This window comes from Gobius niger (genome assembly GCF_951799975.1).
Source record: "Gobius niger genome assembly, chromosome: 7".
Lineage (NCBI taxonomy): Eukaryota > Metazoa > Chordata > Actinopteri > Gobiiformes > Gobiidae > Gobius > Gobius niger.
In genome coordinates, this window is record NC_136858.1 from 39,051,569 (window position 1) to 39,195,747 (window position 144,179).

General features: G+C 40.2%; 4 protein-coding genes across 4 annotated transcripts; 2 read left to right on the forward strand and 2 right to left on the reverse strand.

Moving 5' to 3' along the window:
* Window positions 1–4,772: 4,772 nt before the first annotated feature.
* On the forward strand, window positions 4,773–64,598 carry LOC306965955 (plasma membrane calcium-transporting ATPase 1-like). The gene is made up of 21 exons (XM_079560568.1): window positions 4,773–4,860; window positions 8,821–9,103; window positions 19,537–19,734; window positions 25,007–25,264; window positions 31,468–31,593; window positions 34,516–34,698; window positions 36,466–36,492; window positions 39,436–39,576; window positions 41,657–41,871; window positions 43,849–44,091; window positions 45,487–45,728; window positions 47,973–48,210; window positions 50,101–50,280; window positions 50,365–50,452; window positions 55,541–55,647; window positions 55,739–55,930; window positions 58,664–58,877; window positions 58,947–59,158; window positions 60,205–60,312; window positions 62,328–62,516; window positions 64,246–64,598. The coding sequence occupies exons 2-21, from the start codon at window positions 8,893–8,895 to the stop codon at window positions 64,591–64,593; spliced, it is 3,720 nt and encodes a 1,239-aa protein (XP_079416694.1). The 5' UTR covers window positions 4,773–4,860; window positions 8,821–8,892; the 3' UTR covers window positions 64,594–64,598.
* Window positions 64,599–102,773: 38,175 nt separating this feature from the next.
* Window positions 102,774–113,943, forward strand: LOC306965721 (cocaine- and amphetamine-regulated transcript protein-like). Its single transcript, XM_079560250.1, has 3 exons — window positions 102,774–103,014; window positions 104,557–104,640; window positions 113,723–113,943. Exons 1-3 carry the CDS (start codon window positions 102,898–102,900, stop codon window positions 113,828–113,830), a joined length of 309 nt encoding a protein of 102 aa, XP_079416376.1. The 5' UTR covers window positions 102,774–102,897; the 3' UTR covers window positions 113,831–113,943.
* A 4,781-nt stretch (window positions 113,944–118,724) lies between these two features.
* Window positions 118,725–131,648, reverse strand: LOC306965996 (small ribosomal subunit protein eS17). The gene is made up of 5 exons (XM_079560623.1): window positions 131,568–131,648; window positions 129,786–129,937; window positions 128,783–128,888; window positions 122,243–122,308; window positions 118,725–118,836 (listed from the first exon to the last, which is right to left on the reverse strand). Exons 1-5 carry the CDS (start codon window positions 131,568–131,570, stop codon window positions 118,759–118,761), a joined length of 405 nt encoding a protein of 134 aa, XP_079416749.1. The 5' UTR covers window positions 131,571–131,648; the 3' UTR covers window positions 118,725–118,758.
* A 2,968-nt stretch (window positions 131,649–134,616) lies between these two features.
* On the reverse strand, window positions 134,617–135,648 carry LOC306965100 (chemerin-like receptor 1; the record flags this gene model as incomplete). The annotated part of the gene is made up of 1 exon (XM_079559344.1): window positions 134,617–135,648. The coding sequence occupies one exon, from the start codon at window positions 135,646–135,648 to the stop codon at window positions 134,617–134,619; it is 1,032 nt and encodes a 343-aa protein (XP_079415470.1).
* Between the last annotated feature and the right edge of the window lie 8,531 nt (window positions 135,649–144,179).

Consider the following 144,179-nt stretch of genomic DNA (forward strand, 5'->3'; position numbering starts at 1 on the left):
CTATCTGAAAAAGCAACAAAAAAGCCAAAGTGCCATTTTTTAGTCACATTTTGTCACATTTTTGACATTTTTTTGTCACATTTTTTTGTCACATTTTTGTCATTTTTTTGTCACATTTTTGACATTTTTTTGTCACATTTTTGTCATTTTTTGTCACATTTTTGTCATTTTTTGGACATTTTTTTGTCACATTTTTGACATTTTTTTGTCACATTTTTGCCATTTTTTTGTCACATTTTTGACATTTTTTGTCATTTTTTTGTCACATTTTTGACATTTTTTTGTCACATTTTTGACATTTTTTGCCATTTTTTTGTCACATTTTTGACATTTTTTGCCATTTTTTTGTCACATTTTTGACATTTTTTGACATTTTTTTGTCACATTTTTGACATTTTTTTGTCACATTTTTGTCATTTTTTAGTCACATTTTTGTCATTTTTTAGTCACATTTTAGACATTTTTTTTGTCACATTTTTGTCATTTTTTGTCATTTTTTTGTCACATTTTTGACATTTTTTGTCATTTTTTTGTCACATTTTTGACATTTTTTTGTTTTGACTAGTATAGTTAGGGCTGGTTTATGCTGGTTTAGAGCAGGTTTGGGCCTGTCCCGACCAAGTTTGGACCAGTTTAGAGCAGTTTTAGACTGGTTTGGACCCGTTTAGACCAGGTTTGGACCCGTTTAGACCATGTTTGGACCGGTTTATGCTGGTTTTGATAGGTATAGAGCAGTTTAGACCAGGTGTGGATCGGTTTAGAGAAGTTTTGGACTGGTATGGACCGGTGTAGAGCAGTTTTAGGCTGGTATAGACATAGCTTGGACCAGTATAGACCATGTTTGGACTGGTTTATGCTGGTTTTGACAGGTTTATGCTGGTTTTGACCGGTTTAGAGCAGTTCAGACCAGGTTTGGACCGGTATAGAGCAGTTTTGGACTGGTTTGGACCGGTGTAGAGGAGTTTTAGGCTGGTATAGACCTGGTTTGGACCAGTTTAGACCATGTTTGGACTGGTTTAGATCAGGTTTGGACTGGTTTAGATCAGGTTTGGACTGGTTTAGACCAGGTTTGGACTGGTTTAGATCAGGTTTGGACTGGTTTAGATCAGGTTTGGACTGGTTTAGATCAGGTTTGGACTGGTTTAGATCAGGTTTGGACTGGTTTAGATCAGTTTTAGGCTGGTATAGACCTGGTTAGGACTGGTTTAGATCAGGTTTGGACTGGTGTAAGGCAGGTAACTCATTGATGTTTGTCCTCCAAACGCTTAGAAAATACAAACGGGTGTAGGGAGTAACATTAGAGGGTTAAGATAATTATTATTATATGATTAAGATGATTAGTTTCACATGTAAACAGGGGCTGCGCTGCGTCCCACACGTTTCACTAGAACCAAGTCAAAGGCGTCTCTAAAGCTAAGCTGCTTTTTCATCCGTTTTTTGTTGCTCTTTTGTCGCTTTTTTCCAAGAAGCTTTTGGATTTGGGTAATTCCGAACTGGAGAAAATGTGCTTTCAGTCGTCATTTCAGTCTTACAATATTTAAAGGTGAATTATGGGACTTTTTATGCAACAAAAACAAAGGCAAATGTATTTACACCGTGCCTTTCGTACACAAGGCAACTCAATCTGCCTTGTGTGATATTTGTGTGTAATCGAGTGGATCGTCACCCTGGCGCTTTTCATTTCCATCACGGTGGCTCCACAACCACGGGGTCACTGAAAGGTCAAATACTCCCCAATAAAGAACAATGTTATTCATATAAAAGTTCCATGAAGCACCTTTTAAATCAATTTATACGCAGCTCTAATCCCGCGTCAAACAGGTCGGTTTCCATCATTACATCTATTTTTATCCCCGACATAAATTAATTGGCTCCTCTGTGACTGTGAAGCTGAGGTGTGAGGTGTGAGGAGCGATTGGCTTTACATTATAAACGCCCCAGTGCAGATTGTGCATTGAATAGGTAAACCCGGTGGTGTTTGTGATGTGAACCAACACTCGATGAAAAACCAATCCTTTAGCTGGAAGTGGAAGCAGTTTTTTCATCCTAGTTCAGCAAAGTATTTGGAATTAAATTAAAACAAGATAATCAGTTTGATTAGAATAATAATTAAATATATATATAGTTTTAAAGCCCGAAAAAGCAGAAAAAGTGACAAAAATCCAGCAAAAAAGACAAAAATCCAGCAAAAATATTACAAAAATCCAGCAAAAAAAGTGACAAAAATCCAGCAAAAAAATGACAAAAATCCATCAAAAAAATGACAAAAATCCAACAAAAAAATGTCAAAAATCCAGCAAAAAAATGACAAAAATCCAGCAAAAAAATGACAAAAATCCAGCAAAAAAGACAAAAATCCAACAAAAAAAGACAAAAATCCAACAAAAAAATGACAAAAATCCAGCAAAAAAAGACAAAAATCCAACAAAAAAAGACAAAAATCCAGCAGAAAAAAGACAAAAATCCAGCAAAAATGACAAAAATCCAGCAAAAAAAAGACAAAAATCCAGCAAAAAAAAGACAAAAATCCAGCAAAAAAGTGACAAAAATCCAAAAATTAAAAATTAGAAAAAAAAAAAAATTGAAAAAAATTGAAAAAAAAATTTGAAAAAAAATTTGAAAAAAATCAATAAATTAAAATGATAATCGATTTTTTGCGATTATGCTAATTTTGTAAACATTTACTGTTGTAATCGAAATCGGAATCGAATTTCGATTAATTGCACATCCCTACTTTGTGCTGCAATACCAAGTATCGTTACTTTATCATCGCAGTACTTTCAATACTTTTATCACAAACTCCTTTGTTTTCCAGTAACTGTTACACAGCACTTTGTTACGTTTTGTGTTCATGCACTTTTCGATCTCAACACGTCAGTAAACGTCTTCTGAACTTTGGACCTGAGACTAGGGCTGCAACTGATTATTTTGGTAATCGATTAATCGACCGATTATTTTTACGATTAATCGCTTGGCTGTGAACGGTGCCTGGAAATTGTATTTTTTATCACATAAGCTAAAGTGGCGCCGCTTGAGGACGTGTGGATGGAGTAAACTTAAAGTAAACGTTTGTGGGAGGCTCTTTGTGCTAATTTTGCTTTGATTGGATGTAGGGCTGCTCGATTATTGAAAAAATAATAATCACGATTATTTTTGTCATAATTGAAATCACGATTATTCAAACGATTATTTGTTGCCTTTAAAAAAATCCATCAAAAAAGTGACAAAAATCCATCAAAAAAGTGACAAAAATCCATCAAAAAAGTGACAAAAATCCATCAAAAAAGTGACAAAAATCCAGCAGAAAAAAGACGAAAATCCATAAAAAAAAACATTAAAAAAACAAATTGAAATTTATTCATTTATTTTTTAAATCAAACATTTGAAAAAAAAAATTATAATCGATTTTTTGCGATTATGCTAATTTTGTAATCGTTTACTGTTGTAATCGAAATCGTAATCGAATTTGGATTAATTGCACAGCCCTAATTGGACGAGACAAAGACAGATATTTATGAAATTTACAATGTACAAAACACTGCAGACGCTAACTTTAAAAACAAAGTAGGTTTTCATCCAAAATACATAATTGTCAAGTCTTTTTTGCTCAATTTTAGTCTGTGTTTACTAGAAAGCGATTAATCCATTACTGGAATAGTTGACAACTATTTTAGTAATCGATTAGTTGTCGATTAATCGATCAGTTGTTTCAGCCCTACCTGTTACTTTTTTTTACAAATTTTAAGGAGGAAGAAGAAGATGTTTATTTATAAAAAAATACAAAAATCCATTAAAAAAATACAAAAATCCATTAAAAAAAGACAAAAATCAAGCAAAAAAGTGACAAAAATCAAGCAAAAAAATGACAAAAATCCATCAAAAAAAAGACAAAAATCCATAAAAAAAAGACAAAAATCCATAAAAAAAAAGTCAAAAATCCATAAAAAAAATGACAAAAATCCATAAAAAAAGTGACAAAAATCCATCAAAAAAATTACAAAAATCCAGCAAAAAAAAGACAAAAATCCATTAAAAAAAAGACAAAAATCCAGCAAAAAAAAGACAAAAATCCATTAAAAAAAGACAAAAATCCAGCAAAAAAATGACAAAAATCCATTAAAAAAAGTGACAAAAATCCAGCAAAAAAAGACAAAAATCCATAAAAAAAAGGCAAAAATCCATAAAAAAAAAGACAAAAATCCATTAAAAAAAGACAAAAATCCAGCAAATTATAAAGTGCCTTTCACAGAGAAGAAAACTTTGCTCGGGAAAACATCATTACTTTTCAGGGAAAAAATAAGAACTCATTTCTTAAAGTAAGACATTTTTTACTTGCTTAGAACCCACTTTTTGCAGTGCGGCTTCTTGTTCTGTTTACGCAACTAACAGATGTGACTCAGCCTGACGTAAAAAAAGTAATCTCCAACCTAATAACCTAATAACCGCGTGTGTTGTTCCCGGCAGGTCTCGCGAGCTTTGACGGGGGGGGCGGGGGGGGCGCACACACCGGAGCAGCGGGAGGAGCCGTCCCTCCCCGGGCTGCGCGCTCCACCACAGATTGTCTAATTAGATTAAGGCAGGCTTTCCTCAGATAATCATCGAGGCGGCTCCTGTTGGTTCCTCCGATGGCCGACTCCTCGCTCCCTGAAGGTCACGCTGAGTGAGACGGCCGCCGCTGCTGCTCCTCCTGGGGGGTCGGAAGTTGGATCGGATCCGGGTGGGTTTTCGGGGGAAGCAGCGCACGGACTCGCCGCTCCCGGTTGTTATGGGCTTGTTTGTGCGGAGCTCAGCCCGACGCCGCTCGCTGTATTCGGACGGTCGCTAATACCTGCTGCTAACGGAGCCATGGGGGACGTTTGTGTGAGTGCCCCCTCCTCTTAAAGCACTTCTCTGTAACGGTCTTTCGTGTGCGCGGCTTTCTTCTGTTTCTCCTGGTGTGTTTTTTATATGTTAACACGGCTCTGAAGTCACAGGACGTACGTGATGAGCAACAAGTCGTTCAAAGCGGCGACGTGTGGCTCATGTGTGTGTGTTATGTTCATTATTATCTGCAATGATGAAAACATAATGCTGAATATCCTGGAGCTGTTGATCCTGGAGCTGCTGATCCTGGAGCTGCTGATCCTGGAGCTTTTACAGAGCGACGCTGTGCCCGTGACTCCTCTCCGGCTCGTCCCGTTCCTCGCACCGGCTGCTGCTCTCTTCAGATTAGGCCTGTGACTGATTGACATAGATTATGGCTGAAGGCGCACAGGTCACAGCCTTTCAGGGCAAAACGACCCGGGGGCGTCCGGGCTGCTTTTATTACGACTCTGCTGCTGACGTTCTGTGACTGCGCTTTGGAGAGAAACCCGGGGCTATTCCCGTCCTCTCCGGAGCATTATCACCACTACCTTAATTAGAAGTTAATAGCTTTACACGGGTCTGTGGTGGACGGCGATACGCGGCACTGACCGGACTGTTGTTGTTTTGAAATTAGGGCGGAAAAATCGAAATTCGATTACGATTTCGATTACAACAGTAAACGATTACAAAATTAGCATAATCGCAAAAAATTGATTATAATTTTTTTTTTAAATTTTTTTTCTTCGAATTTTTAATTTTGGGATTTTTGTCTTTTTTTCTGCTGGATTTTTGTCTTTTTTTTGCTGGATTTTTGTCTTTTTTGATGGATTTTTGTCTTTTTTTGATGGATTTTTGTCTTTTTTGATGGATTTTTGTCTTTTTTTTAATGGATTTTTGTCTTTTTTTGATTGATTTTTGTCTTTTTTTTGTTGGATTTTTGTCTTTTTTTTGCTGGATTTTTGTCTTTTTTTGATGGATTTTTGTCTTTTTTTCTGCTGGATTTTTGTCTTTTTTTGATGGATTTTTGTCTTTTTTTTAATGGATTTTTGTCACTTTTTTTTATGGATTTTTGTCACTTTTTTGATGGATTTTTGTCACTTTTTTGATGGATTTTTGTCACTTTTTTGATGGATTTTTGTCACTTTTTTGATGGATTTTTTTAAAGGCAACAAATAATCGTTTGAATAATCGTGATTTCAATTATGACAAAAATAATCGTGATTATTATTTTTTCAATAATCGAGCAGCCCTAACTGAAATAGTTGTCAACTATTCCAGTAATGGATTAATCGTTTTCTAGCAAACACAGACTAAAATAGAGCAAAAAAGACATGACAATTCTGTATTTTGGATGAAAACCTACTTTGTTTTTAAAGTTTGGGTCTGCAGTGTTTTGTACTTTGTAAATTTCCTAAATATCTGTCTTTGTCTCGTCCAATCAGAGGCAGAATTAGCACAAAGAGCCTCCTACAAACGTTTACTTTAAGTTTACTCCATCAACATGTCCTCAAGCGGCGCCACTTTAGCTTCATGTGATAACAAAATGGAAAAAATACCATTTCCAGGCACCTTTCACAGCCAAGCGATTAATCGATTACCAAAATAATCGTTAGTTGCGGCCCTATTTGAAACGTTAGAGAAAATGAATAATACATGTTTTATGTGTGTTACTACGAATGTATTATTATTAATATCTAAAAATTACTCTGAAACTAAAGCATGTTCTTATTAGGGCTGAGCGTTATGGACCAAAAGTCACATCCCGATATATTTAGGTTCAGTATCGATATATATCCCGATATTTTTTTCTGCAAAGTGAGAGCTGTGAAAGGAAATGTAAAGTCAAAGCCAAATCCGAGTAGTTTTATTTAAAGCAGCACTAAGTAACGTGTTTACCTTAATAAATCCTCCCCGTCGTCCCTGTGGGGGTGATACAAGTGTTTATGGGATGGTTGGAGGGTCTTTCATCGCCCCCTGGTGTCTCTGGACAGAAAACCATGTTTGCAACTTGACTGCCACCGCTGCGGAGTCACCAACACACACTAATGGAATCACGAAGAAGAAGCTAACATGCTAACGGGCAAAGCTAACTGCGGCTAACGTCACTTTAAACAGCCAAGTTTGAGTGAAAAAAAATATTTCCATTGTATAATTGGATGCACAGTAACCCTCTCTCCCTTCACCTTTCCTGTCAGCGTAGGATTTACTCTCCAAGACAATTAATAAATTAAAAAACGTAACTTGCTACGACACCTGCAGTTGCGCTCATGGCCTCTAGGGGGAAGAGTTACTCAGTGCTGCTTTAAAAACTCACAATAAAATATAAACATAAACGCTGTATAACAAATCTCCATGAGGCGCACATTTAAAGCCACACCGTGTAGAATTGAACCCAATGAATAACATTTAAATACAAGCATTTATTTTATGACAGATATTTTAATCATTGAAAAAAGTCTCATAAATTTACAAACAAACATTAATGAGGCTCAGCCCGGCTCAGATATGACTGTAAACTTTACTGGGAGGGGGTGCGTCTCCGGCTCGTCTCCAGCTCGTCGATTATTGAAACAGTCAACAACTCTTTTAGTAATCGATGAATCGTTTTCTGGTTCACACAGACTCAAATGGAGCAAAAATGACATAAAAAATGTAGTATTTTTGATGAAAACCTACTTTGATTTTATATTCAGGGTCTCTAGTGTTTGGTACATAAATTTCATTAATAGAGCCTCAAAAACCTTTCCCTTTAGTTTCCTCCATCAGCACATCCTCAAGCAGCGCCACTTAAGCTATAATGTGATAAAGAAATTGAAAAAATAAAATGTTCCTAAACCATTCACAGCCGAGCGATTAATCGATTAATCGTAAACATAATCGATAGATTAATCGATTACAAAATAATCGTTAGTTGCAGCTCTAATGGAGATGTGACGAAAGGCAGTATTTGAGATTTAAACAGGTTAGTTTCTCATCCAAATCTTTTTTATTACACACGGCATTAACAGCATTTTCTGTGTCGAGCTGCTCATTAGAAGCACGTTTGGTTTTGTCGGCAACAGTTTAGTTCAAAATGTTAGGCAGTGTGCCTTTAAATTAAAAAAAATCTCAATCTTTTTCTGACGGCAGCATTTATAAAGGGCTCAGTTTAAGATAAACTTTTTTAAACCTCAGCTTGAGATTATTTGTTTCTTTATGTTTATTTAAAAGCTTCTCTGAACTGTCTCAACAGTTACACAGAGAAAGACTCACCTCAGTAAACACGTTGTTCTTTTACTTTGATAACAGTTGTGCCGTTGTGAGGTGGACTTTAGAAGACAGACAAGTGTTGCCTTGGCACATTCACGTATTTCTGAGTCATCTGTACAAACTCTGATGGCGGCCATTTTAGGGATAGGTTTGCCTGAGTCCTCCTAGGAACGCCCCCACCTCCTGGAGACGCCTCCGAGCTTTGGTCACCAGCCGAGTAACCAACCACTGCTCCTCAGCAGAACCCCCTCCCCACTGATGCCACAGACAGCGTGTGGAGGGGGCGTGTCTAAAGGCTCAGAGGTTCTTAAAGAGACAGAGGCCTATTTCAAGACATTCACTACAGCCATTTTGAGAGAGACATTTTATACAAGGCAGTTATTCTAATTTACTGCATTTACAGACCAGCAGAAGGTTTGTCATCATTGTAGTGGGATATAGACTGGTGCTATGGGACTGACAAAAGCAGAACACCCCCTCTTTAAAGCAGAACACCCCCTCTTTAAAGCAGAACACCCCCTCTTTAAAGCAGAACACCCCCTCTTTAAAGCAGAACACCCCCTCTTTAAAGCAGAACACCTCCTCTTTAAAGCAGAACACCCCCTCTTTAAAACCCCCTCTTTAATATCGATATATTGCCCAGCCCTGGTTCTAAAGTGTTTGTTGAAAGAATGTGCAGAGTGTGTTGGTTTTGTGCTCACCTCTCATCCCTCTTCTCTGTTTCAGTCACAGATTCTCTGCAGAGCAGCTTCATCGAGCAGCCACTGAGTCGACGACTGGAAAAGGCCAGAGGTAAAAATGGCGAACTCGTTCCGCGGGACCAAAGGCAGCAGGCGAGGAAAAGGCTCCTATGAGGCCCCGCAGGCCCCGGCGGAGCCCGGCTCCTGCAGCGCCACCGAGCTGAGCTCCCTCATGGAGCTCCGGGGCCTCGACGGCAAAGAGAAGATCCAGGAGCTGTACGGGGACGTGAACGGGCTGTGCTGCCGGCTGAGGACGTCGCCCACAGAAGGTGACCTCACGAGAACACACTAAAACACACTAAACCGCACTAAACCACACGAGACCACACGAGACCACACAAAAAACACACAAAAACCTCACTAAACCACACGAGACCACACGAGAACACACAAAAAACACACTAAAGCACACAAAAACACACAGAAACCGCACGAGACCACACGAGAACACACAAAAACACACAAAAACACACTAAACCGCACAAAAACACACAAAAACACACAAAAACACACAAAAAATAGACAAAAACACACAAAAAATAGACAAAAACACACAAAAACAGACAAAAAACGCACAAAAACACACAAAAACAGACAAAAAATAGACAAAAACACACAAAAAACACACAAAAAATAGACAAAAACACACAAAAACACACAAAAAATAGACAAAAACACACAAAAAACACACAAAAACAGACAAAAAACGCACAAAAACACACAAAAACACACAAAAAATAGACAAAAACACAAAAACACACAAAAAATAGACAAAAACACACAAAAACACACAAAAAATAGACAAAAACACACAAAAACACACAAAACCACACAAAACCACACAAAAACACACAAAACCACACAAAAACACACAAAAACACACAAAAACACACAAAAACACACAAAAAATAGACAAAAACACACAAAAACAGACAAAAAATAGACAAAAACACACAAAAACAGACAAAAACACACAAAAACACACAAAAAATAGACAAAAACACACAAAAACAGACAAAAAACACACAAAACCACACACAAACACACAAAAACACACAAAAAATAGACAAAACCACACAAAAACACACAAAAAACACACAAAAACACACAAAAAACACACAAAAAACACACAAAAACACACAAAAAACACACAAAAAATAGACAAAAACACACAAAAAATAGACAAAAACACACAAAAACACACAAAAAATAGACAAAAACACACAAAAACAGACAAAAAATAGACAAAAACACACAAAAACAGACAAAAACAGACAAAAACACACAAAACCACACACAAACACACAAAAACACACAAAAAATAGACAAAAACACACAAAAAATAGACAAAAACACACAAAAACACACAAAAAATAGACAAAAACACACAAAAACAGACAAAAAATAGACAAAAACACACAAAAACAGACAAAAAATAGACAAAAACACACAAAAACAGACAAAAACAGACAAAAACACACAAAACCACACACAAACAGACAAAACCACACAAAAAACACACAAAAACACACAAAAAACACACAAAAAATAGACAAAAACACACAAAAAACACACAAAAAATAGACAAAAACACACAAAAAACACACAAAAAATAGACAAAAACACACATAAACACACAAAAACAAAACACACAAAAACAAAAAATATAGACAAAAACGCACAAAAACACACAAAAACAGACAAAAAACGCACAAAAACACACAAAAACACACAAAAAATAGACAAAAACACAAAAACACACAAAAAATAGACAAAAACACACAAAAACACACAAAAACACACAAAAAATAGACAAAAACACACAAAAACAGACAAAAAATAGACAAAAACACACAAAAACAGACAAAAACACACAAAAAATAGACAAAAACACACAAAAACAGACAAAAAACACACAAAACCACACACAAACACACAAAAACACACAAAAAATAGACAAAACCACACAAAAACACACAAAAAACACACAAAAACACACAAAAAACACACAAAAAATAGACAAAAACACACAAAAAATAGACAAAAACACACAAAAACACACAAAAAATAGACAAAAACACACAAAAAATAGACAAAAACACACAAAAACAGACAAAAAACAGACAAAAACAGACAAAAAATAGACAAAAACACACAAAAACAGACAAAAACACACAAAACCACACACAAACACACAAAAACACACAAAAAACACACAAAAAATAGACAAAAACACACAAAAAATAGACAAAAACACACAAAAACACACAAAAAATAGACAAAAACACACAAAAACAGACAAAAACACACAAAAACACACAAAAAATAGACAAAAACACACAAAAACAGACAAAAAACACACAAAACCACACACAAACACACAAAAACACACAAAAAATAGACAAAACTACACAAAAACACACAAAAAACACACAAAAACACACAAAAAACACACAAAAAACAGACAAAAACAGACAAAAAATAGACAAAACCACACAAAAACACACAAAAAACACACAAAAACACACAAAAAACACACAAAAACACACAAAAAACACACAAAAAATAGACAAAAACACACAAAAAATAGACAAAAACACACAAAAACACACAAAAAATAGACAAAAACACACAAAAACAGACAAAAAACAGACAAAAACAGACAAAAAATAGACAAAAACACACAAAAACAGACAAAAACACACAAAACCACACACAAACACACAAAAACACACAAAAAATAGACAAAACCACACAAAACCACACAAAAAACACACAAAAACACACAAAAAACACAAAAAATAGACAAAAACACACAAAAAACACACAAAAAATAGACAAAAACACACAAAAAACACACAAAAAATAGACAAAAACACACATAAACACACAAAAACAAAACACACAAAAACAAAAAATATAGACAAAAACGCACAAAAACACACAAAAACAGACAAAAAACGCACAAAAACACACAAAAACACACAAAAAATAGACAAAAACACAAAAACACACAAAAAATAGACAAAAACACACAAAAAATAGACAAAAACACACAAAAACACACAAAACCACACAAAAACACACAAAAACACACAAAAACACACAAAAAATAGACAAAAACACACAAAAACAGACAAAAACACACAAAAACACACAAAAAATAGACAAAAACACACAAAAACAGACAAAAAACACACAAAACCACACACAAACACACAAAAACACACAAAAAATAGACAAAACTACACAAAAACACACAAAAAACACACAAAAACACACAAAAAACACACAAAAAATAGACAAAAACACACAAAAAATAGACAAAAACACACAAAAACACACAAAAAATAGACAAAAACACACAAAAACAGACAAAAAATAGACAAAAACACACAAAAACAGACAAAAAATAGACAAAAACACACAAAAACACACAAAAAACACACAAAAAATAGACAAAAACACACAAAAAATAGACAAAAACACACAAAAACACACAAAAAATAGACAAAAACACACAAAAACAGACAAAAAATAGACAAAAACACACAAAAACAGACAAAAAATAGACAAAAACACACAAAAACAGACAAAAACACACAAAACCACACACAAACACACAAAAACACACAAAAAATAGACAAAACCACACAAAACCACACAAAAAACACACAAAAACACACAAAAAACACACAAAAAATAGACAAAAACACACAAAAACACACAAAAAACACACAAAAAACACACAAAAAATAGACAAAAACACACATAAACACACAAAAACAAAACACACAAAAACAAAAAATATAGACAAAAACACACAAAAACACACAAAAAAAACACACAAAAACACACAAAAAAACACATAAAACCACACTAAACCACACAAAAAACAGACACAAACAGACAAAACCACGCAAAAACTTTTTATTTTATTTTTTTAAACTCCCTGCCTGCACTGCCGCCCCCGGGGGGAGTTAAACAAATGAGCCGCTCCTCCAGCCCCCCACGTGCTGACGGGAGCGCCTGCATCGTTTCTTCTAACGTGCCACTTGACGAGGGTAACGTTTCCTTGTGGAGAGGACACAGCTCTATATATAGTCGGGTTCTTTGAGTCAGACGCTGCTGGTGATGGGTCGTCTGTGTGAGGGTGTGGTGTGATCTCTCCAGGCCTCGGTCTGAACCAAAGTCACCTGTGACCAGAGGCTTCCGTGAGTCACTGACCGCGGTGACCTGCTGGAAACACACTACGTTTGTTGTTTCGTACAATCCTCGGTTCTGTTTGTTCGCCCTTGAATGTCATTATGATTCAGGGATTCCAGATTGTGGCCGTCCTGAAGGCACTGGGGCAACTCTGGCTCTTTAGTGGAAGTTTGGGGGTTTGATTCTAGCTACAAATGGATGAGAACATTGTCAAGCTTTTCATAGACTAGTGTTTCCACAGAAGAGAGATTGTCTGCAGTCTGTATTTCATCACCACAAGTGAACCTGGGGAAGATTACAGATTAAACCGACCGAAACAAAGGCACAGCCATTCAATCATACCATCTTAGATTCAGATTCAGACAGCTTTATTTATCCCACATGGGGCAATTCCTTCAGAGCGGAAAATACATAGAATATAAAAACAGCCACACAAACAAGCAAGTGGAGCTCGCTCATAGATCACAATCTGTAGGCAAGACGACCTCTTTAAAGAGAGTTCAGGAGTCGTAAAGCCTCAGAGATAAAACATTTCATATAGAAGTTCCTCTTACCGCATGATAAGGCATAACCACGTCCATTGCGTACATTGGTGTATGAGTGAGAGAGTGAATGGGTGACTGGTTCCTTACTGTAAAGCGCTTTGGGCCTGATAAATGTAGAAAAGCACTAAATAAGTGTCCATTTACCATTAAAGGGACTATACAGAGTTTAAAAATGTTAAAATAAAGTATTTTCCTCCCCCTACATGTTCCTCCATGTCCTCATGTGTAGAATGAGCTCAGACCTGTTCACCACAACTGCCTCTAAAATCCTGCACTGTCACTCAGAAAGGTGTTAATTTGGTAAACTTTCTGGTTTCTTTTTAAAAGACACTAGGTTGAAACAAACAAAAGCTGTTCAATTACCTTACGCGTTTCGACGGACAAGGGAACTACTTCCGTCTTCGTCAGAGGCGTCTCCCGACGTGCCTGATGCGTCTCTTATTGGGATGTTGTTATTCCCAGCTTTTGTTTGTTTCAACCTAGTGTCTTTTAAAAAGAAACCAAAAAGTTTATCACTCAAGAAGACACAATGAATGTAATAAAAAAAAAAAAAGGTGTTACTTTGGGTCTGAAGTGCAGTCATGCACGAGCTTAATATAGAAGCTGCAGTTACACGTATGACCTGAGGTGGCAGTAGTGAGTATAAAATGACCAACTTGTCTCTAGCCCCTTTAAGTCAGAGAACGAGCCGACTTGAATCGTTCAGTGAGACGCATTTGCTGCTGATTGGATAAAGACCACCGCAAATCCATTCAATGTTTACTGTTTTAAAAAAGGTTATGTGTGTTTGCAGCAGCACCTCCTGTTTTTAATCATTCTTAATTAGTATCTTTTTTGGTTTGGTTCCGATCGGTGAAGGGGGGAGTGATTCAAGATGGATTCTCGTGTGTTTGTAAACTCACAAATGCAGCAAGAGGAACTGAATGTAGCCGACTTGTGGATAATTCTAGTTTATTGATATCATGAATCATTCCATATTCAGTGTTTATCTGCTAAGCACAAAGTCAGATTTATGAAACACCTGTGCACAGTGAGCTTCGAGCGATGGCGTTATAAAGTTCACCTGTTTCCTCGTCTTATTCCACTCAACACATCACATGTTCGTGTTTTTGCTCGGAAATGAAGATGTAAAAGTAACCGTAGGGCTGCTTGATTATTGAAAAAATAATAATCACTATTATTTTTGTCATAATTGAAATCACGATTATTCAAACGATTATTTGTTGCCTTTAAAAAATCCATCAAAAAAGTGACAAAAATCCATCAAAACAAAGACAAAAATCCATAAAAAAAAAAAGACAAAAATCCATCAAAAAAGTGACAAAAATCCAGCAAAAAAAAGACAAAAATCCATCAAAAAAAGACAAAAATCCATCAAAAAAAATGACAAAAATCCAGCAAAAAAAAGACAAAAATCCAGCAAAAAAGTGACAAAAATCCATCAAAAAAAAGACAAAAATCCAGCAAAAAAGTGACAAAAATCCAGCAAAAAAAAGACAAAAATCCATCAAAAAAATGACAAAAATCCATTAAAAAAAAAGACAAAAATCCAGCAAAAAAGTGACAAAAATCCATCAAAAAAGTGACAAAAATCCAGCAAAAAAAAGACAAAAATCCATCAAAAAAAGACAAAAATCCATCAAAAAAAGACAAAAATCCAGCAAAAAAAAGACAAAAATACAGCAGAAAAAAGACAAAAATCCAGCAAAAAAGTGACAAAAATCCAGCAAAAAAAAGACAAAAATCCATCAAAAAAATGACAAAAATCCATTAAAAAAAAAGACAAAAATCCAGCAAAAAAGTGACAAAAATCCATCAAAAAAGTGACAAAAATCCAGCAAAAAAAAGACAAAAATCCATCAAAAAAGTGACAAAAATCCATCAAAAAAGTGACAAAAATCCATCAAAAAAGTGACAAAAATCCATCAAAAAAAGACTAAAATCCAGCAAAAAAAAGACAAAAATCCAACAAAAAAAATGACAATAATCCATTAAAAAAAAGACTAAAATCCAGCAGAAAAAAGACGAAAATCCATCAAAAAAGTGACAAAAATCCAAAAATTAAAAATTAGAAAAAAAAAAGAAAAAAAAAAAAAAAAATGTGATTATGCTAATTTTGTAATCGTTTACTGTTGTAATCGAAATCGAAATCGAATTTCGATTAATTGCACAGCCCTAGGTAACCGTGTCTGAAAGAGCTTCTGAAAGCCCTGTGACCTGACGTCTGGCCTGAGCGGCCGCTGCCCCGGGTCTCTGACATTTGCTCCTCATCACTAATTCACGTGTCTGTCCATCTTGGTGACGCGCTCAGTAAACACCTTCTTCAGTTTATCGCCCCCCGCGGTCACGGAGCAGCAGAATGTCAGCTTGAAAACAGCAGAAAAATCCATCACAGCGAGGTGGCGCCGCCGCATGTGGCCGCCTCGAAGCAGAGCCGTCCTCCCCAGCCTCATCTCACTGTCAGGAAGCTAGAGTTCAGTTTCTGCTATGATGGGGATTACAGAAAGTCTTTATACTCACAGCTTTGTTTCACAGTAATACTTTTGTCACAATACTGGGCATAAAATGACTGTTATCACAATATCAATATACATGAAATGGCTTTGTTTCACAGGACTAAGTCAGTCAGCTGGTAGAACCTTATGGAGAACATGGCTGGTTTGATGCGGCAAAGGACTTTAGTCACACCTTTCACAGACAAGGTCACAGAGACAAAGACCTTTGAAAACAGACAATGAAATTTATATCGAACCAATCACACAAGCACAAGACAGGAAGACTGAACTAACAAGAATGTACAAATCTGACAGACGCTAATGACTCCTTAAAGTGTGTATGACACGTTAGTATTAGTGATGTTTATAGTTTCACTTCCTTATTGGACGCCGACAGGAAGTGACATAGCTGGAGGCAAACATGTTTGTTGCTGTGCCGACCATGTTATGTCAGTAGTTAGTGATGATGTCATGGCTCCACTTCCAGAGGACTGGGCTGATGTGTGAGCGTCTGGAGACGAGCTGCTGCGTTTTGTACCAGTTGAAGCCGATTGAGGAGTGATTGGTTCAGTCCAGTGTAGAGGGCGTTACAGTCGTCTATCCTCGAGCTGATGAAGGCGTGGACGGCCTTTTCCAGGTCAGCTCGGGACAAGAAAGACTTGATCTTACACATTAGCCTTAGCTGGTAAAAGCTCGCTTTCACAACTGCACCTATCTGCTTGTCAAAAATCATATTGCTGTCAAAAATAACACCCAGGTTGCGGATGGCGGGAGCAAACTGAGGTGTAGGAGGACCAAAACTGGGGGAACTGTGAGGTGAGTCCGGGGTGAACAGGATGTACTCAGTCTTTCCTTCATTCAGGTGAAGGAAATTGTGGGAGAGTGACAAAAATCCAGCAAAAGTGACAAAAATCCAGCAAAAATGACAAAAATCCAGCAAAAGTGACAAAAATCCAGCAAAAAAATGACAAAAATCCAGCAAAAAAGTGACAAAAATCCAGCAAAAAAAAGACAAAAATCCATTAAAAAAAGACAAAAATCCAGCAAAAAAAGACAAAAATCCAGCAAAAAAGTGACAAAAATCCATTAAAAAAAGACAAAAATCCATTAAAAAAAGACAAAAATCCATTAAAAAAAGACAAAAATCCATCAAAAAAGTGACAAAAATCCAGCAAAAAAGTGACAAAAATCCATCAAAAAAGTGACAAAAATCCAGCAAAAAAGTGACAAAAATCCAGCAAAAAAGTGACAAAAATCCAGCAAAAAAGTGACAAAAATCCTGCAAAAAAGTGACAAAAATCCATCAAAAAAAAGACAAAAATCCAGCAGAAAAAAGACAAAAATCCAGCAAAAAAGTGACAAAAATCCATCAAAAAAATGACAAAAATCCATCAAAAAAGTGACAAAAATCCATCAAAAAAGTGACAAAAATTCATCAAAAAAGTGACAAAAATCCAGCAAAAAAGTGACAAAAATCCATCAAAAAAGTGACAAAAATCCAGCAAAAAAGTGACAAAAATCCATCAAAAAAAGACAAAAATCCATCAAAAAAAGACAAAAATCCATCAAAAAAGTGACAAAAATCCATCAAAAAAGTGACAAAAATCCAGCAAAAAAGTGACAAAAATCCAGCAAAAAAGTGACAAAAATCCTGCAAAAAAGTGACAAAAATCCATCAAAAAAAAGACAAAAATCCATCAAAAAAGTGACAAAAATCCAGCAGAAAAAAGACAAAAATCCAGCAAAAAAGTGACAAAAATCCATCAAAAAAAATGACAAAAATCCATCAAAAAAGTGACAAAAATCCATCAAAAAAGTGACAAAAATTCATCAAAAAAGTGACAAAAATCCAGCAAAAAAGTGACAAAAATCCATCAAAAAGTGACAAAAATCCAGCAAAAAAGTGACAAAAATCCATCAAAAAAAGACAAAAATCCATCAAAAAAAGACAAAAATCCATCAAAAAAGTGACAAAAATCCAGCAAAAAAAGACAAAAATCCAGCAAAAAAATGACAAAAATCCAGCAAAAAAAGACAAAAATCCATCAAAAAAAATGACAAAAATCCAGCAAAAAAAGACAAAAATCCAGCAAAAAAGTGACAAAAATCCATCAAAAAAAGACAAAAATCCATCAAAAAAAAGACAAAAATCCAGCAAAAAATTGACAAAAATCCAGCAAAAAAAAGACAAAAATCCAGCAAAAAAGTGACAAAAATCCAGCAAAAAAATGACAAAAATCCATCAAAAAAGTGACAAAAATTCATCAAAAAAGTGACAAAAATCCAGCAAAAAAGTGACAAAAATCCATCAAAAAAAGACAAAAATCCATCAAAAAAAGACAAAAATCCAGCAAAAAAGTGACAAAAATCCAGCAAAAAAGTGACAAAAATCCAGCAAAAAAGTGACAAAAATCCAGCAAAAAAAAGACAAAAATCCATCAAAAAAAGACAAAAATCCAGCAAAAAAGTGACAAAAATCCAGCAAAAAAAGACAAAAATCCAGCAAAAAAATAACACCCAGGTTACGGATGGCGGGGGCAAACTGAGGTGTAGGAGGACCAAAACTGGGGGAACTGTGAGGTGAGTCCGGGGTGAACAGGATGTACTCAGTCTTTCCTTCATTCAGGTGAAGGAAATTCTGGGAGAGCCATTGTTTTGATGGTGTGAAGGCAGTTGTAGAGAGGGTCCAATGCAGCGCTGTTGCTCAGAGTCACAGGGAGGTAGATCTGGAGGTCGTCTGCATAGAAATGAAAGTGGACGTTGTGATTAGAGATAAGTTGACCAAGTGGCAGCATGTACAGTGAAAACAGAATAGGGCCAAGAATGGATCCTTGAGGCACACCGGATGACAGAGGAGCAGCTGAGGAGGAACAGTCAACTTAACACTTCAATAAATATCAGATGGCATTTGGTTTGTAAACTTTGGACAAGCGACTGTTTTCTTTTACACATATGAAGATAAACATATTACTCATCATAGTTACGTATTGAATCGAGATACGTATCGGATCGGCCCCTGAGTATCGTGATACGTATCGGATTGTGCCAAAAGTGGATAGTTTAGCTCCCAATTTGGATTTTTACTCACCAGAAGGCGTGAGGTTTTGTGCTCGGCTTCATCAGACACTGACGTGTTTGCTTGTGCTACAGTTTATTATTCTCACTTGGTGTAAAACAGTTTGTGGCCGTTCACTGGCTGTTCTTTCAGCAGAAGGTTCAGATCATGTCGCTTTCTGCTGTGTTTATCTCTGGAACTGTCCACAGTTTGGACCCAGAGGCAGCAGATTATTGTTACTGTGTGATGTCACACTTAGCAAACACGGGAAAAGAGTCAAACTGAACTTTACATCTATGTCACGTCCCGTCAGCAGCTTAAAAACCCCCCTCATCCCGGACCCGTGTCTTTGTGCGAGTGCTCGTGAATCCAGCTCTGACGCCGCTTCGTTTGTGCCGCAGGTCTGGATGGAAAAGCCGACGACGTTGACAGGAGGAAACAGGAGTACGGGTCGAACACGATCCCTCCGAAAAAGCCCAAAACCTTCCTGGAGCTGGTGTTCGAGGCTCTGCAGGACGTCACGCTCATCATCCTGGAGGTGGCGGCCGTCATATCTTTAGGCCTTTCCTTTTATCACCCGGCGGGAGCCGATCGACCAAGTAAGTTCATGCACTCATAGAAACTAACATAAGTGATGAATCATTGTTGTGTAAAGGTTTCCTGGTGTTGCTAAATAGAAACATGATGCAAGCTCCTGGGGAATGTTAGTGTCGTCATGATTCATGAGCTCCTTGTTCATCTGTACCAGGGCTGTAGTTCATCGTGTGAGGCATGAGGTTTATTATTAAGTTCATTATTATTGGTGACAATTTCTCCATCCATCCATCCATCCATTTTCTTCCGCTTTATCCGGGGCCGGGTCGCGGGGGCAGCAGTCTCAGCAGAGATGCCCAAACTTCCCGATCCACACACACTTCCTCCAGCTGTTCTGGGGGGACCCCGAGGCGACACCAGGCCAGCTCGGAGACATAGTCCCACCACCGTGTCCTGGGTCTTCCACGAGGCCTTGTCCCACTAGGACATGCCTGGAACACCTCCCGCGGGAGGCGACCAGGAGGCATCCGAAACAGATGCCCGAGCCACCTCAGCTGGCTCCTTTCGACGTGGAGGAGCAGCGACTCTACTCCGAGCTCCTCCCGGGTAACTGAGCTCCTCACCCGATCTCGGAGGGTGCGCCCAGACACCCTGCGAAGGAAACTCATTTCGGCCGCTTGTATTCGCGATCTTGTCCTTTCGGTCATGACCCAAATCTCATGACCATAGGTGAGGGTGGGAACGTAGATCGATCGGTAAATCGAGAGCTTTGCCCTCCGACTCAGCTCCCTCTTCACCACGACAGACCGATACAGTGACCGCATCACTGCTGACGCTGCACCGATCCGTCTGTCGATCTCACGCTCCATCCGTCCCTCACTCGTGAACAAGACCCCGAGATACTTGAACTCCTCCACTTGAGGTAAGGACTCCCCACCGACCTGGAGAGGGGAAGCCACCTTTTTCCGGTGGAGGACCATGGCCTCGGATTTGGAGGTGCTGATCCTCATCCCGGCCGCTACACACTCGGCTGCAAACCGCCCCAGTGCGTGCTGAAGGTCCTGGTTTGTTGAAGCCAACAGAACAACATCATCTGCAAACAGCAGAGATGAGACTCTGAGGCTCCCAAACCGGACACCCTCCGGCCCCTGGCTGCGCCGAGAAATTCTGTCCATAAAAGTAATGAACAGAACCGGTGACAAAGGGCAGCCCTGGCGGAGACCAACACGCACCGGGAACAGGTCTGACTTACTGCCGGCAATGCGAACCAAGCTCCTGCTGCGGTCATACAGGGAACGGACAGCCCTTAGCAGAGGGCCCCGGACCCCATACTCCCGGAGCACCCCCCACAGGGCACCACGAGGGACGCGGTCGAACGCTTTCTCCAAGTCCACAAAACACATGTGGACTGGTTGGGCGAACTCCCACGAACCCTCGAGCACCCGACGGAGGGTATAGAGCTGGTCCAGTGTGCCACGACCAGGACGAAAACCGCATTGTTCCTCCTGAATCCGAGGTTCAACTATCGGCCGGATCCTCCTCTCCAGCACCCTGGAGTAGACCTTACCGGGGAGGCTAAGGAGGGTGATTCCTCTGTAATTGGAACACACCCTCCGATCCCCCTTCTTAAAGAGAGGGACCACCACCCCGGTCTGCCAATCCAGGGGCACTGTCCCCGACCGCCACGCGATGTTGCAGAGACGTGTCAGCCAAGACAGTCCTACAACATCCAGAGACTTAAGGTACTCAGGGCGAATCTCATCCACCCCCGGAGCCTTGCCACCGAGGAGCTTTCTCACCACCTCGGTGACTTCAGCCCCGGTGATGGGCGAGCCCACCTCCAAGTCCCCAGCCTCTGCTTCCTCATCGGAAGACGTGACGGCGGGGTTGAGGAGGTCCTCGAAGTACTCCTTCCACCGCCCGACGACATCCCCAGTCGAGGTCAGCAGCCCCCCACCCGCACTGTACACAGTGTTGGTGAAGCACTGCTTCCCCCTCCTGAGGCGCCGGATGGTTTGCCAGAATTTCTTCGAGGCCGACCGATAGTCTTCCTCCATGGCCTCCCCGAACTCCTCCCAGACACGAGTTTTTGCCTCTGCGACCGCACGAGCTGCAGCACGCTTGGCCTGCCGGTACCTCTCAGCTGCCCCAGGAGTCCCACAAGCCAACAAGGCCAGGTAGGACTCCTTCTTCAGCTTGACGGCATCCCTTACTTCCGGGCGCCACCACCGGGTTCGGGGATTGCCGCCGCGACAGGCACCAGAGACCTTACGGCCACAACTACGAGCAGCCGCATCAACAATGGAGGAGGAGAACAGAGTCCACTCGGACTCCATGTCCCCCGCCTCCCCCGGAATCTGGGTGAAGCTCTTCCGGAGGTGGGAGTTGAAGACCCCACTGACAGAGGGATCCGCCAGTCGTTCCCAGCAGACCCTCACAACACGCTTGGGCCTGCCAGGTCTGACCGGCTTCCTCCCCTGCCAGCGGATCCAGCTCACCACCAGGTGGTGATCGGTTGACAGCTCCGCCCCTCTCTTCACCCGAGTGTCCGAGACACGCGGCCGGAGGTCAGACGACACAACTACAAAGTCGATCATCGACCTCCTGCCTAGGGTGTCCTGGTGCCACGTGCACTTATGGACACCCTTGTGCTCGAACATGGTGTTCGTTATGGACAAACCGTGACTAGCACAGAAGTCCAATAACAGAACACCACTCGGGTTCAGATCGGGGAGGCCGTTCCTCCCAATCACTCCCTCCCAGGTCTCACTGTCGTTACCCACGTGGGCGTTGAAGTCCCCCAGTAGAACAATGGAGTCCCCAGTCGGAGCACTATCTAGTACCCCTCCCAGGGACTCCAAGAAGGCCGGGTACTCTGCACCGATGTTGGGCCCGTAGGCCGAGACAACGGTGAGAGACCTGTCCCCGACCCGAAGGCGTAGGGACGCGACCCTCTCGTCCACCGGGGTGAACTCCAACACGTGACGGCTGAGCTGGGGGGATATGAGCAAACCCACCCCAGCCCGCCGTCTCTCCCCGCGGGCAACTCCAGAAAAATGGAGAGTCCAGCCTCTCTCCAGGAGTTGGGATCCGGAACCCAAGCTGTGCGTGGAGGTGAGCCCGACTATATCTAGTCGGTATCTCTCAACCTCCCGCACAAGCTCAGGCTCCTTCCCCCCCAGCGAGGTGACGTTCCATGTCCCGAACGCCAGAAGCTGTGCATGTGGACCAGGTCGTCGAGGCACCTGCCTCTGACTGCCACCCAGTCCTCTCCGCACCCGACCCCTACGGATCCCTCTGCGGGTGGTGGGTCCACAGGAGGGCGGGCCCACGTCGTCCCTTCGGGCTGTGCCCGGCCGGGCCCCGTGGGCAGAGGCCCGGCCACCAGACGCTCGCGTTCGGGCCCCAACCCCAGGTCTGGCTCCAGGGTGGGGCCCCGGCTGCGCCATGCCGGGCGACGTCTCGGTCCTTGATTGGTGTACGTCCATAGAAGTCTTGTGAGCTGCTCTTCGTCTGACCCGTCACCTCGGACCTGTTTGCCATGGGAGACCCTACCAGGGGCATAAAGCCCCGGACAACATAGCTCCTCGGATCATTCGGGTACTCAAACAACCCCACCACGTTAAGGTGGCAGCTCATGGGGGTTGGTGACAATTTCTCTTGATAAGAAAACATGTACAATAGGCTAGAAAGAAAGAGAATGTGAGTGGTGCTGGTGGTTGGAGGAACCAGTGGTGCATTGGCCGCCTCCCTCTCCTCAGTCTAGGTCAGGGGGGTCGAACTCGTTTGGGTCGAGGGCTGAGATCCAGCCCCCGCGGCGGGTCAGGGGCCGAGATCCAGCCCCCGCGGTGGGTCAGGCCCGTGTATGTGGTAAAGGTCTGTGGCCTCATTAATAACAACATCTTACACTTACTGTGCTTCATCAGCCTGTGTCACATAAAGTCTTTATTCATTCAAGTTACTGTTGCAGCCACAGCCGCCCTAGGCCAGACTGACCATTTACCATGTGGCTTAAATGTGCTGTTTATATCCTGATCTCTCTAGTGCTGGAGTTATTTATTTTATGTATTTATCCATAACTCTGCACAGGAATGTTCGAGACGAGACTTACTTTTTTGACACTCAGGATTCATGCTCCTCAAATGGCCTCATTAAATCATCTCCCGGGCCGCATGTGGCCCGCGGGCCTTGACACATGTGGTCGAGGTCAATAAGCGAGGAAAGCCCTTCTCTGTGGTCCTCATGGCGGGCAGCGGACAGTGCTGTAATACCACCCCCTGGTGGCCGGGGGCGACTCCAAAAGACACTTGGTAAACAGAATTCCAATGGTGACTTTACACGTCCACAGCACTCGGGCTCCAAAGAGTGTTTTTATTTCTACAAATTGCTGTGACCCATGTGACAACGCTGGGCTCGCTGTCATGTTTTTAACCACGCTGGTTTTTGTATATGAGAAATGAAAAGTGGAGGCCTCGTTGCCGGTCCTCCTGCCCTTTTAAGGACCAGGCTTTGTAGGAGGAGATCGAGCAGCCATGTTCATTTCACAGACCCCTCAGGATCATGACTGTGACTGGGGACCGGTTATCTTTTCTATCTTATATCTCTGGTCTAGATCAGTGTTTTTTTCAACCTTTTTTGAGCCGAGGCACATTTATTTCATTGAAAAAATCACATGGCACCACCAGCAGAACATGTTAAAAAATGTAACTCTGTAGCCGATATTCAGTCGTTCTCATCTAAGTGTCTTGAATAGGATCACCGTATAGTCTCACTCGCCACAGTGCCTCAATACATCACTAATTCTCTTGTCTCAAAGAAATTAACTCCCTGATATGAAAGAGTTTAATATGGTTACTCTGCCGATCACTAGACAGCACAGACACTCGAAAGCGGTACATTATTTGTGGATAATAATGCATTTATTTAAAAAAAACAACCAGGTAAAATTGGATAATTTCCCAAGGCTCACCAGACAATATCTCACGGCACAGTGGTTGAAAAACACTGGTCTAGATGGACTGATGGCTGTGGCTGCAACACAGTATTATCACCACTGAGCACATGTGCTACAATAGTGAGTCATTATTATTATTACATGAAACCAGATGCAAAAGTTATTTTATAGACTTACATGACTAAACGTGTTATATTATGTTTTAACAGTAGCCCAGTTAAAGCCTTTTGGTCCATAATGGCACATCTGCGAGAGTTTGAATTTTCTGGCGACCCCCCAGGTAGCGTCCCAGCTCTCCCGATTACCCAGCATGCCGTTGAGCTAGCTTGTCCTGACCCGCCCTTCACCCTGTCTCTCACTCCTGCCTCTCCTGTCGTGTGCAGGCTGTGGCCGGGCGGCGGGCGGCGTGGAGGACGAGACGGAGTCGGAGGCCGGCTGGATCGAAGGCGCCGCCATCCTCCTGTCCGTGGTCTGCGTGGTCCTGGTGACCGCCTTCAACGACTGGAGCAAAGAGAAGCAGTTCCGGGGCCTCCAGAGCCGCATCGAGCAGGAGCAGAAGTTCACCGTGGTCCGAGCGGGACAGGTCACGCAGATCAAAACGTCCGAGATCGTGGTGGGCGACATTTTACAGATCAAATACGGTGAGACTCCAGTGTTCATCCACGTGTCGCCGCTACAAACCGGGTTTAAACATGTGAGATCTCGTTAGGGCTGCTCGATTATTGAAAAAATAATAATCACGATTATTTTTGTCATAATTGAAATCACGATTATTCAAACGATTATTTGTTGCCTTTAAAAAAATCCATCAAAAAAGTGAAAAAAATCCAGCAAAAAAAGACAAAAATCCATTAAAAAAAAGACAAAAATCCAGCAAAAAAAGACAAAAATCCATTAAAAAGTGACAAAAATCCATCAAAAAAGTGACAAAAATCCAGCAAAAAAAAGACAAAAATCCAGCAGAAAAAACAACAAAAATCCATCAAAAAAGTGACAAAAATCCAGCAGAAAAAACAACAAAAATCCATCAAAAAAAAAGACAAAAATCCATCGAAAAAAAGACACAAATCCATCAAAAAAGTGACAAAAATCCAACAAAAAAAAGACAAAAATCCATCAAAAAAAGACAAAAATCCAGCAAAAAAATGACAAAAATCCATCAAAAAAAAGACACAAATCCATCAAAAAAGTGACAAAAATCCATCAAAAAAAGACAAAAATCCAGCAAAAAAAATGACAAAAATCCATAAAAAAAAGACAAAAATCCAAAAATTAAAAATTAGAAAAAATAACAAAAAAATAAATAAATTGAAAAAAAAAATTGAAAAAATAAAATAAAAATTGAAAAAAAAAAATATAATCGATTTTTTGCGATTATGCTAATTTTGTAATCGTTTACTGTTGTAATTGAAATCGTAATCGAATTTCGATTAATTGCACAGCCCTAGATCTCGTACTATTGAGGCCTGGGCTGTTAGAGCAGCGTGAACTACACGTCACATAAGGGCGGAGTCTACAGTGAAGGTCCCGCCCTGATGCCCTTTTTAGGAACATGCTTCGCCATGACTTCCTCCTCGAGCGTAGACATTGTGGCAAACGGGGAGGAGTGAGGAGGAGATAATCTTTTTAACGGTCTGTGGTGGAAGCCCTGCATGAGTCTGGACAGTGTGTGATGAATGTCTGACAGGCTTGATTGAGATGGTTTAGGCGTGTACAGAAGAGGAGGGGTCGAAGGTCATGTTTCTTAGCTGGCACACAATGACCCTTTTACGAAAGACCTTCCGTTTCATTGCTGTTTAACACACATAGGGTTCTAAAACGGGTATATGGTAATTAATGGGAATGAACACAGCTGAATGTTGCTTCTCTACAGACTGAAACTGAAGCACATTTACACTGAAATATCTATGAGCAGAAATGAAACGTCTCAGAGAAATCATCTTCATCATGTCTGACACCAGGGTTTGAAGAGGACGGTGTTTTAGGTTATGTCCCAAACAAAGAAGAGCTTTTGCAAACGGAGCAGACTCGGTCCATATTTGTATGTGTGTATTACAGTATTATATTGTTTAAAAGTCTCTCATGTAGATCTGCTCTGTGTAATGCAGACCCTGCCCCTGGTCGGGTCTGTCCTGATCTGAGAAGGTGAATTTAAGCACAGTTTGATCAAATCATTATATGAAACTTTGCAGTTTGTCCCAAAGTTGATTGTAGGTTGAGGAAAGTCGTGTTGCGTTTTGACATGACTCTATTCAAGCCATCTCTGGTTTCTGTGGGCATGTTTTATGGTTCAAAAACATAATTCAAGGGCAGCTAACAGAATTCAATAATTGTTTATTCAACAAAACAGGTAAAAATGTTCTTTTTTTTTTTCATTCCGACAGAAACATTTTTAGCTTAAAGGGACTATACGGAGTTTAAAAGTGTTTTCCTCCCCCCACATGTTCCTCCATGTCCTAATGTGTAGAATGAGCTCAGACCTGTTCACCACAACTGCCTCTAAAATCCTGCACTATCACTCAGAAAGGTGTTACTTCGGGTCTGAAGTGTCGTCATGCACGAGCTTTGAGGTCGGCTGTTCAAAATGGCTGCTGCTGGCTCCTGCTAAGCATCACTGAGAGTTTGGGCCTAAGTCAATCTACTCAAAATCCACATAATCTTCAGTGATTTTGTGTCCATTTAACCATACTGGATTAAGATCTTGTTCTGTTACACAATTGTGTGGTGATTCTTATCCAAAAGTGCAGAAAAGAAATATAGAAGCTGCAGTTACACTTATGACCTGAGGTGGCAGTAGTGAGTATGAAATGACCAACTTGCATCCAGCCCCTTTAACCTCTTAACTCCCGCCTGGACCGAGAGGATCTTTTTCCTCACGTCATCACATTTGTTTTCCATCATTTTTTTGTTGGGTATTTTTGTAACTTTTTTGTCACTAATTTGTAATTTTTTTTATCACATTTTTGTCATTTTTTTGTCATATTTTTTGTCACATTTTTGTCACATTTTTGTCATTATTTGTAATTTTTTTTATCACATTTTTGTCATTTTTTCTTCCATTTTTTGTCACTTTCTTGTGACATTTTTGCCACTTTTTCATCAATTTCTCGTCACTTTTTAGTCACATTTCCATCATTGTTTTCGTCTCAGTTCTGTTGCCATTTTCACAGCTTTTTCCCCAGAAGCTTTTGGATTGGGGTAAAGCCAAACTGGAGAAAACGTGCTCGGTTCAGGCAGGAGTTAACAGGTTAAGTTTAGTTTGAAATTTATTGGGAATTTTCCAGCCCTTTGCAACACTAAACAACACAACACTGTTGCTCCAAACCACAGACTTGGTGTCGTCCTAATGATTAAACAGAAGCTCATAGAGACTTTATATTATTTATATTATTACAGAGCTCCTCCTCTCGCTCTCCAGGCTCAGGAGATCCTTCTTGCCCAGAGCGATTAGGCTGCAGAACAAATCCTTGTGTGGGAGGGGCTAAATGGGAACAATGGCTTTACAGTACTTTTATATTCTCTGCACTGCCCCATTTACCGATTCTTTAACATTTTAATATTTATTTTTTATATCTGACCGTCGGGATTAATGAAGTATCGTACCAACACTCAGATTGCAATTTCAATTAAACCGTGATTACTTGCTCTTCCCTATTTAGATTTCTATTCTGGAAAGTTGTTCATATTGTGGATCTTAAAGGTGCATTCTGCAACTTTTTACACGGGAGAAAAGCCTTGGTATTTGTGTGTAACAGCCTTATTTGTGACCCAGTGATGTGTGAGTGGTCAACATGGCGCCTTTGGATCACAGTGGCCTCTACAGCTCCAGGATCAAGGGTTAGGTTTTCTGGTGAGAGGAGTGAAAACCAACCGGAAACTCTTAAAACAATTCATCCTGGACAGGGCTGGAAACCGTTAGATCTTTTTCGATACCAGCGCTTTTATTAGAAACTATAGCGGTAGAAATATTCCCCATGTTAGGAGTTTGTCTCATACTGGTGTAAATGAAGTAACAAACTGAACCCGGGCCGAGGGCGACGCTGCGGAGGAGCTGATCCCAGCGTAACTTTGACACAGATTTAGCCACTTTTCAAACCTCCTGTGACCATATTTGGAAACAGGGCAAATGTTGTGTGACCCTCCAGGGTTTTAATAAAGTCTCCATCGCGTCTTCAAAGCACGTCCAGCTGCTCCGTGTGCAGGTCAGTCCCACGCCTCAAAATAACTCCTCCCATCAGCGCGAGCGTCTCGTCTTCTCTCGGGTCAGTCTCATGATCGATCACAAACACAAACGCTCCGTCTAAACTCGCCTTTTACACAAGATAACAACAAATAATCCGGTCCGGTAAAAACGAAACAGAAATCTGCAGTGACACTGATGTCAAAGCTCCGCTAACAGCAACGAAACACTTCCTGTTGTCCCGACAAAATAAAATACCGATGATTGAACTTTGATTTATATTTTTTATTTATTCTTTTTTAACAATGCTAAAATAAATATTAAATATTAACTTATTTATCACATATATACAAATAAAGTAAGGTCTAAATCAGGTCCATATGGATGTTTTCTCACAGCAGATTGTTCAGTAGACGGCAGTTGTAGCTTGCGTTAGCGTTAGCACGATGCTACATAGCATTCTCCATTATTTATGTGCTGTTTATGGGCTGTTGCTCCTCTCCATGTCTTTGTATCTTTATTTAGTACAAAACTATAATCATAAGTCACTATTTGTTAAAGTAGTTTTTGAATAATTAGAGAAAGTTTAGATTTTCCTCCAAATTGTTTTCCCCCTTAACTGTTTTCAATCCAGAGACGCCGTCTGTATCTATTGGTGGAAATGGTGGAAATTGGGAGAAATTGTGGCAAAAGAAGGAAAATGTATGTTAAACTTTTGGGGGGAAAAATTGAGGAAATAGGAAAAATATATTTTTATTTATTTATTTATTTATTTTTATTTATTTCAACTTAAAACCATACATGACAGGACAATTGACATCGACAAAGCATAAAAACAAAACAAACAAAAACACACACAGACAGACACACCACATTCTATGAAATGTGCATGGTCTTTTAACTTAATCAAGGGAGTATAGTAGGCAAATTTTTAAAAATAAATACAAATAAATACAAATAAACAATACAAACTAAAATTATGACTAAATACATATTACAGGAAGGAAGGAAAAAATAATAATAAAAAAGACTCATTTTGAAATAAAATTCAAATCATTCCATTAGAAATGCATCTGAGAAATGCATCTGAAGATTTTTCTGTTTTGTCTGTTTGTACTGTAACTACTCCTTAGTTACTGGTAGTTATAATTTTCCCCCTTTTTCCGGTTTAATAGGAAAAATATTAGTAATATAACCAAAGGGAAAAATTCTGGAAAATTAGAAAAAATTGCGGCAAAAACTGCTAAAAAATGGCGCAAAAAATGGGAGCTGAAACAACCAAATCTCTCCCTTTAATGTTGTCCCTGAACCGACAGCATCAAAACTTGGATCAGACAAGATACGTTTTTTTCCCTTCCTTTCCCGGAAGTACCTAAACCTTTTTAACGGTGCCCAGCCCTAATCCTGCAGCAACACAGAGGCCGCTGTGATGGAAAGTAAACGCTCCATAAACGCTCACGCAGCCCCTCGCTCACTGACAGGTCAAACACAGCTCCATCACTTCCACAACGTACCTTTAACTTAGAGGTTATTCATGGATAAGACGGGCACAGTTTATCCGCTCAGTGTCCGTCCCAGTTTGGGGTTTGTCTGTGTGACTTTACCCAATATTATAATCTTACACTGGCCTATAGGCTGTAAACTCCAGTCAAGAAGCGTTTAGATTTGGGTAAAACTGGAGAGAATATGGTTAAGGCAGGGGTTAAGGGTCAATGTATCACTTTCACCTTTAACCTCTTAACTCCCGCCTGAACCGAGAGCATTTTCTCCAGTTCAGCTTTACCCAAATCCTGTAGGCCAGTGTAACGCCTCATGTGAAAGACCTACAAAACTAAATGGATCTTTTTCCTCACGTCACATTTTTTTTCATAACTTTTTTTGTCGGGCAGTCGACTAATTTTTGTCAAATTTTCGTCACTTTTTTGTCAAATTATTCGCATTTTTTCGTCAAATTCGTATCACTTTTTCGACCATTTTTTCGCAAATTTTCGTCACATTTTTCTAAATTTTGTGTCAAATTTTTGTCATTTTTTGTATTTTTTTTTGTCACTTTTTCGTCCATTTTTTAAATTTTTTTGGTCAAATTCTTATCACTTTTTTGTCCTTTTTTTCGCAATTTTTCAGCAAATTTTTGTCCATTTTTGTAATTTTTTAGTAATTTTTTAGTAATTTTTTAGTAATTTTTTAGTATTTTTTTTGTAATTTTTTTGTAATTTTTTTGTAATTTTTTTTGTCACTTTTTCGCCTTTTTTGTAAATTTTTTGTCAAATTTTTGTCAATTTTTTGTCAATTTTTGTTATTTTTTTGTAAATTTTTTGTCACTTTTTCGTCAAATTTTTCGCCTTTTTTGTAATTTTTTTGTCAAATTCTTATCACTTTTTTGTCCTTTTTTCCCACAATTTTTCGTCATTTTTTGTCCATTTTTGTAATTTTTTTGTAATTTTTTTTGTAATTTTTTGTAATTTTTTTGTACATTTTCGTCCATTTTTTCTCACTTTTTTCACATTTTCATCCTTGTTTTCGTCTCAGTTCTGTTGCTCTTTCCACACCTGTTTTCCAGAAGCTTTTGGATTGGGGTAAAGCTGGGTTCAGGCGGGAGTTCAGGGGTTGACATGAGCAGCTGAGGACGCTGACGCTGAATGATCTGGCTGCTTGTGTCTGTAGGGGACCTGCTCCCGGCGGACGGCGTCCTGATCCAGGGGAATGACCTGAAGATCGATGAGAGCTCCCTGACCGGAGAGTCGGACCATGTGAAGAAGACGGCGGAAAAAGACCTCATGATCCTGTCAGGTCAGTCCCGTTTCCCACACAGAGCGCCCTGTCGCTGCGCATGAGTCGTGACCGGCCGGGAGTCTTTAAATGTCAGCCAGGCTCCTCCTCCTGCTCTGTCCGGGAGACGCATGGAACACACACACAGATATCTTTTAGCTTACTGGACAATGCTTTAGTCTGAAACATCTTCTGCTGTTTATTCCTTTGATATTTGCCATATAGAGCTCAACTGACCCTCCCACCTCCACTCAACGCTTGAAAATATAATAATTCTTTAACGTTTTAGACAAATCTTCAATTTAACTGTGTTTTATGCCCATGAGTGAGCACGTGGCTGATTAGCCGGCTCTTAAAGGGACTATATAGAGTTTAAAGATGTTAAAACTAAGTATTTTCCTCCCCCTACATGTTCCAGCCATGTCCTAATGCAGGGGTGCCCAAACGTTTTTGTCTCCGAGGCCAAAATGAAAAAGTTCCTGTGGGTCACGGGCCAATCACGGCGATGTCAAGCGTGAAACACATATAACTGCAAATAATAATGTTATTATTATATTATAATATTATTTATATCTATATATATCTATATTTATATCTATGCAAATAACATGTGACATTAATACTAATGTTAACTATTGGGCAAAAGCTGTAGAAATATAGTCCAAAATGTAAACAAAAACAACAACTGTAGAAATATAGTCCAAAATGTAAACAAAAACAACAACTGTAGAAATATAGTCCAAAATGTAAACAAAAACAACAACTGTAGAAATATAGTGCAAAATGTAAACAACACCACCTGTATCTGCAGCTCCCACAGTGACTTCACCTCAACTCAAAGACAATGCCACAGCTATTAGATCATTTTGAAAGTGTCAGTTCAGCATCAATTCTTTTATATGTCGATATTTAACAACCACCTTTGTTGATGTTGACAACCGTTGAAATAAAAGTAGGCAAACTGGGAAAGTGGATGCTACAACGCTCTGTGGTAAAAACCCAGACATCACAAGTGTTTCCTTAACTTGACGAAAGGAGTGAAACAGCGCCCCCAATTTGACTTTAGTGGTCAAAAAGTGTACTGCATCCGCATTTTCCATTGAGAATGAATGGGAGAGAGTTAGTGTTAACCATATTAAAAGTAGGTCACTCTCTGGCGGGCCAACGGAATTGTTCCAGCGGGCCCCACTTTGGGCACCCCTGTCCTAATGTGTAGAATGAGCTCAGACCTGTTCACCACAACTGCCTCTAAAATCCTGCACTGTCACTCAGAAAGGTGTCAGGTCCAAAGCTCCGTCATGCACGAGCTTAATATAGAAGCTGCAGTTACACGTATGACCTGAGGTGGCAGTAGTAACATCTAGCCCCTTTAATATTACATTTTTTTTGAAAAATAGACACTAAAAGTAGGGGCTATTTAATTGTCACAGTTTTATTTCTAGAGTTTAGAAAATCCCTCAAGAGTCAGACCTGCATTAAATGAAAGCTTGAACCCTTGACTTAAAGTAGACCTCGCTCTCTTTTTTCTATCATATTGCGATAAATAGTTATTAACCGTCAAACACAACAAAATCGACTGTGACCATGTGCCCCATGTGCATCTCCCTGACCTCTCTGGTGCTCCCGGACCTTCATGATGTTGTTTAGTGACCACAGCTCTGAGGCCCTCACAGAACAGCTGTCATTATACTGAGAGTAGATCACACACAGGTGGTTCTATTTAATGGTTAGAGCAAGGAGTGAACATTCTGCAGTCATGAGGAATGTTCTAAAGCAGGGCTGCCCAAACCTTTTGTCTCTGAGGGACAACATTAAAAAGTGCCAAACACGGCAATGCCAAGCGTGAAACACATATAACTGCAAATATCTATCTATGCAAATAACATGCCATATTAAAACAAATGTTAACTCTGGCAAAAGCCTAGTTTTAGTAAAGCAAAATCAGCCATTGTAGCAATATAGTGCAAAATGTAAAAAAAACAACACCTGTATCTAAAGAAAATGCAACATTAAATCATTTTGAAAGTGTCAGTTCAGCATCAATTCTTTTATAAGTCCATTTTTAACATGTGCTGTTGATGACGTCAACAACCTTTGCAATACAAGTTGGAAAACTGGGAAAGTTGATGCTACAACTCCCTGTGATAAACACCAAGACTCAACAGCAGTGTTTCCTTAACTTTGTGAAAGGAGTGAAACAGCGCCCCCAATTAGACGCTGGTGGCCCAAATGTGTACTGCATCCATATTTACCATTGAGGATGTATGGAAGAGAGTTAGTATTAACCACACGCAGCACTAAAGTAGGTCACCCTCTGGCGGGCCAACAGAATTGTTTTGGCGGGCAAAATTTGGCCCACGGGCCCCACTTTGGGCACCCCTGTTCTAAAGGCAATTTAATGCTCTCAGAAAATGCTGTATGATACTTATGCACGCCCCACTTTTCTATTTTTAGAAAAATAACAGAATCATGTATCATTTTGTTTTCACTTCACAGTCGTCTGTTACTTGTGTGTGAACGTTCAGTGAAAAAATCAAAATAAAATCTTAATGTTTATGGCTGTAAACATGACAAAATGTGCACAAGGTCAAGGTGTGTTAGTACTTTCGAGAGGCTCTGTATTTATTTCTCTACCTGCTTTCATTTCTTTCGATACCAGTAGTACCTGAACCTTTTCTAACACCGTACTGGTCTGGTTTAATGGTGCACAGCCCCAGAAAGAGAAGCCATTTTGAGGAAACGTTCATTTATACTTGATCACTGCAGCCTGACCGAGCCTGAGTAGGTGTAGTGTGATGGAGACAGAATGAGGTGAGGGAATGTGTTGAATTTGCCTTGTGGAGACGTGTCTTTGTGCGGCTGTGTCGGTTTGACCTCAGACTCGTGAGCACCAGGGGCTCCAGGTTTTGTGCTCGGTGAGTAAAGTGTGCCTCGTCCCCTCAGGCACTCACGTGATGGAGGGCTCGGGGAAGATGGTGGTGACGGCGGTGGGCGTGAACTCTCAGACCGGGAGGATCTTCATGCTGCTCGGAGCCGAAGAGGAGGCCGACCGGCAGGAGGAGGAGAAGAACGGCACCAGCAAGAGCAAAGACGACAAGAAGAAGAAGAGCAAGAAGGAGAAGAAGTGTGAGTGTATTTGACACACACAGAGACACACAGCGAGCTTTATAATGAGAGTGTGTGATGTAACTCCATCACATGTATTAAAGCCACACTGCAGAACTTAGGCTGTGTCTCACTACGTCACAATCAGAATTACTTTAAAATAATAACTTATCACTCCAGCAAGAGTAAAAAAGTACCAGGAGAACATGCTACGGGAGGGCTGTGCCTAACGAGAAGCTTTTCTGAGTCTGATTTATGTTACTTTATTATACGGCTCTTCACAGCGTGAGTAGAAGCTCCGTTGATTTGAATGGGATTTCCCAACGTTCTCCCGGTCATTACTTCCTGATAAAGTTCCTCTGAGTTGGTGTTTTCATATCACTCCACACGTACGTAGTAGCGACACTATCTGTCCCGTCACTGAGAGAGAAGTCGGGGAATCGTGAGTCTGACTTTCAACTTACCCAGAGATTCACCACCATTCCTCCAACTGCACCTTCAGCTAAGTGGCTAGGCTAGCTGCTAGCCGTGCTGCTTCTAGCCTAGCCAAACGTTGCCGAGCAACGCGCAAACTTTTGGGAACTATTTGTGGCGGAAGTCATTAAATAAACCTTTGGACCTTCATAAAAGTGTACGAAGTTTATGTTGTGTGTGTTCAGTTGGAAAATGGCCGAATAATAAGCGGATAATATATAGAACGCTGGTCGGTGCTTATTTTCCCGATAATGACCAGCGTTCTTTACATTATCCCTTTTTAGTGACATCCATCCATCCATTTTCTTCCACTTTTCCGTTGCCGGGTCATGGGGGCTGTTGGAGCTGCACCAGCCCCTATGGCGCCTCCTGCAGGTGGTGGGTCCACAGAAGGACGGCCTCCTGGTTCTAACCAGGCCTGTCGGTCTCTCATGAGGAGCTTCTGACCCGCTCTGTGTCTGACCCGTCACCTATAGGACCTGATTGCCCTGGGAGACCCTACAGGGGCACGAAGCCCCCGACAACAGAGCTCCAGGATCATTCGGGCTCAAACCCTCCACCACGTTAAGGTTCCAGGAGGGGATTAGTGACGTAAAACTAGAAATAATGTATTCTATGTTAAAGGAACACGGAACACAAACTACGTCTGTAATAACGGTAATGGCTTACACTTGTATTGCGCTTTACAAGCCTGTTTTACCAAGTTTCTCAAAGCGCTGCTGTCGGCATTATTCATTCCTGCCGTGCTTAATGGTGGTAAGCTCCTATTGTAGCCAAAGCTGCCCCAGACTGACGGAAGCGAGGCAGCCACCACCAGCCACCTCCAACCACCTCCAACCACTCACTCACTACATTCAGCCCGGCCTATTGTACATGTTTTTAGTGATAGTACCCGCAGGAAACCTACACAGACACGGGGAGAACAGGCAAACTGCACTCAGAAAGGCCCCGTCCAGGTGGGAATCGAACCCGGGACCTTTTAGCTGTGAAGCACGAGCGCTAACCACTGCGCTGCCCTGCCGCCCGTAGGAAGTAGGAAGTAGGAGGTACATTTACTTCAAAAAGTAATTGTAACTGTAGTACTGCCTGGTCACAATATCAACTAAACTAAAAGGATCAGCTCCAAGACAGAGGAAATAAGTGTTTTCCTGGGTGGATTTAATCAGTAAGATAATACGTAATATCCATTTCATTTTACACGAAGAGCAACTCCCTGTTTATTTGTTGTTGTTGAACCAAGTTTGGCAAATACGTGTCTCCTGAAATCTACAATAATATGCACTGATTCTAATAAATGTGTCTCTTTATCCTCAGCTAAAAAGGAGGACAAGTCTAAAAAAGGTAAGCAGCCTGTCATCCCACCTTCTTCTGAACGGCTCTTTGAAATAAACGGATCCCAAAGATCCCTAGATCTCAGAACAGAGTTGGTCACGTCATTCATTCATTCATTCATTCATTCTCATTCACACACTTGGAGAGTTTCGTGACGCTAGGCTAGTGCTAGGCTAATGCTAGGCTAGTCAGAGCCGTGGGAAGATGTTTTAGTTAGGGGGCGCTGAGGGACAAAATTTACCCCCAAAATGCTGTTTCTGTGCATAAATCCTGTTTATTAACCTCTTAACTCCCGCCTGAACCGAGAGCATTTTCTCCAGTTCAGCTTTACCCAAATCCTGTAGGCCAGTGTTACGCCTCATGTGAAAGACCTACAAAACTAAATGGATCTTTTTCCTCACGGCAGATATTTTTTCAGCACTAATTTTTGTCAAATTTTTGTCACTTTTTCGTCAAATTATTCACATTTTTTTGTCAAATTCGTATCAGTTTTTCGTCCATTTTTTCGCAAATTTTCGTCAATTTTTTCTAAATTTTTTGTCAATTTTTTGTTCATTTTTGTCATTTTTTCATCCATTTTTTCGCATTTTTTCGTCAATTTTTTTTTTCTTTTTTGTCAAATTTTTGTCCATTTTTGTCATTTTTTGTCAATGTTTTCTCACTTTTTTCACATTTTCATCCTCGTTTTTGTCTCAGTTTTGTCGCTATTTTTCACACCTTTTTTCCAGAAGCTTTTGGATTGGGGTAAAGCCAAACTGGAGAAAACGTGCTCGGTTCAGGTGGGAGTTAAGGGGTTAATATTACAATTCACAAACTCTCCACCAGGGGGTGCTGCAGCGCCCTCAGCACCCTGGCTTCCCACGGCCTTGAGGCTAGTGCATGTCTATGGTATCAGCTAGCCTGCATTAAACACAGTGTGACCCGCTCCACAGAGCACCTGAGGCAAATCACTTATAACACCAGACTAACCATATACATGTCTAATGTTTGGAATATAACTGACCTGCATCACATGAACGATCACATTTTGAGGGACTATTTTCTAGCAGATCACTCCGCCGCCGCGAAGCTGATGCTGCTCAAATATAAGGTCTTTTAAATGATTCTATGGACACAGACATGTATATGGTTAGTCTGGTGTTATAAGGCCCTATGTCAAAAATCCTGAAATCCCTTTAAGGTTTTAAGAATAATCTGAACAATTTGAACTTACACCAAGGTTTCACGGCACTGACCTCTGTGGCCCTTCAGCCTGTGTAAAGGTTTGGACACCCCTGTTCTAAAACAATGCTAAGGCGTCTAAAAATCAGTTAACAGTGAATCTTCTTGGTGTCTCGTGAGGTCAAATTTCCAGAGTGCATTTCAGCCACACTATCACCTGCACTCTCAGTTTTCTGAATGAACAAAGATGGAGCCGCCTTTTGCCGAGGCCGAGGAGCCTCTGATCAGCAACGCCGTCCCTTCACCGGTGTGTGCGAGAGCAGCAGGTGCTCCTGACTCTGTGATGGTGATTAGGAACAAGGAGATTATCTGCAGGACCTAAGCTTCACAGCTGCCTCCTCTTCCACCTCACTGACCGAGCAGCAGATCAGCCCTGTCACGTCCAGCCGTATACGCTCACTCAGGAGGCACAGGAATAACTGATGTCCTGGTAGGGCTGCTCGATTATTGAAAAAATAATAATCACCATTATTTTTGTCATCATTGAAATCACGATTATTCAAACGATTATTTGTTGCCTTTAAAAAAATTCATCAAAAAAGTGACAAAAATCCATCAAAAAAGTGACAAAAATCCATCAAAAAAGTGACAAAAATCCATTAAAAAAATTACAAAAATCCATCAAAAAAGTGACAAAAATCCATCAAAAAAGTGACAAAAATCCATCAAAAAAGTGACAAAAATCCATCAAAAAAGTGACAAAAATCCAGCAGAAAAAGACAAAAATCCAGCAGAAAAAAGACAAAAATCCAGCAAAAAAGTGACAAAAATCCATTAAAAAAGACAAAAATCCAGCAAAAAAGTGACAAAAATCCAGCAAAAAAGTGACAAAAATCCTTAAAAAAAGTGACAAAAATCCATCAAAAAAGTGACAAAAATCCATCAAAAACATGACAAAAATCCATCAAAAAAATGACAAAAATCCATTAAAAAAGTGACAAAAATCCATCAAAAAAGTGACAAAAATCCATCAAAAAAGTGACAAAAATCCATCAAAAAAATTACAAAAATCCATTAAAAAAGTGACAAAAATCCAGCAGAAAAAGACAAAAATCCATCAAAAAAGTGACAAAAATCCATCAAAAAAGTGACAAAAATCCATCAAAAAAGTGACAAAAATCCATCAAAAAAGTGACAAAAATCCAGCAAAAAAAGACAAAAATCCATCAAAAAAGTGACAAAAATCCAGCAGAAAAAAGACAAAAATCCATCAAAAAAATGACAAAAATCCAGCAAAAAAGTGACAAAAATCCATCAAAAATAGTGACAAAAATCCATCAAAAAAGTGACAAAAATCCATCAAAAAAGTGACAAAAATCCAGCAGAAAAAAGACAAAAATCCATCAAAAAAATGACAAAAATCCAGCAAAAAAAGACAAAAATCCATCAAAAATAGTGACAAAAATCCATCAAAAAAGTGACAAAAATCCATCAAAAAAGTGACAAAAATCCAGCAGAAAAAAGACAAAAATCCAGCAAAAAAAGTGACAAAAATCCATTAAAAAAAGACAAAAATCCAAAAATTAAAAATTTGAAGAAAAAAAAATGTGAAAAAAAAAATTGAAGAAAAAATAAAAATTTAAAACAAAAAATATCTAATCGTTTTTTTGCGATTATGCTAATTCTGTAATCGTTTACTGTTGTAATCGAAATCGTAATCGAATTTCGATTAATTGCGCAGCCCTATGTCCTGGATGTGTGATGGTAATACTGACCCCGTGTGATGTGCAGATCTACAGAAGGACGGAGCCACTGTGGAGATGCAGCCGCTCAAAGAGGGAGAACCCGAGAAGAAAAACAACCCCCACAAAAAGGAGAAGTCTGTGCTGCAGGGGAAGCTGACCCGCCTGGCCGTGCAGATCGGGAAAGCCGGTACCACACCTTCTCTCAGCAGAAAACAGAACAACCATGTGTGGAGGAGTTTACAATATCGGGTTCAAGAAATGTGTGAAGAATAAGGAGAAGAAACTAGGAAACGGGAAATTATTAGGGGAATTAGTAATAAAAAAAAATACAAAAATGAGGAAAAAATTGGGGGGAAAATAAGGAAAAAATTTACAAAGAAATGAAAAGAAAAAGGGAATAAATTGAGTAAAATTTGGGGGGAAATTTGAAAAAAAAATATAGGGAAATAGGTAAACTATTAGCAATAAAAAATTAGGGGGAAAAGTCTGGGAAAAGGGAAAAAAATAAGGAAAAAATGTGGCAAAAACATTATTAAATTGAGTAAAGAATAGGCGGCGTTCACGATTTAGAACGTGATGATGTCATAAGGTCAGATGGAGGGCGGGGCCAATAAAACTCTATGGGAGAAATGCAGTTTTTGGAAGAAATCTCCAAAACGAAGATTGACAAATGTTTTTCAATCGCCATTTTTTGCCGTTTTACGGAGAAAATAATTGTACATTAGTTCACATGAGCCGACAGAGGAGACGATGAGCTTTGTGACAGTTTGTGTTTCATGTGGATTCCTCCAGTAATGACTGAGATATGAGCCAAAAAACAAAGACATAAAAATATGCATTTTGTCAGTTACCACCGTTACCATAGTTACCGTCAGTTGATCCACCTCAATGTTAAACTATAGATACAGACGCATCTCTGGAATCGCCCATATATGGTCATGTTTGAAAACAGTTAAGGGGGAAACAATTTTGAAAAAATCTAAACTTTCTCTAATTATTCAAAAACTACTTTAACGAACGCTGAAATATGAAAATAGTTTCTACTAAATAAAGATACAAAGACATGGGGAGGAGCAAAGTGGTTCAACAGCCCATAAATACATGAATAACAGAGAATGCTAACTTGATGCTACATGTTAGCATCGGGCTAATGCTAACGGTTAGCTAGCGCTAGCTACAACTGCCGTTTTTTCACTTCTACTGAACAATCTGCTGTGAGAAAATATCCACATGGACCTGATTTACACTGGACTTTATTTATGTGATAAATAATGGAAATGGAAAAAGAGGGAAAATCGTGTTTCTCTAAAGATTCTATTTTTCCCCTATGACGAGATGCGTCTGTATCTATGGGCTCTTTAGAATGTTGTGATGTCACGTGAACGCAACCTATTGGGAAAAATGGGGGAAAATAGAGAATAAAGAATTGGGCAAAAATTTGAAAATATATTGAATTGAGCTGAAACAACCAGGTCACTTCCTTAAATTCTGTCCCTGGACCAACAGCATCAAAACTTCCCTCTAAAGATAGAAGAGTTTGTTTTTCTTTACCTTTACCTTCTTTACACCAGTAGAACCGAGTACCCTGGAGAATATAAATATACGGTGTTTTATCATTTTTTCTGACCAGGATTTTGGGGGTTTGTCACCAACACGTATCAACCAGACACTCGAGTTTTCTTCACTGTCTCCTCATCAGAGTCATGTTGTCAGAATTAGGGCTGGGTTCTGTTAAACGATACAAATTCGATATCGGAAAGAAAGTTTAGGTTCTACCGGTATCAAACTTTTTTTTTTTATCCAAGTTTTAATGCTGTTCCTTATGTTTTTCCCATTATTTTTCCCAATTTTTGCCCCATTTTCCCCATTTTTCTTTTTTTTTGTCCCAGTTTTTTCCTTGTTTTCCCTGATTAACTTTGCCACAGTTTCTCCCAATCTCTTCACATTTCTTGACATTGGAGATGAACCTGATATCTGAGATCTTCCACACATTATTATTCTGTTTTCTGGTTCTAGACGACAAATCTTTTATTATCTGAAACCGCATCGTTCAGGTATCGTAAACCAAGTGCTAATCTGATCAAATGTTAACAATAACCCATGTTTATGTTGTTCAGACTGACAGTTTGTTCCTCCCTAACGAGGCGTGTGTGTTCCATGTGTTGTTCCTCCCTAACGAGGCGTGTGTGTTCCATGTGTTGTTCCTCCCTAACGAGGCGCGTGTGTTCCATGTGTTGTTCCTCCCTAACGAGGCGTGTGTGTTCCAGGCCTGTTCATGTCGGTTCTCACGGTGATCATCCTCATCGTCCGGTTCCTCATCGACACGTTTGCCGTTCAGCAAGTCTCCTGGAACCCGGACTGCGTCCCCATCTACATCCAGTTCCTGGTCAAGTTCTTCATCATCGGGGTGACGGTGCTGGTGGTGGCGGTGCCGGAGGGGCTGCCGTTAGCCGTGACCATCTCCCTGGCCTACTCCGTCAAGGTGTGTGTGACGGCGCAGGACGACACCAGCCTGACGTGATCAAAAACAAACATATGACTTCACAGCTTACTTTAGAGCAGTGGTTCTCAACCCTTTAGAGCCGCGACCCCCATTATAACAGTTCATTAGGATCGTGACCCCCACCCGGGTCAGACCGTGAGAAACACAGGGACATTAAACCTCTTAACTCCCACCTGAACCGAGCACATTTTCTCCAGTTTGGCTTTACCCCAATCCAAAAGCTTCTGGGAAAAAGGGGAGAAGATAGCGACAAAACTGAGACTAAAACAAGGATGGAAATGTGGCAAAAAGGTGACGAAAAATGTGACAAAAATGTGATAAAAAAATGACAAAATGTGATAAAAATGTAACAAAAAAATGACAAAAAAGTGACGAAAAATGTGACAAAAAATGACAAAAATGTGATAAAAAAATGACAAAAATGTGACAAAAATGTGACAAAAATGTGATAAAAAAATGACAAAAATGTGATAAAAATGTGATAAAAAAATGACAAAAATGTGATAAAAAAATGACAAAAAAATGACAAAAAAATGACAAAAAAATGACAAAAAAATGACAAAAATGTGACAAAAATGTGACAAAAAAATGACAAAAAAATGACAAAAATGTGACAAAAAAATGACAAAAAAATGACAAAAATGTGACAAAAAATGACAAAAATGTGATAAAAAAAATGACAAAAATGTGACAAAAATGTGATTAAAAAAATGACAAAAATGTGACAAAAAATGACAAAAATGTGATAAAAAAAAGACAGAAAATGTGACAAAAAATGACAAAAATGTGATAAAAATGTGATCAAAAAAATGACAAAAAAATGACAATAAAGTTCCAAAAATGAGTGTAATACCCAACAAAAAAATGATGGAAAACACATGTGATGACGTGAGGAAAAAGATCCTCTCGGTTCAGGCGGGAGTTAAGAGGTTAAACTATATAACTCTTAAAAAACAAAGAAAAAACAACGGCTAAAACAAAAATGAATTAAATTTAGAACAAATAATGGCACCCTGGTAAAACAGCATGTTTGCTACGACGCCATAATAATAATATTAAAATACATATTTTATCTATATGCTCTGGCGACCCCCTAGTGGGCCCCGACCCCCAGGTTGAGAAGCCCTGCTTTATAGAACCATATGTTTGCAGATTATGTCCAACATGTTCAGAGCATAAGGAAACATCACTAGAGACGCTACACTTTTTATTTTTCTGTTGCTTTTGTATGTTTTCCACTTCCTTTACTGGACATGTCAGTCTGTAAGTATTATGTGTATTGTAAAAAAAACACAAAAAAAAAACAACTTTAGGCATTACCGGTCAGTGTTGAAAGCAGGTACCAGAAATTACATGTGTATCTTTAGATCCGAGTTTTGATGCTGTTGGTTCAGGGACAGACTTGGTTGTTTTAGATACATTTTTGCCTGATTTTAAATTATTTTTTTCCCTTTTTTTGTTTGTTTGTTTGCCTCATTTCCCCCATTTAAAAACAAAATATATATTTATTTTTTACATTTTTTAGCTTTATTTTTGCCCCAATTTTGTCTTGTTTTCCCATTTTTTCCCCCTCATTTTTACTCCTTTTTTTAATCACTAATATTTTCTTTATTCCCCCTCATTTTCCCCCACCCCCAATTTATTCCCCATGTTTGTCCTTATATTTTATTGATCATTTTTCCTTTTTTCCTCCCAATTTCTTCCCATTTTCTGCCCCAATTATTCCCCGTTTTTGGCACATTTCTTGACACTGGAGACGAACCCGATATTTGCAAATCTTCCACATTATTGTTCTGCTTTCTGGTTCTAGACGACACATATTTTAGTACCAGAGAAAATATCGTTCAGGGGTCGGTATCGAAAATCAAGTGTCGTGAAAGTACTGGTATAAAAAAAGTTTAAAAAAAAGGTCTTTTTCAGAGTGTTTGAGCTGATGTTTTCTTGATGTGATTCCAGAAAATGATGAAGGACAATAACCTGGTGAGACACCTGGACGCCTGCGAGACCATGGGAAACGCCACGGCCATTTGCTCGGACAAAACCGGGACGCTCACCATGAACCGGATGACGGTGGTTCAGTGCTACATGGCGGGACATTTCCACAAGAGGATCCCGTCTCCGGACGTGTTCCCCAAAAACACCGTGGACCTGCTCATCAAGGGCATCGCCCTCAACTGTGCCTACACCACCAAGATCATGGTACAGCAATATAATAATCATCATCCTCTCTTATGTAGACCACAGGCGGGAAGTACTCAGTTACATAGTACTTCTGAGAGTAGGGCTGCTCGATTATTGAAAAAATAATAATCACGATTATTTTTGTCATTATTGAAATCACGATTATTCAAACGATTATTTGTTGCCTTTAAAAAAATCCATCAAAAGAGTGACAAAAATCCAGCAAAAGTGAAAAAAATCCAGCAAAAAAAGACAAAAATCCATCAAAAAAAGACAAAAAATTCATCAAAAAAGTGACAAAAAACCAGCAAAAAAAGACAAAAATCCAGCAAAAAAAGACAAAAATCCATCAAAAAAATGACAAAAATCCATCAAAAAATGACAAAAAACCAGCAAAAAATGACAAAAATCCAGCAAAAAAAAGACAAAAATCCAGCAAAAAAAGGACGAAAATCCATTTAAAAAAAAGACAAAAATCCAGCAAAAAAAAAGACAAAAATCCAGCAAAAAAAGACAAAAATCCATTAAAAAAAAGACAAAAATCCAGCAAAAAAAAGACAAAAATCCAGCAAAAAAAGACAAAAATCCAATAAAAAAAAGACAAAAATCCAATAAAAAAAAGACAAAAATCCAGCAAAAAAAAGACAAAAATCCAGCAAAAAAGTGACAAAAATCCAGCAAAAAAAGACAAAAATCCAGCAAAAAAATGACGACAATCCAGCAAAAAAGGACGAAAATCCATTTAAAAAAAAGACAAAAATCCAGCAAAAAAAAGACAAAAATCCAGCAAAAAAGTGACAAAAATCCAGCAAAAAAAGACGAAAATCCATTTAAAAAAAAGACAAAAATCCATTTAAAAAAAGACAAAAATCCAGCAAAAAAGTGACAAAAATCCAGCAAAAAAAAGGCAAAAATCCAGCAAAAAAAGACGAAAATCCAGCAAAAAAATGACAAAAATTAAAAATTTGAAAAAAAATGTTGAAATAATCTGTTATAACTGTTGTAATCGAAATCGTAATTGAATTTCGATTAATTGCACAGCCCTATTTTCTTCCACTTTATCCGGGGCCGGGTCGCGGGGGCAGCAGTCTCAGCAGAGACGCCCAAACTTTCCGGTCCACACACACCTCCTCCAGCTGTTCTGACCCCGAGGCCACACCTCCTCCAGCTGTTCTGACCCCGAGGCCACACCTCCTCCAGCTGTTCTGACCCCGAGGCCACACCTCCTCCAGCTGTTCTGGGGGGACCCGGGGCGACACCAGGCCAGCTCGGAGACATGGTCCCACCACCGTGTCCTGGGTCCATTATTATTTACAAACATAAATACTCATGTTTCTCTTGCCTTGCTGGATGTGCTGAATGTAGATGAAACATTAATAACTGTATCAGACTAACCTCCTGGTGTCTCCACAGCCTGCAGAGAAAGAGGGAGGGCTGCCTCGACAAGTCGGGAACAAAACGGAGTGCGCTCTTTTAGGATTCTCCACCGACCTGCGCCGCGATTACCAGGCCATCCGTAACCAGTTCCCCGAGGAGTCTCTCTACAAAGTCTACACCTTCAACTCCGTCAGGAAGTCCATGAGCACCGTGCTGCGGAACTACGACGGCAGCTACACCATGTTCAGCAAAGGAGCGTCGGAGATCTTATTAAAGAAGTGAGTTCTGCCCTGGAGGCTCGGTTTCCTCTGTTCTCAGGAGCTCATGCAGTGGCTGAAAGCAGTGGTTCTCAACCCTTTAGAGCCGCGACCCCCAATATAACAGTTAATTAGGATCGTGACCCCCACCCGGGTCAGACCGTGGGAAAAACAGGGACATTAACCCCTTAACTCCCGCCTGAACCGAGCACATTTTCTCCAGTTTGGCTTTACCCCAATCCAAAAGCTTCTGGAAAAAAGGTGGGAAAAAACAATAATGGAAATGTGGCAAAAAAGTGACGAAAAATTTATGAGAATGTGATAAAAAGTGACAAAAATGTGACAAAAATTGACAAAAATGTGACAAAAATGTGACAAAATGTGACAAAAATGTGATAAAAAATGTGACAAAAAATGACAAAAAAATGACAAAAATGTGACAAAAAATGACAAAAATGTGACAAAAAATGACAAAAAATGACAAAAATGTGACAAAAAATGACAAAAAATGACAAAAATGTGACAAAAAATGACAAAAAATGACAAAAATGTGACAAAAAATGACAAAAAATGACAAAAAAATGACAAAAATGTGACAAAAAATGACAAAAATGTGACAAAAAATGACAAAAAATGACAAAAATGTGACAAAAAATGACAAATGTGACAAAAAAATGACAAAAATGTGACAAAAAATGTGACAAAAAATGTGACAAAAATGTGACAAAAAAATGACAAAAATGTGACAAAAAATGTGACAAAAAAATGACAAAAATGTGACAAAAATGTGATAAAAAAATTTGACAAAAAATGACAAAAATGTGACAAAAATGTGACAAAAAATGTGACAAAAAAATAACAAAAATGTGACAAAAAATGACAAAAATTGACAAAAATGTGACAAAAAAAATGACAAAAATGTGATAAAAAATGTGACACAAAATGTGACAAAAAAATAACAAAAATGTGACAAAAAATGACAAAAATTGACAAAAATGTGACAAAAAAAATGACAAAAATGTGATAAAAAATGTGACACAAAATGTGACAAAATGTGACAAAAATGTGACAAAAAATGACAAAAATGTGACAAAAAATGACAAAAAATGACAAAAATGTGACAAAAAATGACAAAAAATGACAAAAATGTGACAAAAAATGACTAAAAATGACTAAAAAATGACAAAAATGTGACAAAAAATGACAAAAATGTGACAAAAAATGACAAAAAATGACAAAAATGTGACAAAAAATGACAAAAAATGACAAAAATGTGACAAAAAATGACAAAAATGTGACAAAAAAATGACAAAAATGTGACAAAAAATGTGACAAAAATGTGACAAAAAAATGACAAAAATGTGACAAAAAATGTGACAAAAAAATGACAAAAATGTGACAAAAATGTGATAAAAAATGTGACAAAAAATGTGACAAAAAAATAACAAAAATGTGACAAAAAATGACAAAAAATGACAAAAATGTGACAAAAAATGACAAAAATGTGATAAAAAAAATTTGACAAAAAATGACAAAATTGTGACAAAAATTGACAAAAATGTGACAAAAATGTGACAAAAAATGTGACAAAAAATGTGACAAAAAAATTGACAAAAATTGACAAAAATGTGACAAAAATGTGACAAAAATGTGATAAAAAATGTGACAAAAAAATAACAAAAATGTGACAAAAAATGACAAAAATTGACAAAAATGTGACAAAAAAAATGACAAAAATGTGATAAAAAATGTGACACAAAATGTGACAAAAAAATAACAAAAATGTGACAAAAAATGACAAAAAATGACAAAAATGTGATAAAAAAATTTGACAAAAAATGACAAAATTGTGACAAAAATGTGACAAAAAACGTGACAAAAAATGACAAAAAAATGGACAAAAATGTGATAAAAAATGAAGGAAAACAATCTGATGACGTGAGGAAAAAGATCCTCTCAGTTCAGGCGGGAGTTAAGAGGTTAAACCTTTACAACTCTTAAAAAACAAAGAAAAAACAATGGCTAAAACAAAAATGAATTAAATTTAGAACAAATAACGGCACCCTGGTAAAACAGCATGTTTGCTACGACACCATAATAATAATATTAAAATATGTATTTTATCTATATGCTCTGGCGACCCCCCAAATTTGTCTGGCGACCCCCTAGTGGGTCCCGACCCCCAGGTTGAGAAGCCCTGGCTGAAAGACTGATTCCTCCATGATCTGGTCCTTTCTTCCTGACCTCGTGCTTGGACTCGTGCAGGTGCTGCAGGATCGTGGCGTCCGGCGGAGACGTCAAAGCCTTCCGTCGGGTGGAGAGAGACTCCGTGGTGAACACTGTGATCGAGCCCATGGCGTCGGAGGGACTCAGGACCATCTGTCTGGCCTATAAGGAGTTCCCGGTGTCCGAGGGCGAGCCGGACTGGGACAACGAGAACCAGATCCTGACCGGCCTCACCTGCATCTGTGTGGTGGGCATCGAGGACCCCGTGCGACCCGAGGTACAGCCACTGCCTTCAGGGTCGCAGTCGGACCAGCTGAGCCTGAAGGAGACGAAGCCTGGGAGCTTTTCAAACTCACCATAGACCATTATATCCTAATGAACCACTCTGTGTAACGTATATGTTCAGTATGTGTAGAGTAGTACAGGTAACTAGATTTGCACATATCAGTGTTCATTTTGACACCATATTTTAATTTAGTTTTAGTTTTAGTCTTTTGACGAAAATGTAATTTGATTTTAGTCTAGTTTTAGTCAAAAAAATATCTTCAATTTTAGTCTAGTTTTAGTCGACTAAAATTACAAGTAAATTTAGTCGACTAATTTTAAGACTAATTTAGTCGACTTTGCTTTGATAATCTTCATTCTAATCATATTTAATGTTGTTCCTCTGCTTCATGTTTCTGCTCCACATGAACAAAGCTCAGAGCTGATCCTTTAAACATGATCTGAGGCTCTTTCAGACGCTCAATACAAGTTTGGATGATTTTAGTCTCTCCTTTTCATTTTTATTTAGTCTGATTTTAGTCGACTCAAATATCTGGACATTTTAGTCACAGTTTTAGTCTCATGAAAAACTTTTATTTTAGTTTTAGTCCAATTTTAGTCACAAAAATATCACTTTGACTAAAATTAAGACTAAATATTTTAGTCGACGAAATTAACACTGGCACATATAACATTTTAAAATACAAGTTTACACAGTTTTAATGTGGGAGAGAGAAGTGAGAAGACCACGAGCTCTTTTAAAACCACCTCCACACATTTCTATATGAGCATTATTTTCTGCACTCATTTGAAAGAGTTTATCGCAGGTGTAGCAGTATTGTTTTTAGAGCAGAGGGTCTGATAAGTGACTCCAGAGAGAAGGCCCTCTGTATCTGGTGGAGTTTGATTGGCTGTGGTTCTTTGCTGCGCCTGGTGGAGAAGCAGGAACATCTGAGGAATACATGAAAAAGGTGTTAAAAGCTCAGGGCATAACATTTGGTATATTCACATACTTATACATAAAGCGTAAATATAAAACACTATACATGAAACATTTATGTAGTAGAAAAATATAGTCAAAATGAAAAGAGCAGCAGATTATTCATAATTCTTGGCATGTTTGACGTGTTGCATCCCAGGCCATATTACTGTATATAATGTGTGGATAAACTATAATATTATGTAATTCACTTCAGTGGATTTGTTTACTGCATAAACACACATTCAGACACCATTACCATCAGTCTTCACCTTAGAGAGCCCGTTCTGAGGCTCTCACTCTCAAACGTCTTACAGGCTTCGTTTAAAGGTGCAACATGTAACTTTATATGTAAAAAGAAGTTTCTATTAGGGGGTATTTGACCTTCAGTGACCCCGTGGCTGTGGGTGCTGTGGTGACCCTGAAGAACCTCCTCGATCAGTTGTTTCTGGTGGGTTTTCGCTGCTGATTGGACCATCTCCATGGCTACGCATACATTTGATTCTGAAAATCTACCAGAAATCCTAAAAAACTTCAAATAAAATTGATCCTGAAGCATCATAGGGACCACCAGGATGGAAAGTAAAGGCACTAAACTAAAAAACCTCAACCCCTAAACGTATCACGAGCTCTGAGAAACTCTAAAGGTCTAAAACAGTGTCTTCTCTCAGACGTGATGATGATCTCAGCCTCACAGCTTCTCTCTGGTCTCACGTGATGATGATCTCAGCCTCACAGCTTCTCTCTGGTCTCACGTGATGATGATCTCAGCCTCACAGCTTCTCTCTGGTCTCACGTGATGATGATCTCAGCCTCACAGCTTCTCTCTGGTCTCACGTGATGATGATCTCAGCCTCACAGCTTCTCTCTGGTCTCCTCAGTGATGATGATCTCAGCCTCACAGCTCCTCTCTGGTCTCCTCAGGTGCCCGACGCCATCAGGAAGTGCCAGCAGGCCGGGATCACGGTGCGGATGGTCACCGGGGACAACATCAACACGGCTCGAGCCATCGCCACCAAATGCGGAATCCTCCACCCGGGAGAAGACTTCCTGTGTCTGGAGGGGAAGGAGTTCAACCGGCGGATCAGGAGCGACTTCGGAGAGGTGAGTGCGGGGGGAGGGGAACCTTTAACGTCTGTGTGATGGGATGTTGTGGAACTCACTCTCATGCGGCTCCTTTTCCCACAGATCGAACAGGAACGAATCGACAAGATCTGGCCCAAACTGCGAGTCCTGGCTCGGTCCTCGCCCACAGACAAACACACCCTGGTCAAAGGTGAGGCCGGGGGGGACACAAGGCTGAGAAATAATGAAGCACCTCGAGAAATAATGAAGCACCTCGAGAAATACTGAAGCACCTCGAGAAATAATGAAGCACTCGAGAAATAATGAAGCACTCGAGAAATAATGAAGCACCCTGAGAAATGTCAGGCCACAAATATAATAACACTACGATATATTATGTAGGGCTGCTCGATTATTGAAAAAATAATAATCACGATTATTTTTGTCATAATTGAAATCACGATTATTCAAACGATTATTTGTTGCCTTTAAAAAAAATCCAGCAAAAAAATGACAAAAATCCAGCAAAAAAAAGACAAAAATCCAGCAAAAAAAGACAAAAATACAGCAAAAAAAAGACAAAAATCCAGCAAAAAAGTGACAAAAATCCAGCAAAAAAAAGACAAAAATCCATCAAAAAAGTGACAAAAATCCAACAAAAAAGTGACAAAAATCCAGCAAAAAAGTGATAAAAATCCATCAAAAAAGTGACAAAAATCCAGCAAAAAATTGACAAAAATCCAGCAAAAAAAGACGAAAATCCAGCAAAAAAGTGACAAAAATCCAGCAAAAAAAGAAAAAAAACAGCAAAAAAGTGACAAAAATCCATTAAAAAAACACACAAAAATCCATCAAAAAAGTGACAAAAATCCAGCAAAAAAAAGACAAAAATCCAGCAAAAAAGTGACAAAAATCCATCAAAAAAGTGACAAAAATCCAGCAAAAAAGTGATAAAAATCCAGCAAAAAAAGACAAAAATCCATCAAAAAAGTGACAAAAATCCAGCAAAAAAAAGACGAAAATCCATCAAAAAATGACAAAAATCCAGCAAAAAAGTGACAAAAATCCATCAAAAAAGTGACAAAAATCCATCAAAAAAGTGACAAAAATCCAGCAAAAAAAGAAAAAAACCAGCAAAAAAGTGACAAAAATCCATTAAAAAAACCACAAAAATCCAGCAAAAAAAGACAAAAATCCATCAAAAAAGTGACAAAAATCCAGCAAAAAAAAGACAAAAATCCAGCAAAAAAAAGACAAAAATCCATCAAAAAAGTGACGAAAATCCATCAAAAAAGTGACAAAAATCCATCAAAAAAGTGACAAAAATCCATCAAAAAAGTGACAAAAATCCAGCAAAAAAGTGATAAAAATCCAGCAAAAAAGACGAAAATCCAGCAAAAAAGTGACAAAAATCCATCAAAAAAGTGACAAAAATCCATCAAAAAAAGACGAAAATCCATCAAAAAAAGACAAAAATCCAAAAATTGGAAAAAAAAATAAAAAATTATGCTAATTTTGTAATCGTTTACTGTTGTAATGGAAATCGTAATCGAATTTCGATTAATTGCACAGCCCTAATATTATGTACTTCTATAATAGATATATCTTGGTTGATTGATTAAAATATGCTTATTTAAGGCGAGACCCTTTAGGTGAAAGTATTGATGTTTCCCGCAGTGGTGGAAGTGTAGATTTGTATCTGTTTTCCTCCCTTTACATCTTAGTTTTCATGTCAGATATAAAAATGATGATGTTTATTTGATGATGTTTTGTCTTCGAGGTGGGGGCGACCCGGAAGTAGAAAGGCCGTCTTTCCCGCGGGTTTTCATTCATAAATATTGACAGATTTGACATCCACGTGTCCTGCTAAGGGGCCCCGTGATGACGCTTTCACCCAAATATGGTGTTTTTCCTCCTACGAGACGCTGGAGCGGAAAAGTGGAAGAACGGGCCGAGCATGACAAAAAAATGACAAAAATTTGATTAAAAAAATGACGAAAAAATGACAAAAAATTAGAAAAAAATGACAAAAAATGACTAAAAAATGACAAAAAATGTGACAAAAAATGACAAAAAAATGTGACCAAAAAATGACTAAAAAATGACAAAAAATGTGACCAAAAAATGACAAAAAATGACAAAAAAATGACCAAAAAAATGACAAAAAATGACAAAAATGTGACAAAAATGTGACAAAAAAATGACAAAAAAATTACAAAAAATGTGACAAAAAATGTGATTTAAAAATGACAAAAAATGACAAAAAAATGACAAAAAAAATTCAAAACAATTACTAAAAAATTACAAAAAAATTATAAGAAATGACAAAAAAACGACAAAAAAACGACAAAAAAAATGACACAAAAATGAAAAAAAAATGGAAAAAAATGAAAAAAAATGAAGAAAAAAAAGAAAGAAAAAAATGACAGAAAAGTTACAAAAATGAGTTACATCCACGTGTCCTGCTAAGGGGCCCCGTGATGACGCTTTCACCCAAATATGGTGTTTTTCCTCCTACGAGACGCTGGAGCGGAAAAGTGGAAGAACGGGCCGAGCATGCGCACTCGCTACAAAACTTCAGGGCTGGTTTTCTCTGAATGAGAGAAGCCGCACTCGGGCAGAGCCTGAGCCCTTATAGAAGCTCCCACAGACTCCACAACTTTACAGGCTGAGACACAACAAGGTTTAGAAGGTTTTTTCAGAGGGATTTTTTAATATCTAATTCCTAGCCTGATTTATTCAGCTTTGAAACAAAAAAAAACAGGCGGGATTAAAATTTGACAAAAAATGTGAGAAAGATTTGACAAAAAAAGGACAAAAAAAGACAAAAAAAACCGACAAAAAAAGACAAAAAAACGACAAAAAAATGACAAAAAATGGACAAAAAATGGACAAAAAAATTACGAAAACATGTGACAAAAAGTGACAAAAAATTCACTATTTGACAAAAAAAATTACAAAAATGAGTTGAAACCCCAAAATGATCTGATCTAAAAAAAAAATCTGATTTTTACAGATTTTTTCACTGATGATTAGTTTATTGAAAAACTAAACAAAATATCCAAAATCCCTCTGAAAAAATCTTAGTCACTAATATGTCAATAAAATAAAACATTTTAATCTGGATCAATTCATTATTTTGATTTCGTTGCCCAAAATATAGGCAATTTTGGCCATTTTAATGCTCAAAATGCCTTATTTTTTATGTGAAAACATAAAATGACAAAAATGCAACACATTTTTTCCTCATATTTATATCTGTGATGTTCAGCAAAAGCTTCAAATTGACGTCTCTACATTTATTTATTTTCCCTGTTCACCTGCAGTGTCTCGTCTTAAAGATATAAAGCATGAACTCTTCACAGCGCTGAGCTCTCCCTGCAGGTTAAACTTGGGTGCTGGTCTTCAACAGCACATACAGAGTAAATAATGATTGTAAATGTATAGACATCACAAGCTTTAGGTCAGTTGTTATCTATTGAAAACCCCTCTCATATACACAGACTTATACCAGCTGATAAACAGATGTGTGAATTCGACACATTCCTCGCTGTATTTCAGGTGAATGAGTCACTATAGAATCATCTCACTGTAGAACACACAGCGCTGAGTCTGGACAAAGAGCCCAGAGGACCAGGAGCTGGACCTCCACTGAGAACCACCAACACTAGTGTCTAACGCAGCCTTAAGTTCATATTACAGGTTTTTATTTCTGTTACTCCTGAGGATTGATTTGATCATATTCAGGGCTGGGACATATGTTTGGCTCAGCACCCCTAAACTCTAAAATGGCCCCTGGGTGAGGCTCCTCAGTGACTCAGACCCGAGGCTTCAGTCTGATTTCAAATATGAGTCGTATTTCCACAATGAGTTTCCAGAGGAGAGACTGGATCATCAAACATGTCAGAGGCACCAGGAGGCTTCAGATCATTTAGTAGCAAAACTTGGATCTAAAGATATAAGATTTATCATTTTTTTCATACCAGTAGCACCTAAACCTGTTTTTACGATACCAGACTGATCCAGCCCCAGGTGTAGTACGTCTTAAAGGGGGGGTATTCAGCAGAATGGACTTTTTCCAGCTTTCCATCCTGTTATTCTGTCCCTCCCTCATTAAAAACATGGCTGAAGTGTTGCCTTGGCACATTCACGTATTTCTGAGTAATCTGTAAAAACTCTGATGGCGGCCATTTTAGGGATAGGTTTGCCTGAGTCCTCCTAGGAACGCCCCCACCTCCTGGAGACGCCTCCGAGCTTTGGTCACCAGCCGAGTAACCAACCACTGCTCCTCAGCAGAACCCCCTCCCCACTGATGCCACAGACAGCGTGTGGAGGGGGCGTGTCTAAAGGCTCAGAGGTTCTTAAAGAGACAGAGGCCTATTTCAAGACATTCACTACAGCCATTTTGAGAGAGACATTTTATACAAGGCAGTTATTCTGATTTACTGCATTTACAGACCAACAGAAGGTTTGTCATCATTGTAGTGAGATATAGACTGGTGCTATGGGACTGACAAAAGCAGAACACCCCCTCTTTAACCTCTTAACTCCCGCCTGAACCGAGAGGTTTTTCGTCAATTTTTCGTATTTTTTTGTCAATTTTTTGTATTTTTTTTGTCAATTTTTTAATCAAATTTTTGTCATTTTTTGTCATTTTTTTGTCACATTTTGTCCAATTTTTGTCATTTTTGGTCACATTTTTGTATTTTTTTGGGTCCTTTTTTTGTTGCCAAAAAAATTAATTACAAACATTTTTCATCAAATTTTTGTAATTTTTTGTAATTTTTTGTCAAATTTTAATCACATTTTTGTATTTTTTTTGTCAATTTTTTAATTAATTTTGTGTCATTTTTTGCCATTTTTTGTCCCATTTTTGTCACATTTCCATCATTGTTTTCGTCTCAAGGCAGTTATTCTAATTACAAGGCAGTTGTAATTTACAAGGCAGTTATTCTAATTTACTGCATTTACAGACCAACAGAAGGTTTGTCATCATTGTAGTGAGATATAGACTGGTGCTATGGGGCTGACAAAAGCAGAACACCCCCTCTTTAAAGCAGAACACGCCCTCTTTAAAGCAGAACACGCCCTCTTTAAAGCAGAACACCCCCTCTTTAAAGCAGAACACCCCCTCTTTAAAGCAGAACACCCCCTCTTTAAAGCAGAACACCCCCTCTTTAAAGCAGTGTTTTGTTTTGGCAGATTCCGCTCCAGTGATCCTTTGTTCGGGTTTTCTTCTCTGGTCTTTGCTAAACATATTTACTGATTATTGAACGTAAATATCTGCTGTTGCTGACAGGGATCATCGACAGCACGGTCCTGGAGCAGCGGCAGGTCGTGGCCGTGACCGGAGACGGCACCAACGACGGCCCCGCGCTCAAAAAGGCGGACGTGGGCTTCGCCATGGTAACGGCTCTCGGTCGCCCAGCAGTTCTTATGTGTAGAGTCGGAGACAAACTTAAACCATCACATCCCCTCTGACCGTGTGGCGTTTCAGGGCATCGCGGGCACCGACGTGGCGAAGGAGGCGTCCGACATCATCCTCACCGACGACAACTTCAGCAGCATCGTCAAAGCCGTGATGTGGGGCCGGAACGTGTACGACTCCATCTCCAAGTTCCTCCAGTTCCAGCTGACGGTCAACGTGGTGGCGGTGATCGTGGCCTTCACTGGAGCCTGCATCACCCAGGTACGGTCTCACATCACCCAGGTACGGCCTCACATCACCCAGGTACGGCCTCACATCACCCAGGTACAGTCTCACATCACCCAGGTACGGTCTCACATCACCCAGGTACGGCCTCACCAGCTCTGATCATCTGGAGATGTTTGAGCTCATGATGGAGAAGATGCACCATACGGATATAATACAGAACACAACTGTCACAACTGCTCTTAACCCCCACCTGCACAAACTAAAGGATGTTGCGTACAAAAACGGTGTACGTGTAGTAGGGCTGTGCAATTAATCGAAATTCGATTACGATTTCGATTACAACAGTAAACGATTGCAAAATTAGCATAATCGCAAAAAATCGATTATAATTATTTTTTTTAAATTTTTATTTTTTTTTCAAATTTTAAATTTGGGGATTTTTGTCACTTTTTTGCTGGATTTTTGTCTTTTTTTTATGGATTTTTGTCACTTTTTTTATGGATTTTTGTCTTTTTTTTATGGATTTTTGTCACTTTTTTGCTGGATTTTTGTCTTTTTTTTATGGATTTTTGTCACTTTTTTGATGGATTTTTGTCTTTTTTGATGGATTTTTGTCACTTTTTTTATGGAATTTTGTCACTTTTTTGATGGATTTTTGTCATTTTTTTGATGGAATTTTGTCACTTTTTTGATGGAATTTTGTCACTTTTTTGATGGAATTTTGTCACTTTTTTGATGGAATTTTGTCACTTTTTTGATGGATTTTTGTCATTTTTTTGATGGAATTTTGTCACTTTTTTGATGGAATTTTGTCACTTTTTTGATGGAATTTTGTCACTTTTTTGCTGGATTTTTGTCACTTTTTTGATGGATTTTTGTCACTTTTTTGATGGATTTTTGTCACTTTTTTGATTGATTTTTGTCACTTTTTTGGTGGATTTTTGTCACTTTTTTGATGGATTTTTGTCTTTTTTTGATGGATTTTTGTCACTTTTTTGATGGATTTTTGTCACTTTTTTGATGGATTTTTGTCACTTTTTTGATGGATTTTTGTCATTTTTTTGATGGATTTTTGTCACTTTTTTGGTGGATTTTTGTCACTTTTTTGATGGATTTTTGTCTTTTTTTGATGGATTTTTGTCACTTTTTTGGTGGATTTTTGTCTTTTTTTGATGGATTTTTGTCATTTTTTTGATGGATTTTTGTCACTTTTTTGTGGATTTTTGTCACTTTTTTGATGGATTTTTGTCATTTTTTTGATTGATTTTTGTCACTTTTTTGGTGGATTTTTGTCACTTTTTGGATGGATTTTTGTCTTTTTTTGATGGATTTTTGTCACTTTTTTGATGGATTTTTGTCACTTTTTTGATGGATTTTTGTCACTTTTTTGATGGATTTTTGTCATTTTTTTGATGGATTTTTGTCACTTTTTTGGTGGATTTTTGTCACTTTTTTGATGGATTTTTGTCACTTTTTTGATGGATTTTTGTCATTTTTTTTATGGATTTTTGTCTTTTTTTATGGATTTTTGTCATTTTTTTGATGGATTTTTGTCACTTTTTTGGTGGATTTTTGTCACTTTTTTGATGGATTTTTGTCACTTTTTTGATGGATTTTTGTCTTTTTTTTGATGGATTTTTGTCTTTTTTTGATGGATTTTTGTCACTTTTTTGATGGATTTTTGTCACTTTTTTGATGGATTTTTGTCATTTTTTTGATGGATTTTTGTCTTTTTTTATGGATTTTTGTCATTTTTTTGCTGGATTTTTGTCACTTTTTTGGTGGATTTTTGTCTTTTTTTGATGGATTTTTGTCATTTTTTTGATGGATTTTTGTCACTTTTTTGTGGATTTTTGTCACTTTTTTGGTGGATTTTTGTCTTTTTTTGATGGATTTTTGTCACTTTTTTGTGGATTTTTGTCTTTTTTTGATGGATTTTTGTCACTTTTTTGCTGGATTTTTGTCACTTTTTTGTGGATTTTTGTCACTTTTTTGATGGATTTTTGTCATTTTTTTGATGGATTTTTGTCACTTTTTTGATGGATTTTTGTCACTTTTTTGATGGATTTTTGTCACTTTTTTGTGGATTTTTGTCGCTTTTTTGATGGATTTTTGTCTTTTTTTTATTTATTTTTGTCACTTTTTTGCTGGATTTTTGTCATTTTTTTGATGGATTTTTGTCACTTTTTTGATGGATTTTTGTCTTTTTTTTTGTTGATTTTTGTCACTTTTTTGTTGGATTTTTGTCTTTTTTTTGCTGGATTTTTGTCACTTTTTTGCTGGATTTTTGTAATATTTTTGCTGGATTTTTGTCATTTTTTTGCTGGATTTTTGTCATTTTTTATGGATTTTTGTCACTTTTTTTATGGATTTTTGTCATTTTTTTGCTGGATTTTTGTCACTTTTTTTAATGGATTTTTGTCACTTTTTTAATGGATTTTTTTAAAAGGCAACAAATAATCGTTTGAATAATCGTGATTTCAATTATGACAAAAATAATCGTGATTATTATTTTTTCAATAATCGAGCAGCCCTACCTTATAGCCAATCCAAGATCACATTCACTAAAAAGAAATAGGTTAATAATAATAAAAAAAACGTTTATTAAATACGCTGTAGGCCTAAATAGCCGATATAAAAAGGGTATAAAATTAAACCACATAAAAAATAATGTGTAGTAAAAAGAAGAAAGCGTGGATTTCACCGTACGCAAGTTTGATAAATGAGGGTCAGTCAGTGAAATCCAGATGTGCTCTCTCTCCTCAGGACTCCCCTCTGAAGGCCGTGCAGATGCTGTGGGTGAACCTGATCATGGACACGTTCGCGTCTCTGGCTCTGGCCACGGAGCCGCCCACCGAGTCGCTGCTGCGGCGGAAACCGTACGGCCGCAAGAAGCCGCTCATCTCCCGCACCATGATGAAGAACATCCTGGGCCACGCCGTGTACCAGCTCTGCCTCATCTTCACGCTGCTCTTCGCCGGTCAGTGGGACGTGAATCACCAAACGCGATTCTGTTTCTGTGTTTCCTCAAACCCGTCTCTCTCTTCAGGCGAGCTCATGTTCGACATCGACTGCGGCAGGAACGCCCCGCTCCACGCGCCGCCCTCCGAACACTACACCATCGTCTTCAACACCTTCGTCCTCATGCAGATCTTCAACGAGCTCAACGCCCGCAAGATCCACGGGGAGAGGAACGTGTTCGAGGGCGTCCACAGGAACCCCATCTTCTGCGGGATCGTGGTGGGAACGCTGGTCGTGCAGGTGACGGACACAAACACAAAAGCGTCTGGCTTTGATGCAAGGCCGTGGGAACCCAGGGTGCTGAGGGCGCTGCAGCTCCCCCTGGTGGATAGTTTGTGAACTGCAGGCAATATTAACCCCTGAACTCCCGCCTGAACCGAGCACATTTTCTCCAGCTTTACCCCAATCCAAAAGCTTCTGGAAAAAAGGTGTGAAAATGGCAACAAAACTGAGACGAAAACATTGACGAAAAAGTGACAAAAATTGACAAAAATTTGACAAAAAAGTGAGAAAAATGTTATGAAAAATTGACAAAAAATTGACAAAAAAATGAGAAAAATTTGACGAAAAATGTAGAAAAAATTGACCAAAAATTGACAAAAAGTGAGAAACATTTGACGAAAAATGTAGAAAAAATGGACCAAAATTTGACAAAAAAGTGATAAGAATTTGACAAAAAAATCAGATTAATTTGACGAGAAAGTGAGAAAAAATTTACAAAAAAGTGAGAAAAAATTGACCAAAAAATGGACAAAAAGTGACCAAAAAAATTACAAAAAAATGACAAAAATGGACACAAATTTGACGAAAAATTGCGGAAAAAAGGACGAAAAAGTGACAAAAATTTGACAAAAAAACGTGAATAATTTGACGAAAAATTGCGGAAAAAATTGACGAAAAATTTACAAAAAAGTGAGAAAAATTGGATGAAAAAGTGAGAAAAAAAAAGTACGAAAAAGTGAGAAAAATTTGACAAAAAAGTCACGAAAATTTGACAAAAATGATTCGACTGCCCGACAAAAAAAGTGATGAAAAAAAATCTGACGTGAGGAAAAAGATCCATTTAGTTTTGTAGGTCTTTCAGATGAGGCGTTACACTGGCCTACAGGATTTGGGTAAAGCTGAACTGGAGAAAATGCTCTCGGTTCAGGCGGGAGTTAAGAGGTTCATAAACAGGATTTATGCACAGAAAAAGTATTTTGGGGGTACACTTTGTCCCTCAGCGCCCCCCAAACTAACATATCTTCCACGGCTCTGCTTTGATGTGCTGAATGTTTGTTCTGCAGATCATCATCGTTCAGTTTGGGGGGAAGCCGTTCAGCTGCGTCCCCCTCACCCCCGACCAGTGGCTCTGGTGTGTGTTCTTCGGCCTCAGCAGCCTCCTCTGGGGACAGGTCAGACCCCACACGTTCACTCTTTCCACCGCAAACACTCGCCCTCGAAGTGCGTGGGAAAGACCCTCCATTTCACTGCATTTTACAACTAACACCCATGATTAAGGTTATGTGAGTTTATATATATATATCCTTAACCCCCGCCATAACCAAGCTGATATTTTGGAGTGTTTTGGTCACTTTATTATTGCATTTGATGTTGCTCTTTCGCGGCTCTCTTGTTGATTCTTTGTTACTTTTTTAACACTCTTTAGTCATGTTTTTTGTCGCTTTTTTGGTCGCGTTATTATTGTTGATTTTCCAGCACGTTTTTATCCCTCTTTCATCATGTTTTTGTCACATTTTGGAAGTGTTTTTGTTGTGTTCTCGTCATCGCTTTTTTGTTTCTTTATCGTCGCTTTTTGCCGTCGCTTTTGCTTTCTTGTCATGTTTTTGTCCGTTTTTTTTGTCACTTTTCTGTTTCTTTCTTTTTCATCTTGTTATTGTTGCTTTTCCTGCACATTTCCGTTGATCTTTTGCCACTTTTTTGCTTTTAGTTTAGCCAAACTTGAGAAAACATGTGGGGGTTTAGAGGTTAACACATTTATATGTTAAAAAAAAAAGCAGCCTCTACTTGTCTCTGTATCCTGTTTCTACTGAACTACTTCATCAGTAACTAGTTAGAGACTGATGCTGTTTTGTAAAACCTAAACAACAGGACTCGTTTCTCTATTTCTGCTTCATCCGGCGCTACATTCTCCTTCCCCTGGGTGGGTGGATCGATGGATGGATGTGAAATCATGAGGTGTGAAGAACAATAGAGACAATCGAGTGGATTAAGTAGATGTTTACTGGGTGAAAAGTATAGAACAAGTTTCACAAACAACAACCATAGACGTGGGTTTTTTATCCTAGTATGCAAATGAGATAATGTTTAGGGCGTATCCTAAAACATGATTGGCCGGCCCAAATTCCAAGTAAAAGCAGTTATTTCCGGTAGGGGGTTCGTTGAGACAGACTGTCTGTCTGGGAAGCTACGTATTCGTCAATGTCATGGTGGCTGGACAGCTGTGTATAGATAGAAAAACACATTCCTTGTCCTATAAGTTTTCTTACTTTCCGTTAGCGTAGGCAAAGTACGTTTTGCACACTCATAACTGAACACACTGGCATACTTGTTTATTTATAATATAATTTGAACATAGCAATGTTAAAATTATGACTTCAGGATGGATGGATGGAGGGTGGATGGATGGATGGATGGATGGATGGATGGATGGATGGATGGATGGATGGATGGATGGATGGAGAGTGGGTGGGTGGATGGATGGATGGAGAGTGGGTGGGTGGATGGATGGATGGAGAGTGGGTGGATGGATGGATGGATGGATGGAGGGTGGATGGATGGATGGAGAGTGGGTGGGTGGATGGATGGATGGATGGATGGATGGATGGATGGATGGAGGATGGATGGATGGAGAGTGGATGGATGGATGGATAAAGCACAATGGAGTTGGTAAAAATGTAATCGGGACAGTGATATGAATCTGTTCCTGAAGCTGTTTCTTTGTAAGTGCTTTTGTCTTTGATTTGAGTCTAATTTCAGTAAATCTGTCCCCGGGGCAAAATATTTACAGTAAAATTAAGATAAAGCAACTACATATTTTGCCCCACGGACGGATTTCATGGACAAAATTACTTAGGCTACTTCAAGAAAATGTTACTTTTTTCCAAGATTGCTTTTCGCAGTGTAGTTAGTGAATAAAAATAATACTTCCCGCTCACTGTCAACCCTGCAAGAATATTTTATTTGGATAATATCAACGTGAGACCTTTATCCCACTCCTTTTCAAGCCTTATTTAATATGTGCTTGTGTTATTTTCCTCCAGAGCTGTTGATGTGTTGGAACTGATGATCCTTTTTTAGTGTCAAAAGTCTTGTAAATAAAATCTCTCTCTGTCTGAATTCGTGAACGATCTGTGACGTGGAAACCTCGTGTGGGGCTGAACCTGCCTGTGCTCGGTGGCGCCCCCAGGTGGTGACCAGCGTGCCGACCCGGATGCTGACGTGCCTGAAGCCGGCGGGACACAACACCCAGAGGGACGAGATCCCGGAGGAGGAGCGCGAGCCGCAGAAGGACGACTTCGAGATCGACCACGCCGAGATGGACGGGAAGAACAGCCGCGTGCTGTGGTGCCGAGGCCTGAACCGCATCCAGACCCAGGTCCGGACGACTGCGCTGCGAAAACATTCAACACTCTGCACAACACCATGTTTTCATCACTTTATTACAGTTTATGGCACATTTGAAAAGACAAGAACAGTTAATATGGTGTTTCTCTGTGAACGTCAAAACTAATAAAGCGTAATAATAGGGCAATAATAAAGATATAACAGCCTGAATAAGGAAAAGGAAGGAATTTTATTGCACGGCAAACTGTAATACTTAAAATTTTACTGAAATTGAGTAAAAAACAATGTGTAAAAACCTAGTTGGTCAAGGTCAAGGTCAAGTTTATTTCTATAGCACATTTACAACAACCACGGCTGCCCAAAGTGCTTCACAAACAGATGATAAAAACTATGAATACAAATACAAACAAGGCATAATAATCTTTACGTCAAAATCAATTAAACAAAAAATACAATGGAGAAACAGTTGAACATATTAAAAAGCCTGTGTAAAGAGGTGGGTTTTAAGGGAGGACTTGAAACTGCTTAGAGTCGGGGCCAAACGGATGCTGAGGGGCAAACGTGCTGCTGTGTTGTCACGTTTAAGCAGCAGGTCAGGCTGTGATACCACACAGAGAACATCACTCTTCACTCTTTCTCTCAGGACAGCGTTTCATTAACAGTGGATAAATAAGCAGTTTGGTTCCTGTTACTGCGTAAAAAGTAGCTTTTGTAGAGCGCGATGTTTATGAAACATGAAGGAGGAGGAGAGAGATACGGAAAAGAGGAAACAGACACATTGAGCTGCTCCGCGCCGCGTAAGTCTCTGTCCACCCAGGCATGTGCACTACTGCTGCGTGCACGTATGCCGTGCACGTAGCCGCGTACCTCGCAAACATGGTGCTGCTGTGCAGATGCACCTGTCTGAGCCTTAAATAAATAATTATTTACGTCGGGTTTGTTTCGGGTTCGGACTGACAATTTACGTTAATTGCTCGGGCTGGGTCGGGTCGGGCTTGATTTTTTGGGCCCGATCTAATCTCTAGTGGAACCCCACTGGAAAGTGGGACTGAGCTCGAGGAGTGGGACCTCAATGGTTCCCACATGGTCCTCATTAATATCGTTTATTGAGATATTTCCTGCCTGTCCAACATTATATCAGTTCTGAGCCGCTCTGCTCATATATATGAGGCCAGGCTGAAGCTGTAAACCACACTGTAAATCGAACCTGGAAGTTACTTTTATTTTTGTCTAAGTTATTCCCACACCTGTCAGCAGGAGGAGCCCCAGTCACAGTGTTCACCAGCGCTCGCTCCAGTATTTCACTGTCACAAGTTCATTCTTAGACATTTTTTTAAAACAGAACTAAGTAACTTGTTTACCCCCCTGCCATAGTCCCTCTGGGGGGTGAGGAAGCCGGCCACCAGACAAATATAGCTCTTACCAGATATTTATTCTCAAACTTCTCAGTGACCCACATGTCACATACAAAATGGCCGACACAGACCACGCCCCTTCCTTTGTTCCCACCAGGTTGTACAGATAAAGTTTATACTGAGTAAATAAAGCACGTTTTAAACAGACAATGTGATATAATGATTAACTTATGAATCTGAGGGTTATTGTCGGCTGGTGCGAAAGAGACAAAACAAACTTTGGTCGGTCCCGGTAAATCTGTCCGTTTTTAGCATGACATGAGTTTTATGCTGTTCCGAGCACATATCATACATTATTCAGGTTTGTTTATTCACCTGTGTGTGACCCTGCCCCCCCCCCCTCAGATCCGAGTGGTGAACGCCTTCAGGGACAGCGTGTCTCCGTACGAGGGCCTGGAGACGCCCGAGTCGCGCAGCTCCATCCACAACTTCATGACCCACCCGGAGTTCCGGATCGACGACTCGGCCCTGCACATCCCGCTGATCGACGAGGGCGACGAGGACGAGCCGCCCACCAGCCGCACCGACGCCCCCCCGCCCCCGCCCCCCCCGCAGAGCCTGCCCCCCCACGCCAACGTCAACAACAACGCGGGCCCCGAACGCATCGCGCCGCAGCTACACCCGGACTCCCGGAACTCCACCCTGACGCGCTGCCCCGGGAGCCCCCTGCACAGCCTGGAGACCTCGCTGTGAGGGGGCGGGGCGGCCAGAGACTACGCTGGGACCGGGTCCAGACCGGGTCCAGACCGGGTCCAGACCAGGTCCAGACCGGGTCCAGACCAGGTCCAGACTAGGACTAGAAATGTGTCGTACTTAGAGTAAGATAGAGGGAGACCAAGGACTAAACCAGGACTCGCCAACAGGGCCGGACTGGGACCGAAAACCAGCCCTGGACTCTGGTCAGCCTGGACCAAATCAGCGTAAATGTGACACTTCCACAAATACATATGTGAACCTCTGACCCCCCGCCTTCACCCAGAGCATTTTCTCCAGTTCGGCTTTGCCCAAATCTAAAAGCTTCTTGACTGGAGAGCGACACTGTAACGCCTCATTTTTTTGTTGCTTTTTCATTACTTTTTTGTGGCTTTTTGGCCTGTTTTCGTCTCTTGTTTTTCTTTTATTGTTGTTTTTTCATCGCTTTTTTCATCGCTTTGTCGTCACGTTTTCGTCACGTTTTGTTGTGTTTTTGTCACTTTTTTGTCGCACATTTTCTCCAGTTTGGCTTTACCCCAATCCAAAAGCTTCTGGAAAAAAAGGTGAGGAAATAGCGACAAAACTGAGACGAAAACAATGATGGAAATGTGACGAAAAAAGTGAGAAAACATTGATGAGTGGCAAAAAAAAAGTGGCAAAAATGTCACAAAACTGTCAAAAGAAATGACAAAAAAAAGACAAACATTTGACCAAAAAATGACAAAAATTTGACAAAAATTTGACAAAAATTTGACAAAAAATTGATAAAAAATTGATAAAAAATTGACCAAAAAATGACCAAAAATGTGACAAAAATTTGATAAAAATTTAATGAAAAAATGACAAAAAATTGATAATTTGATAAAAAATTGACCAAAAAATGACTAAAAATGACAAAAAATTGATACAAATTTGACAAAAAAATGATTAAAATTTGACAAAAAAATGACAAAAAAATGACAAAAAATTTACAAAAATGTGACAAAAATTTGATAAAAAATTAATGAAAAAATGACAAAAAATTGATTAAAAATTGACCAAAAAGTGACAAAAACATAACAAAATGTGACGAAAACGTGACGACAAAGCGATGAAAAAAGCGATGAAAAAACAACAATAACATGAAAAACAAGAGACGAAAACTCGACAAAAAGCCACGAAAAAGTCATGAAAAAGCAACAAAAAAATGAGACGTCACAGCGTTTTTCCCCTAAAAGTGAGTTACAAAAATGAGTTGAAACACAACAAAAACATGTTGGGAAAAAATGTGCTGACGTGAGGAAAAAGATGCTCTCGGTTCAGGCGGGAGTTCAGAGGTGAAGCTTTTAGATTTGGGTAAAGCTCGGTTTCGCCCGGGGGGGTCAGGGTAAAGTGAGAGGACACATGGCCAGTCCGCCCCTGCTTACAATGAGTGAATCTGATCTAACGAACGGCGAGAACAAAGGGCGTGTTATGAGTTTTTTACCATGTTTCAATGTTGTTCTCATCAAAGACACGCCAGGAGTTGTGTTTCGCATCTTTGAGTGCTCTTTGATTCTCTCCCAGTGGCTCTTCTTTGCAGCGCGGGTCCCACGTATCCAGGAAATGCTTCTTTCACCTCACGATCTCCAAGTGAAAACAGCTGTGCAGTGAAGGGGAGTGAAAGACGGGGGGGTGGGAGGAGCTTATGGGGATGTGTGTGAAGATCAGGAAGTGAACCAGCTGTTTTAGATCAATACAGTACCTGCCAAATGTAGTGTAATGTGTTGTGTAACAGTGTGTAGTGACTTGTACCTGTGGGGGAGATACACGATGGAAGGAGAAGTATTTGTAGTTTGGAAGTACATCATGTAACAATAACCTTAAGGGTGTTTTATTACAGGGTTTATGCACGGCCAAAATCAAGGCCTTAAAGGGATGTTTCAGGATGTTTGACACAGGGCCTCATTTCAGGAATTACAGAAAACATCTCCAGAAATCAACAACACTGTGGATAACGAGGCCTGTGTCAAACATCCTGAAACATCCCTTTAAATGTCATTAAAAAGCCTGGATTCAAACTGACATGAAATCTGAATTCAATGGAAAATTCTGACATCGCTCAACGATTTTTACTGTATAAGTTCATTGAAATGATCAAAATGTCGGCCTTTAACAGGTGTAACACTCCCTATACATGAGCTACATTGCATTATAAACCCTGTAGAAACCAGTGTTCATGTCGTCGACTAAAATATTTAGTCTTAGTTTTAGTCAAAGTGATATTTTTGTGACTAAAATTGGACTAAAACTAAATGAAAAGTTTCTCATGAGACTAAAACTGTGACTAAAATGTCCAGATGTTTGAGTCGACTAAAATCAGACTAAATAAAAATGAAAAGGAGAGACTGAAATCATCCAAACTTGTATTGAGCGTCTGAAAGAGCCTCAGATCATGTTTAAAGGATCAGCTCTGAGCTTTGTTCATGTGGAGCAGAAACATGAAGCAGAGGAACAACATTAAACATGATTAGAATCAATATTATCAATGCAAAGTCCACTCAATAGCGTTCACGTGACATCACAACCTTCTAAAGAGCCATAGTTTAACATTGAGGTGGATCAACTGACGGTAACTATGGTAACGGTGGTAACTGACAAAATGCATATTTTTATGTCTTTGTTTTTTGGCTCATATCTCAGTCGTGACTGGAGGAATCCACATGAAACAAAAACTGTCACAAAGTTCATCGTCTCCTCTGTCGGCTCATATGAACTAATGTACAATTATTATCTCTGAAAAACGTCAAAAAGTGGTGACAATATGTGAAAACATGAGCGAGATGTTGTCCAATAGAAAGGACTTTCAGACATAAAAATTATCTCACAGGTTTGTGAATCCGATCACGATCAAATACTGAAGAGGAAAAACATTTGTCAATTTTCGTTTTGGAGATTTCTTCCAAAAACTGCATTTCTCCCATAGAGTTGCATTGGCCCCGCCCTCCATCTGACATTATGACATCATCACATTCGAAATCGTGAACGCCGCCAATTAGTCTTAAATTTAGTCGACTAAAACTAGACTAAAGTTGAAAAGTTTTTTTTTGACTAAAATTAAATTACAGTTTAGTCAAAAGACTAAAACTAAAATAAAATATGCTGTCAAAATGAACACTGGTATAAACCCAGTATGTGACCCAAAGGTACAAGTACAGATTGTTACAAAGCAGATTATACTACATTCTTTTTGGTAAAGTGAGCATAAAACCGGCTCTGAAACGTTTGTCATTCAACTGTAAAAGTGTTTCTTCCATTTAGATGAATTGTTTTGACTTTTTTGTAGCTGAATTTAGTCCAAACGTATTTGATTTGTGTGTTTTTGAAGCTGGACTGAAGCTCGGCGTAAACTCTGACTTTGTAAAGAGCGACAGCGTTTTGTCTCGTACGTTTCAAACCAAAGAGTCCGTAGCCATAGTCGTCAGTCATTTTTATAATTTAACTTATTTTTTATAAATATCATGGACTGAAGAATCATAGTTTTGACCCTGTTCACAAAAGCACTGGTAGTTTCACTTTACTCTGTCCAAACTGTTCAGGAGATCATGTATGACTGTTTTATCTGTTCTATGTTTCGTGAATGTTAGTTTAAAATAAACATTTTTATTTAAGGTGAATGTTCTGAACCTGAAACTTTGTTTGAAGCCAATCAATAATCAATCAAACTTTATTCATAAAGCGCTTTTCAGTAACACTGTACATTACGGGCCGGTAAGTCTGTGGTACTTGCAGTGGTACTTACTAGTAATGACAGTAGTTCTAGGTTGTTATTGTGGTACTTACAGTGATAATTACTTGTCATTCATAAGGGTTAGGATTAGGGTCAGGGAGACACAGAGTTGCCAGATACAGTGGTAATGGTCTAAGTAATGAAGGTGGTACTTCTATTTACTTTGTTACTTTAAGTGATAGTTTCTAGTAGTTTCAGTGGTACATCTGTGGTACTTATTGGTAATTCAAAGTTACTACAGCAGCAATTCATAGGTAGTAAATGTGGAAAACAGAAGTCATTTCTAGGATTGTGTATCTATTCACCTTACCCCGCCCACTTTTGCCTCTTTTTGCGTTGTCTCGGCTCCTCGTTGTCCAGACACTTCCGGTCGAGCGCGAAGCCCGTTCATTTTAACGGAGAACGAGGGGAAATAATCTGATGTTTAGTCGATTGATTTGTGTTTCTCTGTCGGCCTGAAAACGGCTTTGTTTTCCTGCAGTGACTGATTTTATGTGGACTTCTCCAGCCCCATGTTAACACATAGGAGAAAAGGGGCGGGACCAATTCATGGCGACGCCCACGCGAACCTCCGGAATAAGGTGAATAAAACAACATAATTCAGCATTTGGGAAAACAAGAAGTACAACCTTCATTACTAAGAGTTACCTCTGTATCTACAAGTGCATTCTCACTATAGTATCCTTTAAGTACCACAATAAGTACCTAGAAGTACCACTATTATTACTAGAATTTACCACTGTAAGTACCACCGTAAGTATCTAGCATTACCTCTGCAAGTACCACGATAAGTACCTAGAATTACCTCTGTAAGTACCGAGGACTTACCGCCCGTAATGTAAAGTGTTTCCCGCTTTTCAAACCGAAAGGCATCACAAAGCGAAGTCAAAGATCAGGCCCAGGTTCTTCACTGTGAGGAAGGATTCACAGACAGTGGCTGCAGTTTGGGTGAAGGTTTCTCTCTCTGGGCCGATGATCCAGGCCTGGTGTCCTCAGGAGACTGGGAGATGATCCAGCTCAGACAAAGCTCATGTAAATGGATCTTTTTCCTCACGTCGTTTCCACGTTTGCTATTTTGACGCGTTTTTCACAAAGCTTCTCGATTTGGGTAAAGCCAAACGAGAGACGATGTTCTCTGTTCAGGTGGGGGTGAGGAGGTTAATGCAGCCCCTGGACCAACAGGCATCAAAACCTGGTCTCTAAACACATGTTTCCAGTGTCTGCAGCAGCGAAACCTTCTCTTTGTCCCGTTGTGTTTTGTGTCATGGCCGTCGTGTTGCATCACAGTTTCATTAAAGTTACCGGAGCCATGGAGACGAAACTGGTACAAGTGTTTCCTCTGCTGCTCCTCTGGGAACGTGGGTTTATTCCATTATTGGGTGAACTCTTATGTTGCTTTGACCTCTTAACTCCCGCCTGAACAGAGAGGATCTTTCTCCTCACGTCAGCAGATTTTTGCTCCAGCATTTTTTTGTTGGGTTTTCAACTCATTTTTGAAACTTTTTTGTCATTTTTTGTCATTTTTTTGTCACATTTTTATCATTTTTTTGTCACATTTTTGTCATTTTTTTGTTACAATTTTTCTAATTTTTTGTCATTTTTTTGTCACATTTTTCTCATTTTTTGTCATTTTTTGTCATCTTTTTGTCACATTTTTGTCATTTTTTTGTCACATTTTTGTCATTTTTTTGTCACATTTTTGTCACATTTTTCTCATTTTTTGTCATTTTTTGTCATCTTTTTGTCACATTTTTGTCATTTTTTTGTCACATTTTTGTCATTTTTTTGTCACATTTTTGTCACATTTTTCTCATTTTTTGTCATTTTTTGTCATTTTTTTGTCACATTTTTGTCACATTTTTCTCATTTTTTGTCATTTTTTGTCATTTTTTTGTCACATTTTTGTCATTTTTTGTCACATTTTTTGTCATTTTTTGTCACTTTTTGTCATTTTTTGTCACATTTTTGTCATTTTTTTGTCACATTTTTGTCACATTTTTCTCATTTTTTGTCATTTTTTGTCATCTTTTTGTCACATTTTTGTCATTTTTTTGTCACATTTTTGTCATTTTTTTGTCACATTTTTGTCACATTTTTCTCATTTTTTGTCATTTTTTGTCATCTTTTTGTCACATTTTTGTCATTTTTTTGTCACATTTTTGTCATTTTTTTGTCACATTTTTGTCACATTTTTCTCATTTTTTGTCATTTTTTGTCATTTTTTTGTCACATTTTTGTCACATTTTTCTCATTTTTTGTCATTTTTTTGTCACATTTTTGTCACATTTTTCTCATTTTTTGTCATTTTTTGTCATTTTTTGTCACATTTTTTGTCATTTTTTGTCACTTTTTGTCATTTTTTGTCACATTTTTGTCATTTTTTTGTCACATTTTTGTCACATTTTTCTCATTTTTTGTCATTTTTTGTCATTTTTTTGTCACATTTTTGTCATTTTTTGTCACATTTTTTGTCATTTTTCTCATTTTTTGTCATTTTTTGTCACTTTTTGTCATTTTTTGTCACATTTTTGTCACATTTTTGTCACATTTTTGTCACATTTTTCTTACATTTTTTGTCACCTTTTTCTCACATTTCCATCATTGTTTTCGTCTCAGTTTCGTTGCTATTTTCTCACCTTTTTTCCAGAAGCTTTTGGATTGGGGTAAAGCCAAACTGGAGAAAATGCTCTCGGTTAAGGCGGGAGTTAAGAGGTTAATGAATGACAACTATGACTGACCATTTCATGAAGACACCGCAGTGCTCAGGCCGGACACTAGATGGTGCTGTGTCGTTTCCCTGTAGTGTCTCTGCAGCAAACTCTCCCCTATGCTCCAAACGCATCAAAGTCACATGTGATGTTTGTGTCTCATGATTCAGTCTGATCCATCCAGAGCTGAAGGAGCTGCTTCAGAGAGAGTTCAGTTTAAATCTGAAGGACCTGAGCCCATTAGACTCAATGTGAAGAGAATTATTTGACTAAATCATTCAACATCCTATTGTACATGTTTTAGTGGCAGGGGAGGAAAAAAACTTGCAATAGGCCTTTATGATCAAATATTATTTAAAAGAAAATGAACAAACAACCAAATTAGGCACGAAACAAGGCTGACATGGAACTAACTTTCTTTCTTTCTTTCTTTCTTTCTTTCTTTCTTTCTTTCTTTCTTTCTTTCTTTCTTTCTTTCTTTCTTTCTTTCTTTCTTTGCTCACGACCACACCCATGGTTTGGAGCACAAGTTCACTTTACTGATCACATTTTGACTTTGATTCTGCGTAAGTGAAATAAGTTTAAACATTGAAAGGGCGTCTTACGTAAAAGTTTGGCAAATACTTTTCTCTATTAATGACGACTTCTGCATTTGAACTTTCAAACAGTAAATGAAACTCATCACCGACAACATCATCATTACAGAGATTTCCAATAACGATGCCACTGCTTTTGCCAGTCGATTGTTTCTCAGTAATCCTCCTGAATCCTGCTCTCTGAGGCTCCGCCCTCCTGCTCTCTGAGGCTCCGCCCTCCTGCTCTCTGAGGCTCCGCCCTCCTGCTCTCTGAGGCTCCGCCCTCTCCTGGTGAACGACTGACCTGCTCAGTTGTGTCGACACAGCGGAACGGAAGTGCTCGACGTCTGTAATGTAATGTCTTAATTCTATGCTTACGGACGGATTTTAATTTGTAAAACAGCGTTTTCATTATTTCTGTCGTAAGAGAGAAACAAAGAGAAAAAAATTAAGAAAAGAAAAAAAAAAGAAAAAAGAAAAAAGAAAAAAGGATGTTCCCGAGGTGCTTCCAGCTCAGCTGTGGCCAAAACAAACACATCACGTCTGAACAGATCAGTCATGTTTGCGCTGCAGCTGAAGATGGAGCTCGTTACCTACTCTTGACACCTGTTTTTTATTCTTAACTAACGATCATGTCACGGACGGAGAAAAAGAAGAGCGTTTGGCTACGAGGACGAGGAGTTTATATTCAACCCTTTTCAGGAAGAGGCCACTCAGCTGTTTTTTTCTCCGGGATTCAGCGACTTTCACCAACATATTGTTTTTCTGTGACTGTGTCTGATGGATGTTTGTGAACCTTCGCCAGAATCAAAGTGGATTCACTTTTATAACCAACGCGAGTCCCATAATGTAAACAGCGATGGAGCAGAGGGTGAGTCAATCCAAACGTGTGTTAGCTTGTGTGTTAGCATATTAGCATGTGTGTTAGCATATTAGCATGTGTGTTAGCATGTGTGTGTTAGCATATTAGCATGTGTGTTAGCATATTAGCATGTGTGTTAGCATATTAGCATGTGTGTTAGCATATTAGCATGTGTGTTAGCATATTAGCATGTGTGTTAGCATATTAGCATGTGTGTTAGCATATTAGCATGTGTGTTAGCATATTAGCATGTGTGTTAGCATATTAGCATGTGTGTTAGCATATTAGCATGTGTGTTAGCATATTAGCATGTGTGTTAGCCATTTATGAAGCTGTGTTGCAGATGTCAACTCCGTATAACTGCATCGTGAAGTAACTTCACTTATTGTTGTTTATTTATATTACGGTAAAGTGTGAGCGGAGAGAGGGGGCGGAGTTAACTGAGAGAGGGGGCGGAGTTAACTGAATCGAAGCGTTTTGTCTTCCGGGTTCGAAAAATACCTCCAGAAAACACTTATATTTATCACAAAAATGAGGCTCCATAATGGTAGAGGTACAATATATCATATACATGCCTATACTTAACTTTGGAATGGCTAAAATAGTATGATATAGATCCTTTAAGGATTAGGATTATTTGTATTTTTAGACAAACCAACTCATAGATCTATACAAACTCACAGCAGACGTCCCTCCGGAGCAGACGATCCAGCACTAACCAATGACAGATGACGCGTCTGTGGGAGACTTTCTAACACCAAAGATACTTTTCTAATTCAAATACAGTTTTAAATTCCACATAAACATCACAGGACGACACAGCGCCACATTCTCCTCTCCGTTTCTGTATGAATAACTTACAACAAAAACTCTCGCTCATTCATAACTTTATGCTGCACAAATGATCAAAAAGAATCCAAAACATTAGCCGGGCGTTTGAGATAGTTTGTGTCGGTCTCAATAAGATGAAAGACTTTCGTAATCTTGTCATAAAGATGTGTCATCACCTGCACTGTGACGCATCATCATCATCATCGTCATCATCGCCAAAACGCCCCAGGCCGAACCTCCACACTGTGGCCTAAAGTGAAGAGCTGTTTTTTACATCAGGCGGGGCTTTGGGACCCGCATTACCCTCGGGCGACGAGCCGAGGACCCACAGAAAACATTATCTGTCATGTCGTATAAAATATCGTATCTAAGCTTTTGTTGAACAAGCCGTAGATTTCCCTTTAAGACTGAAATTATGATCATAAACAAGAACGTTCATTATAACAGACACGGTTAGTGTTTCCATGCAGTTTCACACACAGGAGGAGGAGGAGGAGGAGGAGGAGGAGGAGGAGGAGGAGGAGGAGGAGGAGGAGGAGGAGGAGGAGGAGGAGGAGGAGGAGGAGGAGGAGGAGCGGAGCGACCGGGCCGGAGTGTCAGTGTGGATGAGGTTGTCACATTTTTGTCACTTTTTTGTCCTTTTTTTGTCCTTTTTTTGTCACATTTTTGTCACATTTTAATCATTTTTTTGTCATTTTTTTGACTTTTTTTGTCACATTTTTGTCACATTTTTATCATTTTCTTGTCATTTTTTTGTCCTTTTTTTTTTTATCATTTTTTGTCCTTTTTTTGTCACATTTTTATCATTTTTTTGTCATTTTTTTGACTTTTTTTAATCATTTTTTTAATCATTTTTTTGTCATTTTTTTGTCACATTTTTGTCACATTTTTGTCACATTTTTATCATTTTCTTGTCATTTTTTTGTCCTTTTTTTTTAATCATTTTTTGTCCTTTTTTTGTCACATTTTTGTCACATTTTTATCATTTTTTTGTCATTTTTTTGACTTTTCTTTATCATTTTTTAAATCATTTTTTTGTCATTTTTTTGACTTTTTTTTGTCATTTTTTTAATCACTTTCTTGTAATTTTTTGTCACATTTTTGTCACATTTTTGTCACATTTTTGTCACATTTTTATCATTTTCTTGTCATTTTCTTGTCATTTTTTTGTCATTTTTTTAATAACATTTTTAGGCGACCGGGCCGGAGTGTCAGTGTGGATGAGGTCAGACTGCGGGGCCAGGGAGTGCAGGGGTTTGTAGGTAAGGAGAAGGATTTTGTACTGAATGTGATGTTTTACAGGAAGCCACTGTGACGGATGAGAGTGTGTGGGGGGGGGGGGGGACGTGTTGCCCCGACCCAGCAGAGAATCACTGTTCAGGACGTTTTTAAAATACTGACACTATTTCTCTCATTTTAAGACTATACTTTTAAGGGGTTAGATGCAAGTTAGCCATTTTACGCTCACTCCTGCCACCTCAGGTCATACGTGTAACTGCAGCTTCTATATTAAGCTCGTGCATGACGGCGCTTCAGACCCGCAGTGACAGCTTTCTGAGTGACAGGATCTTAGAGGCAGTTGTGGTGAACAGGTCTGAGCTCGTTCTACACATGAGGACATGGAGGAACATGTACAGCGGGGGGAGGAAACGTCAGGCCCGGGGACCAAATCCGGCCCTCCAGCGCAGAACCTCTGGCCCCAAGATGAGTTTGAGAAACATTATGACACAAATCAGAACCTACTTTAACATTTTTAGGGATAAATGGGGAAAAACTGTCAATGCCCCCAATGAGGTCATATCATGAACAACTCTGGCATTGGTAGAAAGTGCATTGGAAAAATAATAATCATTTTAAGGAAGAAATGACAGAAACTTACTTGAATTAAGAGATTCAATCTAAAGTTTGAGTAGATTTGGTCTTAGATCAGATAAAACATCTTATCGCCAAAGGAACAGGTCATTATTCTCTCTTGTATCATTTCAAGTGAAAAACAAATCTGTTTAAAAGCAAAAGTTCATTTCTCTGATTTCAAAGTGGGTCATGCTTGTTCCATTGGCATCAGCGTTTGTGTCTTTATCTTAGATTCGTCCAAACAGACTCAAATTCAACATAAAGAACCTTTATTAAGTCAATTATCTTATTTAAGACGGTCATTTTCCCAGTGTGTTGTTTTACTTTGGCCTAAAACTGGCGGCCTCGGCCCTCGCTCTTTTAAAATGGAAAAAATTGCCCCTCCGTTAAGAAAACCTGCCGACCCCTGATGTAGAGGGAGGAAAATACCTATTTTTAAAAATGTTTAAACTCCGTATAGTCCCTTTAACAGGTATTTGATCTCCATCCATCCATTTTCTTGCTCTTTATCCGGGGCCGGTGCACAATGGAAACGGCTTGTCGAGCTTGTCGAGCTTGTCGAGTTGCACGACTTCTCGTTGCTGCAGAACTATCGAATCATTCAGCCGTCGAGTTCCGCTTTTTCAGCAAAAAACATGATTTCATAAATGTTACTGTGGAATCAGGCAGTTTATTCTACATGTAGTAAGTAAATGACGAAGCTGCTAAAACAATTTGCCTTTAAAAATCTGTCTGTTGGAAACATAGGCTTTAAAAACGTAAAAAGTAGGAAGTTTTGTCAATAATCATGAAGCATGAGCGTTTAAATGTAATAAAAGTGTCTGAGGAAAGAGTCGTCTGCTCTTTAGTGACGTAATATTATGCAAGACAAAGTTTACCAGCTGTAAGTTTTTAATGAGAGACAAAGACATGAGCACATGCGCTGATACTGTCAGTGCAGCTCGACAAAGACGTGCATCTCCACGTTACACCAGGTCATGGGGGCAGCAGTCTGATCCACACACACCTCCTCCAGCTGTCCTGACCCCGAGGCCACACCTCCTCCAGCTGTTCTGACCCCGAGGCCACACCTCCTCCAGCTGCTCTGACCCCGAGGCCACACCTCCTCCAGCTGTTCTGACCCCGAGGCCACACCTCCTCCAGCTGTTCTGACCCCGAGGCCACACCTCCTCCAGCTGTTCTGACCCCGAGGCCACACCTCCTCCAGCTGTTCTGACCCCGAGGCCACACCTCCTCCAGCTGCTCTGACCCCGAGGCCACACCTCCTCCAGCTGTTCTGACCCCGAGGCCACACCTCCTCCAGCTGTTCTGACCCCGAGGCCACACCAGGCCAGCTCGGACATGCCTGGAGCTCCTCCTGAGGCGTCTCCGGCGTATTTGATTTCTTATTTGCAGAATGTTTCTCAAAATCCTCTTGGGGGCCGGAGGTTCTGTGCTGGAGGGCTGGATTTGGCCCCCGGGCCTTCACCACTGGCGACTCCTTCATCCATTGTTTACCTGAAAACTGCTCACTTTGCTCAAATGAACTTCCTCCATCACTTATTGATGCTCAGGTCCTTTAGAGGCTCCACACGTCGCACTCATTACTTTCTCTTAAAAGCACATTCTGCAAAAACACTCTTATGTAACGCTGCGGTCGCTCTCACGCTCCCGCAGTTATTAATGGGGGGTTTTATGTGAAAGTTTCCTGAAATGGCCCGAGCGCTGCAGCTGTGTCGTTCATGTCGTTCACGTCGTTCACGGAGGCCTGAGCGATAATGGGCTGAATCACTGAGAGTCCACCGGCTCCACAAACACATCCTGTACCAGCACAAACATCAACAACATCCTCTGCTGCAGTTACACGAGCACATGTATGTTCACAAGCACACGTATGTTCACAAGCACACGTATGTTCACAAGCACACGTATGTTCACAAGCACATGTATCTGAGGAACTTTGCGAAGTAACAGTACGGGGTCACAGATTCAGTATTGACTCCTGGGGCAGATGTTTACTGTCCCTCTAAACTAAATCATGTCATCTTTGTCCAGGGCATGATCTGAGCAGCTGTGCACACAGATAAACACGGGCAAAACACGCCACACGCCACACGGAAACTAAACTAACACGAGATCAAACACGGACGGGCTGCGATGGATCCGGCTCAGCTGCTCCAATTACTCTGGAAATGGATCCGAGGTCTGGACGACGCTGGATCAATCTTCATCTTACCTTGAGAATGAACCACGTTTTCATCCCAGACTGTGATGGAGTCGCCCGGGAGCAGCTGAGGTGGCTCGGTCTGTCGGGAGGTGTTCTGGGCATGTCCCATTGGGAGGAGCCCCTGGAAGGCCCAGGACACGCTGGTGGGGCTGTTTCCCAAAGTCTAGGTTCCCCAGTGCTGTTCCAGGGTTCAGGTCGTCTGGAGGCGTGTCCTCCCTCTGCTGAGCATGGGGCTAATTTACCAAGGAGACATCAGGGAAACCTCACTCCAGCCAAAATCACCCAAGATAAAGTTGGTCATTACTCACTACTGCCACCTCAGGCCTTACGTGTAACTGCAGCTTCTATATTAAACTCGTGCATGACGGCTCTTCAGACCCAAAGTAACAGCTTTCTGAGCGACAGAGCAGGATTTTAGAGGCAGTTGTGATGAACAGGACATGGAGGAACATGTAGGGGGAGGAAAACACTTAGTTTTAACATTTTAAACCTCCGTATAGTCCCTTTAAGGCTCTGCAGCCAGTGTTCATTTCCGTTGCAAGAGTTCATCAAATAATGAATTTCAGGTTTTTGTCTTTTTTTTTGTCAATGATAGAAAAGTGAAATCTCTGATTTGAAATGTGTATTATTTGATTCAAACGTACAAGGAAATGTCGCTGCTTCATGAGGCAAAGGACTTCATTTGTTTTTCTAAAGTTTTCGTCCCCAGTTTTTAGTTTTATTTTGTATTTTCAGATCATCATCTCTGACTCTTTTTTATTTATTTATTTGTAGTTTGTAAACATATAATAGTGATGTCGCTTCCTTTAGATCTGAAGTGTGTTCCAGAAGCAGCTGTTTTTGGACCCGGGCGGGACCAAAGCCTGGACTGAAGGAAGTGAGTTTAAAGATTCTGCCTTTAACACCAGGTACCGAGGCCTCTGTCTCTGAGCCGGCCTGGTGTGGCCTCGGGGTCCCTCCAGAACAGCTGCAGGAGGTCGTGGTCCCCCCAGAACAGCTGCAGGAGGTCGTGGTCCCCCCAGAACAGCTGCAGGAGGTGTGTGTGGTCCCCCCAGAACAGCTGCAGGAGGTCGTGGCCCCCCAGAACAGCTGCAGGAGGTGTGTGTGGTCCCCCCAGAACAGCTGCAGGAGGTCGTGGTCCCCCCAGAACAGCTGCAGGAGGTCGTGGTCCCCCCAGAACAGCTGCAGGAGGTGTGTGTGGACATCTCTGCCCACGCGACCCGGCCCGGATAAAGAGAGTGTATTTGTGTGACGAAGTGCTTGTCCATATACATATACACATATTACACACACAAGGGTTTATCTAAGTTAAGTGTGTTCTTTGTGTTACTCACCTTTCTCTTTGTTTCTACTTGGGATGTGTTTGGGGAGGGACCGCCCAGACATCTCCTCCATTTATGGTTTCCACTGATGATGTCATCGATACATCATCAGCCTGTACCATTTTGAAATGTATGTAATGAAGTTATTGTGACTTATCCGGTTATTGTTTTGATTTTGTTAAGTAATGTTGAGTTTCCGAATACTGCTTGTGCAGTTGTGTGTGAGACCCAGGGCCTGAAGAGATGTCCTGGGTTATTGTAATTCTGTCAGTCAGGTGGAATGGCCATTGTTTTAGGCAGGTGTGCTGTTTTGGGGGAAGGGCTGGAGGTGATGAGAGACCAGTTCAAAGTCTGGAGCAGGGCACTGTAAATACATTTTGCCACACAGGAAAAATGAACTTTGTATTCTGACGTTTCCTTTAAAAGCCACTTTTTGGTCACTCACCGCGACACTACCTCACAATTTGTACTTCAACAAATACATTTTGATAAATTGTCTCATTGGGACGAAGGTTGTTCCACCACAAAAGGCGTAAGAGTCACTGAGAACATGAGTTTTCCTCCTCGTCCTCATCGTTGCTAAAAGTTGTTTTATTGGCCTGTTGCACAATGTGGCTACGCTAGTTCCTCTGAGCTACTTCCTGTTCATATTCATTTCCATTAAGATGAGCTCAGACCAGTGAGTTCCTGGTAGAAATATTTCCATAGAGGAGACGTTTATGTTTGTGAGGATCAGTGAGTTTGTTTTTTTGGTCACTTTTTTTCTTTCTTTTTTTTGTCAATTTTTAATCACATTTTTGTAATTTTTTTTGGTCATTTTTTTGTCACATTTTTGTCACATTTTTGTAATTTTTTGGTCATTTTTTTCTCATATTTTTGTCATTTTTTGGTCATTTTTTTCTCACATTTTTGTCACATTTTGTCACATTTTTGTCATTTTTTGGTCATTTTTTTTCTCATATTTTTGTCATTTTTCGTCAATTTTTTGTCAATTTCTTTGTGACATTTTTGCCACTTTTCCATCATTGTTTTCGTCGAGAAAATGTGCTCGGTTCAGGCGGGAGTTAAGCGGTTAATGCTTTACACAACTTGAAATAGTGCCTTTATATATATTCTTTTATAGCATGTTAGCCTTTAGCTTCAACACAAACTATCAATCCTTCACGATCACAGGCGTCTCTGATCTGAACTTCATGATTTGAACTCACAGTAAATGATCGTCCACCGGGAACTCACCGCCCACAACATAATCTTTAGAAAATATAATATTATTATTCCAGGAAAAGAAAACAGACAGGAAGTCCAGGCGCTCACACCTTCAGGTCAGAGGAGCTAGCATAGCCACACCGCGCAACAAGCCAATTAACAGAGCGTCTGCACTTTTGTTCATCAGTAAAAACACTCTTAGCCTTCGCTCTTTTCTCTTTGTTGAAACAGCTGAGAGAGAAGAGGAGGGGGCGGGGTTTCTGGGGAGGTCGCTTGAAAATCAGGAAGTGAGACTGTCGGATATTTTGTTTCAGCCTTTTTAGATCAATACGGCATTATACTGCGACATTATTATGAAACACCTGCCAAAACCATCAGCCTGTATTCGGCTACATGTGGTGGCTCAGTGGTTAGGGCTCGAGCCTCACAGAACCAGGCCCTGTGTCGGTTTCCTCTCTTGCTCAGATGCACATTTTAAACCTGGTCATGTCAGTCTTCTGTGTGGACGGAGCATCGTTTGAAGCTCGAGCCTCAATCACGTCTCGGAGCAAAACCCGGATCTGAAGCCAGTTTTATTTACAGCTCGTGTCTGTCCCTCCGGAGCCGGATCACGCCGGCTTTAAGGACGTTTGTTTCCTTTTCCCGTGTGAGGCGAGAGTCTCTCAGAGCGACGGGATTACGTGACTCAGCAGCAGCGCGGAGGGGTTTTGCTACAGCAGAGGAGTTATAAAGGGAAGTGGTCGAAGGTTATTCTCTCCTTTCAAACTGAAGTGGGAATAAAGAGCCCAAAATGCACGGCCTGATCAGAAAACACCTGTATATCCTGAATGACCAGGTTGTTCCATCAGTGGACTTCTTCTTCCCTGATGGTTGAGGTGAATTCCAAGATGGCGATGCCGGGATTCATGGAGCTCACACTGTGGAAGAGTCTTTACCCTATTGAGAATCTTTTGGATCCAACCAACCAACCAACCAACCAACTAACCGTCCAACCAATCAACTAACCAACCAACCAACCAACCAATCAACCAACCAACCAACCAACCAACCAATCAACCAACCAACCAACCAACCAACCAACCAATCAACCAATCAACCAACCAACCGTCCAACTAACTAATGTTGTGGATTTTCTTACTTAAGGCGAGACACTGCAGGCGAATAGGGATTTTTTTTTAATTTACAGATATCAATTTGAAGCTGTCGATCAGTGGCATAAATGTGAGAAAAAAAATACACGGCAAGTTTTCTGTCATTTTATCTTTTCATATCAGAACAAGGTGTTTTATGCCTAAAAATGCCCCAAATTTCACATCTTTTCAGCGACAAAATCTGAATAATGGACAGAGCTCAAATCTATGGTTTCATTTTATTGATGAATGAGTTGCCAAGACTTTCTCAGAGCGGATTCAGGATTTCTTTGGATTTTTAAAATAAGCTGTTTTTTAGTGGAAAATTTTGTAAAAAATTAATTTTCGCCTTATTTTCTGACATTCAAAACTCAATAAATGAGGCTTAAGGGATTAAATAATAAAAAATCCCTCTGAAAAAATCTCCCAAATCTTGTTCAGTCCAAGGCTGTAAAATGTGAAGTCTTTAGGTCCGACTGACGTGGACATAGTGTCGCCACAATGACAGAAACATGTGTTTTGAGAAAAAGGACCTTGAAATTGTGTTCTCCCATATAAGTCTATGGGGGAACATTGAATCAGCGCAATATTTAAACATGTTATTGTGAAGATTAGGCATGTTTTCTGTTTCTGGGTGAAAGCTTATATGTTCAGAGACAGATTTAGCCCAAAACCTGAAAACTGAAAAAATAGAGTTTTGCCTGTAGTGTCTCCTCTTAATAAAGCTTAAGAGATGTTTGTCTAGTGAAGATGTGAAGTTTATTACACAATGCTTTGCGGAGAAGTTACACATGACGCGAGTTCATGGTAAGCTCTGCCCGAGTTAGCTTTGGCATCATCTTTTATAGGCGAGCACCAAAGACACCAAAGGCACCACAAGGGAAGCACAGAAACACATGGAAATGGTAATACAGCTGCAGGCCACCAGAAGGCGCTTTGCCTGGTGATGCATCAGGGCGGCGTTTGGAGGCAGAAGGAGATCTTTGTCCTGTTGAGGAGACGGGCCATGCGGGGCGTATGGTCTAGAGGTGTGAGAGTCTCGAAACTTGGCGAAACTTGTCACAACACTAACCATCAATCTAGGGCTGCTCGATTATTAAAAAAATAATAATCACGATTATTTTTGTCATAATTGAAATCACGATTATTCAAACGATTATTTGTTGCCTTTAAAAAATCCATCAAAAAAAAAGACAAAAATCCAGCAAAAAAGTGACAAAAATCCATCAAAAAAAGACAAAAATCCAGCAAAAAAAAGACAAAAATCCAGCAAAAAAAAGACAAAAATCCAGCAAAAAAAAGACAAAAATCCAGCAAAAAAAGACAAAAATCCAGCAAAAAAAAGACAAAAATCCAGCAAAAAAGTGACAAAAATCCATCAAAAAAGTGACAAAAATCCATCAAAAAAGTGACAAAAATCCATCAAAAAAGTGACAAAAATCCAGCAAAAAAAGACAAAAATCCAGCAAAAAAGTGACAAAAATCCAGCAAAAAAAGACAAAAATCCAGCAAAAAAAAGACAAAAATCCAGCAAAAAAAAGACAAAAATCCAGCAAAAAAAGTGACAAAAATCCAGCAAAAAAAGACAAAAATCCAGCAAAAAAAGACAAAAATCCAGCAAAAAAAAGACAAAAATCCAGCAAAAAAGACAAAAATCCAGCAAAAAAAGACAAAAATCCAGCAAAAAAAGACAAAAATCCAGCAAAAAAAGACAAAAATCCAGCAAAAAAAGACATAAATCCAGCAAAAAAAAGACAAAAATCAATTAAAAAAAGACAAAAATCCATCAAAAAAGTTACAAAAATCCATTAAAAAAAAAGACAAAAATCGATCAAAAAAGTGACAAAAATCCAAAAAATAAAAAATTTGAAAAAAAAAATTAGAATCGATTTTTTGCGATTATGCTAATTTTGTAATCGTTTACTGTTGTAATCGAAATCGTAATCGAATTTCGATTAATTGCACAGCCCTACATCAATCTATCCATCCATTCAACCAACTAACTAACCAACCATCCATAAGTAAGTGAGTATTCATTGTACATCTGTATGAATAGTGTTCAGATCAGATGACTGAAAACTACTGAGATAAAAGTTAAAAATCCGCAGATTTCAAGTCGAGTCTTAGGCCAAACTCAAACCCCACTTTCTTCTACAAATGCCCCGTACTTTAGTATCTTTAGAGAAACTGCTTTTATCCCTCACTGGACATCTGTTAATGGGCTTTTCCTAATGAGTCTCAAATCCACTGATGTGAAACCAGAAAATACTGGAAACCTCGCGCTAACTGAGGCTGAACTGGCTTTTATTACATAACGTCTGCTGAACATCTGAGCAAACTTTTACTTTGTGCTTTTGCTTTTACTTATGTGAAGTTTACTGCAACTCTGGTCGGATGATTCTGATCTGCAGCGCGTCGTTTGCTCATGTGTAAAAGTGGATTTACTCACAGCAGCAGCAGCTCATTTACATCACATTTAGATTGACCTCATAAGGTAAAGCATCAGGTGCAACGTGCTCACTGTCAGCTCGACTGCCTGATCTGTTGTCACAAAAATAAAAGGTCACAGCTCTAATGTTTGGTTGGACGCCTTTAGCTTAGATTGCAGCACATTTAATGTTTTAATAAGAAACTCCAGGACAGAACAGTTTAATCCAGGGGTGACTTTTATGGTCAGGCAGTGTGTTTTATAAAGTTGAGATTATTAATGTTGATTTTATCACAATTCATGTGGACTTAGTACGTTAAAGAGGGAGTGTTCTGCTTTTGTCAGTCCCATAGCACCAGTCTATATCACACTACAATGATGACAAACCTTCTGTTGGTCTGTAAATGCAGTAAATTAGAATAACTGCCTTGTATAAAATGAGACGAAAACAATGATGGAAATGTGACAAAAAATTGACGAAAAATTGACAAAAAACTGACAAAAAAGGGATAAAAATTTAACAAAAAAACATAAAAATTTAACAAAAAAAATATAAAAATGTGATAAAAATGTGACAAAAAATAATTAAAAAAATTACAAAAAATTACAAAAATGTGATTACAAAATGACACAAATTTGCGGGAGTTAAGAGGTTAAAGAGGGGGTGTTCTGCTTTAAAGAGGGGGTGTTCTGCTTTAAAGAGGGGGTGTTCTGCTTTTGTCAGTCCCATAGCACCAGTCTATATCTCACTACAATGATGACAAACCTTCTGTTGGTCTGTAAATGCAGTAAATTAGAATAACTGCCTTGTATAAAATGTCTCTCTCAAAATGGCTGTAGTGAATGTCTTGAAATCGGCCTCTGTCTCTTTAAGAACCTCTGAGCCTTTAGACACGCCCCCTCCACACGCTGTCTGTGGCATCAGTGGGGAGGGGGTTCTGCTGAGGAGCAGTGGTCGGTTACTCGGCTGGTGACCAAAGCTCGGAGGCGTCTCCAGGAGGTGGGGGCGTTCCTAGGAGGACTCAGGCAAACCTATCCCTAAAATGGCCGCCATCAGAGTTTTTACAGATTACTCAAAATGGCCGCCGTCAGAGTTTATACAGATTACTCAAAATGGCTGCCGTCAGAGTTTATACAGATTACTCAAAATGGCCGCCATCAGAGTTTTTACAGATTACTCAAAATGGCTGCCGTCAGTGTTTATACAGATTACTCAAAATGGCCGCCATCAGAGTTTTTACAGATTACTCAGAAATACGTGAATGTGCCAAGGCAACACTTCAGCCATGTTTTTAATGAGGGAGGGACAGAATAACAGGATGGAAAGCTTGAAAAAGTCCATTCTGCATAACACACCCCCTTTAATGTTGTCTTTCAGGGGGGGTTTAAAGTCATCTGCTGCCTCCAAAGACAAGCCGTGCATAAAGCCAGACTGACCTTATTATAAAAACAGTCTGGAATTGTGGTGATAGGGCATGATTTCTGAATGGAGACTCGAGGCGGGGCTAATGATTGCAGCCAGAGCCTCCTGGCCCAGAGGGATACATGTAGGAGTAGCAGGGTTAGGGTTTTTGTTAGATTTAGGGTTAGGGTTTTCACTGAGGGGGGCTGGGGGCCATTTAAAACAGAAGAAAGGGCACTGGTCAAAGATCGTCGAGTCGCTGCCGCCATCTTCCCTGTTTTGGTCACGGGAGGAGCACTGGCCTGTTTTATGAGAAATCCTGGCATAGAAGACGAAGAAGAAGAAGTCCCGCCTCCCGCACTATGATTGGCTCTGCTGGGTTTTTCAAATCGCACAATACCGGACTGTATCCCTCAAAGTGGGGGTGTTGTGCAAAATGTACTTTTTCAAGCTTTCCATCATGTTATTCTGTCACTCCCTCATTAAAAACATGGCTGAAGTGTTGCCTTGGCACATTCACGTGTTTCTGAGTAATCTGTAAAAACTCTGATGGCGGCCATTTTAGGGATAGGTTTGCCTGAGTCCTCCTAGGAACGCCCCCACCTCCTGGAGACGCCTCCGAGCTTTGGTCACCAGCCGAGTAACCAACCACTGCTCCTCAGCAGAACCCCCTCCCCACTGATGCCACAGACAGCGTGTGGAGGGGGCGTGTCTAAAGGCTCAGAGGTTCTTAAAGAGACAGAGGCCGATTTCAAGACATTCACTACAGCCATTTTATACAAGGCAGTTATTCTAATTTACTGCATTTACAGACCAACAGAAGGTTTGTCATCATTGTAGTGTGATATAGACTGGTGCTATGGGACTGACAAAAGCAGAACACCCCCTCTTTAAAGCAGAACACCCCCTCTTTAAAGCATAACACCCCCTCTTTAACCTGGAGGATCAGTCTCGTGCCAGGCCACCAAAACACCACACTAATAGTTATCAATTACTCAGGACATGGCAAAGGAGACATGCCCCAGTGTGGTCCCACTAAAGACATAAACTGCCTTTTTGAAAAGATCTGTGTGTGAACTGGTGCAAAAAAGGAAGGAAGGGAAAAATGGCGGATCTGAGGCCACGGTTCCCCACCAGAAAAAGGTGTGGCCTTCTCCAGGGGAGGGGTGGAGAGCCTCACGTGGAGGAGTTCAAGTATCTCAAGGTCCCGTTCATGAGTGAGGGACGGACGGAGCGTGAGATCGACAGAAGAAGAAGCTGAGCCAAAGTCAGGAGATCTGGGGAATGACTGAGGGCATCTGGGCATCTCTGCTCAGGCTCCTGGACCTGGATAAAGCAGAAGCAAATCGATGGGCCTTCAGGAGAGTCGTTTCTCTGCAGTCGTTACATCATCAGAAACCCTCAGTAACTAACTTCTCCCTGTTGTGTAACAAACAGGCCCCTCCCTCGTTGCTTCCATCACGTTTTGGTCTCTCGCTCCAACTTCACTTCAGTTTCTGTTCCTCCTCTAAGTCTCAAAGCGGCTAAACTCGCAGAGGATTTGTGTCATGAATCACAGGAGGAGGCGACGTGTCCGGCTTAGCTCCACGTCCAGGCGTCTGACAGAAGCTGAGCCAGGCCCCGCGGCGAAAACACCACTTTAAACAAACACATAAACCCCCAGCGGTGTGCACGGACATCTGGATGAGCCACAGCCGCCTCGGGACACAGCAAACGTGGCTGTGGTTCTGTGCCAATGGTCTGGGAGGTTTTTTAACTTTCATCATAATAGAAAAAAATGTAATGAAACAGGAGGATTGAGGATAAACATTCTGTCGAGTTCTGGTTTAAAGTCTTGCTTTTTGTTGAAAGTCTCTGGTGTTTCAGAACCAAAAGTCTCTGGTGTTTCAGGAACAAAAGTCTCTGGTGTTTCAGGACCAAAAGTCTCTGGTGTTTCAGGAGCAAAAGCCTCTGGTGTTTCAGAACCAAAAGTCTCTGGTGTTTCAGGAGCAAAAGTCTCTGGTGTTTCAGGAGCAAAAGCCTCTGGTGTTTCAGAACCAAAAGTCTCTGGTGTTTCAGAACCAAAAGTCTCTGGTGTTTCAGGAGCAAAAGTCTCTGGTGTTTCTGAACCAAAAGCCTCTGGTGTTTCTGAACCAAAAGTCTCTGGTGTTTCTGAACCAAAAGTCTCTGGTGTTTCTGAACCAAAAGTCTCTGGTGTTTCAGAACCAAAAGCCTCTGGTGTTTCAGGACCAAAAGCCTCTGGTGTTTCAGGAGCAAAAGCCTCTGGTGTTTCAGGACCAAAAGTCTCTGGTGTTTCAGGAGCAAAAGTCTCTGGTGTTTCTGAACCAAAAGCCTCTGGTGTTTCAGAACCAAAAGCCTCTGGTGTTTCTGGAGCAAAAGCCTCTGGTGTTTCAGAACCAAAAGTCTCTGGTGTTTCAGAACCAAAAGCCTCTGGTGTTTCAGAACCTAAAGTCTCTGGTGTTTCAGAACCAAAAGTCTCTGGTGTTTCAGGAGCAAAAGCCTCTGGTGTTTCAGGAGCAAAAGCCTCTGGTGTTTCAGGAGCAAAAGTCTCTGGTGTTTTAGAACCAAAAGCCTCTGGTGTTTCAGGAGCAAAAGCCTCTGGTGTTTCAGAACCAAAAGTCTCTGGTGTTTCAGAACCAAAAGTCTCTGGTGTTTCTGAACCAAAAGTCTCTGGTGTTTCTGAACCAAAAGCCTCTGGTGTTTCAGGAGCAAAAGCCTCTGGTGTTTCAGGAGCAAAAGCCTCTGGTGTTTCAGGAGCAAAAGTCTCTGGTGTTTCTGAACCAAAAGTCTCTGGTGTTTCAGGAGCAAAAGTCTCTGGTGTTTCAGAACCAAAAGTCTCTGGTGTTTCAGAACCAAAAGCCTCTGGTGTTTCAGGAGCAAAAGCCTCTGGTGTTTCAGAACCAAAAGCCTCTGGTGTTTCAGGAGCAAAAGTCTCTGGTGTTTCAGGAGCAAAAGTCTCTGGTGTTTCAGAACCTAAAGCCTCTGGTGTTTCAGAACCAAAAGCCTCTGGTGTTTCTGAACCAAAAGTCTCTGGTGTTTCAGAACCAAAAGTCTCTGGTGTTTCAGGAGCAAAAGTCTCTGGTGTTTCAGGAGCAAAAGTCTCTGGTGTTTCTGAACCAAAAGCCTCTGGTGTTTCAGGAGCAAAAGTCTCTGGTGTTTCTGAACAAAAGTCTCTGGTGTTTCAGAACCAAAAGTCTCTGGTGTTTCAGAACCAAAAGTCTCTGGTGTTTCAGAACCAAAAGCCTCTGGTGTTTCTGAACCAAAAGCCTCTGGTGTTTCAGGACCAAAAGTCTCTGGTGTTTTAGAACCAAAAGTCTCTGGTGTTTCAGAACCAAAAGTCTCTGGTGTTTCAGGAGCAAAAGCCTCTGGTGTTTCTGAACCAAAAGTCTCTGGTGTTTCAGGAGCAAAAGTCTCTGGTGTTTCAGAACCAAAAGTCTCTGGTGTTTCAGGAGCAAAAGTCTCTGGTGTTTCAGAACCAAAAGTCTCTGGTGTTTCAGAACCAAAAGTCTCTGGTGTTTCAGAACCAAAAGCCTCTGGTGTTTCAGGAGCAAAAGTCTCTGGTGTTTCTGAACAAAAGTCTCTGGTGTTTCAGAACCAAAAGCCTCTGGTGTTTCAGAACCAAAAGCCTCTGGTGTTTCTGAACCAAAAGCCTCTGGTGTTTCAGAACAAAAGCCTCTGGTGTTTCAGGAGCAAAAGTCTCTGGTGTTTCAGAACCAAAAGTCTCTGGTGTTTTAGAACCAAAAGTCTCTGGTGTTTTAGAACCAAAAGTCTCTGGTGTTTCAGAACCAAAAGCCTCTGGTGTTTCTGAACCAAAAGTCTCTGGTGTTTCTGAACCAAAAGCCTCTGGTGTTTCAGAACCAAAAGTCTCTGGTGTTTCTGAACCAAAAGCCTCTGGTGTTTCAGAACCAAAAGTCTCTGGTGTTTCAGAACCAAAAGTCTCTGGTGTTTCTGAACCAAAAGTCTCTGGTGTTTCAGAACCAAAAGTCTCTGGTGTTTCAGAACCAAAAGTCTCTGGTGTTTCAGAACCAAAAGTCTCTGGTGTTTCTGATCCAAAAGTCTCTGGTGTTTCTGAACCAAAAGTCTCTGGTGTTTCTGATCCAAAAGTCTCTGGTGTTTCTGAACCTAAAGTCTCTGGTGTTTCAGAACCAAAAGTCTCTGGTGTTTCTGAACCAAAAGTCTCTGGTGTTTCAGAACCAAAAGTCTCTGGTGTTTCAGAACCAAAAGTCTCTGGTGTTTTAGAACCAAAAGTCTCTGGTGTTTCAGGAGCAAAAGCCTCTGGTGTTTCAGAACCAAAAGTCTCTGGTGTTTCAGAACCAAAAGTCTCTGGTGTTTCAGAACCAAAAGTCTCTGGTGTTTCAGGAGCAAAAGCCTCTGGTGTTTCAGGAGCAAAAGTCTCTGGTGTTTCAGGAGCAAAAGTCTCTGGTGTTTCAGGAGCAAAAGTCTCTGGTGTTTCAGGAAAAAAAGCCTCTGGTGTTTCAGGAGCAAAAGTCTCTGGTGTTTTAGGAGCAAAAGTCTCTGGTGTTTCAGGAGCAAAAGTCTCTGGTGTTTTAGAACCAAAAGTCTCTGGTGTTTCAGGAGCAAAAGCCTCTGGTGTTTCAGAACCAAAAGCCTCTGGTGTTTCAGAACCAAAAGCCTCTGGTGTTTCAGAACCAAAAGCCTCTGGTGTTTCTGAACCAAAAGCCTCTGGTGTTTCAGGACCAAAAGTCTCTGGTGTTTCTGAACCAAAAGTCTCTGGTGTTTCAGGAGCAAAAGTCTCTGGTGTTTCAGGAGCAAAAGTCTCTGGTGTTTCAGGAGCAAAAGTCTCTGGTGTTTCAGAACCAAAAGCCTCTGGTGTTTCAGAACCAAAAGCCTCTGGTGTTTCAGAACCAAAAGCCTCTGGTGTTTCTGAACCAAAAGCCTCTGGTGTTTCAGGACCAAAAGTCTCTGGTGTTTCTGAACCAAAAGCCTCTGGTGTTTCAGGAGCAAAAGCCTCTGGTGTTTCAGAACCAAAAGTCTCTGGTGTTTCAGAACCAAAAGTCTCTGGTGTTTCAGAACCAAAAGTCTCTGGTGTTTCAGGAGCAAAAGCCTCTGGTGTTTCAGGAGCAAAAGTCTCTGGTGTTTCAGGAGCAAAAGTCTCTGGTGTTTCAGGAAAAAAAGCCTCTGGTGTTTCAGGAGCAAAAGTCTCTGGTGTTTCAGGAGCAAAAGTCTCTGGTGTTTCAGGAGCAAAAGTCTCTGGTGTTTTAGAACCAAAAGTCTCTGGTGTTTCAGGAGCAAAAGCCTCTGGTGTTTCAGAACCAAAAGCCTCTGGTGTTTCAGAACCAAAAGCCTCTGGTGTTTCAGAACCAAAAGCCTCTGGTGTTTCTGAACCAAAAGCCTCTGGTGTTTCAGGACCAAAAGTCTCTGGTGTTTCTGAACCAAAAGTCTCTGGTGTTTCAGGAGCAAAAGTCTCTGGTGTTTCAGGAGCAAAAGTCTCTGGTGTTTCAGGAGCAAAAGCCTCTGGTGTTTCAGAACCAAAAGCCTCTGGTGTTTCTGAACCAAAAGCCTCTGGTGTTTCAGGACCAAAAGCCTCTGGTGTTTCTGAACCAAAAGCCTCTGGTGTTTCAGAACCAAAAGCCTCTGGTGTTTCTGAACCGAAAGCCTCTGGTGTTTCAGGACCAAAAGTCTCTGGTGTTTCAGGACCAAAAGTCTCTGGTGTTTCAGGACCAAAAGTCTCTGGTGTTTCAGGAGCAAAAGTCTCTGGTGTTTCAGGAGCAAAAGTCTCTGGTGTTTCTGAACCTAAAGCCTCTGGTGTTTCAGGAGCAAAAGTCTCTGGTGTTTCAGGAGCAAAAGCCTCTGGTGTTTCAGGAGCAAAAGCCTCTGGTGTTTCTGAACCAAAAGTCTCTGGTGTTTCAGGAGCAAAAGCCTCTGGTGTTTCTGAACCAAAAGTCTCTGGTGTTTCAGGAGCAAAAGCCTCTGGTGTTTCTGAACCAAAAGTCTCTGGTGTTTCAGGAGCAAAAGTCTCTGGTGTTTCAGGAGCAAAAGTCTCTGGTGTTTCAGGAGCAAAAGTCTCTGGTGTTTCTGAACCAAAAGCCTCTGGTGTTTCTGAACCAAAAGCCTCTGGTGTTTCAGAACCAAAAGCCTCTGGTGTTTCAGGAGCAAAAGCCTCTGGTGTTTCAGGACAAAAGTCTCTGGTGTTTCAGAACCAAAAGTCTCTGGTGTTTCAGAACCAAAAGTCTCTGGTGTTTCAGAACCAAAAGTCTCTGGTGTTTCAGAACCAAAAGTCTCTGGTGTTTCAGGAGCAAAAGCCTCTGGTGTTTCTGAACCAAAAGTCTCTGGTGTTTCAGAACCAAAAGCCTCTGGTGTTTTAGAACCAAAAGCCTCTGGTGTTTCTGAACCAAAAGCCTCTGGTGTTTCAGAACCAAAAGCCTCTGGTGTTTCAGAACCAAAAGTCTCTGGTGTTTCAGAACCAAAAGCCTCTGGTGTTTCAGAACCAAAAGTCTCTGGTGTTTCAGAACCAAAAGTCTCTGGTGTTTCAGGACAAAAGTCTCTGGTGTTTCAGAACCAAAAGCCTCTGGTGTTTCTGAACAAAAGTCTCTGGTGTTTCAGAACCAAAAGCCTCTGGTGTTTCTGAACCAAAAGCCTCTGGTGTTTCTGAACCAAAAGCCTCTGGTGTTTCAGAACCAAAAGTCTCTGGTGTTTCAGGAGCAAAAGTCTCTGGTGTTTCAGGAGCAAAAGCCTCTGGTCTTTCAGGAGCAAAAGTCTCTGGTGTTTCAGGACCAAAAGTCTCTGGTGTTTCAGAACCAAAAGCCTCTGGTCTTTCAGAACCAAAAGTCTCTGGTGTTTCAGAACCAAAAGTCTCTGGTGTTTCTGAACCAAAAGTCTCTGGTGTTTCAGGAGCAAAAGTCTCTGGTGTTTCAGGACCAAAAGTCTCTGGTGTTTCAGGAGCAAAAGTCTCTGGTGTTTCAGAACCAAAAGTCTCTGGTGTTTCAGGAGCAAAAGCCTCTGGTGTTTCAGAACCAAAAGTCTCTGGTGTTTCAGGAGCAAAAGTCTCTGGTGTTTCTGAACCAAAAGTCTCTGGTGTTTCAGAACCAAAAGTCTCTGGTGTTTCAGAACCAAAAGCCTCTGGTGTTTCAGAACCAAAAGCCTCTGGTGTTTCTGAACCAAAAGTCTCTGGTGTTTCAGAACCAAAAGCCTCTGGTGTTTCAGGAGCAAAAGCCTCTGGTGTTTCAGAACCAAAAGTCTCTGGTGTTTCAGGAGCAAAAGTCTCTGGTGTTTCTGAACCAAAAGTCTCTGGTGTTTCAGGAGCAAAAGTCTCTGGTGTTTCAGAACCAAAAGTCTCTGGTGTTTCAGAACCAAAAGCCTCTGGTGTTTCTGAACCAAAAGCCTCTGGTGTTTCTGAACCAAAAGTCTCTGGTGTTTCAGAACCAAAAGCCTCTGGTGTTTCTGAACCAAAAGCCTCTGGTGTTTTAGAACCAAAAGTCTCTGGTGTTTTAGAACCAAAAGCCTCTGGTGTTTCAGAACCAAAAGCCTCTGGTGTTTCTGAACCAAAAGCCTCTGGTGTTTCAGAACCAAAAGTCTCTGGTGTTTCTGAACCAAAGCCTCTGGTGTTTCAGGAGCAAAAGTCTCTGGTGTTTCAGAACCAAAAGTCTCTGGTGTTTCTGAACCAAAAGCCTCTGGTGTTTCAGGAGCAAAAGCCTCTGGTGTTTCAGAACCTAAAGTCTCTGGTGTTTCTGAACCAAAAGCCTCTGGTGTTTCAGAACCAAAAGTCTCTGGTGTTTCTGAACCAAAAGCCTCTGGTGTTTCAGGAGCAAAAGTCTCTGGTGTTTCAGGAGCAAAAGTCTCTGGTGTTTCAGGACCAAAAGTCTCTGGTGTTTCAGGAGCAAAAGTCTCTGGTGTTTCAGAACCAAAAGTCTCTGGTGTTTCTGAACCAAAAGTCTCTGGTGTTTCAGAACCAAAAGTCTCTGGTGTTTCTGAACCAAAAGTCTCTGGTGTTTCTGAACCAAAAGTCTCTGGTGTTTCAGAACCAAAAGTCTCTGGTGTTTCTGAACCAAAAGTCTCTGGTGTTTCAGAACCAAAAGTCTCTGGTGTTTCTGAACCAAAAGCCTCTGGTGTTTCAGAACCAAAAGCCTCTGGTGTTTCAGGAGCAAAAGCCTCTGGTGTTTCAGAACCTAAAGCCTCTGGTGTTTCTGAACCAAAAGCCTCTGGTGTTTCAGAACCAAAAGCCTCTGGTGTTTCAGGAGCAAAAGCCTCTGATGTTTCTGAACCAAAAGTCTCTGGTGTTTCAGGAGCAAAAGTCTCTGGTGTTTCAGGAGCAAAAGCCTCTGGTGTTTCTGAACCAAAAGTCTCTGGTGTTTCAGGAGCAAAAGTCTCTGGTGTTTCAGGAGCAAAAGCCTCTGGTGTTTCTGAACCAAAAGCCTCTGGTGTTTCAGGAGCAAAAGCCTCTGGTGTTTCTGAACCAAAAGTCTCTGGTGTTTCTGAACCAAAAGCCTCTGGTGTTTCAGAACCAAAAGTCTCTGGTGTTTCAGGAACAAAAAGTCTCTGGTGTTTCTGAACCAAAAGCCTCTGATGTTTCTGAACCAAAAGCCTCTGGTGTTTCAGGAGCAAAAGCCTCTGATGTTTCTGAACCAAAAGTCTCTGGTGTTTCAGGAACAAAAGCCTCTGATGTTTCTGAACCAAAAGCCTCTGGTGTTTCAGGAGCAAAAGCCTCTGGTGTTTCAGAACCAAAAGCCTCTGGTGTTTCAGGAGCAAAAGCCTCTGGTGTTTCTGAACCAAAAGTCTCTGGTGTTTCTGAACCAAAAGCCTCTGGTGTTTCAGGAACAAAAGCCTCTGGTGTTTCAGAACTAAAGCCTCTGGTGTTTCAGAACCAAAAGTCTCTGGTGTTTCAGAACCGAAAGCCTCTGGTGTTTCAGGACCAAAAGTCTCTGGTGTTTCAGAACCAAAAGTCTCTGGTGTTTCAGAACCAAAAGCCTCTGGTGTTTCAGGAGCAAAAGCCTCTGGTGTTTCTGAACCAAAAGTCTCTGGTGTTTCTGAACCAAAAGTCTCTGGTGTTTCAGGAGCAAAAGTCTCTGGTGTTTCAGAACCAAAAGCCTCTGGTGTTTCAGAACCAAAAGTCTCTGGTGTTTCAGAACCAAAAGCCTCTGGTGTTTCAGGAGCAAAAGTCTCTGGTTTTTCAGAACCAAAGTCTCTGGTGTTTCAGAACCAAAAGTCTCTGGTGTTTCAGGAGCAAAAGTCTCTGGTGTTTCAGAACCAAAAGTCTCTGGTGTTTCAGAACAAAAGCCTCTGGTGTTTCAGGAGCAAAAGTCTCTGGTGTTTCAGGAGCAAAAGTCTCTGGTGTTTCAGGAGCAAAAGTCTCTGGTGTTTCAGAACCAAAAGCCTCTGGTGTTTCAGAACAAAAGTCTCTGGTGTTTCTGAACAAAAGCCTCTGGTGTTTCAGGAGCAAAAGTCTCTGGTGTTTCAGAACCAAAAGTCTCTGGTGTTTCAGAACAAAAGCCTCTGGTGTTTCAGAACCAAAAGCCTCTGGTGTTTCAGAACCAAAGTCTCTGGTGTTTCAGAACCAAAAGCCTCTGGTGTTTCAGGAGCAAAAGCCTCTGGTGTTTCAGAACCAAAAGTCTCTGGTGTTTCAGGAGCAAAAGTCTCTGGTGTTTCAGAACCAAAAGTCTCTGGTGTTTCTGAACCAAAAGCCTCTGGTGTTTCAGAACCAAAAGCCTCTGGTGTTTCAGAACCAAAAGCCTCTGGTGTTTCAGAACCAAAAGTCTCTGGTGTTTCAGGAGCAAAAGTCTCTGGTGTTTCAGGAGCAAAAGCCTCTGGTGTTTCAGGAGCAAAAGTCTCTGGTGTTTCAGAACCAAAAGTCTCTGGTGTTTCAGAACCAAAAGTCTCTGGTGTTTCAGGAGCAAAAGTCTCTGGTGTTTCAGAACCAAAAGTCTCTGGTGTTTCAGGAGCAAAAGTCTCTGGTGTTTCAGAACCAAAAGTCTCTGGTGTTTCTGAACCAAAAGCCTCTGGTGTTTCAGAACCAAAAGTCTCTGGTGTTTCAGAACCAAAAGTCTCTGGTGTTTCTGAACCAAAAGCCTCTGGTGTTTCAGGAGCAAAAGTCTCTGGTGTTTCAGAACCAAAAGTCTCTGGTGTTTCTGAACCAAAAGCCTCTGGTGTTTCAGGAGCAAAAGTCTCTGGTGTTTCAGAACCAAAAGTCTCTGGTGTTTCTGAACCAAAAGCCTCTGGTGTTTCAGGAGCAAAAGTCTCTGGTGTTTCAGGAGCAAAAGTCTCTGGTGTTTCAGAACCAAAAGTCTCTGGTGTTTCAGAACCAAAAGTCTCTGGTGTTTCAGGAGCAAAAGTCTCTGGTGTTTCAGGAGCAAAAGTCTCTGGTGTTTCAGAACCAAAAGTCTCTGGTGTTTCAGAACCAAAAGTCTCTGGTGTTTCTGAACCAAAAGCCTCTGGTGTTTCAGAACCTAAAGCCTCTGGTGTTTCAGAACCAAAAGCCTCTGGTGTTTCAGAACCAAAAGCCTCTGGTGTTTCAGAACCAAAAGTCTCTGGTGTTTCTGAACCAAAAGCCTCTGGTGTTTCAGAACCAAAAGTCTCTGGTGTTTCTGAACCAAAAGTCTCTGGTGTTTCAGAACAAAAGTCTCTGGTGTTTCAGAACCAAAAGTCTCTGGTGTTTCAGAACCAAAAGCCTCTGGTGTTTCTGAACCAAAAGCCTCTGGTGTTTCAGAACCAAAAGTCTCTGGTGTTTCAGAACCAAAAGCCTCTGGTGTTTCAGGAGCAAAAGTCTCTGGTGTTTCAGGAGCAAAAGTCTCTGGTGTTTCAGGAGCAAAAGTCTCTGGTGTTTCTGAACCAAAAGCCTCTGGTGTTTCTGAACCAAAAGTCTCTGGTGTTTCAGGAGCAAAAGTCTCTGGTGTTTCAGAACCAAAAGCCTCTGGTGTTTCAGGAGCAAAAGTCTCTGGTGTTTCAGAACCAAAAGTCTCTGGTGTTTCAGGAGCAAAAGTCTCTGGTGTTTCAGAACCAAAAGTCTCTGGTGTTTCAGAACCAAAAGTCTCTGGTGTTTCTGAACCAAAAGCCTCTGGTGTTTCAGGAGCAAAAGTCTCTGGTGTTTCAGAACCAAAAGCCTCTGGTGTTTCTGAACCAAAAGCCTCTGGTGTTTCAGGAGCAAAAGTCTCTGGTGTTTCAGAACCAAAAGCCTCTGGTGTTTCAGAACCTAAAGTCTCTGGTGTTTCAGAACCAAAAGCCTCTGGTGTTTCAGAACCAAAAGTCTCTGGTGTTTCTGAACCAAAAGTCTCTGGTGTTTCAGAACCAAAAGTCTCTGGTGTTTCAGAACAAAAGTCTCTGGTGTTTCTGAACCAAAAGTCTCTGGTGTTTCAGGAGCAAAAGTCTCGGTGTTTCAGAACCAAAAGTCTCTGGTGTTTCAGGAGCAAAAGTCTCGGTGTTTCAGAACCAAAAGTCTCTGGTGTTTCAGGAGCAAAAGTCTCTGGTGTTTCAGAACCAAAAGTCTCTGGTGTTTCAGAACCAAAAGTCTCTGGTGTTTCTGAACCAAAAGCCTCTGGTGTTTAAGGAGCAAAAGTCTCTGGTGTTTCAGAACCAAAAGCCTCTGGTGTTTTAGAACCAAAAGTCTCTGGTGTTTAAGGAGCAAAAGTCTCTGGTGTTTCAGGAGCAAAAGCCTCTGGTGTTTCAGAACCAAAAGCCTCTGGTGTTTCAGGAGCAAAAGTCTCTGGTGTTTCAGGAGCAAAAGTCTCTGGTGTTTCAGAACCAAAAGCCTCTGATGTTTCAGGACCAAAAGTCTCTGGTGTTTCAGAACCAAAAGCCTCTGATGTTTCAGGACCAAAAGTCTCTGGTGTTTCAGAACCAAAAGTCTCTGGTGTTTTAGAACCAAAAGTCTCTGGTGTTTCAGGACCAAAAGTCTCTGGTGTTTCAGAACCAAAAGTCTCTGGTGTTTTAGAACCAAAAGCCTCTGATGTTTCAGGACCAAAAGTCTCTGGTGTTTCAGAACCAAAAGCCTCTGGTGTTTTAGAACCAAAAGTCTCTGGTGTTTAAGGAGCAAAAGTCTCTGGTGTTTCAGGAGCAAAAGCCTCTGGTGTTTCAGAACCAAAAGCCTCTGGTGTTTCAGGAGCAAAAGTCTCTGGTGTTTCAGGAGCAAAAGTCTCTGGTGTTTCAGAACCAAAAGCCTCTGGTGTTTCAGGACCAAAAGTCTCTGGTGTTTCAGAACCAAAAGTCTCTGGTGTTTCAGAACCAAAAGTCTCTGGTGTTTAAGAACCAAAAGTCTCTGGTGTTTCAGAACCAAAAGTCTCTGGTGTTTCAGAACCAAAAGTCTCTGGTGTTTCAGGACCAAAAGTCTCTGGTGTTTCAGGACCAAAAGTCTCTGGTGTTTCAGAACCAAAAGCCTCTGGTGTTTCAGAACCAAAAGCCTCTGGTGTTTCTGAACCAAAAGTCTCTGGTGTTTCTGACCCAAAAGTCTCTGGTGTTTCAGAACCAAAAGTCTCTGGTGTTTCTGAACCAAAAGTCTCTGGTGTTTCAGAACCAAAAGCCTCTGGTGTTTCAGAACAAAAGTCTCTGGTGTTTCTGAACCAAAAGTCTCTGGTGTTTCAGAACCAAAAGTCTCTGGTGTTTCAGAACAAAAGTCTCTGGTGTTTCTGAACCAAAAGTCTCTGGTGTTTCAGGAGCAAAAGTCTCGGTGTTTCAGAACCAAAAGTCTCTGGTGTTTCAGAACCAAAAGTCTCTGGTGTTTCAGAACCAAAAGCCTCTGGTGTTTCAGAACAAAAGTCTCTGGTGTTTCTGAACCAAAAGTCTCTGGTGTTTCAGGAGCAAAAGTCTCTGGTGTTTCAGAACCAAAAGTCTCTGGTGTTTCAGAACCAAAAGTCTCTGGTGTTTCTGAACCAAAAGCCTCTGGTGTTTCAGAACAAAAGTCTCTGGTGTTTCAGGACCAAAAGCCTCTGGTGTTTCAGAACCAAAAGCCTCTGGTGTTTCAGAACAAAAGTCTCTGGTGTTTCAGGACCAAAAGTCTCTGGTGTTTCAGGAGCAAAAGCCTCTGGTGTTTCTGAACCAAAAGTCTCTGGTGTTTCAGAACCAAAAGTCTCTGGTGTTTAAGAACCAAAAGTCTCTGGTGTTTCAGGAGCAAAAGTCTCTGGTGTTTCAGGACCAAAAGCCTCTGGTGTTTCAGGAGCAAAAGTCTCTGGTGTTTCAGAACCAAAAGTCTCTGGTGTTTCAGAACCAAAAGTCTCTGGTGTTTAAGAACCAAAAGTCTCTGGTGTTTCTGAACCAAAAGTCTCTGGTGTTTCTGAATCAAAAGCCTCTGGTGTTTCAGGACCAAAAGTCTCTGGTGTTTCAGAACCAAAAGCCTCTGGTGTTTCAGAACCAAAAGTCTCTGGTGTTTCAGAACCAAAAGCCTCTGGTGTTTCAGAACCAAAAGCCTCTGGTGTTTCAGAACCAAAAGTCTCTGGTGTTTCAGAACCAAAAGTCTCTGGTGTTTCTGAACCAAAAGCCTCTGGTGTTTCAGGAGCAAAAGTCTCTGGTGTTTCAGGACCAAAAGCCTCTGGTGTTTCAGGAGCAAAAGTCTCTGGTGTTTCAGAACCAAAAGTCTCTGGTGTTTCAGAACCAAAAGTCTCTGGTGTTTCAGAACCAAAAGTCTCTGGTGTTTCAGAACCAAAAGTCTCTGGTGTTTCAGAACCAAAAGCCTCTGGTGTTTCAGAACCAAAAGTCTCTGGTGTTTCTGAACCAAAAGTCTCTGGTGTTTCAGAACCAAAAGTCTCTGGTGTTTCTGAACCAAAAGCCTCTGGTGTTTCAGGAGCAAAAGTCTCTGGTGTTTCAGGAGAAAAAGCCTCTGGTGTTTCTGGAGCAAAAGCCTCTGGTGTTTCTGAACCAAAAGTCTCTGGTGTTTCAGGAGCAAAAGTCTCTGGTGTTTCTGGAGCAAAAGCCTCTGGTGTTTCTGAACCAAAAGTCTCTGGTGTTTCAGAACCAAAAGTCTCTGGTGTTTCAGAACCAAAAGTCTCTGGTGTTTCTGAACCAAAAGCCTCTGGTGTTTCAGGAGCAAAAGTCTCTGGTGTTTCAGGAGAAAAAGCCTCTGGTGTTTCTGAACCAAAAGTCTCTGGTGTTTCAGGAGCAAAAGTCTCTGGTGTTTCAGAACCAAAAGTCTCTGGTGTTTCAGAACCAAAAGCCTCTGGTGTTTTAGAACCAAAAGTCTCTGGTGTTTCAGGAGCAAAAGTCTCTGGTGTTTCAGAACCAAAGTCTCTGGTGTTTCTGAACCAAAAGTCTCTGGTGTTTCAGGAACAAAAGCCTCTGGTGTTTCAGAACCAAAAGCCTCTGGTGTTTCAGAACCAAAAGTCTCTGGTGTTTCTGAACCAAAAGTCTCTGGTGTTTCTGAACCAAAAGTCTCTGGTGTTTCAGGACCAAAAGCCTCTGGTGTTTCAGGAGCAAAAGTCTCTGGTGTTTCAGAACCAAAAGTCTCTGGTGTTTCAGAACCAAAAGTCTCTGGTGTTTCTGAACCAAAAGTCTCTGGTGTTTCTGAACCAAAGCCTCTGGTGTTTCAGAACCAAAAGTCTCTGGTGTTTCAGAACCAAAAGTCTCTGGTGTTTCAGAACCAAAAGTCTCTGGTGTTTCAGGAGCAAAAGTCTCTGGTGTTTCTGAACCAAAAGCCTCTGGTGTTTCTGAACCAAAAGTCTCTGGTGTTTCTGAACCAAAAGTCTCTGGTGTTTCAGGAGCAAAAGCCTCTGGTGTTTCAGGAGCAAAAGTCTCTGGTGTTTCAGAACCAAAAGCCTCTGGTGTTTCTGAACCAAAAGTCTCTGGTGTTTCAGAACCAAAAGCCTCTGGTGTTTCAGAACCAAAAGTCTCTGGTGTTTCAGGAGAAAAAGCCTCTGGTGTTTCAGAACCAAAAGCCTCTGGTGTTTCTGAACCAAAAGCCTCTGGTGTTTCAGGAGCAAAAGCCTCTGGTGTTTCAGGAGCAAAAGTCTCTGGTGTTTCAGAACCAAAAGTCTCTGGTGTTTCAGAACCAAAAGCCTCTGGTGTTTCTGAACCAAAAGTCTCTGGTGTTTCAGAACCAAAAGTCTCTGGTGTTTCAGAACCAAAAGCCTCTGGTGTTTCAGAACCAAAAGCCTCTGGTGTTTCTGAACCAAAAGTCTCTGGTGTTTCAGGAGCAAAAGTCTCTGGTGTTTCTGAACCAAAAGTCTCTGGTGTTTCAGGAGCAAAAGTCTCTGGTGTTTCAGGAGCAAAAGTCTCTGGTGTTTCTGAACCAAAAGCCTCTGGTGTTTCAGGAGCAAAAGTCTCTGGTGTTTCAGAACCAAAAGTCTCTGGTGTTTCAGAACCAAAAGTCTCTGGTGTTTCAGAACCAAAAGTCTCTGGTGTTTCAGAACCAAAAGTCTCTGGTGTTTCAGAACCTAAAGTCTCTGGTGTTTCAGAACCTAAAGTCTCTGGTGTTTCAGAACCTAAAGTCTCTGGTGTTTCAGAACCAAAAGTCTCTGGTGTTTCAGAACCAAAAGTCTCTGGTGTTTCAGAACCAAAAGTCTCTGGTGTTTCAGAACCAAAAGTCTCTGGTGTTTCAGGAGCAAAAGTCTCTGGTGTTTCAGGAGCAAAAGTCTCTGGTGTTTCTGAACCAAAGCCTCTGGTGTTTCAGAACAAAAGTCTCTGGTGTTTCAGGAGCAAAAGTCTCTGGTGTTTCAGGAGCAAAAGCCTCTGGTGTTTCAGAACCAAAAGTCTCTGGTGTTTCAGGAGCAAAAGTCTCTGGTGTTTCAGGAGCAAAAGTCTCTGGTGTTTCAGAACAAAAGTCTCTGGTGTTTCTGAACCAAAAGCCTCTGGTGTTTCAGGAGCAAAAGTCTCTGTTTCAGAACCAAAAGTCTCTGGTGTTTCAAAACCAAAAGCCTCTGGTGTTTCTGACCCAAAAGTCTCTGGTGTTTTAGAACCAAAAGTCTCTGGTGTTTTAGAACCAAAAGCCTCTGGTGTTTCAGAACCAAAAGTCTCTGGTGTTTCTGACCCAAAAGTCTCTGGTGTTTCAGAACCAAAAGTCTCTGGTGTTTCAGAACCAAAAGTCTCTGGTGTTTCAGAACCAAAAGCCTCTGGTGTTTCTGAACCAAAAGTCTCTGGTGTTTCAGAACCAAAAGTCTCTGGTGTTTCAGGAGCAAAAGTCTCTGGTGTTTCAGGAGCAAAAGCCTCTGGTGTTTCTGAACCAAAAGCCTCTGGTGTTTCAGGAGCAAAAGCCTCTGGTGTTTCAGGAGCAAAAGTCTCTGGTGTTTCAGAACCAAAAGTCTCTGGTGTTTCAGGAGCAAAAGCCTCTGGTGTTTCAGAACAAAAGTCTCTGGTGTTTCAGAACCAAAAGTCTCTGGTGTTTCAGGAGCAAAAGTCTCTGGTGTTTCAGAACAAAAGCCTCTGGTGTTTCAGGAGCAAAAGTCTCTGGTGTTTCTGAACCAAAAGTCTCTGGTGTTTCAGGAGCAAAAGTCTCTGGTGTTTCAGAACAAAAGTCTCTGGTGTTTCTGAACCAAAAGCCTCTGGTGTTTCAGGAGCAAAAGTCTCTGTTTCAGAACCAAAAGTCTCTGGTGTTTCAAAACCAAAAGCCTCTGGTGTTTCTGACCCAAAAGTCTCTGGTGTTTTAGAACCAAAAGTCTCTGGTGTTTTAGAACCAAAAGCCTCTGGTGTTTCAGAACCAAAAGTCTCTGGTGTTTCTGACCCAAAAGTCTCTGGTGTTTCAGAACCAAAAGTCTCTGGTGTTTCAGAACCAAAAGTCTCTGGTGTTTCAGAACCAAAAGCCTCTGGTGTTTCTGAACCAAAAGTCTCTGGTGTTTCAGAACCAAAAGTCTCTGGTGTTTCAGGAGCAAAAGTCTCTGGTGTTTCAGGAGCAAAAGCCTCTGGTGTTTCTGAACCAAAAGCCTCTGGTGTTTCAGGAGCAAAAGCCTCTGGTGTTTCAGGAGCAAAAGTCTCTGGTGTTTCAGAACCAAAAGTCTCTGGTGTTTCAGGAGCAAAAGCCTCTGGTGTTTCAGAACAAAAGTCTCTGGTGTTTCAGAACCAAAAGTCTCTGGTGTTTCAGGAGCAAAAGTCTCTGGTGTTTCAGAACAAAAGTCTCTGGTGTTTCAGAACAAAAGCCTCTGGTGTTTCAGTAATGTTTCTGTTTTGGAAGTGTCTCAGTAAAAGCTCTTTCCTCCTGATTCGTCCTGACAGGCGTAAACTGCACAAACTCGGCTCAGCAGTTTCCGCTCCAGCGTTTGGAGCTTTTTGAAGTGGCTCAAACGAAGCCGCTGCGTCTTTATGATCCACAAACTCTCAGCGATGATGACCAGACTCTCAGACTCTCAGAGCTTCAGATCCTCCATCACAGACGAGGTGTTTCATTCTGATCCAGACTCAGAGCAGATACAAAGTGAGTGTGTTACATGTGCTGAGCTCATTATAGTGTTCCCTCTGCTGCCCCCGTGTCCTTGAGCAGGACACTTCCTCCTGTGTGAAATGGACTAATAGTCACTCACCCTTAACCTCTTAACTCCCACCTGAACGGATCCTATTTTCTCCAGTTTGGCTTTACCCCAATCAAAAAGCTTCTTGTGCGACAAAAAAGTGACAAAAACTCAACCAAAAAATGACAAAAATTCAACAAAAATTCAACTAAAAAGTGACAAAAATGTGACAAAAAAGTGACAAAAATAAAAAAAAAAACTCAACAAAAAAATAACAAAAATGGAAAAAAAGAAAAAACATACAAAAGGTGACACAACACAGCAACAGCGTGAGGAAAAAGATCAGTTTTGTGGGTCTTAGCTTTCAAATGGGGTGTTTCACAGGCCTAGATAACGGCCAAAGAGGACAGAGTGCATTTGGTTCAGGCGGGGGGTCAGAGGTTCAGCCTCTAACCGTGTCTGACAGTGAATGACTTTGCACTAAACACTAAAGTTGTTTACCAAATCCTGTCCCAGCACTTAGGGACTGACGTCACGGCCTCACAGCAGCCGCACGTGTACGTCAGAGCCGTGAGAGAGAACACAGAAGAGGCGCGGAGAGGCGGGGCCCTTCAAAGCCGCGCGCGGAGCGGAGCGCACGGGTCAAACCGCTCCTGCCTCTCACGCGCCCGCACCTGTCTCTCCAGAGTCCCCTGTTCCTCCTGCTCCTCCTGCTGCCAGATGTGGGCGCGAGCCGTGCTGTGCGCCGGGCTGCTGTGTGCGCTGTGGCGCGCGGGACGCACGGAGACCGAGAGGCGCGAGAGGGACGCGCTGGACCTGCGCTACAGCAACAGACTGGTGAGACTGTGGAGATCCACTTTAACCTTTAAACACTGTGGACTCGTCTTCATCAGGACAATTATTAAACTTAGTATTAGTTTGTGACATTTCAGGCGTGTTTACTGAATCCGCGCATCGTGCAGGGCAACATATTTTTATTTAGTTTTAGTCTTTTGACGAAAATGTAATTCAATTTTAGTCTAGTTTTAGTCGACTAAAATTGCAAGTAAATTTAGTGGACTTTGCATTGATAATATTCATTTTAATGAATATTATAAGTGGCTTTTGGACAATCAGACATGTGAACACAACATGGTCTAGACCAGCGGTTCTCAACCTTTCGGAGCCGCGACCCCCATTATAACAGTTCATTAGGATCGTGACCCCCACCCGGGTCAGACCATGGGAAAAACAGGGACATTAACCCCTTAACTCCCGCCTGAACCGAGCACATTTTCTCCAGTTTGGCTTTACCCCAATCCAAAAGCTTCTGGAAAAAAGGTGAGAAAATAGCAACAAAACTGAGACGAAAACAAGGATGGGAATGTGACAAAAAAGTGAGAAAACATTGACGAAAAAATGTATGAAAAAGTGGCAAAAATGTGATTAAAAGTGACAAAAAAATGATAAAAAATGGACAAAAATGTAACAAAAAAATGACCAAAAAATGATGAAAAAGTAACAAAAATGAGTGTAATCCCCAACAAAAAAATGATGGAAAACAGATCTGACGACGTGAGGAAAAAGATCCTCTCGGTTCAGGCGGGAGTTCAGAGGTTAAACCTTTACAACTCTTAAAAAACAAAGAAAAAACAATGGCTAAAACAAAAATGAATTAAATTTAGAACAAATAATGGCACCCTGGTAAAACAGCATGTTTGCTACGACACCATAATAATAATATTAAAATATATATTTTATCTACATGCTCTGGCGACCCCCTAGTGGATCCCGACCCCCAGGTTGAGAAGCCCTGGTCTAGAGTCACCACTGACACATATCTGGCTGTGTGGAAGATTGTGGTGTTTTGTCCCTTTCTGATCTTTTATCTGTGAACATTTACCTACTCTTTTCATATGTATTGTTGTCATTCATCCCTCACTGTCTCTTTATGTCTCTGTGATGGTGTTTTCTCTGTATGTTTGTGCCTGTGTTTGTCTAACTCAGGCACATTTACATGTTGAAGAAACACATGTTGATTAACGTCTGTCCCAATTCAAATAAAGATATAAAATAATCATGTTTAATGTTGTTCCTCTGCTTCATGTTTCTGCTCCACATGAACAAAGCTCAGAGCTGATCCTTTAAACATGATCTGAGGCTCTTTCAGACGCTCAATACAAGTTTGGATGATTTTAGTCTCTCCTTTTCATTTTTATTTAGTCTGATTTTAGTCGACTCAAATATCTGGACATTTTAGTCACAGTTTTAGTCTCATGAGGAACTTTTAATTTAGTTTTAGTCCAATTTTAGCCACAAAAATATCACTTTGACTAAAATTAAGACTGAATATTTGAGTGGATGAACTGAACCCTGTGTGTTTGTCTGGGCGTGTTTCAGCTGGGAGACCTGCAGGATGTGCTGGAGAAGCTGCAGACGAGGAAGATCGGCCCCTGGGAGAAGAAGTACGGACAAGTCCCTTCAGTGAGTCACGTTTACTGTGTCTGTGCATCACATCTGTTACTGACACATCTGTTACTGACACATCTGTTACTGACACATCTGTTACTGACACATCTGTTACAAAGGGTGTTTTATTTACACTATGAGGATCATGTCATAAAAAACATGTGGAAAAGAAAATGTGCTGAGTCTAAAAACATCCCTGAAAAACATGCCTGGGACTCATCCTTTAGCCAGAAAGCCTTTACAGCAGAGGCAGTTTGAGTGTTGAAATGATCCACCTCGTGACATCAGCAGGTGAGGGTCGACTGTTATAAACAAAAACACAATAACAAGACGTCCGTTTGGTGCAAAATGTGAAGGAGACACATGTGAGACAGATGTTGGATTCCAGCTGCTCGAGAGAAGCTCCACAAATCAGGCTCGGAATCAGAGATCGAGAAAAGTCTGAACACTGTTGAGCTCAAGAAGGAAAGCTCGAAGTCTGCTGGAGCTTTTAACGTTGAGGCGGTCACCACGGTGACTGTTTATCGCTCATTTCTCTGTAATAGGTACGTTCACGATTTCGAATGTGATGATGTCATGATGTCAGATGGAGGGCGGGGCCAACACAACTCTATGGGAGAAATGCAGTTTTTGGAAGAAATCTCCAAAATGAAAATTGACAAATGTTTTTCCTCTTCAGTATTTGATCGTGATCGGATTCACAAACCTGTGATATTATTTTTTTGTCTGAAAGTCCTTTCTATTGGACAACATCACGCTCATGTTTTCACATATTGTCACCACTTTTGGATGTTTTTCAGAGATAATAATTGTACATTAGTTCATATGAGCCGACAGAGGAGACGATGAACTTTGTGATAGTTTTTGTTTCATGTGGATTCCTCCAGTAATGACTGAGACATGAGCCAAAAAACAAAGACATAAAAATATGCATTTTGTCAGTTACCACAGTTACCATAGTTACCGTCAGTCGCTCCACCTCAATGTTAAACTATGGCTCTTTAGAATGTTGTGATGTCACGTGAACGCTACCTATTCACATGACACAAAAACTGTCACAGAGTTCAAAGCCCTCTCTCTTCCAGCTCAAATGAACTAAGGTCTAAGTATTTCCTCATAAAGGCGTCCAAGGCAAGATTCAAAATTCAAAAACATGAGTGTGACGCTGGTCAGTAAGAATAATATGAACAAATAAAACAAATAAAACAAATCATGATCAGGGAAAACATTCATTTTCTTTTTCTCTCCCATGGGGTTGTGTTGGCATTATGAGAGGGGAATTTATTTTGATTTTTTTACTGAACGTTCACACACAAGTAACAGACAGCTGTGAAGTGAAAGCAAAATGATACATGATTCTGTTATTTTCAAAAAGTGAAAAGTGGGGCGTGCATAAGTATCATACAGATGAATGAATACTTTGTGGAACCCCCTTTTACTGTAATAACAGCAGAAAGTCTTTTGGGGTTTGACTCTACAAGATTTACACATGTAGAGACTGACATTTGAGCCCATTCCTCTTTACAAAACAACTCCAGCTCTGTCACATTAGAAGGAGAGCGTTTGTGAACAGCAGTTTTCAGATTATTCCACAGATTTTCAATAGGATTTAGGTCAGGACTTTGACTGGGCCATTCTAACACATTAATATGTTTTTATTGAACCATTCCATTGTAGATTTATCTTTGTGTTTAGGGTCATTGTCCTGCTGAAGGTGAAGCTCCGCCCCAGCCTCAGTTCTCTTGTGACTCCAGCAGGTTTTCCTCCAAAATGTCTCTGTATTTGGCTCCTTCCATCTTCACAACTATTCTTACAATCTCCCCAGTCCCCGCTGAGGAAAAGCAGCCCCACAGCATGATGCTCCCCCCCCGTATATCTGACACTGGGGATGGTGCACTCAGGACCATGAGCAGTGTTAGGTTTGCTCCATACATAACGTTTGTCTCATCTGACCAAAGCTCCTTCTTCCACATGGAGCTGTGTCCTCCATATGACTTCTACAAACTTCAAACAGGATTTCTTATGGCCTCCTTTCAATAATGTCTTTCTTCTTCCACTCGTCCATGAAGGCCAGATTTGTGTAGATACGACTTATAGTTGTCCCATGTCCAGATTCCCCCAGCTCAGCGGCAGGACTTCACAGCTCCTCCAGAGTTATCTTGGGGCACTTGGTTGTATTTCTGACCAGTGTCTCCTTGTTCAGTTTGTTAGTTTAGGTGAACGGCCGTGTCTTGGTAAGTCTGCAGTGGTGCTTTACTCTTTCCATTTCTGAATGATGGATTGAACAGTTGCAGATGTTTAAATCTTGGGAAATCTTTGTGTAACTTAAGGCTGCTTTAAACTTCTCCACAGCTTTATCCCTGACCTCTCTGGTGCTCCTTGACCTTCATGATGTTGTTTAGTGACCAACACACTCCGACCACAGCTCTGAGGGCCTGAAAGAACAGCTGTAATTATACTGAGAGTAGATTACACACAGGTGCCTCTATTTAACCGTTAGGCCAAGGAGTGAACATTCTAGAGTCATGAGGAACGTTATAAAGGCAATTTAATGCACTCAGAAAATGCTGTATGATACTTATGCAGGCCCCACTTTTCACTTTTCTATTTTTTGAAAAATAACAGAATCATGTATCATTTTGCTTTCACTTCACAGTTGTCTGTTACTTGCGTGTGAAGGTTCAGTAAAAAAATAAAAATAAAATCTTTATGTTTAGGGCTGTAAACATGACACAATGTGCAAAAGCTCAAGGTGTATGAATACTTACGAGAGGCACTGTATAATCTAATAAAGTGAGCTGTGGTTGTGTTTCAGTGTGACCTGGTCTAATATAAATGTGACAAAAAAATGACCAAAAAAATGACAAAAAATGTGACAAAAATGTGACAAAAAAATGACAAAAAAATGACAAAAAAATGACAAAAAAGTGACAAAAATGTGACAAAAAAATGACAAAAAAATGACAAAAAAAATGTCAAAAAAATGTCAAAAAAATGTCAAAAATGTGACCAAAAAATGACAAAAATGACAAAAATGTGACAAAAAAATGACAAAAATGACAAAAAAATGACAAAAAATGTCAAAAATGTGACAAAAAATGACAAAAATGTGACCAAAAAATGACAAAAAATGACCAAAAAAAATGACAAAAATGTGACAAAAAATGACAAAAAAATGACAAAAATGTGACAAAAAATGACAAAAATGTGACAAAAATGTGACAAAAAAATGACCAAAAATGACCAAAAAAATGACAAAAAATGACAAAAATGTGACAAAAAAATGACAAAAATGTGACAAAAAAATGACAAAAAATGACAAAAATGTGACAAAAAATGACAAAAATGTGACAAAAAATGACAAAAAAATACAAAAAAATGTCAAAAATGTGACAAAAAAATGACAAAAATGACAAAAATGTGACAAAAAAATGACAAAAATGATAAAAAAAATGACAAAAAATGTCAAAAATGTGACAAAAAAATGACAAAAATGTGACAAAAATGTGACCAAAAAATGACAAAAAATGACAAAAATGTGACAAAAATGTGACAAAAAATGACAAAAATGTGACAAAAAATGACAAAAAAATGACAAAAATGTGACAAAAAAATGACAAAAAAATGACAAAAATGTGACAAAAAATGACAAAAAAATGACAAAAATGTGACAAAAAAATGACAAAAATGTGACAAAAAATGACAAAAAAATGACAAAAATGTGACAAAAAAATGACAAAAAAATGACAAAAAAATGGAAAAAAAATGACAAAAATGTGACAAAAAATGACAAAAATGTGACCTGGTCTAATAAAGTGTGCTGTGTTTGTGTTTCAGTGTGACCTGGTCTAATAAAGTGTGCTGTGGTTGTGTTTCAGTGTGACCTGGTCTAATATAGTGTGCTGTGGTTGTGTTTCAGTGTGACCTGGTCTAATAAAGTGTGCTGTGGTTGTGTTTCAGTGTGACCTGGTCTAATAAAGTGTGCTGTGGTTGTGTTTCAGTGTGACCTGGTCTAATAAAGTGTGACCAAAAAATGACCAAAAAATGACAAAAAATGTGACAAAAAATGACAAAAATGACAAAAAAATGACAAAAATGTGACAAAAAAATGACAAAAATGTGACAAAAAATGACAAAAATGTGACAAAAAATGACAAAAAATGACTAAAAAATGACAAAAAATGACAAAAATGTGACAAAAAAATGACAAAAAAATGACAAAAATGTGACAAAAATGACAAAAAAATGACAAAAATGTGACAAAAAAAATGACAAAAAATGACAAAAATGTGACAAAAAAAATGACAAAAAATGACAAAAATGTGACAAAAAATGACAAAAATGTGACAAAAAATGACAAAAATGTGACAAAAAATGTGACAAAAAATGACAAAAATGTGACCTGGTCTAATATAGTGCACTGTGGTGGTTGTGTTTCAGTGTGACCTGGTCTAATATAGTGTGCTGTGGTTGTGTTTCAGTGTGACCTGGTCTGATAAAGTGTGCTGTGGTTGTGTTTCAGTGTGACCTGGTCTAATATAGTGTGCTGTAGTTGTGTTTCAGTGTGACCTGGTCTGATATAGTGTGCTGTGGTTGTGTTTCAGTGTGACCTGGTCTAATAAAGTGTGCTGTGGTTGTGTTTCAGTGTGACCTGGTCTAATAAAGTGTGCTGTGTTTGTGTTTCAGTGTGACCTGGTCTAATATAGTGTGCTGTGTTTGTGTTTCAGTGTGACCTGGTCTAATAAAGTGTACTGTGGTTGTGTTTCAGTGTGACCTGGTCTAATAAAGTGTACTGTGGTTGTGTTTCAGTGTGACCTGGTCTGATATAGTGTGCTGTGTTTGTGTTTCAGTGTGACCTGGTCTAATATAAATGTGACAAAAAAATGACCAAAAAATGACAAAAAATGTGACAAAAAATGACAAAAAATGACAAAAAAATGACAAAAAATGACAAAAATGTGACAAAAAAATGACAAAACTGTGACAAAAAATGACAAAAATGTGACAAAAAAATTACAAAAAATGACAAAAATGTGACAAAACATGACAAAAATGACAAAAAAAATGTGACAAAAATATGACAAAAAAATGACAAAAAAATGTGACAAAAATGACAAAAAAATGACAAAAAAATGACAATAAAATGACAAAAAATTGACAAAAATGTGACAAAAAATGACAAAAAAATGACAAAAATGTGACAAAAAATGACATAAAATTGACAAAAAATGACTAAAAATTGACAAAAAATGACAAAAATGTGACCTGGTCTAATATAAATGTGACAAAAAAATGACCAAAAAATGACAAAAAATGTGACAAAAAATGACAAAAAAATGACAAAAAATGACAAAAATGTGACAAAAAAATGACAAAACTGTGACAAAAAAATGACAAAAAATGACAAAAATGTGACAAAAAAATGACAAAAATGTGACAAAAAAATGACAAAAATGTGACAAAACATGACAAAAATGACAAAAAAAATGTGACAAAAATATGACAAAAAAATGACAAAAAAAATGTGACAAAAATGACAAAAAAATGACAAAAAAATGACAATAAAATGACAAAAAATTGACAAAAATGTGACAAAAAATGACAAAAAAATGACAAAAATGTGACAAAAAATGACAAAAAATTGACAAAAAATGACAAAAATGTGACAAAAAAATTAGAAAAAATGTGACAAAAAATGACAAAAATGTGACAAAAAAATGACAAAAAATGACAAAAATGTGACAAAAATGTGACAAAAAAATGACAAAAAATGACAAAAATGTGACAAAAAATGACAAAAATGTGACCTGGTCTAATATAGTGCACTGTGGTGGTTGTGTTTCAGTGTGACCTGGTCTAATATAAATGTGACAAAAAAATGACCAAAAAATGACAAAAAATGTGACAAAAAATGACAAAAAATGACAAAAAAATGACAAAAAATGACAAAAATGTGACAAAAAAATGACAAAACTGTGACAAAAAAATGACAAAAATGTGACAAAAAAATGACAAAACTGTGACAAAAAATGTGACAAAAAAATGACAAAAATGTGACAAAAAAATGACAAAAAAATGACAAAAAATGACAAAAATGTGACAAAAAAATTACAAAAAATGACAAAAATGTGACAAAAAAATGACAATAAAATGACAAAAAATTGACAAAAATGTGACAAAAAATGACAAAAAAATGACAAAAATGTGACAAAAAATGACAAAAAATTGACAAAAAATGACAAAAAATTGACAAAAAATGACAAAAATGTGACCTGGTCTAATATAAATGTGACAAAAAAATGACCAAAAAATGACAAAAAATGTGACAAAAAATGACAAAAAAATGACAAAAAATGACAAAAATGTGACAAAAAAATGACAAAACTGTGACAAAAAAATGACAAAAAATGACAAAAATGTGACAAAAAAATGACAAAACTGTGACAAAAAAATGACCAAAAAATTACAAAAAATGTGACAAAAAAATGACAAAAAAATTACAAAAAAATTACAAGAAATGACAAAAATGTGACAAAACATGACAAAAATGACAAAAAAAATGTGACAAAAATATGACAAAAAAATGACAAAAAAAATGTGACAAAAATGACAAAAAAATGACAAAAAAATGACAATAAAATGACAAAAAAATGACAAAAATGTGACAAAAAATGACAAAAAATTGACAAAAAATGACAAAAAATTGACAAAAAATGACAAAAATGTGACAAAAATGTGACAAAAATGTGACAAAAAAATGACAAAAATGTGACAAAAAAATGACAAAAAAAATGACAAAAAAATGACAAAAAATGACAAAAAAATGACAAAAAAAATGACAAAAAAAGGACAAAAATTGACCAAAAAATGACAAAAAAATGACAAAAATGTGACAAAAAAATGACAAAAAATTACAAAAAAATGACAAAAAATTACAAAAAAAATGACAAAAAATGACCAAAAAATGACAAAAAATGACAAAAATGTGACAAAAAATGACAAAAATGTGACAAAAAATGACAAAAATGTGACAAAAAATGACAAAAATGTGACCTGGTCTAATAAAGTGTACTGTGGTTGTGTTTCAGTGTGACCTGGTCTAATAAAGTGTGCTGTGGTTGTGTTTCAGTGTGACCTGGTCTGATATAGTGTGCTGTGGTTGTGTTTCAGTGTGACCTGGTCTGATAAAGTGCACTGTGGTTGTGTTTCAGTGTGACCTGGTCTAATATAGTGTGCTGTGTTTGTGTTTCAGTGTGACCTGGTCTAATATAGTGCACTGTGGTTGTGTTTCAGTGTGACCTGGTCTAATATAGTGTGCTGTGGTTGTGTTTCAGTGTGACCTGGTCTAATATAGTGTGCTGTGGTTGTGTTTCAGTGTGACCTGGTCTAATATAGTGCACTGTGGTTGTGTTTCAGTGTGACCTGGTCTAATAAAGTGTGCTGTGGTTGTGTTTCAGTGTGACCTGGTCTGATATAGTGTGCTGTGGTTGTGTTTCAGTGTGACCTGGTCTAATATAAATGTGACCAAAAAATGACCAAAAAATGACAAAAAATGTGACCAAAAAATGACCAAAAAATTACAAAAAATGTGACAAAAATGACCAAAAAATTGACAAAAATGTGACAAAAAATGACAAAAATTTGACAGTGTGACCTGGTCTAATAAAGTGAGCTGTGTTTGTGTTTCAGTGTGACCTGGTCTAATATAAATGTGACAAAAAAATGACAAAAAAATGACAAAAAATGTGACAAAAAATGACAAAAATGACAAAAAAATGACAAAAAAATGATTAAAAAATGACAAAAATGTGACAAAAAAATGACAAAAATGTGACAAAAAAATGACAAAAATGACAAAAAAAAAGTGACAAAAAATGACAAAAATGACAAAAAAATGTGACAAAAAATGACTAAAATGTGACAAAAAAATGACAAAAAATGACTAAAAAATGACAAAAATGTGACAAAAAAATGACAAAAAATGACAAAAAATGACTAAAAAATGACAAAAATGTGACAAAAAATGACAAAAATGTGACAAAAATGTGACAAAAAATGACAAAAATGTGACAAAAATGTGACAAAAAAATGACAAAAAATGACTAAAAAATGACAAAAAATGACAAAAATGTGACAAAAAATTACAAAAAAAATGACAAAAAAAGGACAAAAAAATGACAAAAAATGACAAAAATGACAAAAAAATGACAAAAAAATGATTAAAAAATGACAAAAATGTGACAAAAAAATGACAAAAATGTGACAAAAAAATGACAAAAATGACAAAAAAAATGTGACAAAAAATTACAAAAAAAATGACAAAAAAAGGACAAGAAAATGACAAAAATGTGACAAAAAAATGACAAAAAAAATGACAAAAAAAGGACAAGAAAATGACAAAAATGTGACAAAAAAATGACAAAAATGTGACAAAAATGTGACAAAAAATGACAAAAATGTGACAAAAATGTGACAAAAAAATGACCAAAAAAATGACAAAAATGTGACAAAAAATGACAAAAATGTGACAAAAATGTGACAAAAAATGACAAAAATGTGACAAAAATGTGACAAAAAATGACAAAAATGTGACAAAAAAATGACAAAAAAAATGACAAAAATGTGACAAAAAATGACAAAAATGTGACAAAAATGTGACAAAAAATGACTAAAATGTGACAAAAATGTGACAAAAAAATGACCAAAAAAATGACAAAAATGTGACAAAAAATGACAAAAATGTGACAAAAATGTGACAAAAAATGACAAAAATGTGACAAAAATGTGACAAAAAATGACAAAAATGTGACAAAAAAATGACAAAAATGTGACAAAAAAATGACAAAAAATGACAAAAAAAATGACAAAAAAAGGACAAAAAAATGACCAAGAAAATGACAAAAATGTGACAAAAAAATGACAAAAATGTGACAAAAAATGACAAAAAAATGACAAAAATGTGACAAAAAAATGACAAAAAATGACAAAAATGTGACAAAAAAATGACAAAAATGTGACCTGGTCTAATATAGTGTGCTGTGGTTGTGTTTCAGTGTGACCTGGTCTAATATAGTGCACTGTGGTGGTTGTGTTTCAGTGTGACCTGGGCGAACACTGCGCCGTGAGGAAAGGCTCTCGGATCGGGCGAATGTGTGACTGTCCACAAGGAGCTTTCTGCAACTTCTTCCTCCTCAAGTGTCTATGAACCTCTGGCCCCGAAAGAAGAGTCTATTTTCACACCTGTACAAACTGTAAAGTGTAAATTATATGATGGATGGGAAATAAAGCTTTTGTGATCAGTGCATTTGGGCTTCATGTGATTCTGCAACAACCCTGAAGTCTGTGTGTCGGGTTTGTGACTTTCAACCCACCCAGAACATTAAAGTCACCGTTTCATCAGATATATGCCACAGTTACTTTGTTTAAACTGTCCAAAATGTTCATACTATTTGTCCCTCAGGTTCAGCGACATTTCCATCTGATCTCACACCCCTCGTTAATTTCTCGAAGCACTCCTCAACTCCTCTTATTTAGGAAACTATCTGTTAATCCAGTATTTCGTTGTGTAAAGTGTTAAAACACAAACACTGCTCTGAACCGGTTAATAATAAATCTGTCCTGAGGCTTTTAAGGGGAGATTTACCCGTCAGGTTATTTCCATCAGCCTCTGTGGTAGAACATGTACATCAGATTCATCTCGATAGTTTGTTCTGCAGAATCATCTTTTTTCCCAGGGGGGGGGCGGGTCTCCAGCTCCACCACTCAGGGATAAGACAGGAGTCACATGATCAGTGTTTACCACGTCCTCCCTGATCCCACATGGTGATGGTCATTGTTCTATAGAGAAAACAATAGATTTTGAGGAAAGAAAGTACATTTTTGACCCAGACTATGTTTGTTTAGTGCTGATATTATTGCTCATAAAACCATAGGATTTAGATTAGATTAAATTGCTGTTTCTCAGGCAAAATGTGATGCACTTTTCCCCTGATAATCTCAAATTATGATGCTGATACAGTTGAACAACGGCTGACGGGGTGAGGACAAAATATATATATATATATATATATATATATATATATATATATATATATAGTTATTAACGCCGACCTGATCTTAATACTTCCACAGAATGACTAAACAGTGGAAATGAAAGACAGATTTGTGCTAATGTTACAAATTAAAGCATCTGATGAGGTCAGAAAGACGGGCAGGTCAGATCAGCTGCAAAGGCTCATGGGATCTGCCATGTCACACTGAGCAGATGCTGTAAACACAGCAGGAGCTGAGAAACACCGGGGTCCAGGATCATCCAGAGACCCCGGGGTCCAGGATCATCCAGAGACCCCGGGGTCCAGGATCATCCAGAGACACCGGGGTCCAGGATCATCCAGAGACACCGGGGTCCAGGATCACCCAGAGACACCGGGGTCCAGGATCGTCCAGAGACCCCGGGGTCCAGGATCGTCCAGAGACCCCGGGGTCCAGGATCATCCAGAGACCCCGGGGTCCAGGATCATCCAGAGACACCGGGGTCCAGGATCGTCCAGAGACCCCGGGGTCCAGGATCATCCAGAGACCCCGGGGTCCAGGATCGTCCAGAGACACCGGGGTCCAGGATCATCCAGAGACACCGGGGTCCAGGATCACCCAGAGACACCGGGGTCCAGGATCATCCAGAGACCCCGGGGTCCAGGATCGTCCAGAGACACCGGGGTCCAGGATCGTCCAGAGACCCCGGGGTCCAGGATCATCCAGAGACACCGGGGTCCAGGATCGTCCAGAGACACCGGGGTCCAGGATCACCCAGAGACACCGGGGTCCAGGATCATCCAGAGACCCCGGGGTCCAGGATCGTCCAGAGACACCGGGGTCCAGGATCGTCCAGAGACCCCGGGGTCCAGGATCACCCAGAGACACCGGGGTCCAGGATCATCCAGAGACCCCGGGGTCCAGGATCGTCCAGAGACACCGGGGTCCAGGATCGTCCAGAGACCCCGGGGTCCAGGATCATCCAGAGACACCGGGGTCCAGGATCGTCCAGAGACACCGGGGTCCAGGATCGTCCAGAGACCCCGGGGTCCAGGATCGTCCAGAGACCCCGGGGTCCAGGATCGTCCAGAGACCCCGGGGTCCAGGATCATCCAGAGACACCGGGGTCCAGGATCGTCCAGAGACCCCGGGGTCCAGGATCGTCCAGAGACCCCGGGGTCCAGGATCACCCAGAGACCCCGGGGTCCAGGATCGTCCAGAGACACCGGGGTCCAGGATCGTCCAGAGACCGGGGTCCAGGATCGTCCAGAGACCCCGGGGTCCAGTATCATCCAGAAACCCCGGGGTCCAGGATCGTCCAGAGACCCCGGGGTCCAGGATCATCCAGACACCGGGGTCCAGGATCGTCCAGAGACCCCGGGGTCCAGGATCGTCCAGAGACCCCGGGGTCCAGGATCGTCCAGAGACACCGGGGTCCAGGATCATCCAGAGACCCCGGGGTCCAGGATCATCCAGACACCGGGGTCCAGGATCGTCCAGAGACCCCGGGGTCCAGGATCATCCAGACACCGGGGTCCAGGATCGTCCAGAGACCCCGGGGTCCAGGATCGTCCAGAGACCCCGGGGTCCAGGATCGTCCAGAGACACCGGGGTCCAGGATCATCCAGAGACCCCGGGGTCCAGGATCGTCCAGAGACACCGGGGTCCAGGATCGTCCAGAGACACCGGGGTCCAGGATCACCCAGAGACACCGGGGTCCAGGATCACCCAGAGACACCGGGGTCCAGGATCGTCCAGAGACACCGGGGTCCAGGATCGTCCAGAGACCCCGGGGTCCAGGATCGTCCAGAGACCCCGGGGTCCAGGATCGTCCAGAGACACCGGGGTCCAGGATCACCCAGAGACCCCGGGGTCCAGGATCGTCCAGAGACACCGGGGTCCAGGATCATCCAGAGACACCGGGGTCCAGGATCGTCCAGAGACCCCGGGGTCCAGGATCATCCAGAGACACCGGGGTCCAGGATCATCCAGAGACACCGGGGTCCAGGATCATCCAGAGACACCGGGGTCCAGGATCATCCAGAGACACCGGGGTCCAGGATCGTCCAGAGACACCGGGGTCCAGGATCGTCCAGAGACACCGGGGTCCAGGATCGTCCAGAGACACCGGGGTCCAGGATCGTCCAGAGACACCGGGGTCCAGGATCGTCCAGAGACACCGGGGTCCAGGATCATCCAGAGACACCGGGGTCCAGGATCGTCCAGAGACACCGGGGTCCAGGATCGTCCAGAGACACCGGGGTCCAGGATCATCCAGAGACACCGGGGTCCAGGATCGTCCAGAGACACCGGGGTCCAGGATCATCCAGAGACACAGGGGTCCAGGATCGTCCAGAGACCCCGGGGTCCAGGATCATCCAGAGACACAGGGGTCCAGGATCGTCCAGAGACCCCGGGGTCCAGGATCATCCAGAGACACCGGGGTCCAGGATCATCCAGAGACACCGGGGTCCAGGATCATCCAGAGACACCGGGGTCCAGGATCGTCCAGAGACACCGGGGTCCAGGATCATCCAGAGACACCGGGGTCCAGGATCATCCAGAGACACCGGGGTCCAGGATCATCCAGAGACACCGGGGTCCAGGACCGTCCAGAGACACCGGGGTCCAGGATCACCCAGAGACCCCGGGGTCCAGGATCATCCAGAGACACCGGGGTCCAGGATCGTCCAGAGACCCCGGGGTCCAGGATCGTCCAGAGACCCCGGGGTCCAGGATCGTCCAGAGACCCCGGGGTCCAGGATCGTCCAGAGACACCGGGGTCCAGGATCGTCCAGAGACCCCGGGGTCCAGGACCGTCCAGAGACACCGGGGTCCAGGATCGTCCAGAGACCCCGGGGTCCAGGATCGTCCAGAGACACCGGGGTCCAGGATCGTCCAGAGACCCCGGGGTCCAGGACCGTCCAGAGACACCGGGGTCCAGGATCGTCCAGAGACCCCGGGGTCCAGGACCGTCCAGAGACACCGGGGTCCAGGATCGTCCAGAGACCCCGGGGTCCAGGACCGTCCAGAGACACCGGGGTCCAGGATCATCCAGAGTGAGTTTATACTAAAGGTTAACATGTGACGGGTCAGAGAGACATTGTTCTGTTATTTAAGTAAAAGAACCCCCCCCTGACCTGCCCCGGTCGTGGGTCGGTCGTAACAAAGGACCACCTTGTATTTGACGTCCTCGTGAGTCTCTGATTTTCTCACAGGTTTGAATCGACATCGTAATGAACAGATGTGGGAACTTTGTATGAAAGTTTCTCTCGCTCAGAAAGTCAGAGTTACAGGAGCTGAAGCAAAGTGTTATAACCATCTCCTATTTACAAATACATTTCATGCTTTAGTTTTAGGTTCTCTCATAATTTATGTTCCTAAAACACAGACTTTTCTCATTACTCGTGTTGAATTTACTCCAAGCACTTGTTTTACTTTACCACCATTTGAGACAAAATGTATCATTACTTCTGAGTAGTTTGGTTTCTCAGTCCACACCAGGTCAAAGTGAATGTCATTTGTCTCAAAAATGCATCATTTGTATTTTTTGGGGGGAAAAGACTGGACACTACAAACATTCAGTAAAACCTGCAGTTCAACGTCTCACATCCATGAATGTATTTTCACTGGACCAGGAAGTCGATAAATATCAGACATTTTGATTTAATTTCTGCTTGAACCAAATTCAACGCCTTTTAATCACATAAGGCTTTCCTTTTGGCACAATTTATTTGACTAAATGCTTTAATGAGAACTTTAATGTTGGAGTTTATAACCTAATTCTGAAACATGAGCACTGTCCACTCTAAAACTGAAGCTCATTTTACACTTTATCCATTACCAATATAAGGTTTGGAAACTGACTCTGCTCAGGAGCGCCCTCTGATGGACAAACATGGAAACATCATCTTAAACTTGATGCTTTTTCTGTGGCAGCAAAAACATAAAACTCGACATGATTCACTTTGTCCCACTTTATTTGGAAACGGGCCAGACTCGTCGTCCGGGGCGACGGAAACAAATAGATAAAATTAAAAAACAGGGAGAGAGAAGAGCAGCAGTCGTTTTGTAGCATTTTATTAAGAACAAAGATGGCGTCTAGACTCCTCGCGGCTGCTTGAAGTTCATCCCGACCGTCGGCTGCGTGACCTGCAGGTTCGACAGGCTGCCGAAGTCCTGCAACACAAGGGAAGGTTTTCAGCGCCGTCGTCTGTACCGAGTCGTTCAGGACAAAGACTAACGTGTGAGGAGAGTGTGTTTTCATTAATCTGAGGGAGGAGGAGGTTTTGGAACAAGGAAGCTGCTCATGAGTCACAAGAATTACCTCCAGACACGAGGTTTCTCTTTGAAGTGAGAGCAAGAAAAGTGACGAGGAGCCGGGAACGACAGGAGGAGGAAATCACACAGGTTTAGACGTTTTCTGGAAACTTTGGCTCGGGAATTTTAAGTTTCAGCGGCTTCAACTGGTCCAAAATAACATCGTTTTTATCAATGTTTTTCTGCCTCAATAAATCAAACGTCCTTAATCCTAAATAAAAAGGTCAGGTTTTACTTCATTGATCCAAGGTCGGCTTCATTCTCCGATCCCAGTTCATTCAGCGTTTGTTAAACCTCTTAACCCGAGTGCATTTTCTTGTTCAGCTTTACCTAAATCTAAAAGCGCTTAGAGCCGATACGTTTGTAAAGGGGAGACACTACAGGCAAAACTCAATCTTTTCAGGTTTTGGGCCAAATCTGTCTCTGAACATACAAACTTTCACCCGGAAACAGAAAACGTGCCTAATCTTCACAATAACATGTTTAAATATTGCTCTGATTCAATGTTCCCCCATAGACTTATATGGGAGAACACAATTTCAAGGGTCTTTTTCTCCAAACACATGTTTCTGTCATTGTGGCGACACTATGTCCACGTCAGTCGGACCTAAAGACTTCACATTTTCCAGCCTCGGACTGAACAAGATTTGGAAGATTTTTTCAGAGGGATTTTTTATTATTTAATCCCTTAAGCTCCATTTATTGAGTTTTGAATGTCAAAAAATGAGGCGAAAATTATTTTTTTACAACATTTCCCACTAAAAAACAGCTTATTTTAAAACTAAACAAGAAATCCAAAATCCGCTCTGAGAAAGTCTTGGCAACTCATTCATCAATAAAATGAAAACATAAGTTTAAATGTAGCTCTGTCCATTATTCAGATTTCGTCGCCGAAAAGATGGGAAATTTGGGGCATTTTTAGGCATAAAACACCTTGTTCTTATGAAAAGATAAAATAACAGAAAACTTGCCATGTATTTTTTCTCACATTTATACCAGTGATCAACAGTTTCAAATTGATATCTGTAAATATACATTTTTTCCCCGTTCACCTGCAGTGTCTCGCTTTAAGTGTGACGTCACGACTTCCGCTTCCGGGCACGAGCAGCTCGGCAACAAAACATAAGAAAACTCTTAAATCAATATTTCTGCAACTCAGAGTTACTGATCAGACTCATTTCTCACTCTTTATCCCAAACCTGCTGCTGAAAAAGCATTAAATAAAGTCACTACTTCCAGGTTTAGCGTTTTTCTCCGCTAACCCGGAAGCAGTGTTCATTTTGACAACGTATTGTAATTTAGTTTTAGTCTTTTGACAAAAATGTAATTCGATTTTAGTCTAGTTTTAGTCGACATGTGCATTGATAATATTGATTCTAATCGTGTTTAATGTTGTTCCTCTGCTTCATGTTTCTGCTCCACATGAACAAAGCTCAGAGCTGATCCTTTAAACATGATCTGAGGCTCTTTCAGACGCTCAATACAAGTTTGGATGATTTTAGTCTCTCCTTTTCATTTTTATTTAGTCTGATTTTAGTCGACTCAAATATCTGGACATTTTAGTCACAGTTTTAGTCTCATGAGAAACTTTTCATTTAGTTTTAGTCCAATTTTAGTCACAGAAATATCACTTTGACTAAAATTAAGACTGAATATTTTAGTCGACGACATTAACCCTGTCCTGAAGCACAGATTTTGGTAAATCTGACTTTTACAGCAGTGGGTTCAGCACGTTTGGCTCATGGGCCTGATAAGTCTGTTCAGTGTCTGTAGAGTTTCACAAATATTGATTGTTATAGAGTTTTTTGTAGCTGTGACGTCACCACTTAAACGTACAGGCCTGAGAAACGCCTCATTTGAAAGCTAAGACCTACAAAACGTATCACATTTTTCGCTCTTTTATGGCTTTGTTAATTTTGTTTTTCTTTCGCAGAGTTTGTGTCACATTCTGGAAGAGTTTTCGTGCTGTTCCCGTCTTTTAATCCCTCCTTTTGTTGTGTTTTTGTTGCATTTGTCCCTCATTTTTGTGACTTTATGTCTTGTCACGTTTCAGTTGCTTTTTCATCTCTTCAGTCGTGTGTTTATTGCGATATTTAGATTTAGGTAAAGCCAAACTGGAGAAATCGTGCTTTGTTCAGGTTAAGTTAACTGGTTAACCTCTTAACTCCCACCTGAACCGAGAGGATCTTTTTCCTCACGGCATCACATTGTTTCCCCATCATTTTTTTGTTGGGGATTCAACTCATTTTAGGAACTTTGTCATTTTTTTTTTGGTCACATTTAATTTGTCACATTTGTCATTTTTTCCTCAAATTTTTGTAAATTTGTTTGTAATTTTTTTTGTCCATTTTATCAAGTTTTTGTCATTTGTTACATTTTTGTCTTTTTTTGGTCGTTTTTTCATCACATTTTTTGATCAAATTGTCATTTTTTTTGTCAATTTTTTTTTGGGGGCAATTTTCATCCATTTTTTTTTATCACATTTGTCATTTTTTTTGGGTCACATTTAATTTTTTATCACATTTGTCATTTTTTCGTCATTTTTTCATCACTTTTTTGTCAAATGTTTGTAATTTTTTTGTTAATTTTTTTTTGTCACATTTGTTATTATTTCCTACATTTTTTCGATCAAATTTTTGTCATTTTTTTGTCAATTGTTTTTTTTTTTTAAATCACATTTGTCTTTTTTTTGGGTCATTTTGTCACATTTTTGTAATTTTTTCATCACATTTTTTGTCAATTTTTTTCCATCACATTTTTGTCATTTGTTCGTCCGTTTTTTGGATTGGGGTAAAGCCAAACTGGAGAAAATGTGCTCGGTTCAGGTGGGGGTAACTGGTTAAAGAGTCTAGATGCAAGTTTGCCATTTTATCCTCACTACTGCCACCTCAGGTCATGCGTGTAACTGCAGCTTCTGTATTAAACTCGTGCATGACGGCACTTCAGACCCGGATTAACACCTTTCTGAGCGACAGCAGGACTTTAAGGCAGTCGCTTCTAACCTCACCCCCACAGAGGAGAGGAGGAGAGGCTGAACGCGAACAACATCTTTGCTCAGGTAAGAACATGTCTCGGTGTAAATGTTTGAGAGCACCAGGGTGAGAAGGCACAGATCCCTCACACACAGGGAAAGGCTCTCAGGCTCATGTTCCTGCATTATCAATGACCTGGAGACACGAGACCCCACAGTCACTTTCGATACAGGGTCCGGAGCGGCGACACGACCGTTATGAGCAGAAAACATCTGGTTTAGTGTCGGACTCACCAGCAGCTTGAGCATCTCTTTAGTGTCGGGGTCAACCTCAATCAGCTCCTGGTCCAGAGCGGAAACCTGGGGGAAGAGAAACACTTTTTAATGAAGCAAACGTGGGGGAAATGACCACATGTCGACCAACACCTAACTTCAGCTCAGCATAAACCAGGGATCAACTCATCAAAGTGTGATTTTTTCCCACATGAAAACGGGAAATGACAGACTTTAGCTACATAATCGCAGTTGTTCAATAGGGCTGAGAGATAACGATCACTGTCAGTGCTCAGATCACAGGAGTCGCCCTCACATTTCTTCAGTCAAGTCAAAAACACCGTCACGGCTTCAATGAGCAGCTAGTTCTAGTGTCACGAAACTAAAATTTCAAAATTGATTTTGATACAGGAAATAAAACTCGATTCTTGATACTGACTTTGACACCACGGCACCAAAAGAATATATCAGGGCTGCAGCCAACGATTATTTTGATAATCGATTTATCGACCGATTATTTTCACGATTAATCGCTTGGCTGTGAAATGGAAATTGTATTTTTTATCACATAAGCTAAAGTGGCGCCGCTTGAGGACGTGTTGATGGAGTAAACTTAAAGTAAACATTTGTTGGAGGCTCTTTGTGCTGATTCTGCTTCTGATTGGACGAGTCAAAGACAGATATTTATGAAATTTACGATGTACAAAACACTACAGACCCAAACTTTAAAAAACAAAGTAGGTTTTCATCCAAAATGCATAATTGTCATGTCATTTTTGCTCTATTTTAGTCTGTGTTTACTAGAAAACGATTAATCGATTACTGAAATAGTTGACAACTATTTTAGTAATCGATTGTCAATTAATCGATTAGTTGTTTCAGCCCTAGAAAATTATATATATATATATCATTTGAGTTTTGAGTTGTTTTTTTTATATATATATATATATAGTACTTGATGATTTCACCTACAGTATCAAACACTTAGACTGGATTTGACCCGTGACCATCATGTTAAACACCGCCCGTTTCTGCCTGAATCAACAGTTAGGGATGTACCGATCCGATATTCGGTATCGGGAGCCGATGCGGAGGATTTGAGGGTATCGGATTGGATCACATTTGATGACTGGACCGATACAAGACGGCCCTGGATCTGCAGCGGCTCCAGCCTGCACTGCAGCGCTTTTAGAGTCACATCGGCAAACCTGCAGACTGGAGCCGCTGCAGATCCAGGACCACAGATTCACGGCCTTCATGTCACCGCTAAGTTAGGACACTGATTTGATTTATTTGATTTTATCTTAGTTATTCTTATTATGTCTTGCCCTCATGGGATTACAAGACACATTTAAAACCAGAATTCAGAGGCTGCCAAAAGAAAACCACAGTATTACAATCAGAACATCCACATCACACAGGAGATGAATGTGTCTATCGTTAACCTGTCGCCAACACCTGCTTCTGAAAAACTTTCTAATTTAAAATTCAAAGTTAAAGCCAAAACCTCTTACATGTCTATTAAAAAAGTAAAACTACTGTAATATATAATGATATTATATAAAAATACCCAAAGTATCGGATCGGAAGCTCTTGCACCCACATGTGACCGGATGTGCGTTTTATCTGATTGTTGTGTATGTGAAGATTTGCTTTTGCTATTATATCAATGTAAATGCCATTATCCTCGTCTGCATGATGTTTTTAAGTCAGTATTTAACCATAACATCAGCCCAGGGACCACAGGTGGAAACTAGCACACGAGCTGTAACCTGGTACAGCATCTCTCCCCTTGAGGTTAATGTTTATTTTACACTGTCCCCGTTTTTCTAAATAAATAAACTAAACTTAGAAATGTGGATCGGTGCATCCCTAGAAACCGTTGCTGCTGCCACATGTCGGAGCAGAACGCTGCATTTATCCAACCACACCAATATACCCATGAGTCATGTACAGGTGGGAAACATGAACGTGAACATGAACAGTTGATATTTCATATTTTGAGTAGAAGTAGAGTCTATCCAAGTCTAACTGATACATGTGCTGAGCTAACGTTAGCCACACTCACTCATTGTCCAGCTTCTACAGAAACACCTAGGGCTGTGCAATTAATCGAATTTCGATTACGATTTCGATTACAACAGTAAACGATTACAAAATTAGCATAATCGCAAAAAAACGATTATAATTTTTATTTAGTTTTTTTCAATTTTTTTCTTTTTTTTTTTCTTCCAATTTTTAATTTTGGGATTTTTGTCATTTTTTTGCTGGATTTTTGTCACTTTTTTGCTGGATTTTTGTCACTTTTTTGCTGGATTTTTGTCACTTTTTTGCTGGATTTTTGTCACTTTTTTGCTGGATTTTTGTCACTTTTTGCTGGATTTTTGTCACTTTTTTGCTGGATTTTTGTCACTTTTTGCTGGATTTTTGTCACTTTTTTGCTGGATTTTTGTCACTTTTTTTTGCTGGATTTTTGTCACTTTTTGCTGGATTTTTGTCACTTTTTTGCTGGATTTTTGTCACTTTTTTGCTGGATTTTTGTCATTTTTCTGCTGGATTTTTTTCACTTTTGCTGGATTTTTGTCATTTTTTTTGCTGGATTTTTGTCATTTTTTTTGCTGGATTTTTGTCTTTTTTTATGGATTTGTCACTTTTTTGCTGGATTTTTGTCACTTTTTGCTGGATTTTTGTCACTTTTTTGCTGGATTTTTGTCCCTTTTTTTTGCTGGATTTTTGTCACTTTTTGCTGGATTTTTGTCACTTTTTTGCTGGATTTTTGTCACTTTTTTGCTGGATTTTTGTCATTTTTCTGCTGGATTTTTTTCACTTTTGCTGGATTTTTGTCATTTTTTTTGCTGGATTTTTGTCATTTTTTTTGCTGGATTTTTGTCTTTTTTTTGATGGATTTTTGTCATTTTTTTGATGGATTTTTTTTAAAGGCAACAAATAATCGTTTGAATAATCGTGATTACAATTATGACAAAAATAATCGTGATTATTATTTTTTCAATAATCGAGCAGCCCTAGAAACACCTGCTCTTTTCCACCTGGTGCAGCTCCAGATCAGATCCTACACTTAGACAATGGACACATGTTTCAGGGTTTAATTGAGCACCTTTTAGCTGTAGTTTAAAATTTGTTTTTGTGACTTTATGTCTTGTCACGTTTCAGTTGCTTTTTCATCTCTTCAGTCGTGTGTTTATTGTGCCTTTATTGCTTTTCCGGCACGTCTTTAGATTTAGGTAAAGCCAAACTGGAGAAATCGTGCTTTGTTCAGGTTCAGTTAAATGGTTAAGCTCTTAACGCCTGAACCGAGAGGATCTTTTTCCTCACGGCATCATTTTTTTGTTGTTGGGATTTTCAACTCATTTTTGGAACTTTGTCATTTTTTTTGGTCACATTTAATTTTTTGTCACATTTGTCATTTTTTCGTCAATTTTTTTTATCACATTTTTGTCAAATGTTTGTAATTTTTTTTTGTCTTTTTTTTAAAATCACATTAGTCATTTTTTTCAAATTTTTCTAAATTTTTTGGTCAAATTTTTGTGATTTTTTGTTGTAATTTTTTTTTGTGTCACTTTTTTATTATCACATTTGTCTTTTTTTTTTGGTCATTTTTCGTCACATTTTTGTAATTTTTTCACCACATTTTTTGATCAAATTGTCATTGTTTTGTCTTTTTTTTTATCACATTTTTGTAATTTTTTGTCACATTTGTCATTTGTTGGTCAATTTTTTTATCACATTTTTGTCAAATGTTTGTAATTTTTTTGTCTTTTTTTTTTAAAATCACATTGTCATTTTTTCCCTCCATTTTTTGATAATTTTTTTGTCATTTGTTAATTTTTTTAAATTTTTTGGTCAATTTTTTATTATTATTATCAGATTGTCTTTTTTTTGGTCATTTTTTGTCACATTTTTGTCATTTGTTTGTCAGTTTTTTGGACTGGGGTGAAGCCAAACTGGAGAAAATGTGCCCGGTTCAGGTGGGGGTTAACTGGTTAAAGAGTCTAGATGCAAGTTTGCCATTTTATTCTCACTACTGCCCCCTCAGGTCTTACGTGTAACTTCTAGTATCGAATAGATTTGACGACCCCAGTCCTGTTTCTGCATAAAACCAGGCACGTTTGTTTATCGAGCACATTCGTACACAAGGAAACTCAACGCACCGGCAGGAAGGTTTGTTTCCATGTGTTTAATGAGTAAATGTTTGAGAGCACCAGGGTGAGAAGGCACAGATCCCTCACACACAGGGAAAGGCTCTCAGTTTTCATGTTCCTGCATTATCAATGACCTGGAGACACGAGACCCCACAGTCACTTTCGATACAGGGTCACAAAAACATGAAGGAAGACGCTTTAACTCCCGGTGTAAAGTCTCCCGCTGAGTCCAAACACCGTCCTGAAAGACTGCCATCAGAAACGGCATCAGCATCTGCAGTAATTATCGCTACGGGAGTCGGATTCGGGAGACTCGGCTCTGACGTCGCCGGAGGGAATCGAAAGCAAACGTCACGCGCTTCAGAAACATCCAGGCTTCTGTGCATCCAAACAACTTCACCCAAAGTTTTTTTGTTCGACGCCGTGAGTCACAATCTGCGCCGCGTCCGACCGAAAGTAAACGAGCGCACACAAAGCCACGAAAACGAGCTTCGATCTTCAGAAAACACTGAACAGCAGCCGCTCGATCAAACCTCTGCCAGTTTCTCAGCCGAGGACAAAGAACGAGTAAAAACCAAAACGTCTCCCGGCCTGGTTTTCATTTGGTGACAGTTTTAGGAGCACGGCTCGGTCTCGACACAGGTTTAACAACTACAAATGCTGTAAAACATGTAGGACGACACACTAAAGGTGAATACGGGACAAAATAATCAAGTGGAAGCTCTTGCTGTAAGTTACCGATACATGAGCTTTCATATACATACAGTTTAACACTTAAGAGGAATTTTGGACCCGGTTTAGTTTTTGAATAAGGCATTTGTGTGTAAAAATGTAAATCCTGACATGTTTTTTTAAGGCTCAATAAATCAGGCAGGAATAAGATATTAAAGAAAACCTCTGGGGGGAAAAAGCTACATTCCAGAAAGTGTAAAGAGAATCTCATTTGGAAAAACGAGCGTAAAGTTTTCACCTGCATCTGTCTCGCTCTAACTGCAGTTATGGCTAGGGCTGCTCGATTATAGAAAAAATAATAATCACGATTATTCAAACGATTATTTGTTTGTTCCTTTGTTTTATTTATTCATTTTTACTACTTAAAAAAACAACTATTGACTACATTTTTGTTGGACAATAAAAACCTTTTTTTTTTTTTTTTACTTTTTAATATGTTCAGTTTCTAAACCAGTGTTTTTCAACCACTGTGCCGTGGCACACTAGTGCGCCGTGAGATATTGTCTGGTGTGCCTACCTAGTTTTTTTTTTCTAATAAACTCATTATTATCCACAAATATTGTACCGTTTTCGAGTGCTGTCTAGAGTAGAGTAACCATGTAATAAATACTCCATATTAGGTCGCTAAGAGAATTAGTGATGCATGGATGCGGCAGGTGGCGGTGACTGTGGCATTGTGGGTAGTAGGACTATACGGTGTTCCTATTCAACGACTGAATATAGGCTACAGGGTTAAAAAAAATTATATTTTCTGCTGGTGGTGTGCCTCGTGATTTATTCAATGAAAAAAATGTGCCTTGGCTCAAAAAAGGTTGAAAAACACTGTTCTAAACTAATTATATAGGGACACCTGCCCCCTGCTGGCCAGCCCTCACACCTGTCCAACAGAGCGGCGCGGCCTGATGACATCATCACACAGCGCTGATGTTTTTATGTCAGACCGAAGCCTGAGCCTTTAGTGAAATGCGAAGGGAACAGAAACATCTCAGCTGCTGAAGTAATAAGAGTTTGTTTGAGCTCCGTTGATCTGATCCTGAAGAAGAGTTTTAGACTTTTCTACTAAACAAAACCAGTGTCTGAGTAAAGGATGTGGAGGCTTCTGAACAGCTGTTCTCCTTCAGCACAAGGGTCTGAACAGTGGTGTTATCTAAGAGTTAGGTATAAGAAATATTAGTACGATATTATTAACAGTTCTGTCACGCTGGTGTTTCAGCTGATCAGACGCGTCACACAAACCACACAGGACGAGCGGGAGGGCATCCTTACTAATCGTTTGTTCTCGATTATGCTATTTTTGTGATCGTCTAGTGTAATAATCGAAATCGTAATCGAATTTCGATTATTGCATAGCCCTAGTTATAGCCACAGTTTTCTCCCAGAAAATGACTGCACATGGAGACCACACAGTATTTGGCTCCGCGTGTGAAAGACAAAGCCTGCGCTGTTGTAGTTATTTCATGGAACTCTCTGGCGCTAAAAGCTTTGTATAAAAGGCAAGTCTACTTTTTTTTTACCCTGACATCAAGAAAACTAGGAAAAAATCTTTACTTTCCACCTGCAGCGTCGAACCCTAAACACTGAAACCCTAGTGGAAGACGCTCAGATTCCACTTAAAGAGTAAATCCATCCAAACGTGCACTCGGTCCACCCCACACCGTCCCGCACTGACCTCTGGGACGTAGTTGTCCCTCCTCTCGCGCTCCTCCTCCTGCAGTTTGATGGAGATGCCTCTGACCGGACCCCTCTGGATCCTCTTCATCAGGTGCGTCACATACCTGAGAGAAAAGACTCCAGATTTACCAAGTTCAAACACAAATCAGAAGGTTTCATCACTAAAAATCTACAAATAAACGCTGGAGATCACAGATGTGTATTGACTTTGACATCGCTCTTACAATTAGCAAATACAGCTTTCCTTTTTCCAGCTACGCATTGTTTTGGTCACAATTTAGTGAAAACAAACAAATCAAGTTGTGAATAGCTTAGACCTAATGTGTAATATCTCTGCCCCTTAATCACACGTCTGTTTACGACCAAAAGTAGGGCTGCTCAATTGAAAAAATAATAATCACGATTATTTTTGTCATAATTGAAATCACGATTATTCAAACGATTATTTGTTGCCTTTAAAAAATCCATCAAAAAAAATGACCATAATCCATTTTTTTTTAAAAAGACAAAAATCCAGCAAAAAAAAAGAGACAAAAATCCATCAAAAAAATTAGAAAAATCAAAAAATTAATAATCAGAAAAAAAAAAAAATAAAAAAAAAAAAAAAAAAAAAAAAAAAAAAAAATTGGAAAAAAAAATATAATCTATTTTTTGCGATTACGCTAATTTTGTCATCGTTTACTGTTGTAATCGAAATCGTAATCGAATTTCGATTAATTGCACAGCCCTAACCAAAAGGGCATTGATTGTTGCCACAGACACTGGAGGAAAAGTGTCTTGCATAATGACGAGGACAGAGCTCACATTCAGCTTCAGTATTACAGTATTAGGAGTGTATGAGAGCGCCAGGGTTTGATGGGAACTGCACCTCCCTCAAACACAGGGAAAGGCTCTCCGTTTGCTGTGCCTGCATTATCAATGACCTGGCCACAAAGATCCACAGCCACTTTCGATACAGGCCCCCCGTCCCGTCCCGTCCCGGACCCCGTCCCGACTCTCACCCAGCGATCTTGTTGCGGAGCTTCTTGCTGGGGATGATGGCGATCTCCTCGCACACGCGCTTGTTGGTGTGGAAGTCATTCCCCAGCCGCGTGTAGTACTTCTCGATGATGACCCGCGCGGCCTTCTTCACCGTCTTGGTCCGGACTCGCCCCTGGGATCAAAACCAAACCAGTTATCGTCACCTCACTGCACCAGCTAATCATCAATACATGAGACTGAGACCTCCATCTGATTGAGAAACACTGAAAACCTGAAACTTAATATCTTAAAGGGACACTGCGTAACATTTTAGACTGTATTGTTACCATTAGTACCAACTCGACACAGAAAAACACTGTTACTGCGGTGTGGCTTTAACATAAAAACCTGTGTGCAGGATTTGAGGAGATTTGAGGACTGAAACAAGGATGAGCCACATGTGTAATCTCATTTCTTGCACCACAAAGGTCAAGTTTCCAGCAGTGTTAATTTTGACAACATATTTTTATTTAGTTTTAGTCTTTTGACTAAAATGTAATTTAATTTTAGTCGAGATTTAGTCAAAAAAATATCTTCAATTTTAGTCTAGTTTTACTCAACTGCAAGTCAATTTAGTCGACTAAATTTAAGACTAATTGAGTGGACTTTGCATTGATAATATTGATTCTAATCATGTTTAATGTTGTTCCTCTGCTTCATGTTTCTGCTCCACATGAACAAAGCTCAGAGCTGATCCTTTAAACATGATCTGAGGCTCTTTCAGAGGCTCAATACAAGTTTGGATGATTTTAGTCTCTCCTTTTCATTTTTATTTAGTCTGATTTTAGTCGACTCAAATATCTGGACATTTTAGTCACAGTTTTAGTCTCATGAAAAACTTTTAATTCAGTTTAGTCCAATTTTAGTCACAAAAATATCACTTTGACTAAAATTAAGACTAAATAAAAAGTAGTCGACGAAATTAACACTGGTTTCCGGTGCTTGGGAGCTCGTGCAGTGTAAAACATTCACTTAGAGTCATTGTTTGCCTATTTTAGTTCTATTTCAGACTTGTTTGTCCCCCAACTAAACATGTGGCTTACACGTTATTATATTACACATTCACATTTCATGCTCATTGCTAAGGCACAACCCTAATTACACTGATACGAACATACTACCACGTTTGTCCATGTCTAGGTTGACCCTGGTAGCTCTAAGCTTTAGTAGAAGATACAATTCGCATCAGAAGAACAAAATATCCCACTAAATAAAATGCTAATCTGATGCAACCGTGGACCATGATTGCAAATAATCGCAAAAACAGCACGTGCAGCTGCCCATTGTACATTGAGAAGAGATAATGTAGGCGATCATGCAATACTTTGAGACAATGGTCCATCGGTACAGTTTACATGGCTGATCTTTGGCACTTAAGGTAACTAGCATTAGCATGCATTAGCCACATATGCTATCTAACGGTACAGAAAACTCTCAAGACAAATCTCCTTCATATTGTTCTGTTTTAACCAAACATACTCTCGAAGTCAAGTCACATGTTGTCTTTTGATAATTGAGTTAGACGTACAAACAAATAGTAGCTAATTCTATTACCGGTGCATCGCTTAGCTTCCACGGTTAGCCGCAACCTTGGGCTAAAAAACACGAATAAAACACTTCATCTGGCAAATCTACCGTAGATATAGGGACGTACGGGAGGTTTACGTTATCCGGTTGTGATATTAGTGCCAAAAAGGAGTAATACAGGCGCTAAATCGGAGGATTAAGGCAGATTGCTGAGTTTGATAGAAATGAATACCCACCATGTTGGATCGGCCTGGTAGAAGAGGACGTGGAGACTTCCGGTACGGCCTTAAGCGCAGAAAGACGTGCGGACAAAAAGCACAGCGCCGCCTTTTGACCAGAACATGGTGATTTATACCCTTTTTTTAAATCTTTTTCTCTCGCGCTCACTCTTCAGTCACAAATAACTTTCCTAGATTTATTCCAAAAATATATATCGAGTAGGAAGAAGAAGGACATTTATCACACAGTATGAAAAAATACCCTATCTATAATTCTTCTTTAAATATATATATTTTTAATAGGTCCTTATGAAAAACGCAACTCTTCCCACAGTGAGTCAATATATAAATGACAATAGCCGTGTTTGTTTGTTTGTTTGTTTGTTTATAATCACCTAGTATAAGACAGTGTTAATTTCGTCGACTAAAATATTTAGTCTTAATTTTAGTCAAAGTGATATTTTTGTGACTAAAATTGGACTAAAACTAAATGAAAAGTTTCTCATGAGACTAAAACTGTGACTAAAATTGCTTTTTTTGCATCAATGTGTGTTCTGTCTATCAAAATACATTGAGACTAATTCATAAACAGACTTTGTTTTTTGCTCCTATTGTGTCTCCTATAGCAGTGGTTCTCAACTGGTTGTTCGGGGCCCAAAATTGAATCATGGAACCGTTTTCAGTGGGTCGCAAGCTTCTTTTTTTGTGTGTGTGTGGCTTATTTAAGATAAGAGTTGTGCAAAAACAGACAGGAAAATGTGCAACCAGTTAAATAGAATAAAAACGAGGTATCCCATGTACAACAAGCAGCAGAAATACAACAATAGGTGAACAACAACAATAAAAATAGGATAAAAACTAGAACAGGTCACATAAGTAAAATATCGGGGTGTAAAGTTACAGTCCTAGTGCAGGATGCCAATAAGTGCACTACAAAAAGTTAATATCAAGCATTGTCTTAAATGACTTGAGTTGAGGAAATGTTTCTTGTTTTGAGCGGTTTTCTCTCATTTAGACACTTTTCCTGATCGGACCGAGTTTCCTTTGCTTGTTTGAGGACATTTCACACCAGTTCTAGGGTAAATCTCGCTTGAAATAAGTATTGCCAATGAGATAAGACCAATTTTCTTTCCCCATTGGCAAAGAAAATGACCTGAAATAAGAACGAAATGTATCGAAACGAGTCAGAAACATCTCAGAACAAGTGAAATAATCCAGGACAAATGCCCAACAACTTCTTAACCAGTCAAAACAACTAACATGTGGATTATTGTGCTCAAACTGAGATGTTTATACTGATCTAGTTAAATACTTTTTGCAGTGTGATGCTGAATTAAAGCTAATTCAACAATATTTTTTGGAGGAAAAGACAATATTTTGCTTTAAGTCATATTCTGCCATCCCGGTGTGATTGTGGGTCCCAACACCAGCTGAGAACCGTGTCTGTCTGTTTGTGTATGGAATCATTTTCAGGCTGCCTCCTCTTCATGTTTCAATCTCCTTCTGATCGATCCACTGAAATCTGTCCGTCTTGTTTGTTTGTTTAGTCTATTTACGCTCGACTTCAGTTTGACCTCATCAGAAAGTGGTCACATTAGTTTCTTTTTAAATGAAACTGACACAATAATGCAAACATAGATTTATTTATAGGCAAGCAAAAGTTCACACACATACTTCACACATTTTACCTTCCAAGTAGCATCAGACCTTGATCAAAACTAATAAAAACTATGTACAATACGATTCAAAGTCAATAAAGCCTAAAACAACCACCTATAGAACCCAAAGTAAAACCAGCGGCGCTTAAAGGGAGCATTTCACTGATCCCTGTGAAGAATCTGGATGCTGCAATTATATTAGGAAAGTGAGGAATAAGTTTGGAGCACAAGTAACGTTTTAAAGTGGCTTCTATTGTTTGTCAATCAGGTAAAGGGGTTTTAAGTGCATGCTGTACAAAATAAACTTGACCTAGTATTCCCTGGTTTGACCTTTTCTGTGAGGTCTACATGTTTACTTCCTCTTTTTACATCATATTCTATATTCTACCAATGAGAAAAGAGTGAGTCTATAGAACTTTCTCCAGAGCCGTGGGAGGATGTTTTAGTTAGGGGGCGCTGAGGGACAAAGTTTACCCCCAAAATACTTTTCCTGTGCATAAATCCTATTTATTAACCTCTTAACTCCCGCCTGAACCGAGATTCTCCAGTTCAGCTTTACCCAAATCCTGTAGGCCAGTGTAACGCCTCATTTGAAAGACCTACAAAACTAAATGGATCTTTTTCCTCACGTCAGGTTTTTTTTCATCACTTTTTTTGTCGGGCAGTCGACTCATTTTTGTCACATTTTCGCGACTTTTTTGTCACTTTTTCGTCAAATTATTCGCATTTATTTGTCAAATTCTTGTCACTTTTTTGTCCATTTTTTTGTGCAAATTTTCGTCAATTTTTTCTACATTTTCTGTCAAATTTTTGTCCATTTTTGTAATTTTTTTGTATTTTTTTTGTATTTTATTTTTTTTTTTTTGTAATTTTTTTGTAATTTTTTTGTAATTTTTTTGTAATTTTTTTGTAATTTTTTTGTAATTTTTTCACATTTTTTTTTTCAAATTCTAATCACTTTTTCGTCCATTTTTTCCTCCATTTTTCGTCAAATTTTTCTCACTTTTTTGTAATTTTTTTGTCACTTTTTCGTCATTTTTTTTGCAATTTTTTGTTAATTTTTTCTCATTTTTTTGTCAAATTTTTGTCCATTTTTGTCATTTTTAGTAATTTTTTTTTCATTTTTTTCACATTTTCATCCTTGTTTTCGTCTCAGTTTTGTTGCTATTTTCACACCTTTTTTCCCAGAAGCTTTTGGATTGGGGTAAAGCTGGAGAAAATGTGCTGGGTTCAGGTGGGAGTTAAGGGGTTAGTATTGCCGGCAGCGCCCTCAGCACCCTGGGTTCCCACGGCCTTGACCTTCTCCCTAAATAAGAACAAACTTCCCCCAAACTCACTGAAGTGGAGCCATGTCATCAAACCAGGAGACTCCATTGCAAAGGGACTGATACATTAACACGCACTTGTTTTTACAAATTTTCTGTGGATTTTGTCCTCGGTAAATCGGCCGGTGCTGCTTCTGTTCTTGAAGCCAGTGACTGCTTTAACATGGCCTTAAACTCGTTCCCGACAAAGATGTAAAGCACTGCGGAGATGAAGCTGTTTGCCGCCGCCAGGGTCAGCCCCACTTCTATTCCAGTCCTGATGACGTCGGGGTTTTGCTCCATGAAGTCCACCTCCAAAAGAAGGAAGGTGTGGAACGGGACCCAGCACACGAAAAACGAACCCACCAGAGCTGACATGATTTTGTACGGCTTTGCAGATTTGAGCGTCTTGTTTTTGAGCTTCACGACGAGGCCGACGCCGCAAGCAGCGATGATGAGGAAGGGGAAAACGAAGCCACAAAGGAATCTGGTCAACGCGATGGCTCTGTGCTGGTCGTTGATGTAATGTGGGTGACACTGGGTGTTGGAGTCGTGATTTATTGTGCTCCAGTAAATAACGACAGGGAAACTCAACAGGGCAGAAAGCGCCCACATCGCAGCCACCATCACAGACGCCTTCCAGGGAGAGCGGTGATTATGAGCCCAAACGGGGAACAAAACCAAGACGAATCTGTCGACGCTGATGAGGACCAGGAGGAACACGCTGCTGTACGTGTTCAGGATCACCATGAAGGAGGTCAGCTTGCAGAGGAGTGACCCGAAAGGCCGGTGCTTCGTCAGAGAGTAGTAGACAATAACGGGCAGGAAGGCGCAGAAGAGCAGGTTGGAGACGGCCAGGCTGATGTTCCAGATCGTGATCACCTTCTTACTCGTCTTCGTCTTCTTCATTTTCCACCCGCAGATCCAGATGACCAAAGAGTTTCCTGCCAGGCCGAGCACGCAAGTCATGATGTTGACCACAGCCAAGACCACGGTCAGAGGGGACAGCGTGACGGACTCGAGGTCAGGGAACACACGCTCTCCAACACCGGTCAGGTTATAGTTGGTGAAGTTGTAGTCATCAAAGTAGTCATCATAGTAGTCATAGAAATACTCCTCATACTCCTCATAGTCCATTATGTTTGATTTTCCTAAAAAGTCACAAAAGACGTGAATAGTTCCATCAGCAAAACATAAAAGCACAGAAACAGACTTCACATTATAATGATATAATAATACAATCATTCATTTATAATTATATTCTGTGGTACGTCTATCACTCCGATTACAATAAATGATCATCCGAAAAGTTATTGTTCATTAATGTAGTGTCTGAAACGCTAATGTGCTTCATAATAAAACCACAAAACAAATAATCTTCACAATTCAATGATTTTCTTACTTTGAAAAAATGCTAATAATAAAGCGAGGAGTTTAAAGGAACTTACGTTTCTTGAGCGTTGTGAAGAGTTTGCCGCTGCACAGTATCTGCTTCTGTCACACCCGCGGGCTGGATCTACTTCTTCTGGTTTCCTGAGCTGTGACGCAACATCACAGACTTCATAGAGAGTTCACATACGTTTGTGTGTCTCCAGTTTCTATGACTCCTGGGTTTGTTTGAGTCCATGATGACCGACCACAGGCTCTTTTTAAACATCTGAAACACAGAAATGGTTCATGAAAACTAACTAACTAAAAATACTGCTCAGGACTGACACCTGAGCAGTATTTCATTGTACACTTGTACAATGACAATAAAGCACTTACTTAAAGGGGGGGGGGGGGGTATTCTGCAAAATGGACTTTTTCCAGCTTTCCATCATGTTATTCTGTCACTCCCTCATTAAAAACATGGCTGAAGTGTTGCCTTGGCACATTCACGTGTTTCTGAGTAATCTGTAAAAACTCTGATGGCGGCCATTTTAGGGATAGGTTTGCCTGAGTCCTCCTAGGAACGCCCCCACCTCCTGGAGACGCCTCCGAGCTTTGGTCACCAGCCGAGTAACCAACCACTGCTCCTCAGCAGAACCCCCTCCCCACTGATGCCACAGACAGCGTGTGGAGGGGGCGTGTCTAAAGGCTCAGAGGTTCTTAAAGAGACAGAGGCCTATTTCAAGACATTCACTACAGCCATTTTGAGAGAGACATTTTATACAAGGCAGTTATTCTAATTTACTGCATTTACAGACCAACAGGAGGTTTGTCATCATTGTAGTGAGATATAGACTGGTGCTGTGGGGCTGACAAAAGCAGAACACCCCCTCTTTAAAGCAGAACACCCCCTCTTTAACGCAGAACACCCCCTCTTTAAAGCAGAACACCCCCTCTTTAAAGCAGAACACCCCCTCTTTAAAGCAGAACACCCCCTCTTTAAAGCAGAACACCCCCTCTTTAACGCAGAACACCCCCTCTTTAAAGCAGAACACCCCCTCTTTAAAGCAGAACACCCCCTCTTTAAAGCAGAACACCCCCTCTTTAAAGCAGAACACCCCCTCTTTAAAGCAGAACACCCCCTCTTTAAAGCAGAACACCCCCTCTTTAAAGCAGAACACCCCCTCTTTAACGCAGAACACCCCCTCTTTAAAGCAGAACACCCCCTCTTTAAAGCAGAACACCCCCTCTTTAAAGCAGAACACCCCCTCTTTAAAGCAGAACACCCCCTCTTTAAAGCAGAACACCCCCTCTTTAAAGCAGAACACCCCCTCTTTAACGCAGAACACCCCCTCTTTAAAGCAGAACACCCCCTCTTTAAAGCAGAACACCCCCTCTTTAAAGCAGAACACCCCCTCTTTAAAGCAGAACACCCCCTCTTTAAAGCAGAACACCCCCTCTTTAAAGCAGAACACCCCCTCTTTAAAGCAGAACACCCCCTCTTTAAAGCAGAACACCCCCTCTTTAAAACACTTTTCTGATTTCCGTGTCCTGGATGAGCCAGTGTCTCATTTAAAAAGCTACTCACAACATGAGGGCCAAACACAGCCGCTCCTCTGCAGTGTTACAGACAGTGTTGGGTAGTAACTTTGTACATGTATTTAGAATACTCATTCTGGGTAACTGTATTCAGGTACAGATACACTGTTACAGAGGGGACAACACAAGAGGGACACTCAGCACAGAACAGGTCCACCCCCCTGGCGTCCGACCAGGAAACCGGGCATAAAAGTCCCGTAGTAACCCAGGGTCCGAGATGAGGCCGCGAGAAATCCAGGACCGTTCCTCCGGACCGTAACCCTTCCAATCGAGCAGGTATTGAAGCCCAGGCCCAAGGTGCCGCTCATCCAAGATCCGAGTGTGAGCAGGACGACCATGGACCATGGAGTCTGTCTGCCACGCCCTCTGACCCGGCTGCTACACGGGAGTCTGTCTGCCACGCCCTCTGACCTCTGACCCGGCTGCTACACTGGAGTCTGTCTGCCACGCCCTCTGACCCGGCTGCTACACGGGAGTCTGTCTGCCACGCCCTCTGACCTCTGACCCGGCTGCTACACTGGAGTCTGTCTGCCACGCCCTCTGACCTCTGACCCGGCTGCTACACTGGAGTCTGTCTGCCACGCCCTCTGACCCGGCTGCTACACTGGAGTCTGTCTGCCACGCCCTCTGACCCGGCTGCTACACTGGAGTCTGTCTGCCACGCCCTCTGACCCGGCTGCTACACTGGAGTCTGTCTGCCACGCCCTCTGACCCGGCTGCTACACTGGAGTCTGTCTGCCACGCCCTCTGACCCGGCTGCTACACTGGAGTCTGTCTGCCACGCCCTCTGACCTCTGACCCGGCTGCTACACTGGAGTCTGTCTGCCACGCCCTCTGACCTCTGACCCGGCTGCTACACTGGAGTCTGTCTGCCACGCCCTCTGACCCGGCTGCTACACTGGAGTCTGTCTGCCACGCCCTCTGACCCGGCTGCTACACTGGAGTCTGTCTGCCACGCCCTCTGACCCGGCTGCTACACTGGAGTCTGTCTGCCACGCCCTCTGACCCGGCTGCTACACTGGAGTCTGTCTGCCACGCCCTCTGACCCGGCTGTTAAACTGGAGTCTGTCTGCAGCCGGCTTGGTACGAGCTGCAGAACGAGTCAGGACATTAACAGTTCGCCAGATGTTTCTGCAGCGACGAGTTTCAACCAAGGGAACGGCCACTTCACCTTCCAGGGCTGGAAACAGGGGTGGCTCATATTATATTATATATTTTATATATATTATATTATAGCCCAGGGAAGCCATGAGACGGGACAGTCCAGTCGCCCGGAACAAAACCTGCTGCTACAGGTGGTGAGGAAGGACGTATGAGACCAGAAGCTGATGCACCGCTGATATATTTGTCCATGGCCTCTTTCAGCAGGAGACAGATCGTACAAACGGCTTAAAGGTAACGGGGCACCAGGAACAAGTTCTATTGCAGTCTCAGGTCTGTGAGGGGAAAGAGAGTTTTTTAAATTCTTATTAATCGCCTCAGCCAGATCATGATATTTGTGGGTTACTTTGGCACAAAACTTGTGCATCAAAGTCCATCATTAAAGTGGAAGTGCCGAGACAAAGCAACAAGAGGCAAAAGTGGGCGGGGCGGAATACGGTGAATAGAAAACAAACGTACGAGGTATGTGCTTTTCAGAAACACTGCTGAGAGACGAGTAGAAGCGAAGAGAGCAGCGAGGGGAAGCCAGTTAGAGGAAGTCATGGTCACTTTTGAAATAGTTATGAAATTATTTTCTTCAGAAATGACAAAGAAGCTGCACGTAACCAGTGAAAGAGAGATTGCGGTCAGGTATGTGGCCAATACCGAGAGTTTTTATAAATAAAACCTGTACAGAATTTTGCGTAACTTTCCTATGCCCTCGTGTCGCCTTCGCGCTGTCATGTTCCGGGCATTTGGATGCAAGGTGACACCAGGGGGCGCCTTCCAACCTTCTCAGTGTAAATGTGAGTGGACTTTCTTCAGAGTGAGACTTTAGGTCAGACATGAGTGACAGTAACATGAGGCTAAACACAGTGAGCTCTTTGTTTCCAGTAAAAAGGCTGAGGCCTCATTGCTCTTCAGTCACAGACTGAGAAGTGAAGAAGGAAGTCATGGAGCTTCTGCTTTAGACAGAACTTCAGACTCTGCTGGATGTAAGAGTCAGATCATATTCTGAAACTCAAATATGGAGTAAAAACATCATATATGGAAAATTATTATTACAATTACAAAAAGAAATATATTTGAAAATCCTGGATCTAATAAAAAAAAAAGTTTTTTTATTTACTCTGATTCTAAAAAAAATTAAAAACCCAAACAAACCCAGGTCATTTGTATCTGCTGTAGGTCATGTGTGTCCCAGTTCCTCTGAGTCGTGGTGGGTCATGGTGGACCGTGACAGATGTGGGCAGGACGGTGGTAGATCTACTTTTACTGTGGATAAAAGAGTTACTATAGTAACTGTTGAAGAAATGAACCTCATGAGCTTCTTCTGTAACATCTGTCCACATCAATCCTGCTGCACCACGACTCAGAGGAACCGGGACAAACATGACCTACAGCAGATACAAATGGTTAAGGTTTGTTTGGGTTTTCTGGGTTTGTTTGGGTTTTCTTTTTTAGAATGAGAGTAAATAAACAAAACTAATTTTTTGATTAGATCCAGGATTTTCAAATATTTTTCTTTTTGGAATTGTAATAATAATTTTCCATATACTATGTTTTTACTACATATTTGAGTTTCAGAACATGACATGACTCTTACATCCAGCAGAGTCTGAAGTTGTGTCTAAAGCAGAAGCTCCATGACTTCCTTCTTCACTTCTCAGTCTGTGACTGAAGAGCAATGAGGCCTCAGCCTTTTTACTGCAAACAAAGAGCTCACTGTATTTAGCCTCATGTTACTGTCACTCATGTCTGACCTAAAGTCTCACTCTGAAGAAAGTCAACTCACATTTACACTGAGGAGGCTGGAAGGCGCCCCCTTGTGTCACCTTGCATCCAAATGCCCGGAACATGACAGCGAAATGACCCGTGAAGGCGACACAAGGGTTAAAAATCAGTATCACTCCTGGACCCCTGCATGTTTCATCGTAATAATAGGCTATATCTCAAAATCTTGGTTCTGTGCTGGAGGCCGGATGGGCCCCGGGGCCTGACGTTGCAAACCCCTGTCCGAGGGTAATGGCTGGATTGGTGAAAATGGTGAAGTGACAGCATATATAATGGTGCAACCGATAATAAAATCAAGTAAAAAGTATTTGGCCTAAGTAGCAATCACAGTTCTACTGCAGCCACTAAAGTGACTTCAGTCTCAATGAGGCTCGAGCTGGTGCTTTGGTCCGAGGCCACTGGGGGCAGCCGCCTCCCCCTTCCGGGCTGCAAAAATACTTTTCCTGATGAATGGTGGAAATTAATCATCCAATCAGAGACGTATTAAGATGAGGCACCCGCCCACTATCCTTAAAGGAACAGGCCACGGCTTTTCCACTGAGGGATGTTCTTACCTGAGCTTAGACGAGTTGATACGTACCTGCCCCTGGAAGAGCGCGGTAGCTCCCAACTTCACCCCCGTTTGGAGCCATAGGAATATACTGGAAATGCTAACAACATCTTTGGTCGTTTTGCGTGACTGAGGGCACGCACAAAGACCAGACAGGTACACATCAACTCGTCTAAGCTCAGGTAAGAACATGTCTCAGTATGTAAAAAAAAAGGGTGGCCTGTTCCTTTAAGATTCAAACCATGTCCTCGTCTTTAGCAGAGAACGGTCAGACCTGGTCACTAGTTTGGCCAATAGAAGTGAGCAAAGCAGCTGGAAAGGTAAAAAGTCGTGTGGTCGTGAACATCAGTCTGACAGCGGCGAATGGATGGTTCTCAAACAGTGGGGCAGGGCCCAAAGTGAAGTCAGTATGTTCCACCCCTGTTTCTGACAGTAAATGGGTTTGATTAGCACCAGCTCTGGCTGTGGACGTCCTGTTTTTACTGCTCTATTGCAAAAGTCACATTTACAGTGGGAACCCGATGTTTACACACTCTATATAAAAACACACATAAGAAACCAGAATGAACTGTTCCTTTTTTAGGTCAGTTTATTCACATTCTTATTCATCCATTTTGTGTCGCCTTTTTGCCACTCGTTTGTTCCCCTTTGTTGGTTTCTCATAGTCTCGTTGTCACGTTTTTGTTTCCAGCCTACAGGCCAGTGCAAAGCCTCATTTGAAAGCTAAGACCTGTGTGAGTAAAACACAGTAACATGTTCGATGTATCTGACCTTAAGCCTCTGAAATGAACGGAAACCTCAAACCGGCAGCTGTTCTAAGAAAAGCAGATGTAATCACTCAGTCATGGGTTTTTTATTTATCTGTTAAATCACCCTCAGGTCGTCAACGTCCAAGTCCAAGATCCAGGACTTGTGTGAGTCAGGTCTGAGTCCAGGTTAAAGACAAGAGCAAGTTCTGAAAGTGCAAGTCCGGGCCCAAGTCCATGACTGAAATGTAGTTTATTTTTAGTTTATTTATTTGACAGGGACATGAACAAGAGCATTAATCAGCAGATGAAAAGATGCTTTGTACCAGACTTTAGCTCTTGGAGATCATTTCCATCTGCCGTCCCCGAGACAGACAGTTACAAAAAGCATAAAAAAATACAGTTCATAATATTTACAGACAGTATTTACATTTTATAAACATTTTTTTTTTTAAAGTACATTTTATTAAAGGGAAAACTTGTTCCTGTATCGTCTATACCCGCCCCTGCCCTTCTCAGATGTCACATTGTCAAATGATGTCAAAAAAATAGTCTGTGCAATTAATCGAAATTCGATTACGATTTTGATTACAACAGTAAACGATTACAAAATTAGCATAATCGCAAAAAATCGATTATATATATATTTTTTTCAATTTTTAATTTTTGGGATTTTTTTCACTTTTTTGCTGGATTTTTGTCTTTTTTCTGCTGGATTTTTGTCACTTTTTTGATGGATTTTTGTCATTTTTTTGATGGATTTTTGTCTTTTTTCTGCTGGATTTTTGTCTTTTTTTTTGATGGATTTTTGTCTTTTTTTTTTATGGATTTTTGTCTTTTTTTTTTATGGATTTTTGTCACTTTTTTTGCTGGATTTTTGTCACTTTTTTGCTGAATTTTTGTCACTTTTTTGATGTTTTTTTTAAAGGCAACAAATAATCGTTTGAATAATCGTGATTTCAATTATGACAAAAATAATCGTGATTATTATTTTTTCAATAATCGAGCAGCCCTAGTTTGAACCAAAGTGACAGTGCAGCCCGTTTAGGAAGAGCTTTGTTACGATTCTCCAAACGCCTCAACAGAGCAAACAAACTCTGACATCACTTTATCCAGGAAAACTTTCACCAATTCTTTTGTACAGCGTTTTTATCTTTAGAAATAAGCCTTACACTTTAATGACAACGTATTATTTTCCTGCAGTATATACGTGCTTCCTTCCTCTTTGCACTTCGAACATGATGTGAGTGATTGTGTGAAGATTGTGCACAGCCGTGTTACTTAACATATCTTTAAAACTCAGTGTGTGACATTTTAGAATCAGATTTTAATGCACCCTTTAACACTGGGCACCACCGGGCCTGAATGTAGAGTTAGATGAGATTTATTTAAATTCTTAATTTATTTAATCATCTTTATAATATTGTATTGAAACAGCTTCTTTGATTTAGTGGGTCATTTTCATCCAAATACATGCAAAAAGTCAATATCAAGCATTGGCTTAAATGACTTGAATTGAGGAAATGTTTCTTGTTTTGAGCGGTTTTCACTCATTCAGACACTTTTCCTGATCGGACCGAGTTTGCTTTGCTTGTTTGAGGACATTTCAGACCAGTTCTAGGGTAAATCTCGCTTGAAATAAGAAAGTAAAACTGCCAATGAGATAAGACCAGTTTTCTTTCACTAGATCAGTATAAACATCTCAGTTTGAGCACAATAATCCACATTTTAGTTGTTTTGACTGGTTAAGAAGTTGTTGGGCATTTGTCCCAGATTATTTCACTTGTTCTGAGATGTTTCTGACTCGTTTCGATACATTTCGTCCTTATTTCAGGTCATTTTCTTTGCCAATGGGGAAAGAAAATTGTTCTTATCTCATTGGCAATTTTACTTTCTTATTTCAAGCGAGATTTACCCTAGAACTGGTCTGAAATGTCCTCAAACAAGCAAAGCAAACTCGGTCCGATCAGGAAAAGTGTCTAAATGAGTGAAAACCGCTCAAAACAAGAAACATTTCCTCAATTCAAGTCATTTAAGCCAATGCTTGATATTGACTTTTTGTAGTGTGGCAAAGAAAATGACCTGAAATAAGGACGAAATGTATCGAAACGAGTCAGAAACATCTCAGAACAAGTGAAATAATCTGGGACAAATGCCCAACAACTTCTTAACTTTTTGTCATTTTTTAGTATTTTTTTTGTATTTTTTTGTCAAATTTTCATCACATTTTTGTCATTTTTTGTATATTTTTTTTTCTTTTTTTTTTTCTTTTTTTGTCATTTTTTGTATTTTTTTTGGTCAGTTTTTTGTCATTTTTTCATCCAATTTTCATCCAATTTTTGTCATTTTTTTGTCATTTTTTGTCATATTTTTGTCATTTTTTATCAATTTTTTTGTCACATTTTTGTCATTTTTTTGTCATTTTTTTGTCATTTTTTTGTCAAATTTCAATGACTTGAATTGAGGAA

Coding starts and splice junctions, on each gene's coding strand:
- LOC306965955 (XM_079560568.1), top strand. CDS start 8,893: ATGGCGAACTCGTTCCGCGGGACCAAAGGCAGCAGGCGAGGAAAAGGC. Junction 31,594..34,515: donor AGACCTCATGATCCTGTCAG/GTCAGTCCCGTT, acceptor TCGTCCCCTCAG/GCACTCACGTGATGGAGGGC. Junction 60,313..62,327: donor GCAGCCTCCTCTGGGGACAG/GTCAGACCCCAC, acceptor TGGCGCCCCCAG/GTGGTGACCAGCGTGCCGAC.
- LOC306965721 (XM_079560250.1), top strand. CDS start 102,898: ATGTGGGCGCGAGCCGTGCTGTGCGCCGGGCTGCTGTGTGCGCTGTGG. Junction 103,015..104,556: donor TGCGCTACAGCAACAGACTG/GTGAGACTGTGG, acceptor GGCGTGTTTCAG/CTGGGAGACCTGCAGGATGT. Junction 104,641..113,722: donor AGTACGGACAAGTCCCTTCA/GTGAGTCACGTT, acceptor GTTGTGTTTCAG/TGTGACCTGGGCGAACACTG.
- LOC306965996 (XM_079560623.1), bottom strand. Junction 122,309..128,782: donor GGGACAACTACGTCCCAGAG/GTCAGTGCGGGA, acceptor CTCTTCCCCCAG/GTTTCCGCTCTGGACCAGGA. Junction 118,837..122,242: donor AAGAGATGCTCAAGCTGCTG/GTGAGTCCGACA, acceptor CTTGTGTTGCAG/GACTTCGGCAGCCTGTCGAA.